Below are 123944 nucleotides of genomic sequence, written 5' to 3' on the forward strand. Positions count from 1 at the left end.
CACGTCTTCCCAGGCACACAACACCAGGGACAAAAGTTTGAAGCTATTTCCTTGAAGAGTCCCAGCGATCTGAGTGATGATGGAAAGATGAAGGGCACAAGTCCAGGTGGTAAATCAGTCCGGAGAGTGCAGCCCAGTGCTGCAGCCCTGCCCTCGCTTTCCCTCATTAAGCACTTCTATAGCCCAGGCTGGGGGCAGGTGAATTTACACTTAAACTTTCCTTCCCCCTCCGTGGTGGCACTTTCTGCCTTCTGCTTCTTTGAACCAGGAGATGCAGAATTGCCAAAGGAAAATAAAATAAAATGTCATCTTTTTTATTTAATATTTAACTGCTGCTTAGACTCCTCCAAGAAAAGACCCTGATATTACTGTTTGGATTGAATTACGATGGCTCCGCCTGAAAGTTATATATTGCTGGTGCTCCATTATTCATTAATCGCAGCTTTTCCTGTCAAGATCTACATGCACTTCTCAGCTGGTGCCTTGCCTGTGCAGTGCCTCAGATAGGGAGGGAATTTAAAAAAGACGCCTCTTAATTGTTTGGGGATTTCAGACACGGCTTTTAAAATGTCACTGTCGGCTCCTGAGCGATGGCATCCTTTTCCCTGCGAGCTCCGGATGGCTGACAGATGTTACCAGCACTGGCTGCACCAGCCCCAGGAGCTGGAGAGGAATAACCAGCCCCAGGAGCTGGAGAGGAATAACCAACCCCAGGAGCTGGAGAGGAATAACCAGCTCCAGGAGCTGGAGAGGAATAACCAGCCCCAGGAGCTGGAGAGGAATAACCAGCTCCAGGAGCTGGAGAGGAATAACCAGCCCCAGGAGCTGGAGAGGAATGAGCAGCTCCAGGAGCTGGAGAGGAATAACCAGCTCCAGGAGCTGGAGAGGAATGAGCAGCTCCAGGAGCTGGAGAGGAATAACCAGCTCCAGGAGCTGGAGAGGAATAACCAGCCCCAGGAGCTGGAGAGGAATGAGCAGCTCCAGGAGCTGGAGAGGAATAACCAGCTCCAGGAGCTGGAGAGGAATAACCAGCTCCAGGAGCTGGAGAGGAATAACCAGCTCCAGGAGCTGGAGAGGAATAACCAGCCCCAAGAGCTGGAGAGGAATAACCAGCTCCAGGAGCTGGAGAGGAATAACCAGCTCCAGGAGCTGGAGAGGAATAACCAGCCCCAGGAGCTGGAGAGGAATAACCAGCCCCAAGAGCTGGAGAGGAATAACCAGCTCCAGGAGCTGGAGAGGAATAACCAGCTCCAGGAGCTGGAGAGGAATAACCAGCCCCAGGAGCTGGAGAGGAATAACCAGCTCCAGGAGCTGGAGAGGAATAACCAGCCCCAGGAGCTGGAGAGGAATAACCAGCCCCAGGAGCTGGAGAGGAATAACCAGCTCCAGGAGCTGGAGAGGAATGAGCAGCTCCAGGAGCTGGAGAGGAATAACCAGCCCCAGGAGCTGGAGAGGAATAACCAGCCCCAGGAGCTCTGGGGGTGGATTCTGTCCTGGGGAGCAGGGACAAAGCCCAGGCTCGGGGACTCGGTGCAGTCTGAGCAGCACTCGCTGGGCCAAGGCTGCAGGAGGGGCTGGGCTTTCAAAGAATGGTGGAGCTGCCAGCAGACAGGCAAGTTTAGGGGGAGGGAAATAAATTTAGGGAATTTTCTGTCCTGCAGCTTGAGGGTGAGCGTTCCTGGGTCAGATCCTCCCTCTCTGACAGACCTGACCTGGGTCTGAGGGCACCTCTGGTTCAGCTCCAGCTCTGGGGGATGGAGGTCAAGCCACCATTCCATGGGATGGAGCCCTGCTCTCCTGGAGGTCCTGAACCCACCTGCCCATGGGAGGCAGGGAACTGATCCCTTGGTTTGCTTGGCTTGTGGGTGCAGCTTTTGTTTTCCCTATTAAATGGAATTTTTCTCAATCCATGAGCTATCCAGATTTTACCCTCCTGATTCCCTCCCCGACCCCGCTGTGGGGAGTGAGTGAGAGCCGTGAGGGGCTGGGACTGGCTGGGGTCAAACCACATTCCTGCAAGCAGGACACTCCTCAGCACGTGAGGTGGTGCAGTGAGGAAGGAAAAACCACAGGCTTCAGCAGAGTTGGAGCGAGTTAATGTCTTGTACTGAGGAGAAATTGCTCCCAGAGCAGCTGGGGCTGGCCCTGCATCCCTGGCAGTGCCCAAGGCCAGGCTGGACACTGGGGCTGGAGCACTGGGGCAGGGGGAGGTGTCCCTGCCAGGGCAGGGGTGGGACGAGGTCCCTTCCAACCCCAGGCATCCCGTGGTTCTATGAAGAGCACACAGGACAATCCCAGGACAGTCCCCAGAGGCAGCCCCGGGTCTGGGGGTGCAGGGGGGCACCCTGGGGGCACAGGGCTGTGCCTGGCTGGGGGCACAGGGCTGTGCCTGGCTGGGAGCACAGGGCTGTGCCTGGCTGGGGGCACAGGGCTGTGCCTGGCTGGGGGCACAGGGCTGTGCCTGGCTGGGGCAGGCTGCCCTGGAAGGAGCCCTGCTGGGAGCTCATGGCCATGGCCATGGTGCTGCCAGATCTGCCCTGACCCATCCTCTACCCCTCTGTGCTGTCCCTGTCCCTGTCCCTGTCCCTGTCCCTGTCCCCCTGTCCCTGTCCCCTCTCCCTGTCCTTGTCCCCCCGTCCCTGTCCCTGTCCCTGTCCCCCTGTCCCTGTCCCCGTCCCCGTCCCTGTCCCCGTCCCTGTCCCCCTGTCCCCATCCCTGTCCCCGTCCCTGTCCCTGTCCCTGTCCCCCTGTCCCCTGTCCCTGTCCTTGTCCCCCTGTCCCTGTCCCTGTCCCCTGTCCCTGTCCCTGTCCCCGTCCCTGTCCCTGTCCCTGTCCCCCTGTCCCCATCCCTTTCCCTGTCCCTGTCCCCGTCCCTGTCCCTGTCCCTGTCCCCGTCCCCATCCCTGTCCCCTGTCCCTGTCCCTGTCCCTGTCCCTGTCCCCCTGTTCCTGTCCCTGTCCCTGTCCCCATCCCTGTCCCTGTCCCTGTCCCTGTCCCTGTCCCTGTCCCTGTCCCCCTGTCCCTGTCCCTGTCCCCCTGTTCCTGTCCCTGTCCCTGTCCCTGTCCCCCTGTTCCTGTCCCCTGTCCCTGTCCCCCTGTCCCTGTCCCCCTGTCCCCCTGTCCCTGTCCCTGTCCCTGTCCCTGTCCCTGTCCCCATCCCTGTCCCTGTCCCTGTCCCTGTCCCCTGTCCCTGTGTCCCTGTCCCTGTCCCTGTCCCCCTGTCCCTGTCCCTGTCCCTGTCCCTGTCCCTGTCCCTGTCCCTGTCCCTGCTGGCAGCAACAGGAGGGCACAGTTCAGCTCTGCCCCTCCCCAAGGGAAAGTCCAGTGTCCCCAGATGTCCCTGGGCCAGCGGGGCCATTTCCTCACTCACTGAACATGTTTATTATGGGGCAGGCGGGACCCAGGGTGCAGGGACAGCCCTGCTCCCCTCTCTTGTCCTTCAGTTTAATGGGATACAGACATAAATCATAGATCTGATACTGCACATGGGCTCTGGCTATATTTTTTTTATAAAGAACATTTGCTCTGATTTATAGAGCCCTGGGTTTTGAATTAGTCTAGCTTGAAAACTGAATCAAATCTTTCCATCAAGTCTGTTTTTTTGCATTATGAATGGCTTAGCTGTTTAGTAATGGAATGCCAATCAGCCATTGCTGCTCTCCATGGGCAATGCCGAGAGGATCATTTTGGAACATAGACTCTGTGATTACCTGAAATGAACTGTAAAATCGTGTTTTGTTTAAAGCTTTCTCTCCTGCTCGCAGGTTCCTGAGCAGATTGCGGAGTCGCTGTGCTGGGCAGGATGGGGTTAAAGCAGGAGGGGGACATGGAGGGAAGAGGCATTCCTTGAGTTCCTGCCAGACTTTCCTCACGTGCAGCCGGGAGGATCCACTGCCTCAGCCCCAGGATGGCCCAGAGCTCAGCCCAGATCGCATCTCTGGCCTGTACACACAGGGGCATTATGGCTTTTCCCCACTGCCTGCCTGTTCTCCCTGCCTGGGGAAGGAGAACCAGCAGGAGCAGCTCTCCAGGTCCAGGGGCCGCTGGAGCCACGGGCCCAGCCACGAGTCCGGATCCCCACACAAACCTCAGCTGCCCCTGGAGCTGCTCTCTGGCCTTGCAGGCAGGAAAAGGCGCAGCAGAACCCCCAGTTTGCACAGAAACTGTGCTGGGAGCAGGGCCCAGTCAGGGCTGGGGCAGCTCCTGGCACGGCTGGAGACCCCTGGGGACAGGCAGGAGTTAGGGGACAAGGAAAACCCTGGGATGCTTGCTTCCCACTCCCCCCGAAATCTCAAAGCCTGGCCTGGCACAGAACAGCCTCCCATGGACATGGAACAGCCTCCCATGGACATGGAACAGCCTCCCATGGACACAGAACAGCCTCCCAAGGACATGGAACAGCCTCCCAAGGACACGGAACAGCCTCCCATGGACACAGAACAGCCTCCCATGGACATGGAACAGCCTCCCAAGGACACGGAACAGCCTCCCAAGGACATGGAACAGCCTCCCATGGACACAGAACAGCCTCCCATGGACACAGAACAGCCTCCCATGGACATGGAACAGCCTCCCATGGACATGGAACAGCCTCCCAAGGACACAGAACAGCCTCCCATGGACACGGAACAGCCTCCCATGGACACAGAACAGCCTCCCATGGACATGGAACAGCCTCCCATGGACACAGAACAGCCTCCCATGGACACAGAACAGCCTCCCATGGACATGGAACAGCCTCCCATGGACACAGAACAGCCTCCCATGGACATGGAACAGCCTCCCAAGGACAAGGAACAGCCTCCCATGGACATGGAACAGCCTCCATGGACACAGAACAGCCTCCATGGACACAGAACAGCCTCCCATGGACATGGAACAGCCTCCATGGACATGGAACAGCCTCCCAAGGACACGGAACAGCCTCCCATGGACACGGAACAGCCTCCCAAGGACACGGAACAGCCTCCCAAGGACATGGAACAGCCTCCATGGACACAGAACAGCCTCCCAAGGACATGGAACAGCCTCCCATGGACATGGAACAGCCTCCCAAGGACATGGAACAGCCTCCCAAGGACATGGAACAGCCTCCCATGGACATGGAACAGCCTCCCATGGACACAGAACAGCCTCCCATGGACACAGAACAGCCTCCCAAGGACATGGAACAGCCTCCCATGGACATGGAACAGCCTCCCAAGGACATGGAACAGCCTCCCATGGACACAGAACAGCCTCCCAAGGACATGGAACAGCCTCCCATGGACATGGAACAGCCTCCCATGGACATGGAACAGCCTCCCATGGACACAGAACAGCCTCCCATGGACACAGAACAGCCTCCCATGGACACAGAACAGCCTCCCATGGACACAGAACAGCCTCCCAAGGACATGGAACAGCCTCCCATGGACACAGAACAGCCTCCCAAGGACATGGAACAGCCTCCCATGGACACAGAACAGCCTCCCAAGGACATGGAACAGCCTCCCATGGACACAGAACAGCCTCCATGGACACAGAACAGCCTCCCAAGGACACGGAACAGCCTCCCATGGACACAGAACAGCCTCCATGGACATGGAACAGCCTCCCATGGACACAGAACAGCCTCCCAAGGACATGGAACAGCCTCCCAAGGACACAGAACAGCCTCCCAAGGACATGGAACAGCCTCCATGGACATGGAACAGCCTCCCATGGACACAGAACAGCCTCCCATGGACACAGAACAGCCTCCCAAGGACATGGAGCTGACCCAGGAACCCTCAGTCAACACCCCGAGCTCAGACCTCCCGAGCCCCCCCGAGCTCCCCAGAGCAGCTCCTGCAGCCCCAGCAGGGCATGAAAGATGAGAAATACTTAAAAATCCTCAGAGTCAGCCAGGCTGACTGTCCCCAGCAAAGCCCACCCTCCCTCCAGGCTGAATTTCTCAGAATTCAGCTTTAATGAAGCTTCCTCCAAGGAAGGCCCTCGACACCAAGGTGACAGAGCTCCCCACCTTCAGCTCATATTTTTACTTTGTCACATGCACAGGAGCATAAAAAATAAGCTGTTTTTCAATCAAACAACCCAAGGTTGTCCAAATCTTTCATATTCAACCCGAGTGAATTATTCAGTGAATAATTTTGCTGTATTTAATGAGTTCCAGTTTGATTTGGCGATGTGTAAGTTTACAAACACTCTCTGTCTGCTCCCATCCATCTCAATATGAGCGATTTGCTGAGGTATTCCTTTAAAGTCACGTTTAATGGCTTTGGGTTAGGTCTCATTAATACAGAAATGATTTTACTAAAGAGCTCACACACTAAACCCACTCTGCAGAATACATCAGCAAAAACACTTTAAATGAGCTGAAATAAATAACTTTCTGGAGCTTTCATATGCAGCTCCAGAACATCTAAGCTGAGATGTACTCGAATGGTTACATCAAATCCTTGTTTTGTAGAGAAAACTGATGCAATTCCACGTGAGATCATGTTAGGCCAGGCTCAGGGGCACAGTTTCAGGCTGGCAAGTGGGGAGGCAAGGGGCCCCTGTCTCATCTCAGCTGTCCTCATGTAAATTTGAGTGTTTTGCCTGGTGCCTTGACCCCCCTTTCCAGCCTCCCTGCGTGGGTTTTGCCCAGTGCAGCAGAGTCTCCCCTCCACACCCCTTTACACACACAACCACGTGAATTCAGAAAAATCAGGAGGAAAAAAAATAATATTAACATCAGTATCAGACCCAAATTGGCTGTTTGCTGCAGCTTTGGGTCTCATGGGGGACTGGGAGTTCTGGCTGAGGCTTTTCCTGCCATTAAATCTCGTTTTCCTCCCCCGTCCTGTGCCACAACTCCAACATCTGATGGAGCTTCACTCAGGTCACCCCTGGGGACTTTTTCCTCTGCTCAGCTCCTGCTGACAGAAGGTGGCAGAAGCATCGTGAGCCTCAATGCCTCTGTCAGATTTTCTGGCAAATAACCAAAACATTCAAAAATTACAGAGGTGGGGGAAAGCAGAGATCCACACCCTGTACTCAGAGCGTGGAGTTTCTTTGGAGCTCAGCTGCCTTCAGAAAACGGACAAGACACCAGCAGGAAGTTTCCAATTTACAAATCGTGCGCGAGGCCTCACCAGGAGGGCCTGCCAGTGGTCAGCGAGAGGCACAGCAGAGAGCGGGGCTGCCCGTGCCTCAGTTTCCCTGCTGGAAAGCAGGGCAGGAGATCCCAAACCCTTTCTATTTGAATTGCCTTTGAGGCTGACACACAAAGAGCTACCCGAGAGCAAAGCAGTCGCTATTAAGCGGCAGATTCTGTACCTGGGAACAATCCCTGTTTGATTGTGCCACTGCCGGGAGATTGCCTTCCCCGAGGCTGTCCCTGGCGGGTGCCGGAGCTGGGATCGCTCCCAGCGGGAAGAGCCACGAGCTGCGATGTATCGCTGCGCTCTGGAAACAGCCAGAGCATGTTCCTCGCAGTGGGCAGCTGCCAAGCAGCTCCTTAAGCTTTTATCGCAGCAGGGCAGTATCGACAGCCAATGAACTTCCCCTCCCCGAGCGCCTGCAGAGGGACGAGCGCTCAAATCCTCCACCCGCTCACTCCCCGCTGCTTGCCGTCCGTGCTGAGCTCCTCACGGGGCTGCCTCAGCAGAGAGGGCTTCGGGCTGCGGGGCCGTGCCCGAGGGCACCGAGCTCAGCAAACCAGCTTCGGCCGGCGGGCACCGCGGGGCAGCGCCCTCGGCGTGGGGAGAAGCACCCAGCGAGTTCCTGCAGCTGGGAAAATCAGCCGGAGCTGCAGGATGACACCCCAGCACCCCACTGCAGCCCCCACCCCACACCCTGCCCACACTGGTCCCATCCTGGGGTAAATTCCAGGGGGATGAGGAAGGGGCCCCAAAGGCACCCTAATTCCTAGGGGCTGACAGGCTTGGCACTGCAGTGTGGTGAGGAAGAGGCTAAAAGTGTGGAATGAGATAAATCTGGACAAACACAACGTTTGATGCTTTGCCTCTGCTCCACCTGCCTCCTCTGCGGCTCTGCTCTGTCTCAGGACTCCAGCCAAGGGTCATTAAATCGATGAGCAGACTTCCTGGTATCCAAGCACTTGGGGTCAGGATCTTTTAATGCCCGGGCACGCGAGCCCAGCCCCCGATTCATTATGGGGATCGTTATTATTGACAGATCACTCACGATCCCCCAGCGAGCCTGGCACACGGACAGGAGGAGCTGGGCTGCGCTCACAGCTCCACCGCAGCCTCCAGCCTGACGGGCAGGAGCAGAGGCCCCTCCTGGAGTCACAGGCTCGGCTTGAACGGCGGCTCTGACGGTGAAGTGCCAGGATTTTGGTGATTGCAGGGCTTGGGAAGGGCTCTGGAAGAGGAGAGACACGAGCTGGAGAGCTGTGCCAAGTGGGTGCCTGCTGGAGATGCCTGGCACAGCGCCCAGGTCCCAAATGTCCCTGCATTTGCATCGGGCACTCAGTTTGGGGTCCCTCGGGACAAGGAGGACATGGAGGGGCTGGAGCGTGGCCAGGGAAGGGAAGGGAGCTGGGAAGGGTCTGGAGCCCCAGGAGAGGCTGAGGGCGCTGGGAAGGGGCTCAGCCTGGAGAAAAGGAGGCTCAGGGGGGCCCTTGTGGCTCTGCACAGCTCCTGCCAGGAGGGGACAGCCGGGGGGGTCGGGCTCTGCTCCAGGGAACAGGGACAGGAGGAGAGGGAACGGCCTCAGGCTGGGCCAGGGCAGGCTCAGGGTGGATATTTGGGAAAATTCCCCATGGAAAGGGCTGTCCAGCCTGGCACAGCTGCCCAGGGCAGTGGTGGAGTGCCCATCCCTCTAGGGGTTTAAAAGCTGTGTGTAGGTGACCTTGGCAGTGCTGGGTGATGGATGGACTCGATGATCTCAGAGAGCCTTTCCAACCCAAATGGTTCTATGATTCAATCCTTCTTCCTAAAACATTGCTGAACCTACTGTTCCAAAGCTCCTGGATCACTGTTCCAGGACAGAGCAGGGCTGCCCACGTCCCAAAAACCAGGCAGAGCTGAGGTCCTTGCAGAGGAACTCTCCCCCTTGCAGTCAGCCCCTCGTCACCTTTGGTGGCTGCAGACATCTCAGGGCACAGCAGGGCCCTGTGTGCCCGTGGGAGGAGTGGGATGCACAGATTCCATCTGTCCAGCTTGATTCATGTGGCAGTTCCAGAGGCTCTGAGATCTGGTGTTACCTGCACAGCAGAAGCCAGTGCAGTGACTTTCACAACAATTTTCTGTTGAATGATGCTGCGCTCAGGCCCCAGGAAAGGGGACATGAGCAGCTGGAAAGACAAAAAAAAAAAAAAAAAAAAAAAAAAAAAAAAAAAAAAGATATTTTTAATCGTAGGGCTTTTTTCCCTGCTCTGAAATGTTTCACCTCCAAAGGCAGAGCCTGGAAGCACAGCCAAGGTTATCAGGAGCCCTCAGCATGGCCAGGGCAGAGCTGTGGCCTCGCAGGGAGCAGGGCAGGGCTGCTGCAAAAACAGTGTCCTGTCATTGTCACCCTCCACACTCGGCGTTGGGGCTGAACAAAACCTCTCTGTCTCTCCACACGAGCCTAAACTCAGTCCCTGTCTATCTCCCCACTGAGGTCTCTGTGTGCATCACCAGACGAGGTAAAGATTGAGGTGTAAGGACAGATGGAGATGGATTGGTGGAAAGCTGTCGGGCCATCCATCTGCTCCTGCAGCCATCCATCCTGCCTCAGTGCCCGTGGCGGGGAGCGAGCTCTCCTCCCGGATGAAGACTGAGAGGAGATGGATAAATGGCTGAGTGGATCTTTATTTAATGCATCCATCTCTCTTCTCCCAGACTGACCCATCAGACCATCTCCACATTTTTCCTCTGCCTCTTTATGCTCAGAAGGCCTGATCCATCCAGCTCCCAGTTAAGGATTTTACAGCTCCTCTCATCAAAGAGCAAATGTGTTTGACCCTTCTCAGCACCATAAAATTACTTGCATCACTCCTTGGGTTCGTTACGGTCTTAATGGAGAGGAGCAGAGCCTGAGAAGGAGCAAATACCAGGTGCTGTCCCCAATTAAATGTCAGCTTAATCATCCCCAGGAAGGCATTCCAACAGCAGCGTTCCAACAGCCAGGCAGGGTTCAGCAGGGGGGACATGAGGGACCCAGCCCAAAAAATCCCATAAAAGCCCCATAGCTCCCCTGGCATCCCATCCACTGGGATGGCTCCAGCTTATCCACTGCTGGGGAAGAGCAGCCCCCGCTGGGGGAGGAAGGGCTGGGGATTTGGGTCTGGCATCGGGAGCTGGGGCTAATTTAACCCCAGCTCCCTCCCCCCTCCAGGCCCTGTGGGGTAACTTAGGACGGCTCAGAACGCACGGCTGGAAATGTTCCCACTGCTCTTCCCTCCCTGCATCCCTGCTCCCACTCTGGAGAGAAAGGAGCTCACTGAGGGCTGCTGCCCTGGAAAGGTTGCAGCCGGACTTTATCACACCTTAAAAACCAAGAAAATTAAAGGAGAAGGGAAAAAATATTGACTTGGAGTCCACTTAAGTCCTCAGCACAAGACTGGGACTTTAGAAAATGTCTATTTGGTAAAACTGAACTTCTGCACAGAGGAGGCTGCATCCAACCCCCTCCTTTTTGGCTGCCTCTGGGACATTTTTGTCTTTGTTCGTGTTTCAGCCTTGATATTTGCAAAATAAAAGACATTTCTGGTTTGAAATGATTCTGCGTTTCACAATGTCGAGCTGATTATCGTGAAATTAATTATTACAAACAGAAAGTTAACACAGTAGAAACAGATACAAAAACCTCCCCAAAATTGCCGAGGGAATTATTTGCACAGATCAAAAGCAATTTACTCTGCCAAGCTTTTATGTTGCAAATGGTTTTTGAGAGCTCCTCTTCCCAGCCCATCGTGGTTGGCAGGGGAGGTTTGCTGAACCTAAAATATTTGGCAGGGCAGGAAAATTTTCCCTCCTCCAGTGTAAGTGAGGTCAGTCCCTGGAGGTGGAGGGACCACAGGGAGGAAAACCCAGGGCAGCCCCAGGAAGGGGCTGAGGCATCCCCCTCTTCCCAGATCCACATCCAATACCAGCATTGCAAATTAAGGGTGAGGGGGTGAGGGTGGGAGCACCCGGCCAGACGAGGCAGGAGCCCTGCACAGCAAGGGGAGTGCCTTGGGTGCAAAATATTTTGGGAAGTGCCCTGGCAGGCAGGAGGGGCCGGCAGGCACAGCAGGGCAGGGAAAGGGCAGCTGCCTGTCTGCTCATCTCCCGTCCCAGGCAGTTTGTCCTTCATCTCCTGAGCTACAAATTCACTTGGACACATGTTCTGAATTTAGAAACAAGCACATTCAGTGGGATTCATATTTTATGAAGCTCCTTTTAGGGGCATATTGTAAAAGAAATTACTAAATCAGATTTTTCCATTCTCTTCAATGTCTTAAAACTTCCTAACGAGTGTCAGGGAACATAAAAGGACCTGCTTAGGCTGTGCTGTGAACCAGGAGATTCAAGAGCCTGTGAACATCCCAGACTTTACCTGTACCAAAGAGACATTTGGAATTAGAACGTGGTTTTCCCCACAGCAGAGCTTTGCCCAGAAGAGCTTTGCCATTCCCCCTGACTCAGGCCTGAGGAGGAATCCAGTTAAACTTTGGAGACCTGCAGCTCCAGGAGTGTGTTCTGCCCCTCCTGGGTGGTCCTGGACATGGGCTTTCCATCTTCTGCTTTATTCTTCATTTAATCTCACAAGCTGCACACACAGAATCACATCCAAAGCAGGCGAGGCTGTAAAGTCCAGCCTCAGACCTCCGAGAGCTCAAATTTGCCATTCTGATCTCACAGATAGAGGTACGTGCACATCTCTGCACGCCAGCTGTCCACTTTGTGCTGACAAAATGTCAGGGCCTGCCCCCTGCAGGGGTGGCTCCTGACTTTCCCAGAGGATAAACCAGACACAAAATGTGGAGGTGCTGCAGGGGCAGAAAGCAGCAACCCCTCTGCCTTCCCCCAAAACCTTCTCCCCAGAAGTGGAGGGTCCTCAAACCACATCTCCCCTTTGGAAACACAGGCAGGATTTGTGTCTTGGGCTGTGTCTGCATTGACACCAATGTCAGCAGAGTTTCGGAGGGTGCTCTGGAGTGGCCCCAACCCTATCCCATGCTCTGGACGTGGCTGGGATGCTCCCAGAGAACCTTCTCATCCAGGAGCTGGACAGGAGCCAGTTCAAGCTCTCCAGGATGGCTCCAGAGTGTGGACAAAACTGAAGGGGACACATCTCAGTCCCATGGAGATGCCCAGGAGAGCCAAGTCCCCATCCCTCACCCCCAGCCAAAGCTCAGAGGTTTGGGGATTCAAGTGTGCAAATTTTCTCTCCACCTTCCCCAATCTACAAATCACCCTTCAGACATTTGGGTTGGGGAAATAAATAGTCCCTGCCACAAGCAGCAAGAGATAAAGTTGTAAGTGTTCAAACGTGTGTCTAATCCCCTTAATAGATCTCCTGCTATTAATTTCAGCACTCGCTGGGGCTCTGCCAGGCCCTGTCATCATTCCCAAGGCTGATATCTGCAGGTGGCCTATCTGCCCCATCCAAGCACTTTTCATATTTCAGACTCTGGGCAGTCTTTGCATTCAGCACAAAGGAGCCAAACACCACAGGAGCTGCTGAGACATAAATCTGCCACCCATCCCATGGGGAAACAAAGGGCTGGAGGGGACAAGGAAGAGGCCCGGGGTCATTTGGCAGTGACAACCTCCCACACAGATCCAGGCTGGCACAGTTCTCCTGTTCACTGAGTGCTGGAAGGTGCATTTGCTCAGGATCCGTGTGGGATGGTCCTGGGCACAGCACCTTGAGACCTGGAGGGGCTGGAGCGTGTCCAGAGAAGGGAATGGAGCTGGGAAGGGGCTGGAGCCCCAGGAGAGGCTGAGGGAGCTGGGAAGGGGCTCAGCCTGGAGAAAAGGAGGCTCAGGGGGGACCTTGTGGCTCTGCACAGCTCCTGCCAGGAGGGGACAGCCGGGGGGGTCGGGCTCTGCTCCAGGGAACAGGGACAGGAGGAGAGGGAACGGCCTCAGGCTGGGCCAGGGCAGGCTCAGGGTGCAATCAGCAGGAATTTCCCCATGGAAAGGGGGCTCAGGCCTTGGAACTGCCCAGGGGGGTTTGGAGGGCCCATCCCTGGAGGTGCCCAAGGAATTCCTGGATGTGGCACTCAGAGCTCTGGGCCGGGGACAAGCTCCAGCTGGGACTCGATGACCTTGGAGGGCTTTTCCAACCTCAGTGATCCTGTCACAATTTGGAAAAGAGCAGCGTTGACCTGAGAGTCTCCAGAACAAATCTGGCCAGTTTGTGCCCTTACAACCAACCTCCCTGGGCGCTCTGAAGGTCAAGTGGCCAAGTTTCCTGTCTGCTCTAATCACCACTGGGTTTTTAAGAGACGATGGAGAGCAATCGAGGAGCCTCCGTGTCCTTCCCCGAAGTTAACGGGCCCTGACGCCTCATCCTGGCACCAGAGAGCTCCGTGAGGAGCTTCAAGGCTGAGTTTGCAGCTGCCACGTCCCCGGCGGCCCCGTGGGTGCCCAGCTCAGCACCTTCCACCCACGCGGAGCACGGGAGCTGCTCAGCGGGGATTTACAGCCCCCAGTTCTCCCACCTCAGCTCGAGCCCGTGCCCAGCAAAGGGCAGCGCTGCCCAAGCAGAGGGCAAAGGAAAGAATGCAGCGAGGACATCGGGAATGCGGCGTCCTCCGAGCACATCCCAGCCTGCCTTTACAGCCACGTGCGCTGCGACCAGATGCTGCCAGCAGAAAACTGCTCGGCATTAATTCACAGGCAGCTTGGCTCATAAAGCTGGGCCAGGCACAGGAACTGAGCTCTGCATCCACTTTTCATGTCCCCTGTCCCTCTCGCCGTGCCTTTGTTGGGATGCCAAAGCCAATCAGGAGGTGCTGAACCTCCCTGGCTCGTGTTCATTTCTGGTAAATAATGACCATTAGTATTCAGGCCAAAGACCTCGCAGCATTACCCAGTTCAATATTTGCTGCCCTGTAACAAAGGCAATCCATTTCACATGCAGAACGTGGGAGTGCAACCTTCTGTTATTTGAGTTTCTTAAATTTTTATTTCAGAAATCAATGAAGGAATTGGAATTCCACATCTCATTTTATGGCCCAGAGAAAAAGAGGGAGAGCACAAGGGAAAATTATGAAAGAGAGAGAGAGAGGAATGAAAAACAACACCTGAGCTCATCCAAATATCCTTATAAATTCTTTAACAATTTAATTACTGGGCTGTCTGTGCTTTGGTTTTAAAGCTCTGAGTGAGTGCTGGGGTTATTTTGTTGTGAGTTTTTCTCTCCTGCAGAGTCTATAGAATTGCTTGTGGTTTGTAGTTGATCTTCTTGGAAAAAGAAATTATTCTCCACCCAATTAATCTAATTAGAATGTAATCAAGTTGTAGAGATCTGTGCAGCAGTGTGAGTGATTAGGAAAAATTACCTTTCTGCAAAGAGTTTAAATTTAATTTTAGTTGCGTAATCTGAAGCCCAAATAAAGGAAAGTGTAATTTGCACTGCAATCCTTCGTGCCATGCTGCCTCTTTCCTGGGAGAGCAAATTCCAGCTGGATCCAAACAAATCCTCCTCGTGTTCCACGGCTCAATCCATGCAAAACCAGTGGGTTCCGTTTTCCAGAGGGAAAATGCTCAGGATCGCACGCGGGTGGGTGAGAGCTGCACTGGGGGGTGGCAGGGTTTGGGTGGGGGTTGCCCCAGGGGGGACGTCTGTGAGAAGGTTCTGGAAAATTCCCCACTGGGATGGACCCAACATCAGCTTCCATGGGGCCCGAGGGAACGGCTGGAGCTGTGCCAGGGGAGGTCAGGCTGGGTGCCAGGGACAAGTCCTGCCCCCAGAGGGTTTTGGGGCACTGACCAGGCTCCCAGGGAATGGGCACACGGTCTCACGTTTGCCCTTGAAGGAAAGGGGTGAAGGAAAAAGGAAAAAGAGGTGAGGGGAAGGGGGGCGAGGGGGGAAAATGAATCACCCAAAGCTCCTACTGCTCCTCATTACCTCCTTCATTACCTCCTGCTTGCTGCCAGCGCCGAGGGTCATTTCCCAGCGGGCAGGGCCCTGTGCCAGCTGTGCCAGGGCTGCTGATCCCAGTAATGTCCCCGGGAACCACGCGGGGTCAGCTGGGGCTGTGGGGCCAAATAGCGTGACCAATGTCCCTTGAGCAGCAAATCCATAGTGGGTGGGGATGGATGATGGATGGATGGATGGATGGATGGATGGATGGATGGATGGATGGATGATGGATGGATGGATGATGGATGGATGATGGATGGATGGATGATGGATGGATGGATGGATGGATGGATGGATGATGGATGGATGGATGATGGATGGATGATGGATGGATGATGGATGGATGATGGATGATGGATGGATGATGGATGGATGGATGGATGATGGATGGATGGATGGATGGATGATGAATGGATGGATGGATGGATGGGTGGATGGATGGATGGATGGATGATGGATGGATGGATGGATGATGGATGGATGGATGGATGATGGATGGATGGATGGATGGATGGATGGATGGATGGATGATGGATGGATGGATGATGGATGGATGGATGATGGATGGATGGATGATGGATGGATGGATGGATGGATGGGGGATGGATGGATGGATGATGGATGGATGGATGGATGATGGATGGATGGATGGATGATGGATGGATGGATGGATGGATGGATGGATGGATGGATGGATGGATGATGGATGATGGATGGATGATGGATGGATGGATGGATGGATGGATGGATGGATGGATGGATGGATGGATGGATGGATGATGGATGATGGATGGATGGATGAGGGATGGATGGATGGATGGATGGATGAATGGATGGATGATGGATGGATGGATGAGGGATGGATGGATGATGGATGGATGATGGATGATGGATGGATGGATGATGGATGGATGGATGGATGGATGGATGGATGGGGGATGGATGGATGGATGGATGGATGGATGGATGATGGATGGATGTATGAATGGATGATGGATGATGGATGATGGATGGATGGATGGATGATGGATGGATGGATGATGGATGGATGGATGGATGGATGGATGGATGGATGGATGGATGAATGGATGGATGGATGATGGATGATGGATGGATGATGGAAGGATGGATGGGCTTGGAGTGTTGGCTGGGAGCAGGGGCAGAGAGGCAAATGGCACCTGGTGGGAGATGGAATCACAGAATCTCAAAATTATTGAGGTTGGAAAAGCTCTCCACGACCAACCTGTGCCCAATCCCCACTTTGTCCCCAGCCCAGAGCTCGGAGTGCCACCATCAGTGGTTCCTTGGACACCTCCAGGGATGAGCACTCCAAAGCTCCCTGGGCAGCCCCTGCCAAGGCCTGGCCACCCTTTCCATGGAGAAATTCCTGCTGGTGTCCACCCTGAGCCTCCCCTGGAGCGGTCTGAGAATCAAAGAGGAGATCCCTCGTGCAGAGGCAGCAGGAGGGGATGCTGCAATCAGAAATCACGTGAAAATCTTTCCTGACTCTGGTGACACCTGGCCAGGTGATGCTGCACCAGTCACCTAAGGGGCTAATTTGTAAGAATAATCTCTCTCTCTTTTTTTTTGTAATAATAAAATGTGCTTTTTGCAGAGAATCCTCAGAATTCCTTTAAAATCTGCTGCGTCTGTGCACACCCCTTCAGGCTGGGTATGGCCAGGACAGCCAACACCCTGAATGTTCTGAGTGAAAACAGCAGTGAGGTGAGACAGCATGGTCTGAACACAGAGAATATTCTCCTTTTACCTCAGGGAATATTACTTTTTATGGATTTTTCCTGGCATGTATTTGTAGCTTGTTCATGTTCTGTGCTCCCTTCCCACAGGAGGCAACTTGCAGGGTTTTTCCTTTGGGCTCCTCTTGGAAAAATAAGGATTAAAAAAAAAAATAAATTCAATATTCCAGTGAGAAAAGGAGGGTGAGAGCTGCTGGCAGTGATGGAACAGCCTGGATGTCGCAGAGACCCCATTTTTATTGAGTTGGATGCTGTGAACTGAGATCTTCATCCTGCCAGGAGCTCCCCAGGGTTGGCAAGGTCTCAGTTGGTTTCCCAGCCTCCTGCTCCAGGAACAGCCGTGGTAGAAACGCACTGGGGTGTCCTGTTTGCAGCCCTCAGCACACATCTCCCCTCACACAGCGTCACTCCTGCCTTGGCGCGCGCATTTTAGAGAACCAGTGCCAACATTTGGGATTTCCATTCACTAATCTGCGTTTCTTTGGAGCTCACTGTGAAGGAGGTTGTTTCAGGCGTGGTCTGTGGGTTCCTGACCTCTGCTTTTGAGGAAAACTCTGACTTTTTCATGTTTCTCGCCTGTTTTCCTGCACACCCTCCAAGGAAAGGCTCTGTGACATGGTATCTTTCCTTCCCTGGCTGGAAGCTGTGCTCACACATGCATCTCACTCCTAGGGACTCTTCTGGAAATCTAAAAATGCAACAAAAATTGGTCTCTACCCCAAAAACCTTGAAACGTAAATCCATGAGAAGTTCAGAGAGGGAAGGAGAGACGGGCACAGAGAGGACAGTGATTTATCCAAGGTCACCCAACAAATCAGTGGCAAAGGATGTTCCAACCCCCACAGAAGTCCCTTATAGCACAAAAAATATTTTCTTGTCATGCAAAAAATCCTCTTTCCTATATTTAGCTGCAGAATTACTCCTGAAGCACATTAGTTCTCCAGGCTTCTCGGACAAAATAATGTTATTAGACCGAATGCCAACGGAGGAAAAGAAGATTTGACATTTCACTGAAAATTGCACCTAGGACTATTAAGGAAGGGGAACTTATTTGGATGCACTGCAGGCACAAACTCTTCAGATTTACACTTTTCAGTCAGAGCTGCCTGCAACCCTTCTGCAAAATCCGAGGAGAATTTCATATTTTTCCCCTCCTCTCCCTCTCTTTACTCTGAGACAAATCTCCAGGAAAATTCATTACACGGTTTAAGCGATGGGATTTATCATTCCATTCAGCTTCCCCAACTCACAGCTCTCCTCGCTGTCACACCAGCGAGGTAATTCTAATTTGTTTCTTTCATATTTCACCCGGGATGTGCGACTCCGGATGACGGGGAGAAAATAGAGACGAGAGCCAGGAATGGCTCGGGGCTGCACGGGACGAATTTCTGCAGCTGCGTCACTGTCTGGGAATGGGGAGCCTCGGGAGCAGGGGAGACGCTCCAGGCCAGCTCATGGGGACCTAATGCCAACCTCTAGAGGGGCTCCTGCAGAGCGTGGGGGCAAACCAGGAGCACAGGTGGGTTTGGCACCTGCCACAGAGGAGGTTTGTCATCGCAGAGGAGGGCTCTGGCTCAGCTGGCCTTGGGGGTGCTGCGTCCTCTGACACCTCCAGGTGGTCAGAGCCCTTCTTCCCTCCAGGTGTCTCCTCCCTGCAAAGCACCAGGGTGGAAGTAAAGCCTTTCACTCCAGAAGCACTTCACACCTCTGAGTGATGGGGAATCTCTGCTGGGTGCTTGGTGTCACCAGGATAGTGTCACCAGGACAGCGTCACCAGGAGAGCGTCACCAGGACGGTGTCACCAGCACAGTGTCACCAGGACAGCGTCACCAGGACAGGGTCACCAGGACAGTGTCACCAGGACAGTGTCACCAGGACAGTGTCACCAGGACGGTGTCACCAGCACAGCATCACCAGGACAGCATCACCAGGACAGTGTCACCAGGACAGCATCACCAGGACAGCGTCACCAGGACGGTGTCACCAGGACAGCGTCACCAGGACAGCATCACCAGGACAGAGTCACCAGGAGGATGTCACCAGGACGGTGTGACCAGGACAGTGTCATCAGGACAGCGTCACCAGGAGAACGTCACCAGGACAGTGTTACCAGGAGAGTGTCACCAGGACGGTGTCACCAGATCAGTGTTACCAGGACGGTGTCACCAGGACAGCATCACCAGGACAGTGTCACCAGGAGGATGTCACGAGGACGGTGTCACCAGGACAGCGTCACCAGGACAGCGTCACCAGGAGGATGTCACCAGGACGGTGTCACCAGCACAGTGTCACCAGGACAGGGTCACCAGGAGGATGTCACCAGGACGGTGTCACCAGCACAGTGTCACCAGGACAGCGTCACCAGGAGGATGTCACGAGGACGGTGTCACCAGGATGGTGTCACCAGGAGGATGTCACGAGGACACTGTCACCAGGACAGCATCACCAGATCAGTGTCACCAGGACAGCATCACCAGATCAGTGTCACCAGGACAGGGTCACCAGGAGGATGTCACAAGGACGGTGTCACCAGGACGGTGTCACCAGGACAGCATCACCAGATCAGTGTCACCAGGACAGCGTCCTCCTGAGACAGGACCCCCAAACTGGGAGGAGATGGGCAATGCCAGCAGTTGGCTTGGTCACAAACACCCTGGAGCATCAGGAAAAAGCCACGAGAGCTTGAAGGGACCCGAGGCAGCAGCGTGCCCAGGACAGAGGCAGCATCCTCATGCCTGTCCCCCCTCATGGCCAGGTTCCAGGTCCCATCGCAGGGGAGGTGACAATCCCTGCATCCTGTCCCCCCTGCCTCCTTCCCCCCGCCCCCGGGGAACCTCCACAGGTCACTGTGCAGCTGGGAAAGACTCAGGTGGGAGGACCAGTTTTGGACAAGACCCTAAATCTGGCCCAAGTACCATTTTCAATAAGTCCTTGATTAGGCTGACCTTTATCCAGTGTAAATAATAAATTGATGGTGTTTCCTATTAGCCTTGTATAAATATATCTTCCAAATAAACACCCTGGCCATACACCCAGAGAGTTTGTTCCTCTCGGCCTGGAGTTATCACCCCATAAAGAAGAAGCTGCTCCACACGATCACCTAATTGATCCATTTTGCCTGATTCCCAATAAGCTATAAAAAGGTACATTTGCTGTGGGGAAAACTAGGGTTTTTATCATCTTCTTTCTCATCTCAAGGGAGGATAAAAGGAAGAAGCCCACTTTATGTTTGCTAAAATATTTAGAACAAGCTGTGAAAGATAGAAGACATTTTAGAACAGCTGTAAGTTATATTAATACGAGAACCCGTCCTTGAGAATAAACTGCAGTCCCAGGCAGGTAAAAAAGCTATTAAAGAGATAAAGAGATCTTCCTTTGAATTGATACGTATCTGATTTGATTGCAGCACCATTCCCATGCAGTTCCAATGTTCCTTCTCCACTAATACCGAATTAATTCATTTTGATTATTGTTATTATGGCGAATGGCAAAGGGAATTAGCGGTGATGAATCAGGCGCTCATGGGTTGGGTTCTCCACCTCCTGCCGGGACACGCCGGGCCCTGCGCACGCTGCGGGGCCGTAAAAATGATCGAGGGGAAGGGGAAGGGAATCATCTGGCAGATTAAAAAGATTGCTTGCACGGTAATGTCTGCCAGCCTTTGTACAAGACCCAGGATCATCCCTGTGATCTGCAGTGAGAGGCAGAGGAGTTTTTTCCCTATTGAACTCCAGCTTTGGCTCAAGGGAGGGTGGTGTGGCCAGGGCGAGTGCCAGGGCTGAGCCTGGCCCAGCAGAGCAGCCAAGGGGCAGCTGCTGCACCTGCAGGGGTTGGCATTTGAAAGGCAAATTTCAGCTGCAGAAAGGGGAACAGGTCTGGGAAGCAACTCCAGAGCTGCTGCATCGCAGGGTCCCCTCCTCTTGCCCAGACCAGGTTTGCAAACAGGTCCTGGACTTCTCTCCTGCTTGACTTGAACAGAGTTGGGGTTTTTACTCTACAGTATTACCAGGATAAGGGAGAATCACAGAATGAAAGAATGATTTGGGTTGGAAGAGACCTTTAAAGACCATCCAAGTGCACCTTCCACTATCCCAGGTGCCTCCCAGCACCTCCTACCTTCTGCTGCAGCCTCCTCCAAGCCTGGTGATGGTGTCTCCAAACCTGGTCCTTTGCATGGTCAGGATCAGCCCTGTCCATCCCAGAGCTCCAGAATCAAGGATAACTTTGCGGTGCTGACATCCCCACGGAGCAGATACCACATCTTTGTTTGTTTGTTTGTTTGTTTGCTGACACAGGAATGTTGCAGAGCTGTTCAGCATTTCCAGTCCTCCCATGCTGAGCCAGAGAAGCAGTGGAGCTGTGTCTGCCTCTGTTTAACCCAGCAGGAGGGCGGGGAGGGATGTGAAGGAGGGAGCACCGGGAGCACATTCCTGGCTGGAATAGGATGTGGTCTCCCATGTGCCACAGCCACCGCCTGTTCCCATCCCATATCTGAGCCAAACTGGGGTGCTGAGCTCCAGGGGTGTGGGACCAACGGGAGGGTGGCAGGGGCAGGGAATTAGGGGCAGGGGAAGGTGCATTGCTGATCCCAAGTGTAGTGGTCCTTTGGGGTAAGCTCTGGGAGGCACTGAAACCTCAGGGGTGTTTATTACAGCAGCAAAGCAGAGTTTGGGGGCGAGGGAGGGGGTGGCCACATGTCCCATTTCCCAGTGTCTCACCAGTCTCAGCATCGCCCCGGCTGTTTCAGGAGGGGTTTTCTTTCCCTGTTAACCACTGCAGGGCTCCAGCATCCCTTCCCTCTGTGCATCCATCGCTGCCCCCCTTTCCCATGTCTGGGGATGCAGCTATTTCTGTGTTACAGGGAAGTTTTAGGAGCAGAATCCATTAGGGGCTCATTTACAGCCGGAGCCCTGAGGCAGACGCAAACCTCGCCTCAGTGAGATGATGGACTCATCCATCAGCAGCTCCTCGCTGGCCTGCTCTGCCTGGGAGCAGCTGTGCTGAGCACCAGCAGCAGCCCACGCCTGTCCTCTCACTCTCTGGGCAGCCTGGAGATGCTGCAGCTTTCCCAGACCCCTGTGAGCAGCAGCTCCCAGAGAAAACCGCCCAGCACCATCCCCATGAGCTGAGGGGAGGAGGTTTCCCCTCCATGCCCTGAGCTGCACCCTCTGCAAACTCCTGGGCTGTGTCCTCCCAGCTGGGCCACAGGGATGGAGTTTTAATCTCTGTGGGACAAGGGGAAAGACCTAAATTGTGTCCTAACCTCCTGCAAGGAGCTAGCAACAAAGTCAGATCCAACCTGAATTTCCTCCCAGCTCCCATTTTGATCAAACTCTTATCATTTCTCAGTGGCCATTTGTGATAAGGGTATAAGAAGAACTTCCTGGATCAGATCAAAAGTGCATCAAAGCCAATCTCCTGGAGGGCTGGCACAGGAACAGGACAGGCCATAAACCATTCCCAGTTCTGGCCATTTGCAGATCAGGGCCTTCCTGAGCCAGATGGAGCTGTGAGTAACCTGTGTTTAAAAGCCCTTGATGGCCTTTTTCTGGCCACATTTCTCTAATGGCTTTTCAAATCCATCTCTGTGTTTGGTCTCCCCTGGCCCTGCCATGAGTTTCACAATTGGATCAGGCGTTGTCGGAACGTCCTTCCTCCACAAGGGCACAAAAAAAGTTATCCTGGATTTCATCTGTTGCTGGCACCAGTCTGGACTCTAATCTTCCTTAAATCTCTGCCAGGAAGTGCAAGTCATGCCTGGCCAAAATCTGGTGTGGGGCAGGGCCTGGGTGCCCAGGGGACCCCCAAATGGATCCCCCTGGGGTCATCCATCTCCATAAGGGATCCCTGAAAGCTCCCTAATTCTGAGTAAAGGTGCTTCTATTAGGACCATCCCAAAGGTTTGTACTTTCAGACCTCATAAGTTTTCCCATCACTATCAAGTTCCTGATCTAACAGGACAGAAGAAATTATTTTCTTAAAGAGATGGAGAAGCAAAAGGAATTAAATTACATTTTTCAAAGTTGTGCCTCAGGAGAGGAGCTTGTACTCCCCTAATCAGGCATGAAGAGAAAGCCAACCCTCTCCAGAGGCTGATGTCCTTGGTTCCTTTTCAGCTGGAGGTGGGACAGCTCTGTCCCATCTGGCTGGTTATGGACTGGCTCTGATTAGATAATGTCAGTCTGGCTTTCCAAAATTTCCATCAGGCCTGGATCAAGTCAAACATAAACCACAGGTCTCTCAAATCCTGTTTTCAGCCTCCATGGTTGGAGATGCTCATGCAAGAACACTGTGCTGTTGCCCCTGGAAATTTCCAGAGGGGAATTGAGGATTGGGAAGCCCACACATGACGTCCCCTGCTGATCCAGACCTTGTCACTGTTTGGCCATGAACAGAGTTTTAGTGCTGAACGGTGACACTTTGGTTTATTGGCGCTCTCTCCACACACCCCAGGTGGTGGCAATGTTCCTTCTGGTGTTTTCTGGAGTGGATGACAAGAAAGGAAGGATTGCAAGAAATAAAAAGAAAGTTCCTAACAATGAAAGGGATCAGCACACACCTCGGTCTCCTGATGTTAAACACTGCTGACACAGGCCCTGCACTGCACAGATCTGTAACTTCCTTTAAATTAGCAATTCCACAGACACAGTAGGAGCTTGCATAAGAATTGTCCATAAAGGGAAGAGAATCACAATATCAGCCTTGCATGAAACCCTGCTTTCTGCTTTTTAATTAAGATTTCAAGCTTGTGTCTCCCCTGAGGTGCTGCGGGAGGTTTTGCCAGATACAAGAAGCAGCCGGGGTCCCTCTCAGCAAATTGGCTTTCCCAGCTCTGCTCACGCACTCTTCCTCACCAAATTCCCAGTGCCAAACTTGGGGTACAGCACCCACGAGAAGGCAAAGCCCACAGGTTGGGGCCTGGACCCTTCCCTGCAGGCTCAGGACCTTTTGTGACTCCCCTTCCCCAGCAGGGTCCCTGTGGAAGCAGCGGGACGTGGGGTTTGGTCCGTGTCACTCTCAGTATTGGACAGAAGCGCAGCAGCTCCTAGATGGCATTTCCAGCGTGAATACCTCTGTTTATGTATTTTTAAAACCATTCTGCACTCTGTGGTGTTCTCTCAGCATTCCCTCGGAGCTCCTCTTTCCCTGGCTGCTCCTGCCTGCCGTGTATCCCTGAAGCTGGAAAGGGAAATCAGAGAGACGTGAGCAATCAAACAAGTTATCATCCAGAATTAAAGGCAGATGTTGGCATTTCCATTTGTCCTGGTCCATTTCTCCATCACACATCCATTCCCTCCCCTCGAATCCCAGAGCAGAGCGCAGTGGATTAGAAACACCTCAAGGCGAAGCAGGGAACCCAGGGCTCCCTGTGCAGTGCCAAAACAGCCCCACAGACACGGGGGTCACAACCAGGAATCCCTGCCCTGCCTCCCTTCTACATCACTGCCAGTTTTGGACTCGTTCAGGAGGCAGCAGAGGCACCCCGGGCAGCCCAGCTCCGCTCTCCCCAGGGCTCTGGCAGTCGCAGACGTGTCAGGAGTCGTCGCTGTGCACATCCATCACTCCCGGTAATGCTGCCCCTCCAGAGGAAACCTGTCCCGAGCACACGGCGCTCACATCCAGCAGCCACCACGTCCCTCCCTGCCCCTCGCTGCCTGCCCGCAGGCGGGGCAGGACCCAGCCCTGCCGATGTCCCGGAGCAGGGATTTGGCTGCGCTTGCACCGAACCTGGTCCCCATCATCGCCACCCGTAACACAAAGGGAGAGGCACAGCGCCGAGCCACTGATCCCAGTGCTGGCTGTCACCGCGTGGAGGGGACACTGACAAAGAGTGCCCTGGAAGCACCTCTGAAGGTTTCACAATTACACCCATAAAGAATTTAATGCGCACTAAAAGCAGTGAGTGAGTTATCGAGGGCTGGTGGAGAGGGAAGCGAATGTTTTGCCCTACAGATGTTCATAAAATATTTAGTAACTTTAAAAAGAGGAGGGAAAAATGCAGCTCGATAAACCACTGTTCCAAGCAGGTCCACTGTGCCAAGCAGCCCGCGGAATGCAGGCTTCCTCTCGGACTCATTACGTCCCAACGCGGCGTTAATGGGGCAGGGGCCGCTCATTCCTCTTCCCCCACACCACGCAAACGGCTTTATTTAGAAGCTGAGATTGGAGCCCGGCTCCACCAATAACGCTGGCCTGGATGTAATTAGGCATCAGCACAGCAAAACTCCCCAGTCAAGGGAGAGTGGAAATCCAGGTCAGGCAGCTTCCTGCCCACGGCTACCTGCTCCCAGCTGGAACAGAAATGAATCTGGGGAATGTGATGCTGTAGTGGGGCCTTTTCAAGCATCTGGGCTTGACTGGGGCCGGAGGTAAATGTGTAGAAAGTTTTTTGGAAGAAATGAGTTGGCTGACCTTTGCAGTGAGCTGGGGGCTTTCATAGAATCACAGAATCCAGGAGTGGTTTGGGGTTGGGAGGGACCTTAAAGCTCATCCTGTCCTATGGGCAGGGACACCTCCCACTGCCCCAGGCTGCTCCCAGCCCTGTCCAACCTGGCCTTGGGCACTGCCAGGGATCCAGGGCAGCCCCAGCTGCTCTGGGCACCTGTGCCAGGGCCTGCCCAGCTTCACAGGGAGGAACTTCTAACCTAAACTTCCCCTGTCAGTCTGAACCCGTTCCCCCCGTCCTGTCGCTCCAGTTCCTGATGAACAGTCCCTCTCCAGCTTCCCAGAAGCCCCTTCAGATCCTGGAAGGGCCTCTGAGGTCTCCACACAACCCCCTCTTCTCCAGGCTGGACAGCCCCCGCTTTCTCAGCCTGTTTTGTGCCCCCCCTGCCATGGGAAGGACCAGTTCAAGCCACATGAGGAAGACCTGTCCAGTGCTTCATCCCCTTCCCCTGCTGGCCTTGCAGCGGGGTTTGCTCGGGCAGTGCTTCCCCCATTTCCAGGCGTGGCAGCTGAGGTGGGAGCAGGTGCCAGTGGGGCAGCCCTGGCAGGCTGAGCTGCCAGCCCCGGGCTGGGAGAAGCTTGCAGAGCATCTGCCTTCCATAAATGGGGGAACAGCAGGTCATTTCCAGGCTGGAGTTTTCCTCTGGAGCTCCAGGGCTGCTGGAGATGGGCCTGGGCTCCCTCTGGGAATGCAGTGGGGCAGAAAGCTGCTCCTCTGGGAATGCAGTGGGCAAAGGCTGCTGTGCTGTTCCAAGGGCAGATTGGATCCAGGTAGGAATGCTTGGCTGCTCCCCCTGGGCGCAGCCTCTGCCCATGGGATGCTGGAATTTTCTCAGCCATGCAGGGACACTCAGTGGCCATGGACAGAAGAGATCTCCTGGAGGGAGGATTGGCTGTGGGAGAGACAAAGAGGGTGGAAAAGCCCTCCCGGGAGCAGCGATGCCGTCACTGCCACGGGGCAGAGCAAAGAGCCCCGGTCTGACGAGCGTGGGGGGCACAGGGAGAAAACCAGAGCATCCTCACAGTGCCTCGAGAGACAGGAGCAGATAAAAACCCCAGACTGCTGTCTGACATTTGCTTGTCCCAAACGAGGATGAAAAATTCAAAACACGTAGGGAAAAAAAATAACAGGAGAACCAGAATCCTGTGCAATTTCAATTTGGATGTGTCAAAACACCTCGTTTTGGCACAGCATCAACCCACCTCTGCCCACACTGCTGGGGGAGCTGGGGGACAGCCACCAAGGCAAGGGGTGGCACCCAGAAGCCACAGAGGAAAAATGGTCCAACCTACCTTGAGAACATCGTGGTTCTGAGCATCTCCCTTGGGGCACAAAAATACCTGAGTTCTCATTTGTCTGCAGAAAATACAAATAATCAGGATAAAAGCATTTTGACAGGAATAAAATCTATTCTTTAGGCTGAAAATCTTTTAATACAAGTGTGTGTTTTGAGTGAAAGGGAATTAAGTGTCTAAAAAAAGAAGTTCTTTGAATTAAGACTCATTTCAATTTAAGGCTGTTGAAAGGCAGAATGCCAGGTGTTGTGTAGAGGTTCCTTTGTTCATTGTCACAATTCAACGTGGATTTGCAAAATACTTTGACTAAATCTGTTCTGATTTTTCTGTCAGAAACTTTTCAGGTGACAGTTTTTACCCCAAAATCTCCACCTGAGGCAACTCAGACATAACAGTTTAACATCAGCCTGAAGGGAAATATTTTGTTCTTACTTCCCCAAAGAAATGTACACTTCAAACACTTGCAGGGGGAGATATTTTGCAGAAATCTCCAGTTTTACAGAAACCCAGTAGCGTAAGGATGTTTGCCTGGAAAAATCTTGATCAAATCCAACGTATCCCGTGGTCCTCCCCAGATGGCAGCAGCTGGTTTAAGGTGTCATCACTCCAAAATTCAGCCCTGAGTCGAGTGCACCAAACCAGGTGCAGAATTCCCAGCCCCAGAACTGCGGGGCTCACTGCTGGTGCCCGAGCAGAGCCTCGGGAGCTGCAATCCCCAGGGCTGGCCCAGGCCAGGCTGTGCCCCTGACCCTGGTGGGGCCGTGCTGAACTCCAGCAGCTGAGCAGAGCCTGGCCTGGAGCCCCCCTGAGCTCAGCACCAGCCCTGGTAAACCCTGGGCCACCCCTCCCTCTGTCCCTCTGTCCCTCTGGGCCTCCAGGAGGGGTTGTTTGCTCAGCTGGGATGGAAGGAGGGGTGGAAACCTCTGTGCACAGCCCCAGCTTTTGCCTCAGGAAGGACCAGCCTGCAGCGTAACCCCCTGTGAAAGGCTGAAAGCTGATTTATCAGCACCAAGCCCCTCTTCCTCACAGCCATCCTGAACTCGTCCCTCCGGAGCAAGGAACTCCTTTTCCTCCTCGGATTCTCCCAAGGTGACAGGAGTGGCTGTTGCCCTCCAGGGCTGGGTCAGACCTGCTCCAGTGGTGCCCAAAACCACCCTGAGCTGGGGCCAGGTGTGCTGCTGCCCTGCAGGTCCTCAGGGTAAAGAGACCTGAGGGGTCCAGAGCTCTGGAAGTTCACGGCTTCCTCTCACACTGCTGGCCTGGCGTAAACTTTTTACCAAAGTTTAGATTATTTTTTTCTTTTTCTGCTTCATTTTTTCCCTGTTTTTCATTGGAAAAGCGCAATTAGACTTGACTTGTGCTTTTCCTGCACATCTGCTTTGGTTTACCTCGTTCTTGGAGGCAGCCCAGGTCTCTGTGGGGTGAGGCATTAAGGGCAATCCCTGCAGCCCAGAGCGATGGGGCTACAGGATTTTACTGAGTCCTCTGTGGAGAGTTTTCTCCTGGCAAAAATGTGAATTTTGGATGGCAAAGCCAGAGCACTTCCAAGCTCACTGGTGGAAAAAGGGGGCTGTAGCCAAGTGCTGTAATTCAGAGCAGACCATCAGCTGGCCTGATTACAGCAGAGCTGCCACCAAACCTGTGCTGGCTCAGGGACTGAGGCATCATCCAAGCAATCCGTGACAGTGCTGGACTTGCTGAGCTCAGCTCAGCTGTCCAGGTTTGCAGGATTTCATGCCACACTGTCTTGGTTTGAAAAGACAGGTGTCTGCTAAGGAAGGCAGGAACCTCTATTGAAATGAGAAATGTAAACCCTCTCCCTCTAAATTATTATAACTTTGAAACTAGGGGCTGTCAGGAAAAGATATGGGAGTATGCTGTTCGTTATTAGGAAAAAAAACATATAGTAATATAATATAATAAAACAATGCAGTAATACAAAACAACACTGCCAGGGTCAGAGCAGGCCCTGGCAGGCTGTGGGGCAGGGTGCTGGCAGCAGTCCCATTCCATGGGGGCTCAGCCCTCCTGCAGTGCCAGCTGTGCTTCTGCTGGAGCAGGATCCTGCACAAGGCTGGAGTTTTCCTCTGGAGCTCCAGGGGTGCTTATGGAGCTCTTGTCCTTTGGGAATGCAGTGGATAAGGCTGCTGTGGTGTTGGAGAGCTCAGATTGTATCCAGGTAGGAATGCTTGGCTGCTCCCCCTGGGCACAGCCTCTGCCCATGGGATGCTGGAATTTTCTCAGCCATGCAGGGACACTCAGTGGCCATGGACAGAAGAGATCTCCTGGAGGGAGGATTGGCTGTGGGAGAGAGAAAGAAAACTGCCCCATGAACAGAAGATCCACCAGTGAAAAATGGGGACTCCACCTGCTCCAAAACCAGCAATTCTGAATGTAAAAGCAAATGGAAATGTCAAGGTTGGCTTGTGCTCAGAGCAGAACCACAGAGCTCATCCCCAGACCACTGGGAGCTGTCAGAGGAGGAGCCAAACATCCCAGCTTGGACTGTGAGCTGGGAGGAACCAAACTGGCTGTGCACATCTCAGGGTCTTACCATCATTATTGTTCCTGTTATCAGCATGGCCTTGAAGCAACACAATTTTAAAAACCCACAAAAACATGAATGGTCCTTCCAGAATGGGTTCACATGTTCCTTGGCTAATGGCCCATCCTGTGATTCCAGTTGAGCCAAATCCTAAATTCTAAGAAAAACTCCATCATCTCCCTTCTGTTTGAAGGGAAACTGCCAACATGTCTCACCCATAATCGTCTGGATCTGAGGAGAGACGTTCAGATTTATGACAGGAGGCAGGGAGCCAAGTCCCATTGATCTCCAGTGGAAATCCCTCAGTGAGAAATCCCTCGCTGCCGTCGCTGGCGGGGAGAGCCAGGCTTTGCCTGCGTGGCTGGATTTGTTCTCCAGCTCTCAGCACCACCCAGCCGGAATTCCCGTTCCTATCCTGTTATTATCTCTGATTGAGGGGGATGGGAGAGGGATTGAAGGCGTTCCACTTGCAGTGATGTGCCTTTTCGGGCTCTTCTTCATTTGTTGCCCTCAAAACCGAGTTTCCTGGGAGGGTTTTCACCACTGGGGCAAAGTCTCACCCTCCTTTACTCGCTTTAGGCTCAGGCACAAGTGGGTCAGGGTAATGACTCACTTTCAGTATTTAAAGCCAGCCCAATAAATCCCTAAATGACTTTCTAACGGCGCAGTAAACATAATCAATGCACATTAACAAAGCACTGGGAAGCCAAGAAATTCTTTGGGGGGTAAAACACATGCCATGAATCTTTCCATGTTGTTGTATCAGGCAGGAACCACTGACTCCCTCATTGTGTTTGACAGAGACAGATGGGAAATATTTTCTAAAGCCATTACTAGGCCAGCCCAGGTTTTGCAAAGAGGATTTTTTGTAGCAGAAAGATCTAGGCCTGATTTTTTTAGGTATGTAAATGATCTAAGATTCGGGTACATACATAAAGGGGTTTTTACAAATATCAGAGAATTTGGGGTTTAAAGGACTTCTGGAGGTCTCTAGCCCTCCTGAGAAGACTTCACTGTCATCCCAGGATCTTGTTCAGATGGCCTCTGAATACCTCAGGGATGACAGCTCCTCCAGCTCTCCCAGGGCTGCACAACCTTCCAGGGAAGGGAACTGAATATTGGGAAGATTTAGGGGCTTCCAAACTGAGAGGATTCCTTTTACACCCAGAGGTGGAAATGGGCCCTTTTCTCAGAGCCAGATTCTGGGTGAGTTTCACTCACCCTGACATAGACACAGGAAGGTCAGACACGCTTATACACCTCCAGCTCTCTCCATAATCCTTGTGGAGAAAAGAACCCAAACAAATCATCTCACTCTGCACCAGCTCAAAGGGAAGCAGCAGGCTGTGGAAAGGCTTGGACACGAGCCAGTCTCAGGTCAGGACACACAAATCCTGCCCCTGGAGCAGCTGAGCTCCAAGCAGCATCCCCAGTGACTCCTGACCAGCATCCCCAGTGACTCCTGACCAGCATTTCCAGTGACTCCTGACCAGCATTTCCAGTGACTCCTGACCAGCATTCCCAGTGACTCCTGACCAGCATTTCCAGTCACTCCTGACCAGCATCCCCAGTGACTCCTGACCAGCATTCCCAGTAACTCCTGACCAGCACCTCCAGCCACTCCTGACCAGCATTCCCAGTGACTCCTGACCAGCATTTCCAGTCACTCCTGACCAGCATTTCCAGCCACTCCTGACCAGCACCTCCAGCCACTCCTGACCAGCATCCCCAGTGACTCCTGACCAGCATTGTCACAGGATCCAGAGGTCCTGATCAGCCCCAGCCCCTTCTTGTGCTTTGAGCTGCACAGGCACGTAGCCACGTCCCTGCCCAAAAAACCCTGCAGTAAAAATAGACAAGACAGATGGAGGCACAGATTTCTGGAAGACGCACAGCAGGTCAGGAGCAGAGTTGAAATGAGAGAGCAGGGAAGTAGCAGGTCTGAGATCCCACAATTAAAGCTTTTCCTTTGGCTCTAAGGCACAAACCATACAGTTCAAAATGCCCTGGCCCAGATGCTGCAGCCACCTTGAATTCAGAGCCCAGAAAGCTGCAAAGCCTGAGTCAGACACGGAGCTGAGACGCCCCAAAACAGCTACAGGCCCAAAGTGCTTCTCCCAAGGCCCACAATTCATTCATGTCCTGGTTTTTAGTCTTCTAAGACAATTTTCTCTGAAGCTGAGCGTCCTCTCCAACTCCCTCAGCTTTCCCTGGACTCTGACTCATCACCCCAACCCTTTCCCTCGGAAATCAAGATGTGTTGCCATTGCATCATTAGCTGTAATGGCAGATAGTGTTACTGATAGTTACCCTTAATTAGCAGCCCGGCAACCACGCTAGCTGTGCCTTGTGTTCCTTGCCCCAGCGCTGTGTTTGGGTTCACAGAACACTTACAAACAGTATTAATAGTAATTGCATCAATAATAACCACGGTTGTGAGATGTTTATGCAGCATCCATCTGCTCTGAGATCCGCGGTGACAGATGACGCCGCAGCCATCTGGCCTTGCTGGGTGCGCTTGGCTCCTGCTTATCAGGATGGCAAACCAGCCAGCCCCGTCTCCATCCCGGCAGCTCCCACTGGTCCTGACTTGCCAGCAGCCCTAAATCACCTCCTAAACTGCAGACACTTCTGGAGAGGAGATGGGAGCCCCCGGGCTAAAGTTTGGAGCACCAAGATGTGAAGCGAGAGCTTCTCACTGCAGCGTGCACAGAGAGAGGGGAATCTGCAAACCCACAGTGAAATAAGGACAGACCCCACTGCAAACGCACACAGGCACTCCCGGAGCAGTTACAGACTTATTGAAACCACCTTTTAAAGTAACCCTGGCTCAGGTGTGGCTTTGAAGGGCATCCCCCTTGTCCTGGGCCCTGGGTGCCCTGCTGGTTAGGCCCTGGCACGAACACGGGTGTATTGAACGCCTGGGACACATCCCATAATGTCACGCCATCAGTGTCACTGCTGAGCAAGGGACAGGATCTATCGATGTGTCTGCAGGGAGGCCCAGGCTCTGCTCCAGCAGGCCCAGCAGTGGCACAAGATGCTGACACACGAATGAGCCAAGTGCCTGCTGGAAACGGCTAAAAACACCACACAACTGGGTCTTTTTCAGCATCTCTCTTATTTCTTCCCCCCTGTGCACAAGGCAAGAGCTCCAGGGTGAAAGGAAGAGCAGTGCCTGTTCTCCCAGGGAAAGGAACCCACAGGAAGGAACCTCTGGAAGAGGCCACCGAAGCTGCAGCAGTGACAGCGGGAGCTTTGGCCTTGAGCACTGTGCCCTGAGCAGGATTTCCATCCAGCTCTTGCTCAGGAGGTCTCCCAACAGAGCAAGTGTGAAAACCACGGCTCTCAGGAGCAGCCTGGCAAAGGATTAATGCTCATTCCTGCTTCCCACGGAGCCCCGAGTGTCCCCGGACAGGAGTTCTGCTGTGGTTGTGCAGAGCTGCAGGAAATGACTTCCAGAAAATCCCCGTGGGCAGATCCGGGCTCCTCAGGCAGGAGGCCCTGCAGGGACAGACAATGTGGCAGCCCAACCATCCCCCCAAAGCCCTGGGATCTCCACTTTGGCTTCTAGGGAGCCTTGGAAACCTCCAGTTCCCTTCCAGCATTTTGATCCTCAGTACCCTGATCCCATGCACTGATTTTCCTGGCTGGAGGGCAGGGGTGATGTGTTTGCTGCCAGCAGGAGACTCTGCTCTGCCCAGGAAGGCACTCAAGCAGCACTTGCCATTTTGGAGGGGTCACTTTGGCTGGCTGCAGCCCAGGCACCCCAAACCGGCCGGGCTGCTGGAGCCCTGCCAGGTCCTGGCAGCTGGAAACACTGCACGGCAAAGTGGGCATCTCCTTTGGACAGTCGTGACCCCCAGACTGCTGCACCAGAGCAAATTCCCAGCAGAGCCTTTGTGCCAGCTGGGAAGTGACACTCTCTGATCCAGGAGCTCCAGGGGATTTGCCCGTGAAGAAATCCAAGGCAATGCAGCCCAATTCCAACTTAGACAATCAGCTATTTCTGTGCAAATAGCAGAAATCCTCCCCAGAAAGCTTCCATTTGCAAACCTCACCTGAATTCCTTTTCTACACTCTTTGAGGGAATTTTACAGGTTTCGAGGGCTTTCACAAGACTTTCTGGTTTCAGCCAAAAATGCCTTTTCTTTTTAGAAACTTCATTTGAAGGTAAAAGTGCTCATTTCCAAGATAAATATCTGTCAAATCTTCTCATCAAACAAGGAAAAAGATTCAGGAAATCTGGCACTTTTCTCTATAGATAAGAACAGTTTTGACCACACCATCTTTTTTCCAATGGGAATATCCTTCATGTGAAAGTGTGGCCCATTTCCTGAGCCGCATTCCTAAGTGCTCCATGTCCAGGAAAAGCAGCAAGATTTGGTTTGCCCTTGCTCCCAGACACACAGAACTCCAGCTGAAATAAGGGGAAATAACCACATGTGTTAAAAATGGGGAAAAGTTTCAAATAAACTCTCCTCTTTTTTTTACTCCTCCCAGCTCAACTGAAGCTCTTCAAAGTTTCTCCTCTCATGCAGTTGAGTCATTAGCCTTCAGATAAGTGATGCTTGAGCCTTTGATTAAAATGAAATCAAAGGGGAGCGTCTCTGTGTGATTAAAGGGAGATAACACAATAAAAGGAAGAGGACTTTACACCATTATTATGGCAAATAAGTGCAATTCCCAACCTGGGAGCTGCAGCAACTTGTCTAACGTAATAAATGCTTCCCCTGCTGGAAACATGTCAAGTTAGACGTGGAGATGTCAGCCTGGAGTGTCCAAGGGCTCGGAGCCTCCTGGGGCACTGTGTGACCCCCTGGCTGGGGTGACACAGCCCTTGGGGCACTGAGGCAGCAGCTGAGGAACACCAGGGCAGGCTCTGCCAGCTCCGAGAGGTGGGAGAGGGTGCAGACAGACCCACAGATGGATGGAGAGAGAGGAAAGAGTCTGGGGAGGCCGAGGCATAGATGGGAATGTGGCACAGAGCAGCTGTGGCTGGCCTGGAGCCCTGGAGGTGTCCCAGGCCAGGCTGGATGGGGCTTGGAGCAGCCTGGGACAGTGGCAGGTCCCTGCCATGGCAGGGCTGGGACGAGAGCTCTGAGGTCCTTCCAGCACAGCCCATGGTCTGGGATCCAGGAGAGGACCTGTGCAATGCCCCTGCAGGTCTGCCCAGCTCACAGCCACCAGCTGCAGGTCCTTGCAGGGAGACTTCCTGGGGCTTGGGCAAACGGGGGGGAATCAGCTTTGTTTAGGCAGAAGAAACATCATTTCCAGTCTTAGCCAAACTAGAATAGGGCTCTGAAGGGGGGGAAAAAGCCATTTTTTGTCCAAAGCAAATATCTACCTAAGGATTTAGTCAGACCTACCCGATCTGGCTCCCTGATGGAGACCAGCCAGGAGTGTCTGCTCTCTTCTGGAAGGAAGGAAGGATCCTTCATTCCCTCCCCAGACACAACGTGGGGCTCCATCCTCTGATTCAAGGAGCTGCTGTAGTGCTGTAGCTTGTAGAAGTGCAGACAGATAGTTCACAGCCGTATCCTATTTGTGGCTTGAAATACACCAGTTTATCATGCAAATGATATGTCAACAGAATAGCTGCACTTGGCAATACTTCCCGGAGTAAATTAAGCAGTTAAACATACCATGTGTAATATTAAAGAGGTTATGTGTTACATATAATAAGCACTTGAAGCCAAGTTGTCAGGAAGCCAGGTTTCCTCAGAAATCTGAAATTCAGCTCGCAGGAGCCAAGGTGCTCCTTCCCCCTGGAGCAGGAGATGTTTGAGAAAAATGGGGGCTCTGCCAGAGCACCTCGAGGCGCCGTGCTCCCAGCTGTGCCCCACGGAGGTTTTATCCATGGGATGAGAGGTCCAGGCTCAGCTCCCTGGTTGGCATTTCAGGAGCTGGGGCACACTCAGGGCTTTCTCTGTGCATTCTTCATAGCTTGTGCTCTGTGCATCTGGGAACTATTTGCAATGGCAAAAATATTGCAGGATCCAGTCTTCTTCTCAAGGCTTTGCACTCACTTCCTGGAGGGTGGAAATACCAGGCAGGGAAAAAAAAAAAAAAAAAAAAAAAAAAAAAAAAAGTCTTGGATTGTTTCAGCTCTGCAAATTGCTTCCTGAGGCAAGTAATTGTTGTTAAAAATATACACAAATATTCAGATTCAAGTTTAACCATATACCAGGACATTGGGATTTATTCAAGTGTCAGCAGCCCCCAAGCTTGCCTGCTTATTTCAGACCCCTCTACATCAGCAAATGTTTTCTGTTTCACAGAAACTCAAAGTCAAACCTGGGGCCTCAGAGGGCCCAAAAGAGTGAAATAAAAATGTTCCTTGCATGCCCCATGAACTAGCTCATTACACTCTGCTCTCCACAGTGGAAACAGCTCTGGTGATTTATGGGGAATCAAAGCTAAAATCCCATTTGTTTAGAGAGGTGATGCTTGTACCAGGGTGTTGTTTTGAAGGGATGTAGTGGAGTGAGGCATGAGCTGTTCCTCAGTCCCACCCAGACCTCCCCTTCCCCAGCCCTTCCAGCCTCTCCCAGCTCCCCAAAACCATTCTGCACCCAGTGTCTTCATGGACACCTCACTTTGAACGGGAAGCTCGTCTCTCTCTCTCAGGCTCCAAATTTCAAGACTCCTGTGAGCATTTAGGGTAATATTTTTCACACATCCTACGAGCTCATCCCTCCCCCTGCACACCCATGAGCACATTCCTTATGGTTTGCTTCCCATCAGGGCCCCAGGGGCTGAAGAGATGATAAAGTTTCTGTAAAGTAGGTGTTTCTCAGGCATTTTCCACAGTTCATGACCCTGTTTAAACCCCTGTGAGAAACAAAGAATGATGCATCATAAACTCCTACAAAAGGATGGGCTCGAGTTAATTGCTTCAAAAACATGCAATGATGAGAAAACCAGAAATACAACTGGACAAAACCACCTCTGCTGTTAAAAACACCGTCCTGCTCCCGGGCTGGGCTGTGCTGGCAAAGCCCCCCAGGCACGGGTGCTCCTGCAGCCTCTCCCTGCCAGCATGGGAAGGTTTGGGAAAGGACATTTCTCCTCCCTGCAGGTGTAATGAGGCCATCAGCCACATACTGCCCTTGCTTTGCTGAATTAAACCATCTCACTCCTTGATTTTCCCTCCTAAAGGTGCCATTTCCTATTCATTAGTGTTTTTCTAGCACTTCTTGGACTCTCCTCCGAGGTTTCCATGGCCTTTTGGAACCAGGGATCCTGAGCCGAGCTCAGGGTTATCCCAGCCTTCCTCTGCAGAACTGGCCAGTGGATCACGAGTCGCTCATCGGGGACCTTCTGTCCCCAGGGCTTTCCTGGGTCATCAGTTACCCAGCCCTGCAATGATCCTGCATTCCCTGGCTCCACAGCAGGACATCCTTCCCCAGATTTGGCCATGTGGGAGCTGTGTGAGCTGCTCATCCAAGCTGTGTCACTAGGGAGAAACAGAAACAGGCAATTCCCAGAAGAAATCCATCCCCTTCCCAGGGCTGTCGAAGGTCCAGTGAATAACTCCTGCTCTGGAGGTGCCTCCACCCGTCCTAGGACCAGCAGTGGACCCCCTACCTGACCTTTTGGTGGCCTCAGCTCAGGGAGAGGAATGATCTGACATTTGGCTGCACCAAATACCGTGTTTACTCAACCCAAGGCTTGGTGTCATTAACGGGGCCCTGCAAGAGCCCCTTTTCCTCCCCAGTCTTTGTGTCACTCCAACATTTATCCATGAAGATTTTACAGCTTCTTCTCTTTTCTTCCCCTGGCTCCTTCCTGGGGCTGTTAAATGGGATGGGGCCAAGACCAGCCATTTCAGGTCTCCAAGAGAAAAAAAAGCTCTTTGCCTGGAATATCCTTTTTAGATTCCATTTGGAAACCAACTACAAACCCCATTTATTTGATGTGCACCGTGTTGATTTTGGGTGGCTTCACTTTATCCATTAGGATTGTCCTATGACATGAAGCCAAATGCTTTTGAGAAGTTTGGCCAATGTAAGAGCCGGCGTAGAGGTGACTGATGAGCCTGAGACTGCTGGGCTGGGAGGGCACAAAGGATTGGCACAGCCAGGGGTCCGACCCCTGAGCGACACAATTGTAAAATTCCATCCACTAGGCTCCTTTGAAAATCCCAGCTATAAATCCTCCAGTTCTCTCCCTGCAGAGCTCCCCTGGAAGCAGCAGTTGCTCAGGAAGCTCATTTGGATGCTGGCGGGGACAGGGAGGGAAGGGTCCAGCCCCAGCTGCACTCAGGTCTCTCCGTCCCGTCCTGACCCAGCAGCAGACTCCCAAAAGGATTCATATTTTCCATGTTGCTAATTTTAGGTTTTAGCTTTCCAGCACCCCCAGACTTGGAGACACAGCCCTGCTGCCTCTGCAGCTTAAATGCTTCCTAATGGCCTCAACCCCGAGATTTACACTGAGCCAACTCACTTTGAAACCCTTCCATAAAAACGCCTTCTGCAAACAGATTTGTTTCATTATCGTCGGGCCTGAAAGTGCCTGAAGTAACAAACAACTTCAAACTCCTTCAGATTTATTGTGGCACCAGGTTTGCACTTCACTGCGGCCCCGTGTACCTGGGAGCATGTCTGAGTGGGGACAGGCAGGGGAGGTGGATGGAGAGCCCTGGTGCAATGGATCGGTGATTATGGTGCAATAAATATTGGATGGAGGATCTATGATAACATCTATTACGGCTTTATGAAATATTGATAGTGTCTGAATACATATTGCCTGCTGAACAGCTCGTTCCGGAGATGTTTAATGAAAGACATCTGTCGTTTTATCCTTGAATCTCCATGCAGGAGAAGGATGGCCCCGGTGAGGGCTTCCAGAGCAGAGAGGAAATGGGCTGCGAGACTCAGGCTCACCTATGCAGAGGCGTGGAGAGACACAGACTGTTTTATGTACACAGAGCCTTTCATTTGGGGAATGAATTAACTCCGTGCTCCTCCGAAATCAATCCCTGCACAGACAACTGCCTTTAATGGGGCCAATAAAAAGAATGCACAGACTGCTGTGGAAAGGGGTGGGAGAGACTGGAGACTCCAGAAAAATCAGCTCTTCCTTCAGACTCTTACCCCTGATCCTCCCTTCTCCCATCCCACCTGCCTTCACCTCCTGCCATTCACAGCAGTGAATTTCTTCTCCCTGCCTCCCTCAACACCCCTTTTCCAAAGGCATTTCCCCCCCTGCTGCCAAGTGGATGCTGAGGAGCGTGGGGACAGTGACACGGGACAGTGACACGGGACAGTGACACGGGACAGTGACACGGGACAGTGACAGTGACACGGGACAGTGACACGGGACAGTGACACAGGACAGTGACAGTGACTCGGGACAGTGACATGGGACAGTGACAGTGACATGGGACAGTGACACGGGACAGTGACACAGGACAGTGACAGTGACTCGGGACAGTGACATGGGACAGTGACACGGGACAGTGACACAGGACAGTGACAGTGACTCGGGACAGTGCCACGGGACAGTGCCACAGGACAGTGACAGTGACATGGGACAGTGACACAGGACAGTGACACAGGACAGTGACATGGGACAGTGACACGGGACAGTGACTCGGGACAGTGACACAGGACAGTGACACGGGACAGTGACTCGGGACAGTGACACGGGGCAGTGACTCAGGACAGTGACACAGGACAGTGACAGTGACAGTGAGTCGGGACAGTGCCACGGGACAGTGACACAGGACAGTGACACGGGACAATGACACAGGACAGTGCCACGGGACAGTGACAGTGCCACGGGACAGTGACAGTGACTCGGGACAGTGCCACGGGACAGTGACACAGGACAGTGCCACGGGACAGTGACAGTGCCACGGGACAGTGACAGTGACTCGGGACAGTGCCACGGGACAGTGACACAGGACAGTGACTCGGGACAGTGACACAGGACAGTGCCACGGGACTCAGGACAGTGCCACAGGACAGTGCCACAGGACAGTGCCACAGGACAGTGCCCCAGGACAGTGACAGTGACACAGGACAGTGACACAGGACAGTGACAGTGACACAGAACAGTGACAGTGACATGGGACAGTGACACTAGACAGTGACAGTGACTCAGGACAGTGCCCCAGGACAGTGACAGTGCCACGGGACAGTGCCACAGGACAGTGCCACACGGCTCCAGTGTCCCTCCTGCCGCAGTCTCCTGCCGTCGCTGGCAGAGCAGCAGCAGGTTAGAGCAGTGGCCTCTCCAAGGTCACAGCTTCTCTGGCACCGCTCCTGGGCTCAGCGCTGCAGCTCTGTGCCCCTCTCGGCTCCGGGACTCGTGCCCTCAGCAGCGGGACCGTGTCACGGGTGCCAGGCGCGGTGCCACACACAGGGCACGGCCAGCGACAGCGCATCAAAAACACATTAAACAAAGCCAGCAGCCTCAGCTTGGCTGGGTGGGGGCTTGGGGGGAAAGGGATTTTTATGTTGTTGTGTGAAGTGAATGAATAATTCATAGGAAAATCATTGACATGATAAATTCCTCCATTTCTCCTCTTTTGTGAATCGACAGCAAACAACTTCCCCATTCCTCCCCTCTGCATTTTCATTATTCAGAATTATTCACTAAACAATTGCTTGGAATAATTCTGGGGAGCAGATTCTCTGCCGAGGATGTCGTGCTGACGTCAGTGGAACTGGAGCCAGCAGGAGCTGGGTTCAGAGGCCCTGAGCCTTCCAGCACCAGGCTTTAGCTCCAGGTTTGAGCCATCCCGACCAGAGGGGGCACAGAGAGGCTGGATGCTCCTGTTTGTCCTCTCATTACATGAGCAGACTTCTGCAAATCAGGTTTTCCACCGTGAAGATTATATTTACAAATGACCAGAGGCTGGAATTGCTGGGATGCAGTGGGAAATTGCTGGGTGCCACACTGGCACCTCCCGCAGCACTTCTGCCACCGTGTCTCATCTCCAGCCCTGCAGGACCAAGGGACAAAGCAGGATTTCTCCATTTCCATTTCATCTGCTGCAAATGAGCCCTGCCCTTCCCAGGAACATTGTGAACGCATTGCCAGGCTCACCAGTGCAGCCCTGCCTTTGATATTCATGGGAAGTGAAAGGAAAACAACCCAAGGTTTGCTTTTTAATTTCATGGGAAATTTTGTAGGTGGCTTTTGCTTGGTTCTGCACTTCATTTATTCATTTACACACTGACCCAAACCCCGCATGAACAACTGAATGTCTCCAGAATACCACAGCTCTGACTCAGAAAGTCCTTGATATTTATCTGCCTGCAGTTTCCAATAAGTTAAACCCAGCTGACCTGAAATACCAAATTCCGAGGGAGCTCTTTGGCTGATGACTCCCAGTATCTGACAGCAATTGTCTGGGGTGCTTTCCCTGTGTTTATTTATTATAAATGAGACACCTGACACCATGAGATCATAAGCAATTTCCAGCTCTCTCCAAATCACCGGTAGGGTTCCAGTTTGGAGCCTCACAATCATCAGTTTTGCTGCAAAACTTTTCTCTGCTGATTGCTGGTAATTTGCAATGTGTAAGCTGGAGGGAGGGGATTGCTTGGAATTGCTTCCAGTTTTCCTCTTCACCTTCTAGTGGAAATCAGCCCATGTTGAGCAGGCCAGCCAGACTGTTGTGACCACAAAAGCCCTAAAAATCTGGAGATCTGATTCTCCTTTGATTGCCAAAATGCAAATATCATGTCCCTGTTTCCAGTCCTGCCTCGGTGAGGATGCTGACTCCTTTGGTCATTTCTTTGGTTTGGCATCTGCTTTCCCCACATCACACCCTGCACCTGGATCTAATCTAAACCTATCTGTTTACAGATTCAACAAAATAATTTCCCAACGAGAGACAACATTTCATAAACTCGATTTCTGCAAAAATCTGCAAAAACCAGGATCTTCCCTTGATGCCAAAACCCTCTCATCCAAACTTCTCTCAGCACAGCAAGAAGGATCTCCCACCGAGGGAGCAGAAGTGCAGACCAGCTCTGCTTCCACGGAGCCTCTGGTAAGTGCCCAAGTGAGCGGGAAGGAGCCTCCTGTGCGGTGAAATCCTCTGGCCTTTCCTCTTCACCTCTTTAAATGCTCCTCTGGTGCTTCCGCCCGCTCCAGCCCGTGCCGCAGGAGCCGCAGGAGCGGGAACGGCGCTGGCCCCGTTCCCTCCCGTGGGGGAGCTCCTCACACCTCAGGGTTCGTGTGTCCCACGGGATGGGGTGTGCAGTTAGTGCTGGGCCGGCTGCAGCTGCACAGACAGCGCACGGATGGGTCACCCCGAGCCTCTGCAGAGACCGGCACACGCCCAGGGCTTCGCAGCCTCAGGCTCACTGTGCTCCAGATTGTCTCATTTCTGTTCCAAAGCAGCTTTTCCTGCCCATCATCCTCCTGGCCTGGTGTCTGGGAAAATCCAAACTCTAGTTCAAGTCCCTGGCTGTACCATGGACCATCAACGAGCTGATCTAGTCCAACATGACCCTTGTCACAGCAAGGAGTTGGGCTAAATATCCTTTATTTGTCCCTTCCAACCCAAACCATTCTGCCCAGCTGCTCCCACTGTGTGCTGGGGAATGGTGGGGACAGAAAGGATTTGACAGTGTGGCCCCTGACTGGGAGCCAGGGCAGCCAGATGTCCGTGAGGGACATCGAAGGGTTCTCCAGCTGCCCAAGGGACTGTAGGTGGATGTGTTTCTGGGTTTGGTTTTGGTTGAAGCCTCTCCTTTTGTTGGTGGTAATTAAAAGCAATGAGTGGTGCAGCAGAGCAGAGTGACACAGAGCAGAGCCAGTGACCAAGCTTGTGAGACCAGTAAATACAGACCCTAATTATTTCTGACCCAAGGCCAAACCCCCATTCCCCCTTTACTGGGTGCAGTTCACACTACTGGAAAAGTAGGAGTGGGCTGAGCCATAATTTATATTTTATTTGCTCAGCAAACACCAAGCAGGGACCAGCTCTGGGCACCTCTGGGGACAGGGCAGAGGGGCTCAGTGTGGGCACTGCCCTGAGCCTGGGGCAGCAGTGCTGGCACAGTCAGTGCCCAGGAAACACAATCCCTCACTGCAGCATCCTTTGATTTGGGCTCTAGAGGACATTGTGTCCTTCAAAGAGCCTAAAACAGCAAACGAGATCAGACAGGACCTAGACAAAATTTCCCTGACTCCCCCACATCGTCCTCTGAGACAGAGACCATGAGTCAAACCTCACTCTTCCTCCTCCCCTCACAACACCCTCGCTCCTCTCAGCTCTAAATAAAAGGAAGTGAGTGCTGGGAGCAGGGGGATGAATCCTGTTGTGAAATGGGGCTGGGATGAATCATCCCTCGAGGGCATGGTCCTCCTGGGGGCTGGAGGGTCCTTCTGGGACAAGAGGAGGCTCGGCAGGGAGGGACAGCCAGGACTGCTCCCAGCCAGGCCTCGCTGTGCCCTGTGCCAGCTGGCACAGCTGATGTGGTGCTCTGGAGCATCCTTATCTCCCCTGGAGAGGCTTTCACTGAGTTCTCGAGCACTGGGAAATGGAGATGCTCAACTCATCCTGCTCTGCAAATTCATCAGGGGGAGGATGGGAAGGGGGACAGCTCGTCCCTGCCTGTCACCCCACGGAGGCTTTGCCCTCCACTAGTGACAGCTGATTATTCCCAAGCAAGCTCGGGCAAAATCGGTGCCTCTGTGATGGGAAACCAGCAGAAATTTGGCTCTGGCCTGTAAGTGACCCACCGTGGGTCAGGCAGCACAGGGGGCACAGAGAGCTTGGATCACACTGTCCACAGGGCCTGAGGGTTGGTCCGTGCCAGGAGGGCAGTAAATCCACAGACCTTCCTTGCCAGGAGTTCTCTCCAGCCTGGGCTGGCCATTTCACCTGGGGGAGGGAAGGAGCCACTGCCAGTACCCAGAGCTGGAGAGTTGTCCCTGCTGCGCTCAGGAGGAGGGGTGGCACCACAGCTGGGAACTTTGGGCACCTGGAGATGGACCCAAGCTTGCTGCAGCGACAGTGCCAACGCCACGGTGTCAAGATGGGCTCCCAGCCCTGGGTGGGAAGTGCCAGGTGTCCCCCAGCAGCTCCTGCACATGCAGCGGGCTTTTTCCCAGGATATCTGGGGGAGAGCAGAGCACTGGGGGAAAGTGGCACAGCCTGGCACAGCCCCCACGCCCAGACACCCCCACAGGCTTCAGGTGCCCCCTCCCTGCCCGTCCCAGCAGCACAAAGCACAACCTGCCCTCCTGGCGCTGCTCTTCCGCCGGGCTCTGTGAGTCACATCACTGATGTCACCTCCCCGCGTCACCGGACTCCGAGATGGATTTAATGAGCCTTTGTTTTCCTCAGCTAAGAAAAACCTCAAAGAGGCTCAGTCTCCAGCATCCTGAGGAGCCAGCAGGTCGCCCTGTCACTGTCTCTGTCCCCACAGGAGGACAGAGAACTGCAAAAGGGGCCAGCGGGCTGGCTGAGAGCTTCAGAGACCTAGGGACAACATCCAGGTCACCCCAGAGCACCTCTGTCCTCACCAGAAGCTGCCACGTGCTACCCTCCCCACAGGACAAGGCAGGTGAGCCCCTGCTGTGCCTGGCACTGCTCTGACTCCATGAGGGAACGAGGGACAGGTGGCAAAGGGGCAGTGCCACCACACCTGTGGACATGGGACAGCATCTCTGAAGGCCTCTGCACCAGGAGCTGAAGGGTATGACATTCCTGGCTGGAATTCACACCCATGTGCTGGCACTTACCCACTGTCACCGTGCTCTGCCCTGCAGTCCTGGGGCCACCAAACCAAAGGCACAGAGCCACCCTGGCATCTCCCTGGGGCTGCCCAGCAGCTTTTGGCCACACCTGGGGAGTGAATCCTGATTTGCACACAGGGAATTTTAAGCTTGTGGTGCTTTAAATCCAGAGGAATAAATCACTGCAAAGCAGAACGGAAAAAAACTCATGATAAAAATCAAGGGAAACGAAGATCACTCTTCTCTCTTCTATGAAGGTCACCAAAAAGGAAAACATCACGTGAGGCCCCTGGGAGCCCAGCAGTGTAAATAGTCAGTGGACAGAGGGCATCTTCTGTTAAAGAAAGTGTCTCACTAAAACACATAGGCATCTTATAAATGTCTGGATAATGAAATTCCAGCTAATTTGCTGCCTGGTCAGCCACAACCCTCCTGCCATGCTCCTGAGCAGAGCCAATAATCTTAAGAAAGAATTACATTGGTATGGAGGCAGCTGGTCAGTGGAATTTGGGAAAGAGCATCTTCTTCAGGATGGGGGTGGGGAGGGGGACACTGCAGCCCCAGAGCCCCACTGCCCCACAGCCCGTTCCCCCTTGTCCCGTCCCTCCAGGCCCTTTTGCAAAATCCCTCTCCAGCTCTTGCAGCACTTTGGACGCTGGAAGGGGCCTAAGGTCTGCCTGGACCCTCCTCTTCTCCCGGTGAGTATTTCCATCAGCTCCAGCTCCGGGCTGTTCCCGTCTCATCCCACCAGTGTCCTGCCCCGAGGAGCAGCCAGCAGTGCCCTGGGAAGGGCACATGGGGGGGATGACCACACACAAGCACTTCCCAGGAAGTCCCTTCCAGCCCTTTCCCATTCCCAGCTTTGCAGTGACCAGCCCTGGCCACATCCTTTGCCCAGTTGCTCCCAGACTTCTCCTGTCACCTCTGCCCTCAGCCCTGCCCTCTCTCCTGGGGCTGCAGATGGGACAAGGATTGTCTGTGTCCACTGGGACCTCAGGGGGCTCAAAAAAGGCAAGGAGACACCCCCCCTTTGCTGCACGGGGGCCTTGATGCCATGGAGGGAACGAGACCCAGGAAGGAGAAGGCTGGGAACTTCTTCCCCTTCCAAAGAAGAGCTGCAATGTTTGAAAGCAACGACAAAGCTCAGGATCAGGTCTTGGACCCATGGCCTGGAGTGAGTTTCAGTACAAATCCCATTCTAACTCCTTTCCCATTACCCTTTTCCTTTCTCCCTCCACTGCTCTGAACCACTGGCACTTCACAGTGCCAAATATTCTGCGTGTTCCATGCAATTTGAAAGCCATTATGTCAGCTGCGCTCTCGCCCCAGCTCTTAAGGCCTCCAGTTGCTGTGTCAGAATGTAATTAGCTTTTGATGGGATGTTAAGATTTCTTGAGCTCCTGTGGAGAGGCAGCGTGGGGAGAGGCAAGGCTGTGGATTGTGATTGTCACTCCCCATGGGAAGCACTTGAAGACCCTGGAAGACTCATTTACAAAAATGTAAAATAAATAAATAAATAAATAAATAAATAAATAAATAAATCCAAAAGCAGCAGACCCAGTAGGTTTTGGTTTAATCAACTGAAATCACCAAGATTTTTTTATTTTTTTTTTTTAATCTCTGTGCTCTTTCTTGCTTGGAGAAAAATGGGAATTAACTCTCTCATGGCTGACAGAAAGTGCAGTGGGGAGGCCCAGCCAGGGCTTTATTCCACACCCAGCCCCTGGGAAGCTGGGAAAGCCCTTCCTGAGCTGGGAAAGCCCTTCCTGAGCTGGGAAAGCCCTTCCTGAGCTGGTCATCCCCGCCTGTGACAAGGAGGTGCTGCAAGCTCTGATGCTTCCCCCAGCTGTTCCTTTGCTCCCCCATCCTAAGTGGGACCAGCCCCTCCATCTCTCCAGGACCAGCCAGGAGACATGCCCTGAACACAAAGCTGCCAGGAGCTCCCTGCAGACGCAGTGCCCTGAGTCAGTGCAGCCCTGGCTCTGCGTGCTGGTGTGAAACACAGATGTACCCAATGCAATCCTGAGCCATTCCCATCGAATGCCAGCTCAGCTGGATAATGGGCCCTATTGATTGCTGCCAGGGCCAGACCAATCTCACTTGTCCTTTCAACCATTGTTGTGGCATTCTCTACATTATTTCTGCTCGGCAAAATTAATTCCTCTTTGCCCACCCCTGTCCCTGTGGGTGGGAGCGTGTTCCAGACTCCATTCCTGCCGAGGTGGAAGTTAAGGAGACTTCTGCAAAGACTGGACTTAATTCACTTCTAAACTGTTGCCAGACAATTTTTTTTTTTTTTTTTTTCCTCTCTAATATTGCCACTGGCATTAGTGGAAAGAAAACAATAGCTGCATCTGGTCACTTAAGGAGTCAGCCTCCCCTTCCACAGCTCTGCTGACATTTCTGTCTCCAGCCTGGACAGTAATGCATTCCATTTTAATTTTAGCAAATGCTTTCTTTATGATCAGAGACATTTTTCATTTGTATGTGTTTGCATCTCTCTTAAAATTCAATATTTCATTTGGGGCTGCCAGGTTGTTGCTGCTCCTCAAAATAAAACATTTGTGGCACAGGAATATTTCAGATTATTTTCTCTGCTTTCCTCCACTCAAGAGCAGCAATTGCCTTTCCAGCCGCTCTGGGAGGAGCAGAGAGGAGTCAGTCCCAGGCCCAGGCCCTGCCCTCTGCACAGTGAATCTGGAGGGAAATGGGGCTGCTTGGGGCTGCAGAATCACCCAAAAAAAATCAAAAGGAGAGGCTGAAGGAGATGGTTGCCCTCCTTTAGCCATCACACCAAAGCCCCTGGGAAAGACTTCCCAGCCAATAACTTTTTCCAATATAATCATATTTCCCATGGGGTCCAGCCCGAGATTCCTCGGGTGGTCTGAATCCATCCTGTGCTGCCTTGAGCCAACAAAACCAAGGGAAAGGTTCTGCAGAGGGGCTGCGAGGGCTTGTTTGCTTGTGCCTGCCTGTGCACGTCCACCTGGGACAATCCCAAAGCATTTGCATGAGGAGCAGCCCCTGTGCCAGCCCCTGGGAAGGAGCCGTGGAGGGATTCCTGTGGGATGGAAGTGGCCAGCACGGGAGTAGTTCTGGGAGCAGGAACTCATCTCTGATCTCCCCTAACAACGGCACAGAACTAAAGGGTCCAGCCCTGCCAAACCCACCTCTGCCATCCCTTCACCCAGCAGGGAGCCCTGCGGGAGCTGTGTTTGCACAGCTCGGAGAGGAGAGATCGTATTTTATATCAGCAATAAATGTCAGCAGCTAAAATCAGCCTTCAATCCCTAACTGTCCGTTTTCCATAAAAATAAAGGCTGGATACTGAGCTGGGTAACCCACGGGTGAGCTGGCAGAGCCAGGCAGCTGGGTTTTCTTTAAACACTGCGGTACCTGGGGGGATGAGAAATCTCACCTCCTCATCACAGAGCAGCCCCTCGTTAAAAGTGGATTTCCCACCTCTGAGCATGCCCTGGCGTCTCAGGATCCACAGGGAGCAGCTCGTGGTCAGACATCTCCCAGGACAAGAGCCCTTTTATCCCCAGGCACTCTTGTACCTACAGCATTTCCCCCAGAATTTTCTTCCCTAGTGTTTCTGCCCAGCCCAGGTGTAAATGATGAAGTGATAAAGCTCCCACCATTTCCCCTGGAAGATTATTCCGTGGTCTAACAAATTTTGCCAGAAGAATTTTTTTTTCCTTCCTGATGCAGTTTAATTTCACCCTGTTATATCAATGTATGGAGAGAAAAGAGAAAAACCACAGGAGTGACAGAGAGGGCAGAAGGATCTAGAAGGGGTCTGGGCAGGATGGAGCTAAGGAGTGACAGATCCCATGACAGCTGTCCCAGCCTGCTGCAGAATGTTGGATAATCCATCTCCATCTCCTCCCCAGCCTCTGGAGTAGCAGCCCCCAAGCTGCTGGGGCTGTGCCTGCACTGAAGAGACGCTCCCAGTGACCACGGACTGACAGGACAGACAGACACAAACCCACCAAATTCAGCCCGGGAAACTGAACCCAGGGAAGAAAAGTTCAGGGTGTTGCAGCACTGGCAGAATATGCTCGTCCTTCCCTAATCAGGATGTGTTATTGGGGAGCACTTAACGACAGCTCAGGGGTAATTAAAGGTAATTAAATGCTCTCAGTGGGGAGTGAGGTGCTCGGGGGACGCAGCTGCCAGGCAGAGGAGCTGCCCTGCAGTTCTGCCCTCTGGGAAGGTGATGAGACTTCCCGGGATGGGGCCACAGCTCTGTGCCGGGGTCGGGGCTCCCCCCGGCCACGCAGGAACCAACCCTCGAGGCCAGGCAGGCTCAGGCTTTTTGGTTTTCCCTCTGGGACACCCTTCCCGCTGTAAAAGGTGTTTCTGCAGCCCAGGGAGGAGCTCCCAGCCTGATTGTCCCCGAATGTGACAGCTGAGCGGGCACAGGATCCGGGAGGGGAATGAAGCAGCTCTGGGACTGGAAAAACACTGACTGCAGCTGAGAGTTCAGCCTGAGGAGCAAAAGGTGTCCCCAGAAGCCAGCAGTCACTCTCCTGCAGCATTCATCTTCCCTGCATTACTGGGGAAAGCAAAGAACTCCTGATTTACTCAGCGCTCCTGCTTACACGTGCGAGGAGCCCCAGAAATGCCCGTTTTGCACGATTCCCAGCCACATCCGACTGAGCAACAATAGGTGGAGCTCCAGGAACTGCCAGCGCCCCGGGAGAGCCGCGCCGTGCGCCGGGGAAGGCAGAGCCACGGCCGGAGCATCACTGCGACCACGGGACAGGTCCCGCTGCCCTCGAGGCCAGCCCGGGCCATCCCCCGGCTCCCATGGACACGCTCTGGCTGCCAAAACAGTCTGCGCGGGAGAGACCTTTGCTCTGGGAAGAACTTGCTGCGTTAATCAACTTGGGAGGGCTGTAAAAGCCAAGTGGATGTGGTGCTTGGGGACAGGGCCAGTGGTGGGTTTGGCAGTGCTGGGGGAAGTGGTGCACTCGATCTCAGAGGGATTTTCCAACCTCAACGATTCTGCGAGGTCGTGGCTCTTACTGCAGGTTCTGTGCCTGGCTGTCAAACCTGGACTCCAGACCTTGCCCAGTCATTCCAGCAGAGCCAGACTTGCAGCTCTCCAGTTCCAGTTTAACTCACACTAGAGGTGCACAACCTGCACCAAGCCCCTTTCTGGGGTCTCTGGGGGGATTGCTGTGCCTGTACAGATGTAAACAGGGGGTGCTTCAGCCAGCCAGCCCCTCAGACACTGTCAGGACTTGGCTCCTGCAGCAGGTCCCCGTGGCTGAGTGCTCCCTTCGCACCACACAGGGAGCTCTGCAGAGCCTGTGGTCTCAAGAGACAAGAAAAGCACCACAGCAGAGCGCCGTGCCTGCAGGAGCATCAGGCAGTGTGGGAATAGAGCATCCCTGGGATGACACCTGTGTTTCTGGAGTTTGCCATGCCCATGGGAACAAAGCCCTGAGGCAGCCCTGCTGCTGCCCACAGCGTGCCAGGGTGACAAATGGGGGCAGTGATGACAGTCCCCAGGGATCCAGGGCTGGGATGTGTCCCCAGGCCTGTCCCCGTGTGTGCACAGGGCTCTGGCAGGGGCTGCTTGGATGGAGCCTCTCCAAATCCCATCTGCCAGTGTGGGCTGGGCTATTTCCAGCCTGGATGAAGCCTGGGCATCTCAGAGAAGGTGGAACCCAAACCGGGGAGGCCATGCCATCTCTAGGCTTTGGGCACGAGGAATCTTGGCTTCAGTACCAACATTTTGCCTGCAGATCCCAAAGCATCTTGTGAGACCCTCAGCTGCTCCATCACAGCAGCAGCAGCAGCACATCCACAACAGCTACACAGACACCAAATTTGGCCTATTCCTATCCAATTTCTTTATCAGGCCCTTCCCTGTAGATCTGCTGCCACTTCTGTGGATAATTCTGAGCTGTGCATCAAAAAAAGGGTTAAAACCCCAAGGCAGCTGCTGATTACATTGTTATGTAGTTCAGAAAGGCCAGTGAGGCCCTAGAAACAAACATTTTCCCTTTTAATGACACCCTAATCGATTAAGAGGGACCTGTCTCCCCACAAAAATTAAAGCAAGGAGATGGATTACCCGGCGAGGAATCTCCTGTGCACAGCTGGTGTGGAGACACCAGGGAAACAGCCTGGAAGAGCCACAGGAGCTTTGGGACAGGTGTGGCACAGGCAAGGGCAGCGCCACTTCCCTCCACGGTCCCTGCTTGTCCCCAGACAGCCACCCTGGGAGTGGAGCTGTGCCAGGAACAAAGAAAGTGAGAAGTGCTTTTGGGGTGAGAGGAGGTGTTATTGGAGACGTTTGGGTTATTGCAGGGTTTTGCCTAAAAGGAGGAGGAGAGGAAATACTTATCAAGCTTTAGAAGAAGCAGATGGTGGCAGTGGAAGGGAAAGTGCCTGTGGGATGAGTCCAGTGCGAGTGGGATTAGTCCCGAGCCTGTAAAGGTCTTTAGGTGCTCCTGTTCTGGGCCACCACATCACTGCCAAAGCCTCGGGGGGCTCTGGGCAAGGCAGGGTCCTCTGGCTGCCTGGGGGGTGGTCCCAGGGGTTTGGCAGCATCATCCTTCAGCACCCTCAGTGCCTTGCCCTGGCAGGCACCCGGCCAGGAGTGCTGTGTCACCGTCCCAGGAGGCCCAGCTGCCATCTGAGCTGTGCCCAGGCCGTGAGCCATCTCCAGCCAGGACTGGCAGGGGACACAGTGACCCCTCCAGCACTAGCAGGGGGATGCTGGCCCTGCTGGGACTCGCCAGAGGAGCCACTTGCCTGTGACTGGCAGGATGGAAATCTGCCTAATTAGCACCAGTAAAAGCAGCAGCAGCAGCAGGGGCCCAGGCAGCCCCTGCCAAGCAAACATGTTCAAATCAAACTGCAGCTCCTTTGCTCCAAAGTTTACAAGATGTTTCTTTCAAACCCTCATTAAGCCCTTCTGTCATCCCCCCTGAGCCTCAGTTCCGATGCCAGCACACACAGCCCTGCTCCTGCTCCTGCTCCTGCTGGGCATGTGGATGTGGGCATTGCTGGCATAAGTGGCGTGGAAGGGCCAAAGAAGTCTGAGGGATTGGGTTTTCCACTGTCCAGGTCATCCTCTAGACACGGCTGCCTCTGTAAAAGCCCCAGGACAGCGCTTGGAAGTGGAACTGGAGACGTTTCCTGGCCAGAGCAGCACCGAGTGCAGCGGGACAGAGCCTGACCTGGAGGGAGCTGGTCCTGCCCACCCTGGGCAGGGCACACAGGTACATCCCTGCCAAGCTGATCCTTGGCACCAGCAGAACGTTCTCACATGGGAACAGCCCGAGCCTTGAACACAGTTTTTGGAAAGAATTTAATTCCTTGGACTCTCATGAAGTGCTGGGCACCAAGTCCTAGCTCTGGGTGAGCACCGGGGCTGCTTCCCTGCTGCTGGCACAGCCCAAAACTGTCCCTTCATTCACCAGGTGCTGCCTTGGGAGCTGGGACACAGCCCCGAGGAAAGAGCCAAACCACAGTCCCACGCTCCAGACAGATTTTGCTCCTGAGCTGACACCTGCCCTTTATCCCGAGGGTCTGGGAACACCTGAGCAGGGCTTGGGGCCCCCAGACTTTGTGGCACGGGGTGGCATCCCTTGGCAGGTGCGGGCTGGGAGCAGCGAGCAGGCTCAGCCAGCTCCAGGCACCGGGAAAGCTGAACGCTGCCGATGTTTGCCCAGAACTTCGGGCAGTCAGTCCTCTTCCTTTTGCTGCCTCAGGACTGCGAGAAGTGCAGCTTACAGGCAGCAAGGTGCCCCACAGAGAGCCTGAGAGGCGAGGAGGGAAACATCAAGAGGGGAAATTAGATGGAGAAACTCAGCTCAGCTGAAGCAGAGCGTCCCTCCCGCTGCCCTGAGCACAGCCCTCGGAGCCTCCTCCTCTCCGAGCTCTGCCTGGCTCTGGCTGGACCACAGGAGCTTTTCCTGCCCTGCAGGCTGTCCCTGAAGCTCCAGCCCGTGCCTGGCCTCGCAGAGGCTCTGCCGTGGCCGCCTCCATCACCTGCAAGGAGCAGATGATAAGAGAAGAGAAAGAGCTGCAGGTCAGTGCTGCCGTTTGTGGCCTCCCAGCACTGCTGCCAGCTCCTGGCCAGGGCCCCGAGAGCTCAGCCAGAGCCAGAGCCAGAGCCAGGAACAGTCAGAGCCACAGGCACAGCCAGAGCCAGGAACAGTCAGAGCCACAGGCACAGCCAGAGCCAGAGCCAGAGCCACAGCCAGAGCCAGGGCCAGAGCCACAGCCACAGCCAGAGCCACAAGCACAGCCAGAGCAGAGCCTGGCACGCCCAGAGCCACAGGCACAGCCACAGCCAGAGCCAGAGCCAGAGCCAGGAACAGTCAGAGCCACAGGCACAGCCAGAGCCAGAGCAGAGCCTGGCACGCCCAGAGCCACAGGCACAGCCAGAGCCACAGGCAGAGCCACAGCCAGAGCCACAGGCAGAGCCAGAGCCAGAGCCACAGCCAGAGCCAGAGCCAGAGCCAGAGCCACAGGCAGAGCCAGAGCCAGAGCCACAGCCAGAGCCAGAGCCAGAGCCAGAGCCACAGGCAGAGCCAGAGCCAGAGCCAGAGCCAGAGCCAGAGCCAGAGCCAGAGCCAGAGCCAGGGCAGCTGCAGCAGAGCCTGGCACAGCCAGAGCCAGAGCCAGAGCCAGGGCAGCTGCAGCAGAGCCTGGCACAGCCAGAGCCACAGGCACAGCCAGAGCTAGAGCCAGGGCAGCTGCAGCAGAGCCTGGCACAGCCAGAGCCAGGAACAGCCAGAGCCAGGGCAGCTGCAGCAGAGCCTGGCACAGCCACAGCCAGAGCCAGAGCCAGGGCAGCTGCAGCAGAGCCTGGCACAGCCAGCGCCTCTGGGTGCAAACAAACAGGGGGTGAGGCAGAGCCGGCACGGCTGGTCCAGCCCAGGGGGAGGAGCACAGAAGGATTTAGTCTAGAAAAGATCTTTAATGCCATCAAGTCCAACCATTACCCAGCAGTGCCAACCCAACCTCTCAAATAACAAATCTCAATTTCTGCAGCTGCAGCTGTGGTAACTCCCCCCGGGATGGTGGCCCCAGCACCTCGCTGAGCAGCCCAGCCCTGGCACGGGTGGGAAATGCCTGGCTCAGGAAGGATCCGTGCACACGGTCAGCCCCCAGAGCTCCCTTGGAAATGCACTCCAAACTCTGCAAAACCTGTTTGGGTTTGTGAGGTGGGGGGAGGACCAGGAAACATCAGGTTTCAACACTCACAGGTTGTTCCTCTTTTGATGCTACTTTTTATTTTTATTAAAAGATGCTTTGAGGTCTGACACAAACCTCCTGCTTGCCCAAAGAGCCAGTGTCAACGCAGAGCTCTGTGAGCTCCTGAGGGGGAAACGTTTCGAATTACAGAATGAAAAAAATAAAAATTAAAAGCACCGGCCTGATCTTTTCTGAGCTTTGCTCCTTCCTTCGCAGGCACATTCAGAATTTTTTCTCTTTTCCCTATGAAACGCTGACATTTTGGGGTCCCACAGCACTCACAGCTGAAGCAAAGCCCAGCTCCCAGGTGGGCAGTGTCCAACCCCTCTGCTCCCACGCCTGGGTACCATCCCAGGGGAAAGACCCTGGCTGGCTTCTCCATGCAAAATCTCTCATTTTGGAGCCAAGTCAAACACCTTCCCCTCTCGGCACGGTGCACAGAGCCCAGCCAGGCTATCAGCACTTATTTAGTTCATGCTGGAGAAACCTTGGATCAAAAGGAAAACAACATTTTCCCACTGAAAATTCAATCTCCAACCCCTTCCTGTGCTCAATTAATGCAACGCCACTAATTAGGCTTCCATCTACCCATCCCACACCCTCTCCTGGGGCAGCAGTTTCCTGCCCACCCTTGTGCAGCCTTTAGCCAGCCTTTCTCCAAATGAAAAAGCCTGTGAAAGGCATGAAATTGGGCAAGGACAGGTTTGCAAACAACCTCAGCTTCTGGAGCTTGGCAATATTTGATTTCAGCTGGAGAAACTCAAACCAAGAGGGACCTTTGCCAAATGGTCTGGCACCAGGGCAGCCAATGCGGGGAATTCAAGGTATTTGTGTCCCAGCCTTGCATTTTCTCTTGCTGTGGGAGCAGAGAAGGGGGAATTCTGTACTTCCCCCTGCACTTTTGTGACTCTGAGCGACTCCAGCCAGGCCCACTAGAGCATCTGCCTGTGTGGACGCGTTTCAGGTGCACTGGGGGGTGTGAACCTGTTTATTTGTGTGTGTTTGTGTCTCTGCACTCCGGCTGTTTGTTGGAACAGGCTGCACTTCCCCCTGCATATGTCTCTGTGGCTACGTGCCTGACTGCGTGGGAGAGCTTCCCGTGGCTCCTTGGTGCCATTCCCAGGCAGCTCCGACAGCAAAAGGCTCACTCTGCAGTGGGAAATTATTAGTGAGGGAAGAAGTGGGGAAGGGTTGAGGAAGGGGTAATTTGCAGAAAATAACCCAAAGAAGTGCCACAGAGGGTGTTTTTGGTGGCTCTTCCCAGACACATATGGAAGAAGGGGATGGGGTTTGGGAGGGGTGAAACGGAGAGCCACAGGGTGGGAATCTGGGGGCAGGTGCCCCACGAGCTTCCAGCCTGCACATTTGATTCCTTGGGGTTTTAAAGGGATCCTTCCCACTGACCCTTTTCTGGCATCGAGAGCAGCAAACCCTCTTGCCAGCACCTGCATGGCTCCCAGGAATTGCAGGCCCTTGATACTGGTGTCCCACAAGGCTTTTCCCAGTGGAAAGGTCCTCCAGCTCCTTCCAGAGCAGCTCCACACAGCAGCCTCCAAGGTGACCAGCTGGGATGGCCAGCTCTGCAGCCCTGACTGGAATGACCAGCTGGGATGGCCAGCTCTGCAGTGCTGACTGGAATGACCAGCTGGGATGGCCAGCTCTGCAGCCCTGACTGGAATGACCAGCTGGGATGGCCAGCTCTGCAGTCCTGACTGGAATGACCAGCTGGGATGGCCAGCTCTGCAGTGCTGACTGGAATGGCCAGCTGGGATGGCCAGCTCTGCAGTGCTGACTGGAATGACCAGCTGGGATGGCCAGCTCTGCAGCCCTGACTGGAATGACCAGCTGGGATGGCCAGCTCTGCAGTCCTGACTGGAATGGCCAGCTGGGATGGCCAGCTCTGCAGTGCTGACTGGAATGGCCAGCTGGGATGGCCAGCTCTGCAGTCCTGAGGGAACCCGGGGGGTCCATCCACCCACAGCCCACGCAGGCCATGGAACAGCATCGCTGGAGTCCCCTCCAGGACAAGGGTCTCTGGGGGTCCATCCATTACACTCCTATCAATGCCCTTCTCGGTTCATTTCTTTAACAAATCTTCCCTGTGCATCTTGGTGGAAACGACCCAGAGATAATAACAGTAGATATGGGTTGACCTATGGGATTCCTGGAGTGATCAAACTGTCAGATAACAGAATAAATCTTTCTCGTGGGCTGGGATTAAATCAGAGAGTGTTGGCTGCTGCGGCTTCTTATTTATTTGTGTTCTCTTAAATTGCATTTCCCTTCCCCCCATGAAGAGCACTGGCTGCCTGCAGCTGTAAATTACTGCAAACCTTCTGGTGAGTTGAGACACCGAGTCTCTTAACCTTGCAAACATCTCCTGCTTCCCTTAATGCCTCTGAGAGCTCCCAGGAAAGAGAAAGCAAAATGGGGAACACGATTTGATGGGAAGTTCATACCTTGGCACTGCCCGGTCTGGAGATCACCTGCGACCCCTCGCTGAGGAGCTCCTGGATGTTTCATGGCCTTGGATCCAGCATTTGCTCTCGGCTTCCCCAGCCTCCTCCTGGGCCTGGCTCCTGCAGCACCTTGGGGCTGGGGCTGGGCTGTGCCTGCCAACAGGCCTGGGAGCTGGGGATCACAGCCGTGGAACCACAGAGCCATTCAGGCTGGAAAAGCCCTGTAAGAAAAGGTGGCACAGGGTGCCCAGAGCAGCTGGGGCTGCCCCTGGATCCCTGGCAGTGCCCAAGGCCAGGCTGGACACTGGGGCTGGGAGCACCTGGGACAGTGGGAGGTGTCCCTGCCATGGCAGGGGTGGCACTGGGTGGGGTTTAAGTCCCTTCCAACCCAAACCATTCCATGATTTAGGATTCTAAGATCATCAAGTCCAACCCTGAACCTGGCACTGCCAAATCCACCACTAAGCCCCATCCCTGGAAGGGACCATGGCCCTGCTCTCCTGCACGAGCACATTCCCAGAGTCCCTGTTTGTTCTGGCAGGGGCAGCCCATGGATTACCAGGCTCAGGCAGCACCTCTGGGGCTTGGGGGGGAGATCCCCATGACAGCTGTGGGGACAGGACCCAGGGGCTGGCTCAGGAAGGGTGCTTGGAGAGATGCCCAGAAGGGTTTGGTCTCTAGTGGCAAGTCAGGAGAAAATTCTGACAGGGTAAAATATGTCCTCCTTTAAAAAAAAATTAAAATAAAATAAAAAAAGAAGGAAAAAAAAGTACAAACCAAACCCAAACCAAATCAAGGTGTGAAATTTGCTGTGAAATGATTCTGGAAAAGTTTCTACATTTCAGTGCTTAAGTCCCTGTTTCAGAGGAGGCTCCTGCCTGACTCCCTGGTGCTCTTCCACCTCCACAGAGTGAGCTGCAGGGGAGGTAGAAGGGAGATCCAGGGAAGCTGGGGTGGATGCACGGCAGGATGTCAGTCCAGGCTTACACAGGAAAGCTCTTACACTTTCTAATCCTTCCTAGGAGGAAAAAAATTTTCTGAATCCCACCCCAAAAGCCCCCATTGCCAGAACCGGTGAATTCCCAGGGGTCTGCAGAGCCACCAGCACATCCTCAGGGACAGCCTTCCCCATCCCAGCCCTTCCCACAGCCATCCAGCCTCCCTGCCGTGACCTAGACACTTCTTGGTGCAAATCCTGAGGGAAGAAATCAGGCTATGGGACCGAGCTCCCAGCCAGACATTCCTAATGGATCTAATTTTGTAAGAACAAAAATCCTGGAGACGCCGAGTCAGCCAGTCCCTCTTGAAACCTCCTTAAGCGTCGCGCGAAGCAGGGAGAGACGAGCAGCTCCGTGCTCCCTTTTTGTGGCTGTGCTCCCTTTTTGTGGCTGTGCTCCCTTTTTGTGGCTGTGCTCCCTTTTTGTGGCTGTGCTCCCTTTTTGTGGCTGTGCTCCCTTTTTGTGGCTGTGCTCCCTTTCTGTGGCTGTGCTCCCTTTTTGTGGCTGTGCTCCCTTTTTGTGGCTGTGCTCCCTTTCTGTGGCTGTGCTCCCTTTTTGTGGCTGTGCTCCCTTTTTGTGGCTGTGCTCCCTTTTTGTGGCTGTGCTCCCTTTCTGTGGCTGTGCTCCCTTTCTGTGGCTGTGCTCCCTTTTTGTGGCTGTGCTCCCTTTTTGTGGCTGTGCTCCCTTTTTGTGGCTGTGTTGAGCAGCACCCACCCCGAACGGCGAGCGCTGGGCCAGCGGGCAGCACCCGCGGTGTGTGCGCCGGGCCAGCCGCAGACAGAGGCTCTGCCAGCCCCTGGCACCGCCGCGGCCACTGTGCCCGGGGGACGGGCAGCCACGTCCGAGCCAGGCTCGCTGCCTCCTCTCGAGAGCTCCGGCAGCTGCAGCGCCCAGCTGAGCCCCCTGCGCGGGCAGCAGCAGCCCCGGCGGGCTGAGCGAGCCCTGGCACCGCGCTGCCCCTGCCCAGGAGCTCTGGCAGAGCCGGGCAGGGCAGGGCAGGGCAGCGTCATCGCCCCCAGGGTGACAGGAGTGCTGGGAGATGTTCTGCCCGGCACAGGGGCTGCCCCCAGCCCTTCCCCAGGGTGCCACAGAGGGAGCAGCCCAAGCACTGCGGCTCAGATAAAGTCAGGCTGGGTTTAGGAAGGGAGAGGTGAAGCACTGAGGGATCTTCTCCTGAGCGTGCACAACGAACCGCTGGCAGACTCCGCTCTTGCCTCACCTGAAGGAACATCCTTCAGCCCACCAGCGGGTCAGAGACACCAAGAAACTCCAAGGGGCCTGTCTCAGTCCACTGGCTCCAGCAACACAGGTCCTCTGGGACTGAAAGTCCTCCCATCACTCTCTGCACCTCCTGGGACTGTAAAAAAATTGTCACTTGGCCACTGACGCTGAAATGCAGAGGGCCTGGCACGTGCAGACCTGGGTGCAGAGCTGTAACGTGGAAGGGCTGACTGAGCCCCCGCCAGAGATCCCCACGGATCCCAAGGGCCCCGGGCTGCTCAGGAACGGGGAGACAATTCCCTGCTGCTGTTATCTGCAGAGACACCTGAGACCACAGGTAAATCACAGGTGAAAGCTGTTCCACCTCCTCCCCTGGGAACACCTTCCCTGTCCTGTGAACCTCAAAGACGTGACACTTAAGAGGAAATTTAAATGATTAAGTTGTTTTTCCAAAACATGTCCTGAAAAAAAAAAAAAAATCAAATTTTTTAGCCAGAGGAAAATTGTTTTGCCAGGAGCTGTTTGGGAGTTCATTTTAGTTGACTGAGTGTGCTCACATATCTGTGATTAGACGCTCTACAGATATTTTTGTTAACCTCCCTATTTGAAATTCTCCCCAAACTTCCGGAGCAGGATTTTCTTGTCCAAGCATTTGTGTTTTGTATCTGTGCTGAAATACTGCTTTATAAATAGCAAGAGCTTTATCTTGACTCTAACCAACAACCTCAACTTAAAGCTAAATGCATAATTTACTGCAAATTGAACTTAATGGGACTGGAATAATTATGTTGACTTTTGGAAGTACTTAAGGATAAATACATGATTAGATATTTTGCACACCGTGAGGAAATATTTATTTCAAAATACAAATTCTTCCCATTGAGCCTTTGGATGGAACATTTAGAGGTGACATGAGCAGCATGGAGATTAGAGCCCAGTTAAGGCTGCTTAAACAAATTCTCCTACAGGACCTGGAGCACTGGAGAGGTGGGAAGTCTCTGGAGCTCGCAGTGTCTGTGCCACCAGCTCATGGCCTGGGCAGGTGGGCACATCCCTGGATGGGGCTCTTCAGCCCCTGCTCCCTGTGCCCACCGTGGGTTGAGAGCCCCGGGCTGTCCATGGGAACAGGGTCACCCCACACTTGTGCCCGAAAATCAAGCCCAGCCAGGAGGGATGGGCTCGTGGCCCAGCCCCGGGGCCGGGAGCGGGATGGGTTTGTCCCGTTCCAGCCCCGCAGGCAGGCGTGGGCAGCGATCAGAGGGGGATGAGGATGAGCCCAGCCTGAGCCACAGCAGCTCTTGGCCTTGCAGGGACGTGCCAGGTGATAAACGGGCCGCTGAATTAATTGAATTTGGTTTTGTTTTAATGAATTAATCTGCCAGGGTTAATCAGGAGGGTTTGACACAGCCTCCCTCAGCCCCGCCTCTGCCCGGCCCCTTGGCCCGAGGCAGCTTCCAAAATGCCGCATCAAAAGGAACAAGCCCGAACTTCAGAGGGTTGAAATGCCATGAGCTGCTGGGAGGGATGGGGGCTCCAAGTGGGAGCCCCACCCTGGGAAGGGTCTGGTTTCTCCTGAAGGAAGAGAGGAAGAGGAATCCCTGCCCAGCATTCCTTTGACAACCTTGGCCATGGCTCTCCTTACCTGGTGAGATCTGGGCACACTCCCCAGGTCCTGCAGAGGGTTTGGGGCTGTGGGCTCTCCAGGGGCAGGATGGCCACGGTGAGGACAAAGCTGAGCACCCACTGGGAACACCAGCCCCTCTGGGCAGGTGGAGAGGGGTGGGACAGGGGGCCCCACCTGCCACCTCTGTAGCAGCTGCCCCAGGCTGGAGCTGAACTCCCCAACACTTCCAGTGCTGTCTGTCAGCCAGGGTTAGGGAACGAGCCTGGGGATGGAATGAGAATATCCAGGTCACCTCCAACAATACCATGACATTGGCTTAGGGAAATTATTACCAGCTCTACCAGGCGTGTGTGCTGCAGATAACAGCACAAAAGAGGCGTTGAGCTGGCAAGCAATTCCCAAGAGCCAAGAGTTGGGCACTGGACACGTATTTGGATTGGTTATTGACATGCAAATTGCTTCCTTTAAACGGCTCTGATCTGTCCAGGCCTGGCAGAGCAGCAGCAGGACCTGAGTGCCTCAAGCCATGCCCATGCCAAGCTCTCCTGGCTCTGCAAAACAGGGAAAGAGGGTTTGTATCCCATCCCATCCCATCCCATCCCATCCCATCCCATCCCAACCCATCCCCAGCTACTCCCAACAGGTTACTCACCAGGACACGCTGATGAATCCGAGGTGGGACACAAGGACATCTCCACAGGATGAGCACCTGAACTTCTGTTCCTGTCCTGGCTGAAGCCCTATTGGCTCTCTGGGCTGTCCATGCCTCTTCCAGAAGTTGCAGGAATGAAGTAAGGAAGGACACTGGTGCCACCCACACCTCTGAGCCCCCAGGGCCTCTGAGAAGCACCAAACCCAGTGGCCACCACCCTTGTCCCCACAGAGCTTCTCCCTTTTTTACCTTAGCCAGCCACAATTTGGTTTCTGCTGAGAACAGCTGCTGTCTCTCTCTTCAGACCAGTCTGAGCCCACAGCCCTGGGGACACAGCTCAGCCCCAGGGACAGCCCTGGGGACACAGCTCAGCCCCAGGGACAGCCCTGGGGACACAGCTCAGCCCCAGGGACAGCCCTGGGACACAGCTCAGCCCCAGGGACAGCCCTGGGGACACAGCTCAGCCCCAGGGACAGCCCTGGGGACACAGCTCAGCCCAGGGACAGCCCTGGGGACACAGCTCAGCCCCAGGGACAGCCCTGGGACACAGCTCAGCCCCAGGGACAGCCCTGGGGACACAGCTCAGCCCCAGGGACAGCCCTGGGGACACAGCTCAGCCCCAGGGACAGCCCTGCCAGGGCTGAACCCGCACACCCGGAGCCCTTCCCAAGGACAGGACTTGGTTTTAATTTGCATGAGCCCTATTTTTATTATTTATCAATAAAGTGTAATTAATGCGTCCTTCACGAGCCTTAATTAAAGATGAAAAACAATCCTGACAAGTCAATTAGATTTTTTTCCTTGGTCTCCATTAAATTAAGACTCAAGTGTTACTGGAAGTGTTTCATATCACAACACATTTAACTGAAGGCTGCTTCATAATAAATAAATCACTGAAGACAATGCAGGAGCTTTTCCTGAAGGCTCTTCTTACAACAGGATTTCATTTTCCAGCTGGGAAATGCCCCGGTGCTTTTTCCTCCACACCACCTCTTCCATCAGAAGCCGTGGGCAGCCAGGGCCTGGTAAGCCCTGCCCAGTCCAAGATCTCCAGGAGGGCACCAAGAGCAAAGCTCTGGAAGCACAAGGCAGCCCCATCTCCTCTGTGCCACGAGGGCTTTGTAAGAACCTGGCCCTGCAAACCTATTCCCAAAAATACCCTTTAAAGATAGGGCTGAGAGAGGCTTTTTCTGCACCTCAGGGCTCCCCACATCACAGCTCCCAGCTCAGAGCCAGGAAAGAACTCCAGAGGCCATCACAAATTTGGAACATTTATTTATGCAACCGATTTTCTTAAAAGAAAGCCAAAAATAATAATATAATAACAAAAAAAAATTTAAAACCATTAACAACAGCTGGATGTGTGGTACAATCCACATCAGGCATGTCCCTCCCTCGGTCCCACTGCTCCATCCTGCCTCATGGTCCCAAGTTCCTCTGGCACCAGCTCTGGGATGCTGCCAGCTTTTAGGATCACTTTGACTGCATATAGACAAAATTGTTCCAATTTGGTGTTTTTCTTGGGTTTTTATTTTTTCCTTTTTTTTTGTTTTGTTTTTATTAAAAAAAAAAAGCACCACTCCAATCTGTAATACCAATAAACATTATCCATCTTAAGAACAGTATTTATATTTTTATATATAGATTTCTATATATATTCCTATGTACAGGATGTCCTTGCCTCGTGTCAGAGGAGCATGGCAGTAGGAGTTGGAGATGGGTTGGGTTTTATAGCACTTGGATTTCAAAATCTGCCCTTCACCAGAGATGCCCTAAAAACCCAGAGACACCCAGCAAGGAGGTATCAAAATAAAAAGGAAAAAATCTTGATTTTAAAACATATATACAACTCCTCCAGTCTCTGTAGGACGAACTGGGGTTTCAACTCCCCTCCTTTTCCTCTTTCTGGCAATACTTTACCTGCAGAGCCCTGTGGGATGCTCCCTCCCTCTGGAGCACGGGGAGGATGTGCGTGGCCCAGGCAGCAGCATCCCTCCAGCTCCAAGGCTGAACAGCCCCCAGAGCATCCCATCCCATTCCCAGGGATGTCAGAGGCTCAGCTCAGCTGTTTTATACAAAACCACACCATTTCTGCACCCAGCATACAGCACCTTCCCCAGGACAGCACAGGCAGGTCTATGGAGAGATGGGGACTGGGAAAAGGACACTAATTTATCCCAGTGTGGGTTCTGGGGTAGCCAGGTACTGGTTTTACCAGGTACTGGTGTTACTGGACCATTTGGGGGTAAAAAAGACCTTTTGGTGACAAAACAGAATGGGCACACAGCACGTGAGACAGCAGGGATGGGAAGAAGGAAGGAATGATGTCATATAGCCCTTGGAATAAGTTATTGTCACACTGTGAATTCCTCAGGGACGAGGTGGTGGAACCAAGGGTCAGGGGTGGTGCTGAAATGCCCATCACCACAGTGGTGGCACATTGTCCAAGGGCACAGAGGGCAGGGATGGCTCTTCCTGCTCTCTTTCACCCTTGGAAGGTGCATGGAAGCAGCTCCTGGGTTTGCTCCTCCAGCCCTTTCAGCTGTGCAGCCTCCGTGATTCCCTGGGGAGAATTCCCTGGCAATGGACTGGCAGCCCCAGGCAGGCAGGGCGGGGAAGCTGCCCCTGCCCTGGGGAGGCGTGGCTGGACGATGGGGGGAACACGGATGGGGGATGAAGGATGGCAGATGGATGAAGAACAGGGCTGCCCACATGCAACCTCCAGCATCTGGAGAAGAGTTTCTCATCTGCTCTGCTCCATCTCCCCCAAAAGTGATGGTGAAGGGTTCTGCCTGGCCCTCAGGACAGAACCAACCTCCCCTCCGTTCCCAGACCTGGATCCCTCTGGCTGCACCTTCCCAAGGCCATTTATTTTATTGCAACCAGGCTGAGAGCAGAATCCCTGTAATTACCACACCATCAGATGGAAGAAGTGCCATTTCATACCCACCTGCAGCAGGATGGAGCTAAAAAGCATCAGGCACCTTCAGCCACCAGCCCCGATGGCACAGGAGTGTGGGGCCCTCCCCCTGCCCAGCCCCAACACACGGCCACAGCTTTGGCACAGCTCAGCCCAACCCAACACCACCCCAAAATCGACCCTCCTGCCCCAGCAGAAGCCAAGAGCATCAATGGGTAACTGCCCAGGGGTGACATCCAGAAGTATTTGGGATGGATACGAATTTTGAGGATTTTGCTTCAAATGCAGTGACGCACAAGGGAAGGGTTAAAACCAGACCCATGGGCCAGTGCCTGTGGGACATCAGGAGGAATTCACTGCTACAGCTGGAGAGGAAGGTGTGGAGATGCTGAGGAACCATCCCCTCCAACCCTCTGCAAGGGTGGAGGGTCCAGGTCAGTCCCTGCAGAGGGACAGTGCATGGCCAGTGACCCCATCCCTCATCCCTGTCTGGCCAGGGCTGGATACACAGAGGGTCGGACTCACAGAACCGAAACAGGATCAAACTCATGGTGCCAACAGGCAGAAACTCAGGAGCTCCTGGGGGATCTGTGCTCCAGCTCAGAGCGAGTCCCACCAAGGGAAAACCTCCAGCAGCCTCCGGGCTCGTCGAGGAGCAGCTTCAATTCCGCACACAGAAGAGCAACATCTCCCAGTGTCCATCCTTCTCTGATGGGAAACAGCCTCAGCTCCTTCTGGCCTCCTCTTCCTCCCCTCCCTGGCCTCCTCTCCAGCAGCTCCAGAGACCCAGCAGCACCGCAGGGCCGCATCCCACACACACCAACCCCAGGCTGTGATTCCAAGGAACCGGATGAGCTGTGGGATTCACCCACTCAGACACGCCCAGGGCAGGGAGGAAAGATGGAGAGCGGAGGATGAAGACGGAGAGTGGCCAACACATCTCCATGTCCTTTCGTTTGCTGGATCCGACGTTTCCTGGTGGGTCCTTTGCTGTTTCCCTCCCCACCCCGAGCAGGGACGCAGCGCCCAGCTGGGAAGCGCGGCTGGCACGGCCCCTGCACAAGCCCTTGCTGCCCCTCTCATGGCCAGGTGCTATCTGGTCTCCAGGGACTCCAGGTATTCCAGTGCTATGTCGTAGCAGAAATGGTACTGCTCCTGTTCGGAGAGAGAGGAGAGGCTGTCAATCTCCTGGGGGAACTGTTTCTCAGAGTTATGTGGAAAACCACCTGTGAACAGCCCTAAGGAAACACCTGTCAGCCTGCTGGGCCCCCTGGCAGTTCTGCTGAAGCCACAGCCAGGAGAAACTCCACTCTTGGCAAACGACACCCGCTGCTGGGGCAGGGGCGTGGTGCCCCACATCCAACAGCTCCACACGCACTGAAATCCAGCATTTTGGGGACATGTAGCACCTTCACCTGCCCAAGGGAGGGACCAGGACTGCAACATCCCCTTATTGTGAAAAAACCTTTATTCACCACCCCAGGTACAACCAGCACTGGGGGCTCAGCAGCTTCATCACCGCAGTGACTGACATGTGTCAATCAAATGGTGGAAGAGACGCAGGAACAATGGGGTCAGAGGGGTCCACAATAAAACCTTAGGCAGGAAATCAAGGAGTTTTTGTTTCCGAGTTCAGCAGAGGCTGGAAAAGGGGAGAGCACCCAGGCAAATATCCGTGTTTGGAGTGGATAGAGATGCCCTGCCCTGGCTGCCAGGACATTCCTTTATCACTAATTCTCTTGCCCAGCAGGACCAGGCATCCTCTCCCATCTTTTCATACGACATCCAGGGATGGTGTCAGCATCCTCCCACCCTTCACTCCCCGTCAGCTGCGCAAAGGCAAAGCCCAGAGGGGCTGACTCCTGATTTTGTAACAAAAATCCCTGAACTGGGGCTTGTGAGGGCAGACTCATCCAGCCCTGTCCTCCTTTCTATGACCTGTTCCCGTGCTCCCCCACCCTCGTACAGCTCACAGCACAAAATCCTCGGGAGAGCTCCAGCCCTGGCAGTGCCCATCCCAGGAGAGCAAAACCCCAAACAAATCAGGATTTTGGTGCTGCTACAGGCACTGGGCCATCAGGTGGGAGCGCTCTGGGTGTGACAGCAGGGAGGGAGAGGGGAGAGCTCATCTCCCCAGATCCTGGCTGCAGGATGGGGACTGGAGCCTGAGCACTGGCACAGAAATCCTGTTATCCCACACGGGTGGGCGGCCACGGGCTCCCAGGTGGGAGCAGGCAGAGGGGAAAAGGACTTCAAAGCGAGGAGGCTGCGGCAGCCCAGATTAAAAGCACATAATGCTTTTTGGATTAAGGAAAGAGATTGTTTCCATTTATCATCATATAAAAATAACCCCCGGGGCAAACAGAGGGGGAAGAGGCGCAGGCAGCAGGAAGTGCTCTCTGCTGGGCTGAGCTCCTTACACCAGGCATGGATCTGGCCCCCCGGTGACTCTGGGAGATTGAGATTCCCAGAATAGCCAGTTCAGGTTCATTTGAGGCGGGAGGAGGCTTGTGTCCTGATGGGAAATGTTACCTTTTTTTAATACCCTTGCAATTTAGCCCAATGGGTCTGGTGGCTTCATGCTTGTCACATCATCTTTCCATTATCTGCATCCCTCCCCCTGCTCCCCTCTCCCCTCCCTCTCCCTCTCCTCTGCTTTTAATTCCTAATGCAAATCACATCCCCTCCTCAAAACCATTTCATTTTGCAACTTAGGGATTTTATAATCTAAACAGGGTAAACACTTCCAGCTGACTTGTTTTTAAAACATCATGAGGCACCTGGATCCCTCCACCACGGGGACAGACAAGTGCCTGCTCCCTCCCCTGTCCCATCATCAGCGGCCTGAATGAGGGCAGGGGCTTTTTGCCCTGACCTGCTGCCAGCTCCAGCCTCCTCCTCGGAACACATCACCCCATTACTGCTCCCAGCACCTTGTGCACCTATTCATTTCACTCCAAGTGCTGCTCATTCCCTTTTATATTTCCAACAGGAATTTATCTGACTCCACACCAGTGCTGCTCCCAACGCCACAAACCTTCCAAAGAACCTCAGTTGCATCCTGTGGGTTAATGTGACTCTGCCTTACAACTCCTGGGGAGGATTTCCAACAATCCCAGCACTGACTCCAAGGCTGTGCTGGCACAGCAGGATGAAGGTGAGCCCAGCCCAGCACAGTGCTGGCGTGAGGATGCCCATGATGCTGATCAGGATTTGGGTGGAAAAGGCAGTGTTTTGGGAGGTGAGCATCCCCGGCACCTCTCCTCCATGCCAGGACCAGAAGCCAGGGTGGACAGGGAGGGTCTGGTGCTTACCAAGGTCTCCACCATATTTGGTTTGTAGTTGCGGAGGGTCTTGGCAGCAAAGAAAACATCTGCCATGTTGTGACACTTGATCATCTCCAGGATCATGGTGGAGGCACAGAAGGTGCCGCTCCGGCCACCTCCATTCCTGGTGGGACAAACGCACATGTCAGGGGTGGCAAGGTGGCATCAGAGCACCCTCCTGCTCCCTCCAAGTCTCCCTTTCTCTATCCGACCCTGCATCCCAGGGGATGACCCAGAGAAGGGGCTTGTACCTGTACCAGGGGACCTGAACCTGCCCCACGGGGTGGCAAGGCAATGATCCTGCCCTCCAACCCTCACAAGAGCAGAAAAACGCCCTTTTGGATTACCAAGGCCGGATCTTGGACATCTGGGCTCAGGTCCCAGCCCTGCCATGGATCAACTCCTTGTGACCTTGGGGAAGCTGTGACCCTGGGCTGGTGACACGGTGGTGCTGCTGCCTGGAGGAACCACCCCACAACCCACATGGGGCACTGGGAACCTCCCCAAATCCTGGGCTGAACCCCTGTTCCCACACCACCATACCTGAAGCCTGACAGCAATGGGAACAAGGGAGAGGAAGAGAGAACATGATGCCAGAGCTTTATAAAGCATATTCTCAAATTATCCTTCAGCTAACAAAGATGGACAAGGCTGCAATTAGCTTTTGATTAAAGGCTCGCCTGCTGTCTCTCCCCATCTGTGAATGTGCTGGGTCCCATCCGAGGGGAACACACACGGTGTTCATGAGCCAATCCCACTGGGAGGACAGGGATGGACAGGGCTTGCAGCAACCTGAGGAGTCCCTCCAACTGCAACAAGATGAGCTTTAAGGTCCCTTCCCAGCCCAATCACTCCATGATTCTCTGTCACCCCCCACAATAAGCAGCAAGTGGCGGGAGCTCCTGCCACGTCCCTTCGGAGCCTGTTACACACACGGCATGTTGGGACAGGGCTGGGACCTCTGCCAGCACAAAGGGCAGGTTGCTGTCACCCCTGCTGAGCATCCATCTCACAGAGGAGGTGACCCAAACTCATGTTGTGGCAGAGGTAGACCCATGTGGGGACAAAGTCACCCCAGTGAGGGCTTTGTGAGGATCTCCAGGCAGTGCTGTGGACATGGAATCTGGAGGCATCTCTCCCCCAGCAGAGCCTGCTCCTCCCTAGCTGACACTCACAAGCAGTGCACCACAGTCCTGCCATCACCACTTTCCTTCTGCCACCTCTCCACCTGGGCCAGGAGGTGCAGGAAGGACTTCTTGGAGTCTGGGGTGTCTCGATAGGCTGACCAGCGCAGGTACTGGAAATGCCGGACCATCAGGTGCCCCTCCTGCAACTGGAAAAGCAAAACTCATCAGCTGGAACCCGTGGGCTGCCCTCATTCGCCTCCACTGGAGATCTGACAGAGGGCAGGAGAGGTTTGATGGAGGGAAGGAGGGGTTTGCCACACATGGACAGTAGAGGCAGAGAGGAAAACCCTTTCCTGCTGCTTTAACGTGGACGGTTCAGCCCTGGCCTCCAGCTCACACTCATTCCACCACCCCATCCCACCCAGGAGAACTCCACTGACATGGTTTATCCAACCTCACAGCACCTTGGGCTCTCTCTGTATCCCCCAAACCTCTTCTCAGGCCCCTGAGCCTCCCCGAGGCTCCTCCATCACACCTTCCTCTTTTCATGCCCAAGATCCAAGGGATGCGGTTCTGTCGTGCTCGCTGCAAACCTGGAGGCTGCCAAGAGGCTGCCACAGAGGCAGGAGCTTAATACCTGGTAATCTGGTTAGTTTGGAAACCTAATCTGGTTAGCTGGATCCGGGAGGAGGATTACATCCACAGAGCTCAGCAGCCTTTAGCTGGGCAGATGGGAGACTCCTGCTCAGGAGCACTCGGAGCATCCCGAGTTTGGGACTGGATGAGACCACAGTCACCCCCCCAGACACAACCTGGGGCTCGCAGCTCATGTGTGGGGAGCACGTGGAGGGGAAAGGGGGGTCAGAGCCAGATGGGGGGTCAGGCACAGGTGGGGGACACTCAGCTCTGCAGGGTTCCATCCACCCAGTTTCAGGTGCCTGCTGAGTGGGATGAGCACCAGACTTTCTCCACCCAGCAGGACCAGGTGTTCCTGTGGGGGAGTTGGTATTCCTGGGGACTGAGAGCTGGGGGCATTTGGTGCCCACTCTAACCTGCACATTTCAAATGGGGGCTTTCCTGATCCGTTTTGGGAGCTTTCCTGAACCTTTTTGGGAGCTCTGATGTGAGCTGGTGATGTGCCTGTGATGGGCTGACCACCTTAGGCTCCAGTTTTTGCTTCCAGATGGAAGCCAGGAAGGCAGAGGAGGAAGAGGAAACAAATAAATGGAGTTAAACCAGAAGAAAACTCCTTTGACAGCCTGGGAAGGAAAGTTTTGGGATCTGCTTTGAAGTGAGGTGAAAGCTCTGGAGCACTTGTGACACCCCCAATGCCCATCTCCATTCCAGCAAGGCTTGGCACAAAGTGGCTCCATGCATTTCCCAGCCCTGCTCCAGCAATCTGCTCCCTGGAGGAATCTCCTCGTCAATCCAGAGATTTCCATCACGCTGCATTTTAATTTAGCCCAGAGTATATTCTACCACCTGAGAGCTGAGCATATTTGGTGTAGGATTTTGTGCTGACACCCAGGAAATGCCAGATGCTCCCTCGGGGAGCGTGAACCAAAACCCTTTTTGTGTTAACAGTTCAGATAATCAGGATTTATCTCCTCTGGCCCCAGCCACAGCGCCAAAGCACCTTCCCAGCTGGGCCATCAGCCAAGCCAAACGTTCCCTTCCAAGCTCCCTAATTCCCATCTGCCCAGTGACCTTCACTGGGGCACTGGCCTCAGCCTCTTGGCAACCATCAGGACTTTAAAGAACTCAGGGATGCCACCTCCTCCCAGCTGGCATTTGTAGGTAAACCAGCTGCTTCTTTCTGCATACAGCTCTGCATCACCACATCCTTTCCCTGCTGCCCTGCATTTCTCTTCTTTCAAGGCAAGCTTAACCAGCCATGCAACACCGACAAAGGGTAAAAATCTGTGTGGATCTTCTCATCCTGCAGGGAAAGGGCTCTGCTGATGCCAGGGGAGCTGCCGTGCCCACATGGGGAGTGTCCATCCTGTGCTATGTGTGTGGCAGGGCAGAGATGGAGCTTCAGGCAGGAGGAGAAAGGTCTTCAGGAAGTTTTCTAACACCTTTCAAGGAACTGTGAACTCCAGAAAGGCTGTATGGAGCAATGGCAATTTTACAAGTTCCTCTTTGGCAGGAGGAGAGCTGGGTCTGTCTCCTCTGCAGGAGCTGAGTTAGGCTGGAGACCCCAGCAGTCAGGAAGGATCCTACTGATCTCAACAACTCCCTGAAATGTTGAAGGCCAGGTGGGATCAGTCTCTTCTCAGAGGTAACAAGTGATTAAAAAAGAGAAAACAGCCTCAGGCTGCATCATGGCAGTTTAGATGGGGTATTAGGGGAAAATTTCACCACCAAAAGAGTTGTCAAGCCCTGGCACAGGCTGCCCAGAGAAGCTGTGGCTGCCCCTGCATCCCTGGAACTGTCCAAGGCCCAACTGGACGGGGCTTGCAGCAACGTGGGATAGTGGACATGTCCCTGTCCATGGTAGGAACAACATGGTTTTGAAGTTCCCTTCCAGCCCAAACCATCCTGGGATTCTGTGATTCATATCAAGCAGCTCACCCGTGTGACGTTCTGGACTCGGAAGAGCCGGGACACGATGTCCTCATCCGCCACTCCCGAGATGTATTCCACCTCCATGGGGCCGTAGTGCTGCAGCCCCGGCTCGGGCCAGTACTGCAGGCAGGGCTGTGGAGAGAAGTACAGCTCACTGAGACTGGAAATGTGGGCTGGGACACGGGGAAGGGCATCAGGAGACACCCATGAAGGAAGCGGCTGGTGCTGGACCCCGGGGGGCTGCTGGCACGGGGTGGCCCCAGGGTGACATGGTGGCCCCAGAGTGGGGTGCTGGACCACAATGCCGTTTCTCATTCAGAACATGAATGGCTGGAGGATGTCCCAGCTTATTGAGGGATCAGAGATGAAAGGTCAGGTCCACCCCCAGCACCCACCCAGCCCCCTCGCGCTGCACGGACACAACAGCTGACACTGCCAGGGATGGACCCTGCTGTTCCAGGAGGAACATCCATGCTGTTGCAGGATGGGCTGTGCCTCAGTTCCAGCACAGATCTGATCCTGCACAACAGCAGAGCAGGGCTGGGCTGCTCCCACTCGGCTCTCAAGCCCTGTTGGCTTTAGGAGCCACTCTGCCACCAGCAGTGACAGCAACGTGGGATGTCAGCGCTCCTCGTCCCATGGCCAGGACATCCCACCCAAGCCAAAGCAATCCCAGCCTGCATCTCTGGGGAGCAACTCCCCCTCCCTGTGTCCATCATGGCACTGATGGATGGTTCAGTCCCTGCAGCATGGGTGAGATTGTTTTCACAGTGTGACAGCTGGGAAACCAGCACCGACACAAAATATATGATGTTTGTCACCACACTTTCACAGGGCATTTAGCAATGCAGGTCAGCCACGGCCTGGGCCCAACTGCAAGGCAAATGTGTCTCAGGAATAATTGGTTATTAATAGGGGCTATAAATCTCTGAGATCTCTGAGCCTTCCAGACTCAGAACTATAATTTGGATATTAAAACTTCCCTTGGCAAGGTGTAGTTCAAGTGAGGGCTGTACCCTCAAAGTCACCTTTCGGAGAAGCCTGCTGGAAAGGTTGATTTATTACCTGTTGGTCTTATACCAGTAAACATTTATGATCCAGCTAAATACTGTAACCCAGACACCCCTGAAGAACAGATGGTGAGAGAGAGGCAGGGCTGAGTAATGAGGAGAAGTGGCAGAGGGAAGGGAAGGGATTCTGTCCCTCTGCCCTGCTCAGGTGAGACCCCACCTGCGGAGCTGCCTCCAGCTCAGGGAACATGGACCTGTTGGAGCAACGTCAACACCGATGGAACGCCAATGCCAATTTAATGCCAACGCCAACTGAAAGCCAAGGCAACGTCAACACCAACACAAGGCCAGTGCAACACCACTGCAACCCCCAATGGAACACCAATGCCACACCAACACCAGTGCCAGCACTATGACAGCGCAACACCAACGCCATGCACCCAGGCTGGGCTGCTGCTCAACACCTCTTTGGCTCCAACTGGCCAGCCCTGTGCTTACAGGGGAGAAATCCTGAGGGGCCCGTGTCCCCTTGCAGAGGAGAAATTGCTGAGTGAGCAAGGCAAGGGACTGCAGCACTGTCAGGGCGATGGGGACGGAGCAGGACAAAGGCACTCCCAGGGACGGAGCCATAAAGCCACCCGTGGGCCGGCCCAGTCCCGGGCAGCAGCACTCACCCAGGCAGAGTTGGACTGGTTGAGCTGGTTGAGCATGACTATGGAGGTGCAGCCGTAGTCGTACACCAGCCGCCAGAAGTCGGTGGTGGTGTTCTGCAGCGGGTGCAGGGTGACGATGAAGGCAGCGCTCCTGGTGTAGCTCTGCAGAAAGACAAGCACCAGTAAGGACACAGTGGTGACACGGGAGCCACTGCTGTCACACCCCAAAGAATCAGTGCAACCAGATGAGTGGGACCAAAACCCTCTTCTCCATGCCTGAGCAGAGCTGGTCTCCCTGGCACAGCCTCAGTTCCTCCCATGCCCTGCTGATGGGGAGATCCAAGTGATCCCTGCCCTTGGTCAGGATGAAAACACCCACATTTTGCTCTCACAGGTAAGAGTATTTTGCATAAATAATTAGGGAAAAGATGCCATCTTTGAGCAAAGAACAAGCAGAAGCCATGGCTCCCAGAAGACCCCAAACCCCAGCTCTGCACCCTGGCCCTGACTGGAAGTATCACCCGCAGCATCATCCCCGGCCACAGCACCCCACCCCAGGCACCGAGAGCAGCAGAGACAACCACTGACCTGCACTCAATTTTTTTTTTTTTTTTTGTAGGGAGGAGAGACCCCCTCCCCCCCAAAAGATCCTAGAGATTTCAAGAAGGAAGTGGGAGGGAAGGAAATTATTGTATCTCTGGTTTGTACAGCCCCTTGGTCAATCCTGCTGCTGGTTTGCCAAGGGACAGCTGAGCTCAACACTGCATCAGGCACACTTAAATTAACACAGTTTGGCTCAAGCCTCTTCAGACACAGAATCAGCACAGCTCTGTGCTAATGGGGGTCCTCTGCCTGCAGCAGAAGCTCCTGATTGAGCTCACAGAAATTACTTTATTGAACCATTCCCGTGGTCCTGTCCACGGGCAGCAGCGAGACCCCAGCACTCAGCGAGAGCTTTCCACCTTCAAGGAGGGGCATGAGAGCAGCAGGGGGAAAGAGATTTCACTGTGTGCTGCCCAGGCTTGCCTTGGCACCCTCCTCTTGGCACAGGTGTAAGTGACAGCAGGGTGTGGAGCAGGGCACAGCTCCGCTGGCACCAGCACCACTGACGGGTGGCACAGGCCAAGCTGATCCAACAGATGGACAGACTGACTGAGCAAACCACTTTGGCACTTAAAGAGAATGAGACTATTTTTTTTTTTTTACCCAAAGAGGGAAACAGTTTTATCCCTTCAGCAAGAATTTCATCCAAAGGGCTTTGTCTGTCTATAAAAAATATTTCATTCACTGACCCTTTAGCAGAGATTAAGGGAGGCTCAGTCATGCATAAAGATAAAATGGATATGCAAACAACAAGCAAGCTGGAAACAAAACTCCCATCCCACTGCAGCACTACGAGAGCCACTCCCCACCATCAGCAGCTCACTCTGCTTTACAAACTGCTTTTGCTGTGGGAGCAGGAATCAGGGGGATGAGATCTGCACAGAGATCCAGCAGATCATGGAAAACATAAGGCTCAGCCTGGTGCCAGCGTTCAGCTGTGACCAGGAGGGTCTGGGGAATATGCCTGAGGTGTGGGGGGTCTCTGTGCTGCCCATGCAAAGCATTTCAAGGAAAGGGAAGTGGGGCTGGTGATGAATGACCCCCATCCCTCAGTGTGGGCTTGGAGCCTGCAGCATTCTCTGCTCTGCTTTGTGATCATCAGCCACTAGGAGATAACTTTGTCACCACAGGGTCCTTCCTGACTGCATCAGGGGGATGCATGGTGGCTCTGGAAGCAGTTCAGAGCCCCCTGAGTTGCATCAGGAGGGGCAGGAGGATCACAAGGGGGCTGGTAGCACATGGGGGGCTTAATGCTACCAACCTCCCCAAAAGCTTCCTCTCCCTCCCCTGGCTCCACTGTCACTGCAAAATCCCGAAGTACCTCAGTGCCTGGCTCGTGAGAGCAGGAGAAAAACTCTTGCAGGGTGCTACTACACAAAAGAAGGGGTGCAGGACCCCGTTACACCAGTCCCAACCCTTTCCTCCCCAGCACACAGCTGCCATGAGCCTTCCTGCTGTGTGCAAAACAAGGCCATAAGCCCAAACCCAGCAAAGTTTTGCCACGAAAAGTCGCCTGAGCCCACAGGCAGCAGCCCCTTCCCTCCCCAGGGAACACTCACATCAGTTAAGGCCGCATTGATGTAGTTGTTGCTGTCTCCATCCACGGAGATAAGGAAGGGGAGGCACCGGTCGGGCGGCAGGACGTCCATGCTGCGGTTGCGCTCCCGGTTGCGGGGCAGGAGCGCGATGCTGCACTCCTCCACATCCAGGTGTGGGGTCACCGAGTTCAGGGTCTGCGGGTACACGGCCCCCCTCAAAGCCCTGCCTAGTCCCAGCAGGGGTGGGCACCGGGAGGCTGAGGACAAGGGGGACTTGCAGAGGTTTTGGCAGGCTCACCTGGAACTCCTCCCGCAGCTGTGAGGAGTTGCTCTGCGGCTCTATCCTCACCATCTCCTTGTAGGTGGGCTTGAACTCGCTGGCAGGGATGCTGGTCTCCCCACACAGACAGGCCTCCAGGATGGCATCGTGGATGAAGATGTACTGCTCCTTTGGGGAGGAGAGGGGACAGGGCTGAGCCTCCAGAGCCGGCTGGTGACAGCAGCCCCACGTGTCTCCAGCTGTCCCCGACGGGCGCTCACCTCCGTCTGGATCATGTTGATCCTCCGTGAGCAGAGGGTCTTCACGCAGTTGTAGATGTCCACGACGCCCTCGCACTCGGCCATGTCCAGCATCACATCCAGGACGATGTAACAGCCAGTCCTCCCTGTGCCAGCACTGGGGATGGAGGGGGAAACAGCAAACGCGTTCCCAGTCTGTGCTGGCATCCACATACAGCCCCAAAGGCTGCTGGGCACTGAGCAAAGCCTCTGTGGGCGAGGGCTCAACATGCAGACCCTGTACCAGGCAACCCTGCAGGGCTGCCAGGACCTCACACACCTCCAGAGCCTGCTTTAGCCTTAAACCTGCCCAAACACCCCTGCTGCAGCCCCAAGGGTGTGTGAAGATCAGCTGGGCACCCATGTCTAAAGTTCATTTTTAATTTAAGGCAGCAGAACACACGGTTTTTGCAACAAAACCGACAACTAAACCATCTAAGTGCCAACAGTCCCCTGGGATCCCAGCCCAAAAGCACCAAGGAGGGCTCAGCCCTGAGGCCTGGGAGAGCAGGGAGGCTCCCCTGGCATGAGCAGGTCTGGATGCACCAGGGGAGACCCTCAGGGCAAGGCTAAGCCCAGCAGGGTACCCAGGGCCAGCCCAGCAGTGGTGACATCCCAGGTACTGGCATGGCTGGACTCACAGTCAAAGACCTACTGTGCCCTGACCCCCACCCCTCATGATGTGTCAGGAACAGAACCACCCCCTTATTCCTTTCCTACAGAATCTTTTCCAGTGAAATACTAATTTCTGGGGCTGATGAATCACTCGTCGTGATTATCAGTGATTACAGGCTACGGGCACTAATCACACTGGCTGGTGAATGAACGCTGATGAGGCAGTTGACAGGGAGAAATCAAATAAAAAATAAAAAAATCCCTCCCACTCATCAGCTCCTCCTGGTTCGCCCAGTGGAGGAAAAGCCATTAGCCCATCATGTGGGAATGCCTGCTCAGGGCACGGAGAGCCACCAAAGCTGCTCAGATGTGTCACTCGTGTCCTCCCAGCTCCAGCGTCCGTGGCTGAGCCCTGCAGGGACAGCCCTGTGGGTAACCCAGGGAACGGGGCTGTCCTGCTGTCCCCCTGCCTCTCCCTTCAGCCAGACCCCACGTCCTGACCATCAGCAGTGGTCAAGCTGCCCATTGCCATTTCACCTTTGCCCACTGGGACAGAGCTGTGTCACCAGTAACACGCTGGGCAGCCCCAAAACAGTGCTGCTCCCTGCTTGTCCCCCTGGACCAGCCCCAGCCCCTCACCCCTGCTGCCACCAGCCCAGAGGTGACATTTCCCAGACAGATGCCATCGCAGAGGGACGTCAAGGCCAGGCTGGACAGGGGTTGGAGGAACCTGGACTAGTGGAAGGTGTTCTGGCCCATGCTGAGGGGATGAGCTTTAAGGTCCTCTCCACCCCCACCCGTCCCACGTGCCCTGCTCCCACCTGCAGTGGATGACGACGGGGCCGGCGTCGGGCGGCGTGGACGCCTTCACCCTGCGGATGAAGGCCAGCAGCCCTGTGGCGTGGTAGGGGACACCGTGCTCGGGCCACGACATGAAGTGGAACTGCTTCACCTCGTGCCGGGCCGAGTAACCGCGCTGCAAGGGAAGGGTGAGAGGGCGAGGTCACTCAAACACTTGATTTTCTCAGGAATCCATGGTTTTGCCAGCTCAGCATCCAGGCAGATGGACCACACAGCAGTCACATGCCTGGGCAGCCCCACAGCTCACTCCTCTTGGCTGCAAGAGGGTTAAAAACCACCAAGGAGAAAAAGGAAGAGGTGGCAGCAGCCTCAGGTCTCCCTGCCCTATAACCAGACAGTAATTTGACATTCCTGTAGATTAAGGGGTAAATTGCACTGGCTCCATCTCCAGTTACCACACTGCAGAGTGATGGCTACATCACCTCCAGCCCAGAGGATGAGAATGCATCCTTCACTCACACGAAAATTAAACACTCATTCCAAACGAAGGTGGGACTGAGCCGCTCGCCTGGCACGGGGTGCAGAGCCAGGGAAAAGGCAAAAGGAAGGAGCGAGTGGTGACCCCGTGTTGGGTTAAATAAACAGGATACTCGTAAATGGCAAGCTGTGGAGCGTGACAGGTGCCCGAGGGGGGTCTGTCCCCGAGGCAGGGCCGTACCCTCTCAAGGGCGAAGGTGCGCACAGCGTACTCAGCCAATGTCTCTGACTCCACCAGCGTGATCTTGATGTCCCCGTACATCTCGGAGTCATCCGGCCAGTACTTGGAGCATTTCACCTGCAAGGAGAGCACAGGATGGGGGCTTGGCTCTGCAGAAGCAGCTTCCAGCAGGGATGGCATGGCATGGCATGGCATGGGAACAGGGACGCTTACCCGGCCCACCTCCACCAGCTTGGTGATCATCACAATGCTGGAACAGTGCTCCTGCCACACCATGCGCCAGAAGTCGTACACCATCTCCTGCTTGGGCCCTGTGGGACACAGTAAAAGCCCCCACGGATGGATGGGCACCACCAGCAGAACCCAGCCCTGGCAGTGGCTCAGTGCCACCATGTCCCCCCTCCTGCTTCTGAGGCACAAACTCAGAGACGCTCCACAGCATCTCAGAGCCCTTTTCCCCGGGGCTGTGCAGTGCCAAGGGGAGGCAGGAGGGGTGGGAGTAGCTCCACATTGGCCCCTCCCCTCCTTTCCTGCTCCTGCAAGGTTTAATCCCATCAGGAATAAAACCTGGCTGCTACACAGGAGCTGAGGAGCCACTGGCTGAGAGGGCAGGGCATGACTCACCTTGTGTGGCTATGAAGTGGTTGGACCTGTGGTAGCCCTGCAAGGGAAGCAGAGACATCAATCCCAAGCTGAGGCACAGACCCTTAGACATTTCCCAGTCACCCAACTGGTAGAAACTCCCCAGAGCCACTTGGCCAGGTCCTGCAAGTCCACTGCAGGAGGAGGAGGAGGAGGTTCAGCAGCCATCCCATACTCAGTAGACCCTGTCCTGGGATGGTGCATTTCCTGCATCCCACAAGAGGCTCATGTAATGCCCAACCCACACCCCTGGTCTGCAAAATCCTTTATCAGCACCTTGAGGGATCCACAAGCTCCACTCCAGCTCCTGCTGCCACCACATCGCTGCCAGGAGAGCCCTATTAGTGACCCCCCACTGCACAGCAGCCACCTGGTGCTGAGACAGCCCCAGTGCCCTCCTTCATCCCAGCTGCTCAGCCCTTAACAAGGACATGCCAAAGAGCACATTCCAGCCAGGCTGCTGCCAGAGGGACTGTGAACAGTGTCCCACGCCCTGGCCGCGGGTCCAGCAGAGTTAAACCACACCACACGCATGGAGGTGACAGTGGCTTCTCCATCCCCTGTGGGTCTTTTCACAGGGGATTTTTGTGGGTCAAATTCAACTCCTTCTCAGAGCACACGGGGCCAGCTTTCCATGCCCCAGTGCCACACAGACCTTGCTTTCCCATTCTCTGGACATTCCCAGGTTTATGGACACATTTTCCCACCTGCCTCTCCCTGATGGTATTTAGACCACACTGCCCAGGGTGAGGCCTGGCAGGAGATGGGAGCAGAGAAGGGAGGAGAGGGGGAAGAGTCTACTTACTTCTCGGTTAATCCGAATCTTAACGATCCCATTGGGACACAGGTTTGAGAGAAAAAGATCAGAGACATTAGTGAGGCACAGAGCAGAGAGGGGTTAGAGCACCTGCCCTGGAGCAGGCCATGGAGAGACAGGGCAGAAAGGACACAGGGGACAGGGACAGGCTGAGGGACACTGCTTGGGCACTGGGATCAGGCCACCACTGACAGACAGCACCCTCTGGGCAGGAGAGAAAAGTGGGATTTGCTGCTGCTTCCAAGAGACGCTGGAGCCTTCCTGCAGCCGCTCTGGTCTCAGCATCGCTGGAGGTGAAAGAGGACATCACTCTTGGGGACACTGCCCTCAGAGGACACCAGGGATGGGCTCTGCCCAGATCCACACACACCAGCAGGATCGAGGGGTACTCCAGTGTGAGCCCCAGATGGTCCCTTGGTCCTCTCAACCTCTGCATCCCCCACCCAAGGAGAGGGAGATCCACGGCCACATGAGCAGGTGAGGGGAAAGAGGATAGAAAAGCAGAGAGGGAATGAGAAGGAGGGACAGAGCAGAGTAGAGAGAGATGCAACAAGCAGAAACTGCTGATGAGCACAAATACATCAGGCAGGTCCTTTATGATGTGTTCCAGGGATGCACTGACCAGCCCACCCTGGGCTGTCCAAAGTCCTCCAAATGCTGCTGGACAGACCCTGAGAGGCCACGGGAAGCTCGAATTGCAGCCCAGAGCCCCAAGGACACAGGCCCTGTCCCCACTTACGTCGATGTAGTTGGCGTTGATGTAGTCAGAGTTGGGGTCACCCAGCAGCGGGTGCAGCTTCACGCGGTGACGGTCATCTGGGGAAAGGGGACAAGGAATCACCAGTGCCTGCTCACCCACCTGGGCACCCGGGGCAATCACTCTGGCCCAGGAATCTGTACAATGTGGGATCCTGAAGCTGTTTGGCGTGTCTAAGCCTTTGCTAAAGGCACTCACATGTGGACACATGATCCTGTCTCCCTTTGGTCTTGTCTTTCTTCTTTGAAGCATCCCAGCCTTCAAAGAAACTCTGTAAGGAAAGGATGGACATCTCGAGCTGAGGGAGGGACTCTGGGGTCTCCCCAGCCCCAAAAGCTCCCTGGGGAGCAGGACAGACAGGATGGTCCCTCCACCCCAACACCTGGCTCCTGCAGCCTCATCTCCACCTCCACAGCACACTCTGCCAGCTATACACTCCTGTTACATCCATAAAATGGTCCATTTTCCAGCAAATTACAGACTGCCTGTTTTGTTTTGGTTTTTTTTTTTTTAGGGCTGGTTGTAGGTTTTTTTATTCCTAAACCTCCCCAGCTCCTTTCTCTCCCCAGCACAGAACAGGTTTGTGTGTAATAACAGTGACATTCATAGACTGGCATAAGAGGTGGAAAGTGGAAGGAAATTACATGTTTTCTCCCCTCCCATAATATCTGAGTGCTTTCAAATGACTAGTTCCAAGAACATACAGCAGCTTTTCAAGGAGCACTAATGATTATCGCAAGCCCTGGTTTGTCCAATGTGTGAAAAGGGAGGGGAGAGCTCCTGCTCCTGAAACAGCTGAGCATTAAACAGTAATTTCACTGGGAAATTTCAATCTCCAGACCTGTGGGACACTGAGGAGTCAGGAAATGACCTCGCTGCTGTGCTGAGGCAGAGGCTTGTGAAATAACCTGCTCTGTTACGAGTGCTCTGACCTGGCCAGCTGGGATGGACATGATGCCGCCAACAACTCTTGGGAAAGAAATCCCTCCCCTGGCATCACCCTCTCCAGCATCCTCTCCCCAGCTGGTCTTGGAGCTGCCAGATTGCAGAGGATTTGCTTGTTCTTGGGCTATGGTCATGCTTATCAGAGGCCAAGTGTGCTGGAGAGCAGACTGTGACACGGTGATGCCCAGGGGAAGGAAAGGAAAAGGAAGGAGCAGCCCTGGCCCTTGCAGGAGAGCCGGGATGACGCACTGCAGACAAGGCTGGCCAGGCTGCTTTGGCTCACCTCAGGGACCTGCTCAAGCTGAGAAATAACCCAGAGCTGCCAGCACCAGCCATTCAATCCCTACTCAGGGACACCCCCCATGCTGACAATGCCAGCCCAGAGCTGTGAGCTCCAGTTCCCATCCAGAGCTCCAAACCTAGAGCATCCTCTCCTTGCACACGGATCCTACCCGTGTCCCCCCATCCATCCTAACTCCCACTCTCCTCAGGATGCTGTCACGAGCTGTCCCTACCTCATACTCCTGCTTGAAGCCGTAGCCTTCCGCCGTCTTCATCTGGTTGATGTGCTGCAGGAGGTCGGCCACGCGCACGGCCGGGTGCAGCTGCCCCGTGTGGTACGGGGAGCCCTTGCGGCCGCACTGCCGCCGCGGGGAGCCCCCCAGGAGGCTGCTGGACTCATTGACCACGCTGCTGCGCTGCTCGCCTGCACAACGGAGGGGCAACGAGGGGCTGTCAGGGCAGCAAAACCTTGGGCTGCATCCCCATCACCTCCTCACAGCCACAGAGGGGCGGGGAGAACATACCCGGGAGATGCGGCTGCTGCAGGCCCTCTCTGGGGACCACCAGGGGACCAGCCCTCAATCCCACTCCCACCCTCTCATGCTCTCTGCAGCTCTTCCTACACCACAAAGCCAAAAATGCCCAGTACAGCCTTTTAGGACCTCAGCAGGTCTATTAGAAATCAGTGGGCAAGGCCATAAGGGGATAATAACCTCATTTCCCCTCGGCTGGAACAATGAGCTCCCATGCAGACAAGCAAGAGCTCCATGCCCAAATATTCACACAAGATCCTGAGTTGAAAAATCACCTTGCCAAAGTCTGCAGCGCAGCTTAACAGCTCATTTCCCTCACTGCTAGAGACCAGCACTGGATTCCTCACGCTGCCACAAATGGAGCTCGCTGCTGTTTGATGGAGAGCCTGTGCAGTGTTTACCTGGTTTATGCCTTTGCTGTGTCATTACCAGCAGAGCCAGGCTAAGACCTCACACCTGTGTTTTGAAAGGGCAAGTTCTCACACCAAATCTGGGTTTGCACAAAACCTGATGCTCTGCACTACTCCCAGAGATGGGCAGGCAGGGACCCATGGAATGGTTTGGGTTGGAAGGGACCTTAAAGCCCATCCAGTCCCACCCCTGCCATGGGCAGGGACACCTTCCACTGTCCCAGGGTGCTCCAGCCCTGTCCAACCCGGCCTTGGACACTTCCAGGGATCCAGGGGCAGCCACAGCTGCTCTGGGCAGCCTGTGGCAGGGCCTCACCACCCTCAGAGGGAAGAATTCCTTCCCAATATCCCATCCATCCCTGCCCTCTGGCAGTGGGAACCAACAGGACAACCCAGGAGAGTGCCTCCACATCCCATGACCTGACCAATGGGCTCATCAGCTGCTGGGATTAAAGCAGCATTAATTAATTGCTGGCACTTGCAAGGTGCTGCCACAGCCGCACAGCTGAGGAACCACTGGGGTTTCCATGAGGATTAGTGACTTTCTTTTAAATGCACAGAAACTGAAGCGGGGGGGGGGGGGGAGACAGCCACCAACCAGTCACCAAGTCATTAATTTCCCTCTGTTAATTAAGGATTAATTACAGGCAATAGAGACTCTCCCAGCCATGGCAGGCAGCCCAAGGTCCCCAGCTCAGCCACACCAGCCCCTGAGAGCTTGGTTGCTGCCGAAGAAAAAAATACACCTAACCTAGGTCGATGTGTCAGGAGGAGGAAAAGTTTGCCCTCTGGGCTTTAATGATCCATGGGACAATGGCAGGAAGCAGCCGGGGCGCGAGAGCTGCGTGCAGGCGGCATCACTGTAACAGATGTTACTGGCATATGGCTGAAACTGGGGCAGCCAAAGAGTTATTTTACAACCAAATCAGCATGGGGACACATCCTCCAGTGGGTGTGAAGTTATCAGTCTCCCTCTGATGGGAGCACAGGGGCTCTTTAATCCTTCAATGCCCAGGCTGTGTGGGGAAGGCTGGGGGAGAGCTTCCAACCTCTGCATAAGCCAGGAGGTGGGATTCACCCAGTTCCGGGGGGCTGCAGCCAGATCCTGAGCCCACAAATGGCCTCAACCTCCCCACCCACAAGCTCAGGATCTCCATGAGAAGATAGAGACCCAGCTCCCCACAAGAGCTTCCCCTTCAGCACTGCCTGGATGGTGGCAAAACACCAATGAAATCCATGCCCTTGGAGATTTACACAGGGCAGGGAAGAGCCTGCTATGCTACACACATCAGTCTAAAACAGATGTAAAACCAGGCCTTCAAGAGAATCACAGAATATCCTGAGTTGAAAGGGATCCACAGAGATCCCCGAGTCCAACTCCTGGCCCTGCACAGACACTCCAAGACCCCCACCCTGTGCCCGACAGCGTAGTCCAAACACTCCTGAGCTCTGGCAGGCTGTTTCTGTGGTATTTTGGGGCTATTGGGCACCTTTGTAGCTGGAAGGAAGCAGGGGGATGCCAGGGTCCCTATCCTTACCTCGGTTACCACAGCTGTGGGATGGGAGCAGGGGGATGATGGGTTACCACCCTCACCTCTGTTTCCACAGCTGTGGAAGGAGAAGAGGGCACGCCAGGCTCCCACCCTCACCTCGGTTTCCGTAGCCGTGGGTGTCCATGAAGGACAGCCCCAGGCGCTCGTCCTCCTGCAGGGTGCTCTGGTCAGTGAAGCTCCTGTCGATGGCACTCATCATGTGTGTCTTCTCGTGCCGGTAGTTTATGGTGGCTTTGGTCATATTCACGGGTTTCCTGCAGTGGGGAGGAGCAGAAGTGAGCAGGGCTCACCATCAGGTGCTCTAAGGTCCCCTCAAAGCTCCTGGGCTTGGATTACTCTGGGAGCAGAAGGGATTATTTGCAGCAGTGTGGTCATCATGCTTTGGTGCTCTGCTGTCCCAAGCCAGTCGCAGCCACACATGCAGCATCCCTTGCTGGCTGCAACTCCAGCTGCTCAGCCTCAATGTCCCCTCCTGTCCCTTGCCCTTGAACAGCCAGGTATGCTCCTCGTGCAGTCAAATGCTCTCTGCAGCCATCTCCCATCACATGGATCTGCCCCAGCCTTCCCCAGCTCTGTTTCTCCAGGCATGACCCTCTGGTGTAGTGGAAGGTGCCCATGGCAAGGGTTGGAATAAGATGAGCTTTAAGGTCCTTTCCAAGCTAAATCATTCTGTGATTTTAAAGCCATGTCAAGGGCCAAATCCATCCCAAGGGATGGGCAGGACCCCCGAGTAAACCCGTGCTCAGCACTCACTGCGGATGCTTTTCCCCCCGTGCAGGGTCTCTTTAGGCACCTAACGAACATGCTGGGAAATCCCAAGAGTTCTCACTGGGACAGAACCTCCCACCCCAAATTCAAGTAATTTAGGCAAAGAAACCTGAATGAATGTTTTTGAGAGGCAGGATCAGGCTCCGAAGCCAGAGCAGTGATTAAGCCAGAAGGCTGAACAGGAAATCAGAGCCCACGTCAGCATTGCGGTGGGGCTGGAACACTGCAAGGACTGCTAAAATCCAGAATTCAACTCAGAGCTGCTGACCCTTCCCCTATACACTGCCTTCTGTCTCTAACAAGCTCAGCAGCATTATTTTTCCTGATCCAAAGTGACCCTTAAAATGCACTTGGCAGAGATAAGGACTCGTTGGAGCAGTGGGGTGAGAGGGGTGGCTGGGAGGAGGGTAAAGCAGGAGAATGACAATTACTTACGGGTAATAGGAGTAAGAATAGTAGTTCCTCCTGGCAAGCGTGCAAAGAGAACAGCAGAAATTGCATAAGCAGCTTTTCTCCACTATTGGGAAGGGAGGTTACAGGGCAAGTCAGCTGCCAGAAAATTCAATGTACCATAAAGGAATCAGGCTCCCCTGTGGCACCCACAGGTTATTTACTCCAGGCAGGAGCCAGCATCCTGGCAGGAGAGCACAAGCTCCAGCTCTCAGCGTGACCACACTCATGGTGGGTGTCCACAGCACCCTCGTCCAAGAGGTTATTGAATCATTTTTAAGTGTGAACAACAAAGATGTCCCAAATGTAGGGATTTCCCCATGGCTGCTGGTTAGGGGCCCAGAGGGGGAGATGTCACATTCCCAGTGCACCATTTAGTAGAGACAAACATATTCCAAGGCTGCATTTCCATTCCACCACATCAGTGTTCCTCCGATGACAAAGCACTGGAGAAGATTTATGAGCCCAGCTTCCCAACAGCCCCAAATTCAGGCCTCTCTAATTTGTGGCTCTGGTTTATCCTTCAACAGGTTCATCCTGGGATGCTGAAGTAGAACTGCTCCTCCTCCTCCTGTCCTGCAGCGCTGGCAATGGGAATGCAGCAGCCACACTCATAGCTTCCCACCCACAGCATCACTCCCCAAAACACATCAGCACTGCTGGCATCTGCTCCATCAGGGAAGGAGCCAATGGAGCCATGAGCCAGCCCCACACCTCAAAGTGTGCAAGGATGCTACAGCCCTGCTCTTCCAGCAATGTAAATCCACAAGGATCCTTCCAGGGTGCACGGAGCCATAAAGAGCTTTGCAGATTTACGGGGGCTGAGGCTCTGCCCTGCTGTTTTTCTCTCCCTCTGGCTGTTCACGTACTTTGCTCCATCCTCCCAAGCCCCGTGTTTAATTGCTGTCCTTTATCCCAGCTCTGAGAGCCTCCCCAGCCCGGCGCTGCCTCGAGCCCTGCACAGAAGAAGCAACTTTTCCAGGGTGTTGCATCCACGTGAAAAACAGCAGCTACATCCCCAGCGCTCCCGGGGATGAGTGTCCCCAAAAGCCCTCACCCTCCTCCCTCCCACCCCACGAGCTCCCCCAGTGCAAGCCCACCACAACGGCCACAGCCACATCCATGCTGGACGTGCTCCTGCTGGCCTGGCCAAGGCAACAGAGAAGCCCAGGGGCAACCTCTCAGTGTATATTAAGCTGATTTTTGTAATTTTGGGCTGGGGGTGCAGGGCTGCACACCCTGGGGTCCCGTGGCTGCTGTTGGCAGGGAAGAGCTGGCGGGATGGGGACAGCTGGGCTCAGCAGTGGTGCAGGGCTCGGGCACAGGCCAGAAGCGTTTCCATCCATGCAGGATCACCAGAGCAGCACAAACACAAGAACCATCAGGGAAAGAAGCAAAAGACCAAAAAACATGAGGGAGAGGGACAGTGGAACAAAGCTGCAGAGTGGGTAGGGACATGCCCAGGATTTTGCTGCTCGGTCCCCAATGTCCCCTGCCATGCCTGGTGTCACAGAGCATGGGGGCTCTGTGCCCAGTGGGATGCACAGGCACATGGAGACACAGCTTGGGGGAGCATCTGGAGCCTGCCCAGCACAGCTGAATCCTCACCAGTAACTCCAGTTAGTGCTGGGGTGGTGGAGAAGGGCTGAGCTGGGAGGGAGGGACAGATGAAGCACTAGCCACCAGCCCAGGTCTCCTTACCCCTTCCGAATGGCGACGATGATGGCTCCCAGCAGGATAATCAGGATGATGAGCCCTCCGGCACAGATCCCCAGGATCAGGCCCATCTCCTCCGAGTGCTGGGACACCTCCAGGGGACGCTTGCTCTCTTTACAGGCAGCTGCCAGAGGACAGGAACGGGCAGGAGGGGGGGGTGGACAAGGGTGCTGTGAGCACCCACCACACTCCGCTCCAGAGGGATTGGCAACATCATGCATGAAAACAGTGAGATTCATCCCATGGGATGCTTGTTTCTCCATGAACACAAATCATTCCACCGAGATGCTACAGGGCTCTGCAGTGCCACACTATGACCATGGACAAGTCCCTCTCTCAGTTCCAGTGGGGTGGGACAGTCCCTTTGTGCACCTTTCATCACACCCCACGTAAGATCATCCATCCCTGGATTCAGCATCCAGCCCCACCATTCCAGCCCCACCTCCACCATGGTAACAGCATTAAGAAGGAAAATTCAACCAAGGGAAAAACCCCAGATGCCAAAGAGCATGGGAAACAGAAGAGTGTGGGGTGGAGCTGGAATAAAGCATCACATGCAGCCCAACCACCGCCAGTGCTGATCCACCAGCAGAGCCCTGACAGCCGGAGCAGCCGTGGGGCTGGAGCCGCAGCCTCGGTGGGATCAGGGGAAAGGGAGGGCTCACCTTTGCGAGCGATCCGGACACAGTTCAGCCGAGTTTCCTACGGAGGTAAAAAGGGGGGTCAGTGCTGGATGAGCATCCCAGCAGCTCTGCTCCCCACTCTCACCCAAGCGAGGCTGCGTGGGCACAGGGCTGGTCCATTGGTGCTTCGGCCCCCAAATTGAGGGAGTCCATGGGTGATTTGTGCTGCACCACCCAAAGAGCTCCTGGGGACCCACATCCCAAGAGATGCTGCTGGATGATCTGTCCCCAGCATTCCCAGGTTTAGCTGGAGCCACTGCTCCTGGCACAGAGGGGATGGTGAAGCTCAAGAGTGTGGAGAACCCAGCAGATGCAGCCAAGCCACATGTCACCAATGTGCCACCAGCTACAGCCAAAACACTCCCAGGCTGTCATCAAGAGCTTCATGGGTTTGTCTTCCATAAGTCAGTTTCAAGCCCCAGTCCTGGTGCTCTGCACCTGCTGCCAAGATTGCCACGAAGCTCCAGCTTAAGTCTCCAACAGCTTTAACATTTGCAATTTAGGGATGGGTTCAGGTAAAATATTCCATTTTTCCACACATCCAACTTCTGTTGCAAAATAAAAAGCACTACTTTGCCAGTATTGTCTTCTCCAAGCATCCTCCAGTCTCTCAAGACACCAGGCAGCAAGGTGCTCCATCCACCCTTGGCCCAAGACCTCCCCATGTCACACATAGAGGGCAGGGCCAGCTACAGCACTGCTCTCCCTGGGATCTCCAGATTTTCCTTCTCCTGCTTCTTGCTTCATCTGGCACAAAAAACATTAAAAACCCCAGCTATGATCCAGCGTTTTTCCAACATCTGATGGCAGCTGGGATAAATCCATTACCTCCCAGCAGGAAAGATGTAACACAGCATCAGACACCAGTTATCATCCAGAGGCCAAGTGAGCCAGAGCCAGGACCCTCCCTGTCCCTCTGGCTCTAATGACATCGAAGAAGCGAGGTGTGAACGACCCCGGAGCAAGGAAAGGACTCAGTAATCACCTTCCAGCAGGACGGAGATGCGCAGGGTGAGGATGCTCCCTGGAGCAGGTGATGCCAGGAAGGGTCCCCAGAGGGTCCCGGTGGTCCTGCTGCTGACTTGGAGGAATCAGCCCGGGGGATACAGGGGGTGCAGCTCCGCAGAGGGAAATGGCAGCAGCAGGGAGGGAAGGGCAGCCCGGGAGCTCCCAGGAGTCCTCTGGAGCTGGGACTGGCCATCCTGCCAGCACTGGGGCCCAACAATGACACAGAGCTCTGGCTGCCCAAACAGTCCTTCTCCAACCCAGGAGCAGCCCCAGGAACAGGGGCTCCCCTGCACTGGTGCTTGTTGGTGTCCTGGCTGGTACTGCAGTGGATGGGGGAGATTAGACTATTCCACCCCCAGCGTTGGCACGGGGATGGGGACAGGCACCACCCAGGGGTGCTGGGGCAGGACACCCACCCATCATCTCAACATACCATAGGGGTGGCCTGGAGCACCAGCTGCCCCCTGGCAGGACATCAGGGGTGAACCCAGAGGGTGACCCAGGGGAGGGTGATCTAAAAGTAGTCCCATTTTTACCAACCCTCAGACCCCAGCCTGCCCTTACCTGGTCCAGCACCGGGCTGGAGCAGGGTGCCAGGGCTACTCACCCCTTTGAGGTTGCTCATGGCCTGGAAGTAGATGAGATAGGCCTTCTTGGGCTCCAGGGGTGGGTTCCAGTAGCCGCTGTAGGTCTGGTTGTCCCCCACGGTGAAGGGCTTGGCCTCAGTGAGGCTGCTGGCGGGCAGCTCTGCCCCGAAGTAGTGCACGGAGCCACGGGACACGGCATCGTCGAAGGTGAGCGGCACCGGGAAGCACTCCTGCCCCCCCAGCTCTCGCTTCAGCTTCTTGGGCCGGTCCTCCTCCACAATTACCTGATAGGTGCTGGTGAGGGTCAGGCGTGAGTTAGTTTTGAGCAGAACGGTCCTGCCCTTCCTTGGACCCCGCTGTGCCACCCCATTTTGGGGTCTTACCCTCCTGCAGCCCCAACCTACCTGATGGGAGCCCCTCTGCCCTGTGCCGGCCGCAGTAGCACCGTGATGGTGCTCTCTGACTCGCTCAGTGGCGATGGCATGTCCCCGTAGTCGAAGGTGGGAGCTGCAATGGGAGCTGGGGTGAGTCCTGGGGCTCCCCTGGCTTAGGGGGAAACTGAGGCATGAGCAGCTTTGCCCAGGGCAAGGCATTACCCACTGGTGTAATATGAATTATTGCAAATAAAGTAAAAAACCTCTCCATGTCTCGAAGAAGAGCTGAGAGACAACCCCTGGGTGTGCACAAGGGAGGTTACCAACACCAGTCTGGCAGAGGGGAAGAAACCAAGAGTGGGATCCAACCTCAGCAGGACGCAAATGCTCCAGTCTTGAGATGTGCCCAAAACCAGCACCACTCAGAATCACTGGCACAGTGTGAGCTTCCCCCAGCCCAGGGCAGAAGCACACCTGAGCCAGCCCAGCAGCACCCCCAGACCAAGGTGGGGGACCCCCATCAAGCCTGGCATAGCCTTGTGGTCCCAAACCATTACTGGCAGCCAGTGGGGTTCAGCTTGAGCTGCTTTGTCCCAGTGCTCCCGTTCACACTCAGTTCAGGCCAATTTGCTGCAGTTAATGCAACGCCACGGACGTGAGCACAGAGCCCCGAGTACTGCACAGCTTATTAACAAAGCCCAATTAATCCCTTGCTCGTACACTGAGAGCTCAGACAGCACCAGCCACCAGCACTGGGCTGGCCAGGCTCCCCAGACAGGGACCCAGAGGTCTGGGGACTGCCTGGGAGCACAGCTGCCACCACCAAGAGCGTCTTTCTATGGCAGTATTCAGCCACCAAAACACTGCCAGTCACCAAAACCAGAGGAGTGAGCCAGAGGCCCCACACCACCCGAGGACACCTGAGTGAAGGAGGAGCCCCAGTGCAGGAACGGAGTGGGGGCACCTACCGGAGATGTTGGTGGTGATCTCGGTGAGCGCCGTCTGGCCAAAGCCCTTGCCGGTGCGGGCCCGCACCGAGAACAGGTAGGTGGTGCCGGGGTGGAGGTTGGAGAACACGTGGTAGGTCTCGTTGCGCAGCTTGGACACCGTGCGCCGCGGGCCCGGAACGTTCACCGCAGGGTCTGAGGACTCGATGCTCTGGTAGCTGATCTGCAGAGACAGGGCACGGCATCACCCGTGGCCGTGGGAGAGGGAACAGAGCCCGGATTCAGGTGGAGAAAGGATTAAAACAACGAATTCAGAGGAGGGTACGGTCATGTGGCAGCCTGGAGGCAGCCAGGGACTTTTTGAGCTGAAACAAAAGCAGAGGTTCACTGGAAAAGCCAAAGGGTTCAGAAGTAGCAACAGCTGCTCTAATCCTCGTGGCCGACAGCAGAGGTTGTCCCAGACCCCTCCAACACACCCCTCACAGGAGCCTCCCATGTCCCCACGTACCCCAGGTGCCACACCCGCCAGGATGTACCTCGTACTGCGTGATGAGGCCATTGGGCTCCACCGGCTCCTCCCACTTCAGGAATATCATGTCCTCCAGCGGGGTGAAGGTGAGGGACTCGGAGGCGATGCCGCCAGGCACTGAGGAAGAAAAGGAGATGTGCTTGGATGCAGCTGGAAAGCAGTCTGTAAGGAGAAACCCTCCAGGAAACCCCTCTGGGTGGCTGTGGCAGTTGTGCCCTGTGACTGAGCCACCACACTCCCTTTGCCGTGTCACCTCCAGCATGTGCCACCAGACAGGATTGGTGGCTCCCCAGGGAGAGCCACTCCCTGGCGTTGATGCTCCTGGACCCGCTGGTAACACTTTGCCATGGGAGGGGGAGGTCCCCACACCAGCAAAAACCCCACAGGTATCACTTCCAGCACCTGAGCCCAGGCACCGGCAGCAGCACAGGGTGCCTGAGCTTTCCAGCATGAGGAAAAGAAATAAATTCCCTTTTCCCCCACAACCCCATTCCCCCCCAGAGCCATTAGCATCCTGTGGAGATACTGCTAGCAAGCAGCAACATCCTCACAAGCAGACGGGCTCGACGTGGCCCGGCCTCCCCTCCAATTAACACCACCACAATAATAACTGTAATCACTGACGGCAATCAGCGGCGCTGGGATCAATATCCCATCTTTTATGATGGATTTCTCCACCCGACGGGTCAGCAAGGAAAGGCAATGCCTCGGGAAGGCACCGGCAGCATCCCCCACTCCCAAACCTTGCAGGGGACAGCAGCTCTTCTCTCTGATTGGCTTTTTTCACAGCTTTTGTTCGGGTGTAATTACGGGACTGGGAGAGAGGGATCACTTCCCGCGTTTCCCACCGTGCGAACGCGTCGTTTCTACCTGATTTACAAGTAAATTTAATCAGAGGCACTGTGTCCTACACGTGTACACAGGCACTTATTAAATTCAGGAAGAATTACGGAAACCTGTAGGGCAGTAAAGTGTGCACCTCCAGAGATTCGGTTTCCATACACAGAACCTACACTATGTATAATTATATGTTATTTTCTATGATTATATATAGCCTGCATGATATAGGCAATTACATCTTATTTTCTATTATTATACATTGTATCATTGTTATTGTCTATAGGATAATTTATATATTATCTTAATATTATAATACCTGTATATTCATATATTCAAGTACAGATATCACACTTCCATCCCAGGTTGAGAGAGGCAGAGGATGCACACAACAGCTCCCAGGTGTGCACATACCCCTCTGCTATCCATATTTGAACACATATTTATTTATGGAATTATATATATTTATCCCGGCTTGCATCGCATGCACCCTGCCTCCTCCATCAGGGAGCACACTGCAGGGATATGTCCACAGGTCCCTGGGATTGAGTTTCATCATTTCATGCACACACAAAATGAAGTCTCCAGTTGTGGGTCACCTGGATCCATGGGGGGCACTGAAACTCCAGCTGGAGAACCTATGGATGCAGCACACTTCCCTCAGTGTCCTGCCCACAAGCCCAGCACAACTCTGCCTGGGGTCCAAGAAGGATACTGTAAACAACAGCCTTGGTTTGACCCAGTTAATTGGATTTTCCAGCCCAAAACCTGGGTTTACCACTCAGGATGGGGAGGTGCATCTTTGTACCCCACCAACAGCAGCCCCAGGGGACGCTGCTGTCAAAAGTGGCCTTGTGCCAAACAAACCACAATTAAGAGTCCTATCATTAATGAGCTTTCGGCACCTTGGTTTACTTGCAGGGGCAGATGTTCATCCTGCAGTTCTAGGAGTCAAACCCTCATCAACCTCCTAGGCTGGGCCAGACAGGTGGGCCAGACAGGTGAAGAGTATCTGCCATATATCCGTAGGAGGATATCCATAGATCCATCACCATGAGACCAAATGTATACACAGCCTCAAGTTGAATCCAAGGGGGAAGCCAGCAGCCCCAGTTAATTGAGGCACAGGAAAAAGCAGCTGGAGTGATTATAGTATGGCAAAAAGACATCTGGAGCTCCTGTTTTAATATTCCATAAGCAAACAGCTGGAGCAGTCACAGCCTAGTGAGAACAACCGGAGCAATTATAGCTGGAAAATAAACCACTGGCAGGGCGGAGCTGGGTGCCCCCACTGGGGCAGGCTGAGGGCTGGGGATGTGGAAAGTGCTGGTGTACAGAGGAAGGTGCTGGATTTAGGCTTTGAAGATGAAAAGGGACCTGGAGATGCTTTCAGCTCCTCTGCAGGTTTTGCTTTCCAGCCTGGGAGACAGGAGCGAGCTTTGCACACATAACAGCAAGTCCTGTGCAGGGGAATTCCATGGCAGGCTTCTCCTCAGGGATCCTCCAGGGCTCTGGAGGCAGCTCAATCCTTTGCAATTACCAGTTCCTTCACTTAATTGCTGAGTTTTTATGCTAGAAAAGTGCTTTGGAGATTAATCCCGTTCTTGCTTATCAGATGACTCCATGTGAGCCAGGGATGCTCCAGCCACACTCAGCAGTGGAAGAGGCCAGCCCTGGATGTGGCCTGTCACTGATGGGTGGCACTGGACACACAGAGCCAGCTCTGTCCTGTAGCTCCTGCCATGTGCCATGGATCTCCAAAGCCCAGAGTGACTCAGGCACTGCTGATGGCGAGCTGCAGTCAGGGTGAGGGGCAGGTGAAGCCAGACCTGGGAGACCTCTCCAGCAGCCTCAGCTTGAGCAGATCCTCAGGGAAGGGCTCACCAGAGCAAGAGATTCCAAAACCAAGAAGTCCTGGAGCAATGCTGGAGCGTCCATCAAGGATGTCCTCCCACTCAGATGACAGGGAACCCAGAACAGGGCACAGCCAGAACAGGGGGAAAACAGGAGCAAAGCTGCTGCCAGAAACTGGGGCCTTATCATTGCAGAGCTCTCTCGAACCCACCCGAGAACAAACTTTACCAGGGAAGAGCACCAGGGAAGCCAAGAAAAGCTACACCTGCCCTGATAAACAGCACTTTCCCAGAAATGCAGCAGTGCCCAATCCTTCAAAACCAAGCAGATAAAAGATGCTACCTGAGTGCAAAGCATTCACTGATTTAATTGCTGTTATTATGGCTGCCAGGCTTTGGTTCCCAATAACGGGTGAGTGAGGATGACTTGTGTGCTGAGAGCAGCTGGGTATGAGCCAAGTCCCACACCCTCCATTGGACCAGCTATGGGTAAAATTCCCCTCCAGGGATGAGGGCATTGTGTCCACAGTGACATCCCCATCTAGACCCTGAGCCTCCCAGGCCCCCAGGCATCTCCCTTCCCCAGACACCATCACTGCCCCTTTCTCTCACCTCCTGTTGCACACCTCTGGGGCTGTGAGATCCTTTTCACCTCCCCCTTGGCTCAGGAGAAATTCCCATCATGCCCACGGGCCAAGAGCCAGGGATGCACACCATGCCACAGGAAAATCCCCAGCAGCTCGCCAGCTACAGAGTTCCAATTTTGGGGATGAGGCACCTCCCCGAGCAGACTCACCATCCTCATCTGTCTGGAATATCACCTCCTTGCCCTCCTTGCGCCCCTCAGGGTTGGAGAGGATGAGCTTGACGTGGATGTTCTTGTAGGGCAGCAGATTTTTGATGGTGTAGCAGTTGGCGTTCCGCTCCATCTTCACACACTCCTGGAAGGTCTGGTTGTGGCCACTGCCCACGAAGTAGCGGTAGCACAGCGACATGGTGTAGGTGTGGCAGCGGGTCAGGTTGTAGCCCAGTGGCTCCCACTGCAACGTCAGCTGCCTGGACTGGATTTCAGAGAAAGCCAGGCCTTTGGGGGCTCGCATGGGCTCTGTGGGGAAGAGAGATGAGAGCGGGTGAGCAAGGCGGCAAACATCTCATGGATTTACGTGTCTTATCAGGGAAAACCCTTTTGTCCATAGGGACAAAGGGGACAAGTGCAGAGAGCAATCCTGGCTGCAAAACCGGGACCAGCTCCAGCACAGAATGCTGCTGCCCTGCAGACAGGGCTGAGGACACCACTGGGGACATCTCTCAGCCACCAACCCTGCAGGTTGGTGCCTCAGGCTCATCCTTCCCTGTAGAGGTGAAGCAGGGTACCAGCCGCACAAGCAGCCCCAGCTACCCAGAGAAAGGTGCCCACACCACAGGAGCCCTCGTGCTGTCATCACGCCCAAGTCAGGCTCTCGAGACAAGAGGGACCAAGTGCCTTTAGTGGGAGGGAGTTCAATCAGCTCTAATTGGAGTGAATGGGAGAAGTTAACGAGGCAGCACCTCTGCCAGCAGCACACACACACAGACACACACAGGCGCCTTGGGTTAGCTCCTCTCCTCACCACAGGAAGGGAGGGCTCGGGGTGCCAGGAGAGCTGTCCCGAGGGACGCCACGGGGCCCACCTGCGCACTTGGTGCGGCTGATGAGGGGCGGCCCCGGTTTGCCGGTGCCCCCCTCGCCGGGCCGGGTGAGCAGGACGCTGATCTCGTACTCCGTGTCGGGGTCCAGGTGCCAGAGCTTGTAGGTCTGCATGTTGACAGCGTGGACCTCCGACCAGGGCCCCGAGGTCATGCGGTACTCGATCTCCTTGCGCACGATGGGGCCGTCACCGATGATGGAGTTGGTGTTGAGCTGGATGATGAGGTAGGTGGAGCCGGCCCGGAGCAGCTGGGGGGGGGCGATGGGGGTGGGGGGCTCTGGAAGAGAGCACAGAAGGGGCAGGTGGAGCACCCCCAGAGCCAGGCCGGTGCTGGCACAACCACAGGCACCACGGTTTTATTTCTTTGTTTACAGGCTGCAGTCAACACATTTCCAGTGCCTCTTCCCACACCAACCCACCACACTCAAGCTGGAGAAGAGAACCTTAGGGCTGACCTAACTGTGGCCTTCCAGTATCTGAAAGGTGTCACACTGTGACACAAAATAACTCACAGAAGCAGGTTAGATGTAAGAGGAAAGAAAAAGAACTCAAAAAAGCTAACTTTATTTTCTGACTCCACTATATATACAATAGAAAAAATGACAGTGGATTGGAGGGTGAAACTGCCACCTCTCCAACCACACTGGTCAAACCAACAGTCCATCAATTCTCTTCACTTACAGAGAAGAATGCAAAACAGTCATTATTGACATAAACATGCGTGAGAAAACTCAGTTGAAATATGTAAATATCAGAAGACATAGGAACTTTTAGAAGAACTTTAAAACTCTCAAAAGAACAGGGTGACAGAAAGGTGCTACAAAAGAGATGGAGAGGGACTTGTTTTACAAGAGCATGTAGTGACAGGACAAGGGAAAATGGCCTCACTGACAGAGAGTAGGTTTAGATTAGATATTAGGAAAAGATTCTTCCCTGTGAGGGTGGCGAGGCCCTGGGACAGGTTGCCCAGAGAAGCTTTGGCTACTCCATTCCTGGAAGTGTCCAAGGCCAGGCTCTGAGCAACCTGATCGAGTGGAAGGTGTCCCTGCTCATGGCAGGGGGTGGAACTGGATGAACTTTAAGGTCCCTTCCAACCCAAACCATTCTGGGATTCATGCTGCAGAGCACAGAACAAACTCAGATTCCCCACCCAGAGGACATGGGAATCACCCAAGTACAGGAAGGCACCATCCACTCTTCAAACTTTAGTCTGTGCCTGTGCCCTCCATCACTTTCAGAAGGCTTTAACAGCCATGATAAGGTTTCATCTGATCAAACCTTAATTATCTTTATAAGTCACACAGCCCAGCATGGTGCCACACAGTTTCCCCATAATTAATTAATTCCCACCTACTGCAATCAAAAATAAATGATCTAAAGCCACCAGGAAAGGGACCTTCTGGTTTTATGCTGCACAGTCCGTGTTTAGCAACTCTTCCACAGTGAGAAGCTGCAATCCCAGTGTTCCAGGCATCCCACCTTCCTCTGCACACAGCGGAGCAGGAGGGGCCCAGCGCGGGCCAGGGCAGCTCACCCACCTTTGACGATGAGCTCGGCGAAGTTGGAGACGCCGGCGCCGCGGGCGGACTGGGTGACGCAGCGGTACAGGTCCTGCTCCGCCTTGGACACCGCGTCCAGCTGGAACGTGGCCAGGAAGCGCCGGTGGCTGACGTGCTTCACCGAGGCGGCAGGGACCACCTCGCCGCTCTGCCTCTGCCCACGGGACACACACGGAGTCACGGGGGGCACGGCGGCACCTCCGGAGCCAACAGGGGCGTCCCCAAACGGTGTCTCATTAAAAGCAGGGGGATCACCCTTCTCCCACCACGTCCAGCAGGAAGGCCACGTGTGGGGCTGGCTGCGGCGGTTTCGCCGCCACCATTCCTCACCTGCATGAGGAAGCGCTCAGCCTCGGCAGCCTTGCCGGCGGCCACGCACTGGAAGGTGGCGTTTTGTCCCGCATTCACCTCCACGTCACCCAGGCGGGAGAAATGAGGCGCTTTCGCTGCCGAGGGACAAAGCAAGAGGTGAGGAAGGACCTGAGCTCCAAGGAGACCCACGGCAGCACTGCCACAAAAATCCCTCCCTGCCCAAAAACCCACCCAGCTGAGCCGAGCTCTGGACAGGCCTGATGCCCACTCTCACAGCCTGGCTCTGAGTGAGGCACGTGTTCCTGTCCCCACAGAACCAGTCAGTGTCCCAGGCAGGGATAAGCCTTTCTCTCCAGCACCCCACAATGCTGGTGCCAGATGCAGAGTATGGGATTGATAGAGGGGGCAGACCTCCTGCCCAGCCTAGAAGAAATAGGAGGGGACCCCAAGAGCCAATGTCTTGGGACAGTCTGGGATTTTGGACCCCCACCAGCCTGGGTGGCCCCTCTTGATGGGGACACTCAGGCCTTGCGTTCAATCTGTGCTTTTCCAAGGTTTTATCAAAACTAAAAGCAATGTTGCAGCTGGTGGGGATAGATGCAAAAAAGGAGCCTCAGAGGTGCCCAGGAGATGGAGCTCCACCAGCCCAGCTAACATCAGGACACCCAGGTGCCAGCAGGCTGCAGCCTGGCATTAGGCCTTCTGCTCTGCCCAGGACCATCCCAATGGACACCAGCTCCAAGCCCCGCTGCCCAGCCCAGCCCAGCCCAGCCGCAGCCCCCGCTCAGGTCCCATCCCATGGTACTCACAGCACGGATAGTTCAGGAGCAAAATGTCATCCAGGCCCAGGTACCCCCTGCGCTCGCTGGAAACCACGGCCTCGAAGAGCACCTGCGGCACCAAACAGGGGTCACCCGTGGCCGGGGGGTCCGGGCTGGGGCCGGGGGCTGCTGGGCCTCACCTGGTACTCGCTGGGCCAGAAGAGGCTGACTGCCAGCTCTGCCTGGTGCCACTGGCGGCCGTGCGAGCCGGACGCGTTCCAGACGGCGCTGCCCACCAGGCCCCCGGTGACCCAGACGTAGGCGCTGAGGGTGCCGGGGCTGTGGCCGTCCCGGCTGAACATGAAGTAGCTAAACTGGAGGCAGTGGGTGTCATTCTCGCTCAGCGCCTGGAAGAGCAGGTGAGCCTTCTGGCCCGGGGTGTGCTGAGAGGAGTTCACCATCAGGTAGGAGCCTGAGGCAGCAGGGGAGAAGGGGGAGAGAGCGGAGTTAACCACGAGGATGGTGAAGGGTCTGGAGGGGCCATACAGGGGGTGGCCGAGGGCTCTCGGTGTGCGCAGCTGGAGCAGGGCACACTGAGGGCAGAGCTCAGGGATCTGCAGCTCCTCCCGAGGGGCAGCTCCCAGCTCTGCTCGGGGACAGGGACAGCAGCCAGGGCACGGCTGGAGCTGGGCCAGGGCAGCTCAGGCTGCAGCTCAGGGAAAGGTTCTTCCCCCAGAGGGTGCTGGCACTGCCCAGGCTCCCCAGGGAATGGGCACGGCCCCGAGGCTGCCAGAGCTCCAGGGATGCCCAGGGTGGGGTTGTTGGGGGGTCTGGGCAGGGCCAGGGTTGGACTGGATGATCCTTGTGGGTTCTTCCCAGCTAAGGAGATTCTATGATTCTACCTTGCCTGAGCTTTGCCAGCAGGGACAGAGAAGTTGGAGGATATGGGACCACAGAGATGCCCATAGGCCCCAGAGCACTGGTCCGTGACAGCCCATGAGGATGGGCAGGACAGGAGGGACGTGGGATGGAGTCAGGAGCAGATGCCTTCTGGACAGCAGCCGGACACTGCAGTGGGACCTGGCTGCTGGATGAGGAGGGGAGGATCAGAGCTGCTGCTTTGGCTGCATCAATCCCCTCCCCATGTGGGCCCCAGCTGTTGAACTCCATTCCCAGCTCCTCGTATCATTTACCACACAGTTGTCACCACATTTAAACTGTGCTCATCAGGCACTTGCAGAGGGAAATCCTCGCTGGCTTAAGGAGCAGCAGCAGCATCCCAGCTCTCAGAGGTGCCTGGGATGTCATTCCCAAACCTGCCCCACCACCAGCAGCTGCTGGGATCCCACCTCCCACCACCCAACATCACCAGCAGCAAAACTAGGAGCCCCAGCACAGCCTTGAAGCTGTACTTATAGGGCAGGCAGGATGACAATCCCAAAGGGGGACCCCAAAGGCAGCATCGATCCCTGTCCTGCACGCTCCAAGCCAGGCAGTCTGGAGGCAGGAGGGGGATGCAGAAGTCCCAGCCCTTCGTGGCAGCTCCCAGAGCTGTCCATCACAGCCATGGGCTGGCATACAGGATGGATGGGAAGCTGCCCCACCAAATCCTCCCCCTCACCAAAGGCGAGGGGATTATTAATCTCCATTTTAATACCAGCACAAGCTGTAAGTAACAAAGCTGGGCCATTTATTCAAGCCTACCATTGTTTTCCTGACAGTCAGTACTTCATTATCAATTAATTCTAAACTCAGGCACTTTCCTCCCCTCGACTCCCACTGAGCAGCTCCAAGAAAAGCCAAAGGAAGGTGAAGGGGAGTTTTAGGGGGCACCAATCCATCCCCCTAAAACACTTGGGATTGCAGGAGGCACCCATCCATGCCCATGCAGCATTTGGGATCACAGGGGGCACCCATCTATTGCCCCAGAGTTTGGGACCTGCAGCTGGGGGGACCCCAAAACACCCAGGGGGTCACAGCACCAGCTGGGGTGACACGGTGCCAGTACCAGATGCATCTCCCAGTGCATCCTTCAGGGACGAGAGCTGGGACAAGGGAAAGAAATCCCTAAAAGGGAAATTTTCCCCACACCACTGGCCTGCATGGCTGCCTGGCCCTGCCAGCCCCTTGGGGTGGCTACTCAGGGTGAAATAAAACGATGACAATTTATTTCCTCGGAGTCCAGCACAGCTCGTTTCACCCACCAAGGGGAAGGCACTGCATCCATGCTTCTCTTTTTTCTTTTCTCATTTCCCCCAGCAAAATTACTTCTGCTCTAATGAGATCAGCCCCATTTGGTCCAGGGACAGCAGAGCGGAGAGAGACCATTGACCCACCCCATGCCAGGGGATATCTCCCAAAAGCCACCTCATTAATGAATGGGCTCTTGTTAACACACACAGGCCCTTCCTCTGCCCTCCCTTTACAAAGAAAAAGCCACAGGACCAAAATAAAGAGGCCAAGACTAAAATTAACCAATGAGTTATTTTAAAAGACAGAGAATGCCCATAAGGTCACCTGAGAGCAGGGATGCACCTGAGCATCCCTCATCAGGCAGGGCTTCCCACACACACTATTTTCCCCCCTTAATTTTCTTCCTAGTGTTGCAGCATTGGAAAAAGCAGGTTCCAGCCTCTTGCTTTTGTGCTAATTTTATCCTCCTCTGCTGTAAATATCTGGCATTAGCCTGAAGCCCAGGGTGTGGGTTGGGTTTCTTTTAGAAATATAGGAGAAGCAGAGGTACTTCCAACTGCCAGAGGGCAGGGTTGGATGGGATATTGGAAAGGGATTGTTCCCTGTGAGGGTGGGAAGGGGCTGGCACAGGGTGCCCAGAGCAGCCATGGCTGCCCCCGCATCCCTGGAAGTGCCCAAGGCCAGCTGAAGCCCTGCTTGCCCACAGGGAAGGGGCAGATCTTCCCATCATGCTTCCCCGTCCCAAGGGCTCTGTCTGCCACTGCATCCCTCCAGGAAAAACCCAAACAGCCCCACAAGAAGAGGAGGGAAGAACCCACTCCCCCCCAGTTCCCTGTCTCAATGGGTTTTTCCTCCTACAAAATCACTGAGAGATAAAAATAAATTTTAAAAAACTTCCAAGAGCTATTAGAAGGCAAGGAAGGCAGGCAGGATGACAGGGAGAGGGCGGCACTGCCAGACAAGAGGTGCCAGGGGAGCAGGTCTGAGCACTGCAGCGTCTGCCTCCAGGAAATCCCTGGAAGACAAAGCTGATGTGTGCCCGATCCTTCTCCGTGTCAGAGCGGCACAGGAACCAGGGAACCACTCCCCACTTCTGTGCTGAGCATCTCCCAAAGCAGCCCCAGCACCAAGGGCTGATCTCCCACCACCACCAGCAGTTTGTCTTCTTGGACAAACTGCAGCAACTCTCATGGGAGCAAACAATCAGGCTTCCTTCAAGGCTTTTATCACTTGCGGCAGGAGCTGATTGGGAAGCAGTGCTGAAGCTGAGAGCTGAAGGAGCAGCTCCTCGGATGGGATGGGGAGACATCAGAGCTCTTCAGGGTGGGGACAGCAGCTCAGTCCCCCCCAGCAGAGGGACAGGGTTGTGCAGGGACACAGCAGCTCCATGCACCGAGAAGCTCCGATGCACAGGGCTTTTCCTCATTCCGTGAATTTGGAGGGAAAATCTAGGAAAAAGCACATTTGAGGAAAAAAGCCACCCACAAATATGTTGTTTTAATATTTTGAGTGAGAGACCTTAGAGCCCTTTTCAGTGCCAAAAAAGGCTCCAGGAGAGCTGGAGAGGGACTTGGGACAAGGGCCTGGAGGGACAGGACAAGGGGAATGGCTTCCCACTGCCAGAGGGCAGGGCTGGATGGGATACTGGGGAGGAATTGTTCCCTGGGAGGGTGGGGAGGCCCTGGCACAGGGTGTCCAGAGCAGCTGTGGCTGCCCCTGGATCCCTGGAAGTGTCCAAGGCCAGGCTGGATGGAGCTTGGAGCAGCCTGGGACAGTGGAAGGTGTCCCTGCCATGGCAGGAGGTGGCACTGGATGAGTTCTAAGGTCCCTTCCATCCCAAACCAGTCTGGGATTACAAGTTCACACCTGCCTTACCCAGCTCCCTGCAGCTGCTCCTTCAAAAAAGGAACAATAAAGAGACAAAAAAAAAAAAAAAAAAAAAAAAAAAAAAAAAAAAAAAAATCACAATTGCAACATGGGAGAGACCCATCCATCATCTTTAGGTGAAAGAGAGATAAGTCAAGAGAAGGGGGGGAAAGCCCTAAACCAAACAAGAAAGCAAGAAGAGAGCAGGATGGAAAGGTAGCAGCAGGTGGCCAGCAGCCAGCACCCACTCCAATAAATCCTACACTCCTTGAAACTGGCTGATGGCCAATAAAAACTCATTTTAATCTGAGACCACGAGACTCCTTTGGAAAGTGCTCCCTGGAGAGGCCCTGGCACTGTGAAATCCTTTTGATCCCCTGAGCTGCTGCAAGGACCGAGGGGGTGATGGGGCTGCAGGAGCCTCATACACAGCTCCCCACCCAAAACGGGGTAAAACCACCCAAAACCGGGGTCCCTGCACCCCCCTGGTGCCCCAAGACCATGAGCAGACAGCATTACCTGTCCTAGGGGAGCTACAGGGACAAGCGTCCCCTTCCCGGGGTGACACTGCAATGCTCACACCATCCAACCCGAGACGTCACTCCACTTCCCCATCAGTCCTGGAGTCTATTCCTTAAACTCTGCGTTCCTGTAAGACCCCATCTCCTGCTGACACACGGTTCTTTCCTCGAGTAGAGAGAGAAGCCCCATTCCACCCAACCCTCCAGGCCCCTGCAAGCCCCCAGGCTTTAAATTCAGGTGGTTCACTGCAGATTTTAAATTACAGCTGAATATTGAGCAGAAAACTCAACTATCTCAACAAGTTTCAGACACTCCATCACAAGCCACCTCAACCCCCAGCTCTGCTTTCCTCAGGAAACCCCCTGGACACATACCAATTAGGATAGCTCAGTTTAAAGCAATTACTTGGAAAAATCATCAAGGGAGGGGCAGGGATCTGCCAGCAGATCCCTGAGGGTTGTTTGCCCCCACCCAGCATCCAGGACACGCCAGGAGGGACAGGATGGAAGGAGAAGGTGATGGGGAAGGGTAATGGCAGGGCAGAGTTAGTGGAGGGGAAAAGCCAAATTAAGCCCTAGCATGAACAAGGCACAAGATAAACAGCTGGAGGCAGGTTGATGGAACAGTAAAGAGTTTCCTACAAAGCAGGTAATATTTTAATAAACAGAAAAGGTTATTTTGACTGTTGTGCTCTAAACCAGCTCTCCTGTTTTTCTGCCCATCCTCAGCACAGGACTTGCCCTTCAGGAGCAGGCAGGAGCCAGCAGTCCCCAAAACAAGGAGCATCCCAAGTCCAGTGAACCTCACTGAGCAGATGGGTCCAGAAACAACTCAAGGGGGTCACAGCAAGACAGAGTTCAGAGCAGGGAGCGAGCAAAGCCCCCAGCTGCACCCAGGCATGGTGCCCACACCATCCTCGTGGAGAGCAGAGCTCCTCACAGCTGCCTGGCTGGGTCTGCTCCCCCAGCCTGGCCACCAGAGAGGACATGGACCCAGAAAATAACAAAAAATGGTTTAAAACCAATGAGATTTTTTAGAAGTCCATTTTCATTTTCTTCCTTACCATTCCCAAGATTTGGAGATGCCTCCAACTCACAAGCCCTTCCCCACACTTGAAAAAGCCAGAAACATGGTTTTTTTTTCCCCCATTTCCCACATAAGCAGGGAGAAGCCAAGTCTAAAACACTGCAGGAATTAAACCAGGAGGAGCCACACAGTCCTGCCCTGGGGTACAGGACACAGAGGCAGGGTAGGGACAGAGGGTCCCAGGGACACGGGGGAGCCTGGCACTCACCGTGAGGCAGGTCAGGCATCAGGTGAGGCATCAGGTAACTGCGGATGAGCTCCCAGTCGAAGTCATCGTCCTCGCCCTGGCTGTACTCGCACTGGCTGGGGTCACTGTCCTCCTCGAAGGTGCAGCCAGCTGTGGGGACAGAGCCGTCAGCCCCCGAGCTCCCAGAGGGGCTGCTCCCTCCCCAGAAGCCCAGCAGGATGGTGTGATGCCCCTGGAGTGCTGGGGGACTCCAGGCATTCCCCAAGGGCACCGGAGCAGGGCTCTGGTCCTGGATGCTACCAGGGCCCCACGGCTCCACCCATGACACGAGCTGGCAGGTCTCAGCTCCCGGGGAGGCCTCAGCAGCAGGAGCAGGATGCAGCTCCCAGCTTTGCTTCTCTTCTTGGGGGTCGGTAGCACAAGGGGCTTCCCCCAAGAAACAGCATTTGGCTGTGGTGGCCACACAGAATTTGTGCTTTGACCCCGACCCTCCACCTGTGGCTTGGGCTCCTGGGGGTCTCTCCATGGCCTGATGTGAGTGTGGTAGCTCTGAGCCAGGGCCTCCAACCCTGAACGCAGCCCTGACCACCCCCCTTGGCACCACTGAGTCCTTTTGGCAGTCGTATTTTATTACAGATTTATCTCTTGGGGGTCTGAGGGTGGTCCTCAGACAGCACCTCCCTGGTCCACAGCGTGCTCAGCTGAGCACGGGGAAGTGCAGCAAATGCCAGAAGGCCACTTGTTCCCAAGGGAGGTGACACAGAGAGAGCCCCACTGTCCCACATCTAGGCCCCTCCCGTCATCGCACATTCCAGCCCACCTCCATTTTCCAGCTCCTCCATCCTTTATCCAGCTCCCCCACCCAGCCCCATCCCATCATCCCACATTGCAGGGCACTCCCATTTTCCAGCTCCCTCATCCAGGCCTCCCACATCCATCCAACCCTGGAGCTCAGGTCGGCCCTGCTGTGGGGCCACCGGGGGCTGCCCCATTGTCCCACCAAAGCCACGATTACAGGGACCAGGGCACAGCGCTCATTAACGGGGCCCCAGGAAGCCCTGAGCAAGCGGAATGAACAACGGCAAACATCCCCTAAAGGACCGGCAGGAAAACAGAGCTGGGCCACGGGATTATTTCTGCTGTTCTCTTCCTATTTTATCCCAAATTACATCAGTAATTCCCCCTGCCACCTGGGGATTTGGCAGTTAATGGCCTCACTGCTGGCACGGGTTGTGCCTCCCTGTGCTCAGGGGATGCTTGGATGCAACATTTAGTCAAACATGAGTCCAAACACTGGGAAAAAAGCCCATAAGATGCTCAGGAAATTTCAATTCCCAACTCTTTCATATATAAGAAGACATTTGTGGCTTTTTTCATCCCCTTCGCACTCATTTTTTAAAGCACAAGGGCACATTCCAGCTCCGTCACCAACTGTTTTTTCCTCTCAGAGCCGTAAGAAACTTCTTCTTAAAAAACTGTAAGCAAATTCTCTCCTATTCGTATGTCTGGAGGCACTGAGACATCACAGCTTTCTTAAAGCCCTTCCCAAAATGGAGCGTCTGCCCAGCCCACGTGCGGATGTGCCCCCGCACCGCAGCCCCTGGTCCTCAGCTCTCACCACGAGACGTGTCGGATTTTAGAGTCTGGAACTTGGCTGCACTTTCTAACGGGAGGAAAAGCACAAATCTGTCAAAATTTTCCAGGAAGGAAGGAAAATAAAATAAATTTCAAAATAAAACAGTGTCAGAGACTAAGTGCCAAGTGATTTAAAAGAAAAAAAGCCCAACTGTTTCTTTCCAAGATCTGCTGAGCAGGATATTCTGGGAGGCAGAAATTTGTTCTTGGGGGATTTTTTTTTTGGCCTGAGAAACCAGAGAAGAGTCAAACAATGTTTCAGGCTGGCAGAGCCCCATTTCCCAGGGAAAAGAGATTCCTTCACCCCCAATAAACTATTCCCAGCCGCTGAACACAATGAGATATGTACCCTCCTCCTCTCCCTCCTGGACTGCAGCCCCCCACCCAAATCCTGCTGCCATCCCCAGCACAGCCACTGCCACCAATCTGCGCCTCCACCACCCCACACCTGCATCCTCAGCCACCCACGAGATGATGCCTGGGCTCCAGAAGTTTAAAAGGCAATTACAGAGCAGATATTGTGCTGGCCGAGCTGATCCATCTCCCTCCTCAGACAGGTTTACTGCCAAGGCTTTTCCCAGCACGAGCCTTCCCTCCCATCCACGGCACAAAACAAAGGCAGTTCGACTGGCCACTCCATTTCCCTGACTAATTTGTCCATGATTTGTACACACAGGGGAAAAAAAGCCAAAAAGGCTTCACAGAACCTTGGTTTCCATGAGTTATGGGACGCTTCTGGCACCATCTCTCCCCAGCCAAGGACAGGGCTGGGAGAAGCTCGACCTCCAGCAGATTCTCCCTCCTCATCACAAGATTAAGGGCATAAAAATTAACACCTGAGCAATTAAATGCCAACAGTCCAACTCCACAGGGGGTGGCTGGAGGTGCTCCAGCAGCTGTGGAAAGTCAGAGAGGGGAAACCCAGAGCGACCTGCAAAAAAATTAATGTTTCATCACAACATTTGCAAGGAGGGTAGGGAGGCTGCAACCCAAAATATCCGCCTGCAGCAGAGGGAGGGTTATTCCATCCCAAGGGCAGCAGGACAAGGACTGCGGGAGCCGGGTGAGACTGCTCCAGGTATGGACACACCCTAAAAACGAACCAAGGAGCCCCCGGCCCCCTGAGCTGGCTCCAGGCCAGGGTGACAGCAGCTCCGGGTGCGGAGGTGAAGGCAGCGAGCGCGGGAGGCGCGATCCCAACGCGACAGCGGCTAAAAATACTGCAGGGAGCTGGGGGTCTGCCCCCGGGGGTGGGACGTGTCCGAGACACAGCCTGAACACCCCAAAGCTGCCTAAATCACCCCCAACACAGAGCCTGCCCCATGCACAAGAGGCAGCCTGTGCCAAGGACGAGACGTGCCCCGTGGAACACCCCACACAAAACCCCCGGAGCATCACAGTGTTCTTGGGAAGCGGGGAGAGAGGGATGAGCACCAACACGGGGGTTTAACACCAAATGGATCCGATTTTTTTTTTAAATAAAGAAAAAAGAGGTAGTTGGAGAGATTTGCTAGGGAGATGGGGACCAGTGCTGTTCAGCCTCCTCCAGGTACTGCTGCCACCTCCATGGATCCACCACGTGCCTAGGTAGAAGGGAGCAGAGGGACAGGCACCAGTGTAGAAGTTGAACACCAGATGAAGCAAAATTGTTTGAAAGAAAGCAAAAAAAACACAGCTGGAGGGGTTTGTCAGGGAGCCTGGTAGCAGGCTCAGCATCCCCCCGGGTACCACTGCAGCACCAGGGCATGTGAGAGAGCAGAGGCATAGACACCAACGTGAGGGTTAAACACCAGATAGACTAAAATTTCTCAAAAAGAAAGAAAAGGAGGTGGCTTAATGGATTAACCAGGGAGAAGGATACCACTGCCACTCAGCATCCCTTGGGAACCACTGCCACCCAGCATCCCCCTCTACAAGGATGAAGAGCAGGAAATCTGGGGAGGGGAGGGACTAGTGATTCACAAAGAAAAGAGAGGAAAAGAAAGACCAAACAGCCAAGTACAAAGGACAGAATCTAATTAATTCTCCATGGCCACTGAGGAACGTGGCCGCCTGCCTACAGCCCACCCCGCGCTCTTTCATCCACAGAGTCTACACTGCTCTCGCTTCCAAGTTAATTACACACTTAAAACCTTTCCTGTTTAACCTCCTGCACCATGGGACATGATCTGTGTCTTCTCTTGCCTTTTATTGAGCAGCCTTGAGAAGGCTCCTGTGCAAAAAGGCAGCCCAGCACCATCTAGGATTGGGATCACAGCCCAGCACCATCCAGGATGGCAGGACTGGGATCACAGCCCAGCACCATCCACGATTGCAGGATTGTGCTCTCCCCCACCCAAGACCCTCTGGGGTATCATCTGGTGGGAACAAAACACCAATAATATCCCAAAATGCGGACAGGCTTTATGAAAAATGGGCTCATACTAAAACTTTAGCAAGTGCCGCTTCCCCAGAGCTACAAAATACGGTGCAGCCACCCAGGACACCCAGTCCTGATGGGAAAAAGCCCATTTCGCTCCTACCCTGGCTTAGCCAGGACTGGATCAGCCCCATGGTCATCTCCAGGGTGCAGCATCTTGGGAGCACAAGCCACAACACCCCATGGCACATGTACCAGGGTAGATAATACTGGTCATCTTTCAGATCAAAATAAGTTGGTTGTCCCTGGCCTTATCCAGCAGCTCCAATCCTCCACCCCAAGTAATTCTCAGCAGGAAATGGGGAGGATTCAGGTACCCACAGGACATATGGCACACTGCCCTGGCAGCCAAGTGCAAACACTCAGCAGAGTGAAACCATCATCTGACCACACCAAGATGTGGCAGGGGGTGAACAGAGCTCTCCTGCCATCAAATCCAAAGTTTCCATTGCCTCCCAGGAGAAGTGATGGAGTCGGAGGCTTTGCAGCTGCACACTCCCAAATTACCACACCCAAGACCTCTCCTCTTAAACGCACGTGAGGAAGATGCTCTCTGTCTAAACCAAAGGATGAAGCTCTTTACACAGGATAGTCAATGAGCTGCTGCAAATGGGGAAACCGAGGCACAGAGGGGATGTGGTGAAGTCCCAGAACACCCGGGATCACCGCAGGGATGGCAGAAAGCCCAGGATGGGTGTGCCGGGATACAGAACCACAGCTCCAGCAGATCCCACCAAGGTGCCATTCCTTCCCAGCACGCCTGGAGCAGAGCCAGCCTTCCACCTCGCAGATCCCAGCTGCTATTTAAAGGTGCTTTCCTTGGCACACTCCTACGGGAACGTGCCCCGGGAAGGAAACGCTGGGAGCTGCTTCCCTCCGGGCGCCGGCAGACGTGGGGGACAGGGAGCACATTCTGCAGCTCGGCCAAAATTACATGCACTTCTCAGCCAGTGAGATCCTGTACACAGCACCCCACAGGCTCCCAGGAGAGGTTCAGGGATCTGGGATCATTTCCATCCGCAGGGGGCTCAAATTCCTGGGGCTGGGATCTTACAGGGGCTGTTTGGCACTGAGGAATCCAGCTCAGTGGGAAAATCCAGACAGGGAGAGGTCCTGTGTGCCAGCACCCCAACATCTCACACTGACTGGGACCCCCGCCACACTGGGTACACCAACAGCTCCATGGGCAAGCCCAAACACCCCAGGATTTCACTGGGAAAACCTCTTCCAGCCCAGGCAAAGGGGAGCTGAATCCCTCTGTAGCTGCACTTGGCACATGCAGAGGGCCTGGGGCACCAGCACAACATTGAAAGTGATTCTGTGCATGACACCCCAGAGATGATGACAAACCCCCTCCCTGCTCCTCTGCTCCCCATTCTGCAAAAGAGAAACTTTTAAGAGAAATCTCACTGATTTCTCATCCCCAGTAATAGGTGGTTGGAAGAATATGGAAAGCAGCACCATTAGAATTCTCACCAGTAGTTTGTTTTGGTTCTCCAAATCATTTTAAATATTGTATTTAATAGAAAAATAATTTGCTCAGCTGTAAGAAACATCAATTTGCAACTTGAAGCCTTGTATATTAGCCAGAGAAGCGAATGTGTAAACATTAGCAGCTCCAGGAACGTGTGGGGTTTGGCCAATGCAATTCCAGGGAGAGAGCAGCCAGATATTAAGACGGAGGATTTGCATAATAAGTCACTTATGCCTGATAACCTCAGTGTTTGGAACACGCAGGACTAGAGAACAATATCCATCTGCCAGCAACTACAGAAGACATAAATCTCCTTTTTTCCTTTTTTTTTTTTCTTCTTGACTGGTAAAGACTCTTTATGGCTTTTACCTGCAGGTCCCCAAGGAGTTGTCAAACTTCCTGCAGTGAGAACCCAGTCCCAGCAGCCCCCAAGGAACCCCAAGGATGGGGGAGAATTGGCAAATCTGGATTCATTACAGGCATTTTGAAGCAAATACAATTAGGAAAATACAACTCCAAAGACTTTGCAATGCCACAGGGATGGCTTGTGCTTGGGCAAGCACCAAGCGGGCCATACATCACTGTGTGGTGAAAATGCATTTAAAAGCAAAGGGGGAATAATTAATCTTGCCAGAATCATTCCTTGGGGCAAGTCCAGCTGCCAACTGCATCTCCACACGCTCTTAGCTCCAGGGAGATCAGCACTCCTGGGACTGGGTGCTGCATCACCCTGCTGCAGGCAGCACCAGGAATGTCTCCCTGGAGTGTACCTCTCTGGCTGCTCTGGAGATGCTGGGGGACACAAGCCAGGAGGTTTTAGCTCCATGTCCAGGGGATGTGGGGATTTAACATCCCATCCAGAGGCTGTTGGTGCCCAGCACCCGGATCCAGCCAGAGCTGTTCCCAAGGAAGGACCAGCATCACTCCGTTACTCGAGCCCTGCTCCAGAGAGGTCCTGCAGCACAAAAACACCTTCAAGCAGCACAGCCAGGAGGCCACTAACCCACTGCACAAGTGCTTTAATAATGAACCATCACTTAATTAACATCATCAGTGCTGCCTGGTGGACTCCATGGGAAAAAAAAAAAAAAGGCAGGAAACCTTTGGAAACCTCCATCCTGCCATTATCGATCGCACCATGTGCAATTACAGCTCACAGGCTGCAGAGCTGTGCGACACCTCGGGGAAAAAATGGGAACAAGGTAAAATAAACTGGAAAAGGCAGGGGGAATAAAGCTCATTTCTCCCCCTCACTCCTTTATTACTGTCAGGTCCCCCAGGTCCCTGCTGAGGACGATCCACCCCACATGTCCAGGGACCCAGAGAGCCCAGGACCATGAGCCCCAAAGGGCACACGCTGCTTTCAGGGGGTGCCTGAGGACCCAGAGATGCTCCCTTGGCAGGAAAAGCAGCTGCCCTAGGACACAGCAGCACCACACCAAAGCTCTGGGGAACTCCAACATCAGCTGCAGAAATCATGGGAAAGAGCAAGTTTTCCAAACCAACCCCATTCTGCCAGGGATAAAAAGGGGGGAGCCCTCAGCCTCCCCTGCCAAAGCAGGTCCCGCATCTCCACAATGATGGATATGGGATCACAGTCCTGGGAGGCTCATCCTCCTGGAATGGAGCATGTGCCAGCACTGGGAGGGTCTTGGGAGGCAGCTCCGAGGGTCACTGATGGCATTTCAGGCAGAGAACAGAGCTGGGGAGCCCTCGGCCCCCATCCAGTGACAGGGCCACAGCATCCCCACCGTGCCCAGCATCCCAGCCTGAATCCAGCCCGGGTGGGATAAAGGCGAGGAGAAGAGGAATAAGGCTCAGTGCCATGCAAAATCCAGGTCAGCGTCCTCCTCCTCCTCCGTGCCACCAGCAGAGCCAGGAACAGCAGTGTGGGCTGACTGACGCGGGGCTGGCAGGTGACAACGTGTGACGTGGGCACATCCATCACCAGCACCAGGGCTCGGCTGAACCGCTGCTGTGGAGTGGGAGGTTCGAGGCAGGAGCCCTCGTGGGAGGAATTACAAGGAGCCGTGTGCCCAGCAGGTCTGTCACAGCTCTGGGGAACACGCTGGACCATGCCAGGCACCCTTCAGCCAGGCAAAGGGAAGGAAATGGCAAATCAAGCCCAGAAAAAACAGGTTTGTTTTTACTAGTCCATGAATTTGGCTCAGCTAGCTCTGGCTCGGGCATCCATCCATCCTGAACTGCAGCACCCTCAACTCATTCCAGCAAAAACTCCGGGATTACACTAAGCGTGCAGGAATAACTGAGGAGTCCCTGCAGTGCCAGAAGTGCACACAACACCCTGCAGCCCCATGGGAGAATCATGAAACCCCAATACCCAGCACCTTCCACCTCCTCCCTGCACACAGCCTTCCCCAGACAGATCCCAGCTCCCATCCCCAACCAGCTGCAGCCACCATTCCATGGGAAGGAAGGCAGGACACAGCCTCTCAGACAGAGAAATGTCATTCAGAGCCAGCAGCTCTCCAGACAGGAGCCTGGGTGAGAGACTAAATAAAAAGTTCAGCTGATATAAAGAGAAATAGCCCAATGAGGAGATGCAGTGCTTTAGTTTAATATTGTTATAATCCAGAGAAAGCAGGCTGGATGCTGGCTGCAGAAAATCAATGGGATATTATCACTCAGCAGACAGATGAAAAGACAGTAAAAATAAGAAGAAATAATAACAGAAGTAAGAGAGTCCTTGGAAAGAGCCCCAGAAGGGCAGTGGCTGAACCTGCACCACAGGAAGAGTTCAAGAGTCTGCCCTGGCATTGAGAGGCTTCCAAAGTTACCCCCAAGCTGCTCCTTCCCCAAAAACACACTGGAAAGCTCCAGCACCCACCTCCACAGGGTGCAGAGGCAGGAGCCCCATTGACACCAAAACCACAGAACCAGATGTCCCAGTGAGGACTTTGAGGTGCCAGGGGGTGCCCCAGGATCACCCACCTGTCCTAATTCAACTAACCACACTGAAGCACCCGGTAATTAAGGAAAGAGCATTTATGCAGCTAATTACCCAGGGTGTCAGCATACCTCTGCTAACAGGCAGGATGTGCTGGCAGGGAATGAGGACCTGGCACCCAAGGGTGTGTGGGGCTGTGACGGGTCCTCGTCCCCACGGGTGGGCTGCCAGCAGCAGGGAAGGACTTTGGAGGAGACGCCATCCTTGCATGGATCTGCCTGGACTTCCTGACCAGCCCTGAAGATTGCTGCTGTTGAACCTTCCCCCATCACAGCTTTTTGCAGGAACCCGAAGCTCCAGGGTCACACAGCACAGGACAGAGAGGAGGCTGCACCCTGAGGAGCCCTACAGAGCAGCCCCAAAACCACAGAGCTCCACAGACACCTCCAAATCCATCCAAGCAAGGGAATGCAGTTTGCTGTAGTCCACCCCTCCACAAGCAAGTGGCCGCAATGTTCCGTCCCCTCCGGAGAAAAGCCATTCCCACATCTCCTGTCAGGACACAGCAGCGAGACCCCTCGGGCAGCACCCCAAAGTCAAGCCTCACGCTCTGGGGGAGCAGCTGGGCCACAGCAAGCGGCCCATCTCCTCTTCTAGACTGGCCACCACTCGCCTCTGGTGACACCCTGCTCTGGGGCAGCCTGCCCCAGCCGTGTGTCCAGCAGCTGAGGGTCCCGAGCCACACGTGCTCCTTGGCTCAGCTAATTGGGCTAATTAGGCTGAAGGCCTCTAGCACAAAGCAGCACACAGGTTCAAACGCCCAGGGGTCACCAGGGCTTGTCTCCTGAGCAGGGGCCTCGTTAAGACTCATCAGGTCATCGATGTCCCCATCCCTCATCCTCAGAGCATCTCCTGCCTCCCCATCCCAGCCACAATCCTGATTAACTTAACGATGTCAGGAAAACTTGGATCCACATGGGGAGTCCAGGGAGCCAAAGAAGTTATTGGTTAATTTAGGGCTCACCAGCACAGCCCTGGAACGAGCAAGGATGGACCCTCTGGCAGTCTGGGAAGGCTGCAGGGAGCTGGGGGGGCTGTGCCAGCACAGCCACCCTGTCATGGGTGATTTGATACTATTTTTCAAGCCCAATTAAAAAAAAAAGGCATAAAAATTGTGTATGCCAAAAATATTCCAGAAGTTGCTCCAGCTGCAACACACTCCCACCCCCCAGCTGCAGTGCAACGCTCTGCTCCACTGCATTCCTGTCAGGGATGGGGGCTGTCCCAGCTTCCAGGCACCCTGGGTGGACAGTGGAGTCCCCAGGTAACAGGGGGCATGGCAGGCACATCCCTGCCCCCGCCTTCAGCAGCAGGGCTGCCCAGAGCCCCCCACCCCCCGAGCTGGGCCCACCATCCCTGCTGCAGGACACTGGGGTCAGCCAGGTGCCAAAGGCGTGCCAAGCACCCTCCCTTACCCCCCTCCTGCTCCTCTACATTTTCAGCACTTTGGGAGGCAGGAAGGTCAGGAAATAACAAATTTATGGCCAAAGCCAGTCAAGAGGCCCCTTCCAGCTCTGAATCTGTCACGCAGAGTCACGGTGATACATCGAGACCCCACTGAGCCCCAGACTGCAGGAGCATCGCGTTCCTGGCACTCCCACTGCAGCCCAGCCGGCTCCTTGGAGCAAGCAGCATCCCAGAGGGCAGGCACGCAGGAACAGGAACAGCCCCGGCACCCCCCGGTACCCCATGGCACAGAGGGAGGTCTCTTGTCCTGCTCCTGCAGCGAGCATGGAACCAGCACCCAGATTTGGGGCCTGGCAGAGGCGTCCAGGGACAGCCCCAGCCTGGCTCGCCACAATCTACGCTTGGATTCACTCTCCAGGAGGGAGAAACTGGAGTGCAAAGCCTGGGCCCCTTGAACATGCAGTAAGCATGTTCCCCCCCCAGTGCCCAGGCAGGAGCTGCAGACCTGGGCTGTGGCACCCAGGCAGGACCTGGAACAGCCACGAGCAGCCAGCAGCCATCCAGCAAGCAGGAACAGCACTCCTGATCTTAAAAAAATACGTAAAATAACAGCTGCAGCTGACAAGTGAGCCCCCAGAGCTGGCAGCAGGGAGGGGGAAAGGGCTGCTCCACAGGCGAGGGCTCTTCTGCCTTTGCCTTCCAGCAGCTGAAGAGCTGGACTTTGGCTTTTGATCGGGCAGAGGGTGCAGAACCTGCCGCTCCCAGGAAAGCAGCGGCTCAGGAGCACCCAGGAAAGTCCCTCTGACACCTGCCAGCTCCACAGCCACTCCCCAGAGACACCCTTCACCCGGCAAAGAGGAGCAGACCCCGTGTCCCCAGGACCACTCCAGCCAGGCAGACGCAGGCTGGCACCCCCTCCCCCCTGCACGGGTAAAAGCAGCAGCAGCTCCTGTCAGACCACCAGCAGCAGAAGGGAAAACCTCCACCTCCACACCTATCTATTCTGAGGCTGCCAATGAGGAAGCAATTAGCTTCAGGGGATTAATTGTTGGGGATCCTTGTCCAGAGGGGAAAGCCTCAGTCTCACCAAGTGCAAAGAGGGATCTCCAAGCTGGAATGAGAGAGCAGGATCCAAGGAAAGCTACAAAGCAAATCCCAAGCTGCCGTGGGGGAGAAGAGGTTTGGGAATCTTGACATTTAATCACGCAGTAACTAAAGGTTTGTAGACATGTCTAATAAGACAATTATAGTGCATGTTAATAATAGATTATTAAAAAGCTTATTTATGGAGGTTTCAGCAGGCAGATGGTAGGGCCATGGTGATAAGGCTCTCCAGAGCCTGTGCTACCTCCCAGCTCCCAGGGATGCAGCAGGGATTTGCCTTCCTCTGCCTCCAGCCCCCCGTGCTTAACCCTCACACGACTGCCCAAAGCAAAGCAGCAAATCCCTGCAGAGGGACTGCAGCCAGGAGAAGACTCTTATGGGGCATTTTGGGGTGCTCAGAGCTCCCAGCCTCTCTGCAGAGCAAGGACTGGGTGATGAAGTGATGGAAAAGTTCCATCTCAGGTGCAGTCAAGGGAAAAACCAACATCAACAGGCAGCAAGGAGGTGGTCACAGCCAGGACAAGGGTTAAAGGCACCAACAAACACCTGCCTTGGTTTTCCAGGGGGTGTCTCTCCTCCCCCAGGGCCCTGATCCTGACAGACTTTATTCTGAGAAAGCTCCCAGGGAAGCTGGAATAGGGCTGGTTTGCCTTAGTTTGGATAACAAAGGGAAAAATGTGCATTTCAGGCCAGGATGTGATTCACCAGCATCCCTGTTCCCAGGGCCAGGGCAGGTCCAGGGACCCAGAGGAAAAACATGAAACAGGAGTTTTGGAACAAGAAAAGGCTAAAAATGAAACAAATTCAACTGCAAGTCTTGATGGGCAAGGGTGGGGGGGGAACCCAGACATTGCCAGGCTGTACCATGGAGCTGCAGATACAGAGCCAGAGGGACAGGTCCATCCAGGAGCATCAGCATCACTCTGAGCCCCCCTAAATTCTGCTTCTCCCTCGTGGATGGTGAAAATCCACCACAGTCCAGTGTCCCTCTGCACACACTGGAGAGCCGAGGGCTCGGGAGCCAGAAACCTCTGCCCTGGGCACACTTGGGCACGTCAACAGGATTTTCTGGAGCATCTCGACGCAGAAGCCTCAAGGGTGTTTGCACTGTCTGGGCGCTCTGGGAAAGGGCATGGCATTCTCAGGGCATTAAAAACACACGTAGGAGCAAACAAGAGAAAGAGCTTCTTCCCTGGCACGACAGAACAGGCAAGAGGGAAAAAAAAAAACAAAAAAAAACAAAAAAAAAAAAAACACCACGAAGCCTGAAACAAGCTGACAAGGAAAATGTAACGTTCTCGCACGTTTTATGTGCTTGGTGAAGGCGGGGTCGGGAGACTAAAAATGCCTCGGCATGGGAGAGCCCATGGACGGCCAGGCGGAGGGAAACAAACACCGGGAAAAGCGCTGGAAGAACAGCATCAGGCACCTGAGCGCCCGGAGGGCACCGAACACTGACCCTGTCCCCAGCAGCAGCCGGGGACATCTCTGCTCCTGACCCCCCTTCCCCGAGCCTCCCCCGCTCATCCCTTCCCCCAGCACCTCCCGAGCCCCCGTGGCCGTTAACGGGCGGGGGCTGCCCCGCTCCCGGCCCCAATCCCAGCCCCGGGAGCGGCGTCTGCTCGGCTGCTCCCATTCACTCGACCGAGACAGCACCGCCGCGTCGGGGTCGGGGTCACCCGTGCCATCTCCTGCCAGCGCTGTGGCGCGGGGACAGGGACGCTCGGGGGCCCCGTCCCTCCTGCCCGGCCCCAGCTGGTCAGCACAGCCGGCAGCCACCTCGCCCAGCCCCCGCAAGCGGTCCGAGTGCCTCCGGAGACGCCACCGACCCCAGTCCAGCGCTCCCTGGCAGTCCCAACCTCCCAAGTGGAAGCTGCAAACACAAATATTTTATTTGCTTAATTGCCGCTAACGAAGTCGGAGCCGAGCGCAAACAGCTTCCGCATAATTCCGGCAGGAGTGCCAGGCAGCAGCACGGCTGTGTGTCCCCACCGCGTGTCCCCACCGCCCGAAAACAGCCCGGGAGCCCTGGGCAGCTCTGCCGGGTTCTTGGGGTGCAACGCAGGGAAGCAGAGGTGCACCTTACCATGGAATCATTTGGGTTGGGAAACATCACTGAGTCCAGCACGTCCCCAAGTGCCACATCCACCTTTCCTGGCAGGGAAGGCAAAAAGCGGAGGGGAACACCTGAGCCTGCACAACCTCCTGCCCCGGGCCCAGCGCGAAGCCCCGCGAGCCAGGCGGCTCCTGGCCACGGGCTTCCAGCAGGAAAAGGCTCCTGCTGCAAAGAGCCCGGGGAGGAGAGATGGGGCTGCCAGAGGCCGCTGCTGCCAAGCTGGCCCCCATCCCAGCCTGCTGACACCACATGAGCCCCCGCATCCCTCGGCTTGGGGGGTCAGCCAGCGCCTCCCAACCCCACCCAGGTCCCCTCCGTGACCAGCACGACGGGCCGCAAGGACAGCTCAGTCGCTGTGAAACCTTCGTCAGCTACAAGAAGTTTGAGGGCTGCAGGAAGGAGCAAAGAACACCCTAAGGCCGTGGTGGGCTGTGACCAGGGCACCCCACTTCCTCCCGGTGCCTCACTTGTAGAAGGGACTTCTTCGCGAAGGCACAGCTAAAAAAAAAAACCCATCTTCTGAAAACATCCACCGAGACAAAACATCCTGCTGCCCAGAGCACGTGCAAACGGCTTAAATATTTTTTTCCCAGCCCTGCCCACTGTGCAGCCCCAGCGATGAGCCCGGCAACCTCCCCGCAGCCGGCCGAGCCACATGAGCAGGATCAAACAGCAGATCCAGGTGAAAAGCAGCCTGCAGTGGAGCGGGGGGGCTGGCAGCACACCCCACACCTCCAGCTGGATACAATCCCTTCGGCTCCACTGCGGAGCTGAGCCTGCTCTGCATCGGCCAGGGAAACGGAGCAATCCTGGTTTACACCAGGAGCGGGCTCGATCCTGCCCTTCGCCGCCCTGAGGGAAGGGACCCCACCGAGGGAAAAGGGTTCGCTTAGGAGGAGACCCTTCCCACAAAGCCGCCCCAGTCCCCAGTGCAGCCCCAGCACGGCCCCTCCAGCCCCGAGCGGCAGCTCAGCCCCGAGAGCCAACGGAGGCTGAGCAGCAGCGAACCCCAAATCCCCCTCTGAAACCGGGGGAGGCAGAGGCCCCTTACTCCACCGCAGCACTGAGCCCCCCACCAGCTCCGTGCCTCAGTTTCCCCATCGCCGCCTGCTGAAGCTCAGAGCAGCAGCTCCCGCAGCACACAACCTCTCCCCCCAATACACAAACCCATTCCCTCCCCATTTCCCCCACCCTGCATGAGCCGGGGGAGCCTCAACGGCTTCACAGCCCCCACCCATCGTCCCTCCATCCCCCACCGCGCGGGTCAGCCGCCGCTTGTTTTCTGCTGATGGGTGTCACTATTTATAATCTTTGGAGAAATGCCACTACCCAAAAAAACAAAATCAATGCACCACCACGGGGACTGCGTGCAGGTGAACAGCTTGGATTTAAAGGTAAAAAAAAAAAACCAAAGAACTAGGCAAAAATACACTTTAATGTGATCCGCGTCACCCAGGAGCTGGGGGCGATAGCACTAGGGACCCCTTGGAGCGAGGCACCAACTCCCGTGGCTCCGTTTCCCCAAAAAAAAGCGCTCGCAGCCCCCGGCAGCGCCTCGGGAGCCCCAAATTCCCCGCAGCATCCAACCTCATTCCAGCTTCCCGAAGGGACTGGGAGCGAGTCGGCGTCGTCCCACACCCCGCAGCAGCTCTGCCCGAGCCCCGGCCTGGGGGGTCCCGGGGGGCGCAGGGCTCAGCGCCGAGGTGCTCAGGGGGAGGAGGGGAAAATGTAAAAGATGCAAATTAATCGATGGATCGTATCTCCGTACAGCTCCCCAGTACCCCCCCAGCAAAACGAGAGGCAGGAGCTGCGCTCGGAGCCGCCGCGGCCGCCACCTGTTCCTAGCGAAGGGTCCCCAGCTCCCCGTCGGGGCCGCCGCTGAAAGCACCGCGATCCCGCCGACCCCGGGCACCGGCCCGAGGGCTCCCCTCGGCCGCGTTCCCCCGCCGCCACCGGGGGAAGTTTTCCCTCCCGGGGTGCGGCGGGGTCGGACGGCGGCCCCGGGAGCGGGCGGGAGCCGCGGGCCCGCGCTCGGCGGAGCGCCCTCGGGGTGGGGAGAGCCACCGAGACACCCCCGGCGGGGAAACTTCCCCGGGGGCGGCGGGGGGAGGCGCAGCCGAGAGGAGCCCCCATAGCGGTACCGGGAGGGGAGAGAGGCGGGATGCCGGTGGTTTCACGGAGGACGGGGGTCCCGAGGCGGTTCGGGGACCCTCCGGTGGAAACAGGTGGCGGCGGGACGGGCGGGACCCTCCGAGCAGCGGGGTCGGTGGAGCCCCGGAACCGCACCGAGCGCCGCACGCCCCCCGCGCCCACACCGCGCTCCGTTCCTACCGGCGGGCGTCTCGGTGTCCAGCGCGTAGACCCGCAGGGCGAGGGCGAGCAGCAGCGCCCGGGCGCTCCGCATGGTGCGGCCGGTGCCGGGGACCGGGCGGGGGGCGGCGGGGCCGTGGCCGCCGCCGCCGCTGCGCGCCCGCGGTTCCGGCGCGGCGGGGGCGCAGCGGGGCCCCGCGCCCGCCCCGCGCCTCAAATACCGGCGGCGGCGGCTCGCGCCCGCCGTGACGTCACCGCCGCCCGCGGGGGGGGGGGGGGGAGCGCCGGTACCGGGAACGGCGACGGTGGGCGCGGCGGCGGCGCCCCCTGGCGGACGCGAGCGGCGGTGCCGCGGGGGAAGTTTGGGAGCAGCGCGGGGGGGGCGGCCCCGGGAGCCACGGGGGGACCGAGGCCGTTCTCCGGTACCGGGGCACAGGAGAGATGGGAAGGGCTCCAGGGAGCTGGGGGCGACGGGCGGCGCTCGGTTAAAGGAGGAGGTTCTCCCGTACTGGGCGGTCCCGGGAGTTACGAGGGGGCGGGGGGGCCTCCTGTACCCGGGGTGGGAGGAGGGGAATATCCGGTACCGGGAGAGAGGGGGAGGAAGTCCCAGGAGAGGCGGGGAATGGGGGGTCCCGGGAATTACGGGCTGAGGGAGCTGCCCGGTTAAGGGAGGGGAGGTCTCCGGTGCCGGGGCAGAGCGGCTTGGGCTGTCCGGGAGCGCCTCTTGCTTGCGGGGTGCTGCGGGGGAGGATCCCGCAAGGGTGCGGGAGAAAGCACGGGGGTGCCCGGCTGCAGGGAGGTCCCGTTGCGCGGAGAATTTCTGTTGCTGCGGTGTCTCCTGTTGCGGGGGGAAAGAGGGGTTCCCTGCGGGCAGGAGGCTGCCGGGCTCTGAGGGGCGTCCCTGGTTTTCTGGGTGTGCAGGGATGAAGGGATAGTCCCCAGCTTGGGGAGGGCCTGCCTCCAGAAGGGTCTCCACGACCCCCCAAATGCAGGAGGTGTCCTCAGGGGTCCCAGTTTTAGGGTCCCCACCAAGCTGGAGTGGATCCTGCAGGGTTTCCAGTTGCAGGACAGGTGCTGGGAGGAGGCTGGGACAGAGGGAGGTGATGCTGACACCCACTCTGGGGTGGGTTCCCCCAGTCCTCGAGTGACCCCCATCACCTTGGCTGTGCCCAAGGCTGTGGGGCAGAGACAAGACCCTACAGGCTGGACATTGGGGACAGAGCCCCCTGCCCATCCCGGGGTGTCCTCCGATCCTGAACCCCCCCTGGTCCTCCCCCACAGCTGGATGTCCTTGAGGGACAGGGACAGGATGGTGACAGGGAAAGCCAGACAAGGCTGTGGCAGTGAGTGGCAGTGGCACCTGAGACCCCGGTGACACCCAGCAAAGCCACCATCCCCCGGGATGGGAAGGGGGTGACAGGTGGAGGTGCAGGATCTAACTCAGAGTGAGCAGAAAGGAGAAAAACCTGGCAGGATGTAAAAGGAGGAAAATCTCTGTCCCTTTCCCAGCTGAGTGCACGGGATCAGGCACAGAGCACCGGCAGCCCTGGTGTCCCTGCCGGCAGTGCCAGCGGGGATGAAAGGCCCCTTGTTTGTTGACATCCTCTCCAGCCCTATTTCTGGAGGAAAATGTTCTCCCAAAGGTTTGGGGTGAGGAGGAGGGGAACTTTGCATCAGCTTTCCGGCGTGATCCGTGCTTAGGTCACCTAGCTCTGGCTGCGGCTCCAGGGTGGGAAACTGCCTGGGCACAGGAAAACTTGGAAAGCAGAGGGAACTACGCTGGAAGTATTGGGACTTCTTACTCCAAATCACACAGGGAGAGTCCATGGCAGTGGCATCACCCTGTGATGGTTCAGCCTTGCCCTGAAGGACAGCACCCAGTTGCCAGCATCCAGCAGGGTGGCAGAGGGACAGGGGATGGTACCTGGGTGTCACTGAGCCCGGTGAACCCACCGGGAAGCTCCCAGCCCCTGAAGCAGGACAGCACTGCCCACCAGCTTCATCCAAGTTCAGCTCATCCCTCGGGATGCTGCTGTGCTGCTTCTCCATGTTGGGCTGGCTTCATTATCTGGGGACACTGCACCGACACACGGCACTGCACAACCTTGGGGACACTGCACTGACCTGGGGACACTGCACCGACCTGGGGACACTGCACTTGCACATGGCACTGCACAGCCTTGGGGACACTGCGCTGAGCTGGGGACACTGCAGAGCCCCCTCCTGGCCCCCTCCTCCCTGGGACAGGCGTTCAGCACATCTGGGGTCACCTCAGAGCTGCCAGCCCCAAATACTCCTCCTGGCAGTGTCCCCGGTGTCACCCCTGCCTGTGCCACGGGGGTACAAAACGTTCCTCTTCCGTTCCCGGTTGCCGCCGGTTGCTCCCAGCAGCACCCCCAGCAGGTTAGCACCACGGTGACACTTCTTGCAGGGATGCATCCGTCCCCATGGATCTGGGGACAAACCAGACCAGTACCGTGTGTCCCCCAGCCAGGACAGCACAGCTGGGGTGAGGGCAGAGGGTGATGGACACTCCTCTCCAGGTTGCCCCACTCTGAGCATGGAGTGATCCTGACAAATCCTCTCCCCAGTGACACTAAAGCCTGTTAAAATAATGCCTGCTAAGGGAATTAAGCTGCTTAGATGTGTGGCAGCAAAGGCAGGAGAGGGCTGGCACGGTGCAGAGGGTGGCACGGTGCAGAGGGTGGCACTCTGCAGGGTCCCCCTGGAGATTTTTGGAGAAAAATCCCCCAAATCCTTCTGGGAAGAGGAGCTGGGTGATGCAACAGCCAAGGGATGAGCTGGGGATAGTCTCTGCCCAGACTGGGGAGGAATCTGGGGGGGTCTTGACCCAGCAGCTGAACTGAAAACGTTCAGGGGGGAAATGCAGCCAAGAGTAAGCAGGAGAGGATATTCCCAGGATTCTGGGGGAATCAACCAGGAAACCTGGAGTTTTTAAGCTGCACAGGCTTGTTGGAGCACTGCACTGTGCTTTCCACCACCTTTTAAACCCCTGAATTGTATTTCCAAACTAATCACTTTAAAAAACAATTAAAAAGGGGTTTTGCTGCAGCCGCATCACAACAGAACTGTTCCCCGTTCCCTACGGGCCACCCTCCTCCTCCAGCAGTCCCACAGCCCATCCCTGCCACCTCCTCGGGTGAGCCCTGGGGTTCATCTGCTGCCACTCCTGTGCTTCTCCACGGGGCTCATTAATGCACCCAGGACCTGCCACTGGGGGCACGGCACGAGTGTCACACGAGCGGAGCGGGACGGACACGGGGGCTCTACAAAAGCTCCTGGTCCCCGCCAAGGGCTGGCACCGGGGCGGGACGGGGCGGGCGGCTCCTCCCGGGGGCTCCTCCCCTGGGGAAGGGGCTTGGGGGAGCCTCCCGGGATGATGGAGCTGGTGCGGGGAGGGATGCATGGAGAAATGCGTGGCCGGTGGGCATTCATGTTGTGAGCAGGTTTGGGGACAAGCAGGAATTGTCCCCAGGGCTCTGCATGAGGACAGTTACTGACAATTGCCCCTCCAGCACATCCAGCTCAATCCCACCTGTCCTACAGGGCTGAAAGGCAGGAAAGTTTGGCCAAGGACCCATCACTGCTTCCCCGAGCTGGGGGGGACCTGCTTGGCACTGACAGGGCCAGGGGTGCAGACAGGGACACAGGGATGGGTTTGGAGGTTGCACAGCACCCATCATGCCTGGTCTGGGACTAACCCTGCACCGAAGGAAGAAAGGAGGGACAAAGCGAAGCAGTGAGGAAGGAAGGATGGATGGGCAGACAGCCCTGCCCCATGCAGATGCAGGGATGGAGCCAGTGACAACCCATCAGGACCAAGCTCCATCCCATTCCCAGGGTGCAAATCCTTTCCCCTAACCCTTCCCAAGCATCTCCTCCCACCCTGAGCACTGGCAGGATGAGCCTGCAGTCCCCTGTCCTGTCTCCCTGAGCCATCGCCCCGGAGTGTCTTGCAGGAGCAATTGAGTTAAAATGAAGTAATCACTCTTCAAGTACAGTCATTTGCAGGAAAAATATAGGCCTTGCTGTGATTGCAAATGGTCTCCACTGTAACCATCCCTCCCACTCGGGAGAGAAATGTTCTCAGCTCCAGGGTGCTCAGTGACAGCAGCCTCAAGCACAGCCAGTGTGGCTACATCACATCCTATGGCTTCTCCCAGGCTGGGAGTAAAGGGATGGGATTTGGGGCTTTGAATCTCTTAGGAGCCAGTAGTACTTTCAGGAGGATTCTTTTGCTCTCAGGTATCTCTGTAAAATGGCAGGTTGAGGGAGTGGGGCTGCCCTGAGCCCTTATCCCGGAGCCCAGAGATGGAGCTGCAGCACCCACTGGTCCTCCCCAAACCACTGGGCAAGCATCTCCACATTGACCACACCAAAACCCTTTAAATCTTGACTTATTTCAGAATACTGTCTTTTGCACAGTAATTCCTCGTTTTCCCCCATTAACCCACAGGACACAGAGCCCATCACTCCCTCCCCGGCATCGCTCCCAGCAGTGCCTTCCCTGCAGCAAACGGCTCTTGCAGAGCTGCTGGGACACAACACCCCACACTGAATTTTAAGCAATTTTACTCCCCAAAAATTTTTGCCTTCTGGGGTTTTTTCCTCCTTTTCCCTTTACTCCAGCCTCTCTCCCTCTTCCTCCCAAATCCTTCCATTTCTTTTTCTATACCTCCACCTGTCACACCCCCACTCAGCTCTTTCTAACAACTCTCTGCTATTTTCTTAAATCACCTGCCTTTTGCTAATGCCAAAAAACCTTTTTCTTTCTTAACAGACAAAATAGATTATCTCATCCTGCTGTTCTCCTCCCTGTCTGTCCAGCCCCAAGTGGTCAGACGCCTGCTGCGGTGCCGTGGCCGGATGTAATAGGGCTATTGGATGAGTTATCACAGCCTGAAAGGATGAAATAACTACTGTGCCTTCATCCAAATAAAACTCCCTATTCCTGTTCAATGCAACAAATGAACAAGAGTTCCCAGGGGAAATAGCCAGGAAAATGTTAGAAAGATGTTACAAGGTGTTAGAAGATGTTACTTAAGACCCGACCCTTCACCAAGCTACCTCTTGGTTTGGGCTCAAAGGGCACGGGGGCTTCTCCATGGGGAATTGGGAAGCCCAAGGATCAGTGCCAACACACAGAGCTAAATCTTCCCCCGGCTGCTGCTCCAACATTTTTTGAGTTCTCAGTGGCACAACCTCATGAATGTCCCACATGTGGCTGAATCCTCGGATCACTTGCATCCAGCAAACTGCTGTTTTCTCACTCCAGGTACTAATTCCAAGGAGGAACTTTGCATTTCATCTCTGAAGGAGATGGCTCAAGCTGTCCCTGCATTTCACAGGAGCTCCATGCAATGCCCCCAGATCTGCAGGTGGGACATCCAGCCCAGCCCACAGCAGCATCCCCAGCCCCCAGCAGCATCCCAGCCCCCGTGGGAGCTGCTCTGGAGCCAGGGGGGAGCCCTGGGTGGGCCCTGCATGCCACCACTGCCCTGGTCAGCCCTGGCTGACCTCCCTGCACCACCAGCTCCCCCAGTGGGGTTTTAAAGGGACTTCCTTAGAGGGATGCAAACCCCCAGGGCCTCCCTCCTGGGCTGGCGAGGAACAGCCCAAGGCAGCAACTCCACTGCAGAATTTTAAATCCCAGCACTTACTAGGACTCTGCTTGTTCCCCCTCTGCTACCCCACTAAACCTTCCCGTTTCTGTCCTCTCTGGAGTGTGACAGACATGTGCACACTGGCACCACCACTGTCACCTCTGGGCACACTGTGATGCTCCTGGGGCTGCACCCACGGCGCCTGGAGCCACAGCTGCTTCCTGGTCACCCGTGCAGGAAAAGCCCAAATGTTTCCTCCATGTCACCTTGTTGTGGGCTTATTTATCTCCCTTCAGGCCATTTTTGTCTCTTTTTTTTTATTCCTGGAAAGACCTCTCTGAGTGTGGGGTAGAAATGCAAGAATAGCTCTGCATAACTGTGTGGTGCCTACCCTGGAATTGTCACATGAACAGTTAAAAATCACATTACTGGGGACACAAGGGTCCATTCCAGGCCCTTCCCTGCTCTTGGAGCTGTCTGGGAACATCATAAATGCTCCTGGAATTTTCACAGACTGCTTTTAACCCCAAAATATACCACAGTACCATGCACCATCCGTCTGTCCATCTGCTCAGCACTTCACCAGGCCCAGCTGCC

General features: G+C 54.9%; 1 protein-coding gene and 1 long non-coding RNA gene across 14 annotated transcripts; one reads left to right on the forward strand and one right to left on the reverse strand.

The window, feature by feature from the left end:
• Window positions 1-61246: 61246 nt before the first annotated feature.
• Window positions 61247-117828, reverse strand: PTPRU (protein tyrosine phosphatase receptor type U). 13 transcript variants are annotated; one of them, XM_053998645.1, is made up of 33 exons: window positions 117745-117828; window positions 102312-102440; window positions 96637-96908; window positions 96485-96566; window positions 95694-95809; window positions 95343-95517; window positions 93788-94081; window positions 92913-93221; window positions 89434-89543; window positions 88919-89120; window positions 87981-88083; window positions 87597-87870; window positions 85964-86000; window positions 85284-85422; window positions 83568-83597; window positions 82461-82618; window positions 80102-80292; window positions 78840-78912; window positions 78624-78700; window positions 77050-77086; window positions 76639-76736; window positions 76426-76542; window positions 75728-75882; window positions 74274-74409; window positions 74032-74181; window positions 73755-73928; window positions 71614-71754; window positions 69936-70061; window positions 67410-67567; window positions 66915-67043; window positions 66223-66358; window positions 65946-66110; window positions 64074-65423 (listed from the first exon to the last, which is right to left on the reverse strand). In XM_053998645.1, the coding sequence occupies exons 1-33, from the start codon at window positions 117815-117817 to the stop codon at window positions 65325-65327; spliced, it is 4665 nt and encodes a 1554-aa protein (XP_053854620.1). In that variant the 5' UTR covers window positions 117818-117828; the 3' UTR covers window positions 64074-65324. The 13 variants fall into 13 exon arrangements, with proteins under 13 accessions (XP_053854626.1, XP_053854628.1, XP_053854627.1 ...); XM_053998651.1 differs by lacking the exons at window positions 64074-65423; window positions 65946-66110; window positions 66915-67043 and adding exons at window positions 61247-64063; window positions 77873-77890; XM_053998644.1 differs by having other exon boundaries at window positions 64074-64550; window positions 76426-76736.
• LOC128818906 (uncharacterized) lies at window positions 96770-102046 on the forward strand. The gene is made up of 2 exons (XR_008440591.1): window positions 96770-96855; window positions 101746-102046. It is a non-coding gene; the product is annotated as an uncharacterized LOC128818906 (long non-coding RNA).
• Window positions 117829-123944: the final 6116 nt, after the last annotated feature.

The sequence above is a fragment of the Vidua macroura genome, chromosome 25, assembly GCF_024509145.1.
Source record: "Vidua macroura isolate BioBank_ID:100142 chromosome 25, ASM2450914v1, whole genome shotgun sequence".
In the NCBI taxonomy this organism is placed as follows: Eukaryota; Metazoa; Chordata; class Aves; order Passeriformes; family Viduidae; genus Vidua; species Vidua macroura.

What these genes read in the sequence shown, in the direction of transcription:
- PTPRU (XM_053998642.1), bottom strand. Translation starts at nt 117,817, where the DNA reads ATGCGGAGCGCCCGGGCGCTGCTGCTCGCCCTCGCCCTGCGGGTCTAC. An exon ending in GGACACCGAGACGCCCGCCG is followed by an intron (nt 102,441 to 117,744) that starts GTAGGAACGGAG and finishes CTGTCCCCACAG; the next exon opens with CTGGCTGCACCTTCGAGGAG. An exon ending in GGCAGAGGGGCTCCCATCAG is followed by an intron (nt 87,871 to 87,980) that starts GTAGGTTGGGGC and finishes GACCCTCACCAG; the next exon opens with CACCTATCAGGTAATTGTGG.